A 144,179-nucleotide genomic window follows, 5' to 3' on the forward strand; every position below is an offset into this window, starting at 1 on the left:
GGTATGGTTTATCCTCAATTAACTGTCATATTTCTTTCCTATGTATAAATCCATAATAACTTAATGTTGCTTTTCCCAGGGCATGTATTTTTAAATTAGGATCTCTTGAGGAACAGCCTCCAAATTCAAATGAATGTGGGTATTGGACTAGATGATCTCTGATACTCAGGTCTAACATCCATGATTCGATGTTTCTATCACTAATGATGACATTTCAGGGGGCTTTCATGGATGTGAGGAAAAAATATTTTTGTCTAGAAATACTTGCCAAAAACTTCTCAAATCACTTGGCATTGAACTTGCTTTCTTGTCTTACCTCCAAGACTGACTGTGCACAAATGGAAGGAAAGAAACATTAATTTAAAAAAAATTCTGAGTTTGTCACTGCTCTCTACCTCTGGGGCAGCGTAGTCTAAAGGAGAGCTATGAGGCTGAAAGTCTGAAGAACTGAGCTCTAAAGAAGATCTGGTATGAATTCTGCAACTATGGACAAGTCACTTCAGGAAGGCTGAGTGATGTAATAGAGCAAAAAGTGCTTTGGCCAGGGTTCACTGTTTATTCATTTCATTCATTAAAAAAGAAAAGAAAAAAAATACTACATTCTAGGTAGGATGCAGGTTCCAGAGAGACAGTGGTGAATAAGATGGTATTCTCTACTCTCCCTCTAGGAGTACTTACTATTTATTGATTTTTGATCATCTTTTCGCCTCTTGAGTTCACTTTCCCTTGTGTAAAAGGTATGGAGAATAATACTTCATATTCCACAAGAATTACTGTTGTAGTGATCCATTGTTCTAATGTGCAGGTTTTATTACTTGGGTGTGCTGGCTGGATAAAGAGATTGAAAATTGCTTACCTAATTCAAGCTTTCGTTTGTAGGCGACAGAGAAGGTCTCAGAACAATTATTTGACCATCCCAGTGCTTTTAAAAATTTTTATTGAAGTATAGTTGATTTACAATGTTACTTTCAGGTGTATAGCAAAGCGATTCAGTTACACATATAAATACATATATATATTTTTCAGATTATTTTCCATTATATAATACAAGAAATTGAATACAGTTTGCTGAGCTATACAGCATCCCAGTGCTTTTTAAACTTACTACACACGGTGTAGTTTCTTCACAACCCACAAGAAGTTTTTGCAACTTCTGGGGTCCTTTCCTTCCCCTTTAATCTGGCCTATGTACTCCAGCCCAACTAGAGTACTGTACTTACTGTTAAAATGAGAGCAAACTGTGAATGCATTCACTTTACTTAGGCTGGGTTCTTAGCAATCCTTACATGCCATTTCCTTTCCTGAAATCTAACCATTCAGTAACTCCCAAGAGTCACTTCCTTCTTAAAAGTCATGGCTCCTCAATTTGATGAAGGCTTTCACCGTTAATCTGGAGACACTTTGTATTTTAGCTTATTATTATGATCCTTAATCTGAATTATCCTTTTACCCTAAATTGTAAACCATATCCTGTTGCTTTTTTCATTCCCTTGTTGCTTTGGGCAATGCTTTATAACAATGCTGAGGAATAATCTTAGATCAAATTGAATTCTTGAATCAGTTGAATGGCAGTATGATAGCAATAATACCTGATGATCTCACCATAGAATGCTCTTATGGTAATAAAATGAGGCAATAAATCTGAGGCAAATTTTGACAATTTTAAAAGGTAATACATGAAGGAGGATCACTAAATGGAAAGCAGTTTGGGAGCTGCATCGCATTTGAAACTGTTGGAAAACTATTATAACTTTTTTTTTTAAGCCTGGAGACTTCTAGTGTTGGAGGACATAATCATTGTGTTTAATTTTTTGAAAGGCTATCAAGTCGAAAACATTCTAATTGCTCCAGCCAGTATAACTGCCAGCAGTGGAAGGAAGTAAAAGGGAAGTAGATTTTGGTTCAGCAAGAGGCAGACCTTTCTAACATTTAAAACTGTCCAACAATGGAGCAGGCTGCATTAAGAAAGTAAGAGTCCTGAAATTTGAAGTGTTGAAATAGAAGTTGGATGATCATCTAGCAGGAATATACACGTGTACTAGAGGGAATTCCTGCCCGAGCAGGAGTTGGACTAATGACATTTAAGGTATCTTTCAAATCTAAGGTTTCTATGACTGTTCAGCTCGGTTAACTTGATATTTGAAATTTTTGAATTATTCTAAAAAAAACTTTTGTATTAAACTGTCAATTGACCTAAGAAATTGTATGGTCAAGTTTACAGTAAGTAAAATGTGTTCAAAGGAATGGGAAATCGGTGTAAAATTGAAAATCTGTATATCATTAAAGGCAATTAACAACGCTTTTAACAGAAAGGGACAAGGGGTGTGTGTGTGTGTGTGTGTGTGTGTGTGTGTGTGTGTGTGTGTGTGTGTGTGTTTCAAACGATGTGTTCTGGGCACGTGACAGTTATCTAAAGCGTAAATGCTCTTAATTGTTTTACTTTACACATGCTTGCTCAGATGGCTTTTCACAACCAGCAGTACCTTATGCGGAAGCAAATTTCGGTGTCTGGTGAAGGACAGTTTTCCGGAAGACGTTTCGCTGTACCCAAGCCGCCCAAGACCGCTTCAGCCCACAGCGGACTCGGCTGGTGAAAGAGGAAGAGGCACCGCTCGTCGCCGGGTCCGAACTACCAGTCCCAGGGGGCCCCGCGGCGCTGCGCACGCGCCATGGCGTGGCGGCAGCGCCGCAGCAGAACGCAAGGAAGCCAACTAGCGAGTGGCGGCGGCGGCGGCGGCGGTAGTGGCGGTGGCAGTTCGCGGCGAGGGCGACGGCTCTGAGGCCGAGTGGCGGTCCGGCGGAGACCTCGGGGCCCTCTTCCACATGATCTTCTTGGTGAGTGCATGTTCCACATCTGCCCGCGCGGAGTGCGCGGCTCCTTGCCTGGCGGCCGTGCTGCTCCGGCCTAGGGCCGCAGCCTGCGCCTGACGGAGGGCCGCCCGGTCCAACTGACCCCTGGGCCCTGGGCCCTTCTCTCCAGCGTCGGGAGAAGTGGGGGTGGGGGCACACGGTTAGGCCGTGGGGAGAGACGTGGCGGTGCCCAGGGGCCGGAGCAGCCTGGGGCGGACGAGACGGAGGGACGCGTGGGGGATGGGATGGGAAGGGAAGGGACAGGAGGATCGCTGGGCGGCTTCGGGTGAGAGCCAGAGGCGAGCGACCTGGCAGCTAGGGAATTGAGTAGGGGAGGTGAGGAGGAGGGAGACTGTCTTCTGATTGCTGCTGGTGAAGATGTCTTGCTCCGGAGATTCTTGACAAGCTGGGCGCACGGGTCTTGGGGGCAGCCCACCCACCCTAAACATACACACCGTACTTGGCATCTTTCCACTTCCTGCTGGAGGTCTGTCAGTGAAGGGCTGTTGGTTGCGTTCATCTCCTTTTCTTCAATATCGCCTTTTATTGACTGGCAGAATTTAAATGCATGCTGGCTAGGCAAACCATAGAAACAAACAGGGTCCTGTGTATAAATCTGCGTAAAAACAGGAAGGCATGATGATATTGTTCAGATGAGAGCTAGGGCAAAGGAGAAATCAGTGTTTTTATTTTAACATTTCTGACAAAAATAATTTGAGTGAGGCTTTGAACTCGAAAGGGTTTTAACCTGGAATGCGCCAGTTGGTGGGTAGAATTTAGGGGGTCCTTGAACTGGAATGGGGTTGAAATCACATCTTTATTTTTATTATCTGGTAACTGTATTATCATTTCCTTCAATTATGAAGGTAGGCACAAACTACGGTAGAATTAGCAATGCCTGTGACTTTATCATGAATAAATATTAGATTTTTTGTATTGTGTTTTACAGTTGTTACAGATATCGCAAAAATGTCATTTATGCTTATAATTTATTTGAATTATGATATTATTAGACTCACTATTAGATCTTGTTATTTAACATGATAATAAAGCTGCACATATAGTACAATATCAGGGTTTTTAAAAATTGTTATGCTCATAGTTTAGTATAATTAGTTTCTTTTGTAATTGCGTACATTTAATTATGCATTTAAAAGCAATCTGAGAAGAGGTCCACAGACTTTGCAAGACAACCAAAGAGATCCATGGCACAAAAAGATTAAGAACTCCTGAAGTAGAAAGAAGGTTTTGGAATCTATAAGTCTGCCTGGAAGAATATTTCAATCATTAGAAGAGATAAAAGATTAGATAGATAGGATGACAGTGTAGATGAAAGGGGGAATTTTGTAATCAGGAAAGTAAAAGAAAAGATTTGACTGGAATCAGAGTAATAGGTTTGAAAGCTAGAACAGAAGACAGGTATTTCATTCAGGGTACTGGGCAATCGACAGAGTAATCTGAGGAAGAAAGGGAAGTGAGTACTTTGGCCTGTAGATTTTTGTGTTAAGGCACCTTCTAGTTCCAAGGGATTGAAGCCCTCCAAGCTCTTGTGTAAGCCTGTGAAAGAAAATTTTAGTGTGTGTTGGTTTTAAGTCATGTAGATAGTGTGGCTTTTAAAGATAGGAGGGTATTCAGATTTTTCTATCCTCAAGTGAAAAACTGTTGGATCTCCAAGTACATTTTCCTATTGCTATTATTCTTCTTTTCATATCTAATAGAAAGTAAATGTGCAGATTATGGAGTTGGAGAGTTGCTAAGTTATTTTTTTGAAATTCCATTTTAAATTCTTGTAATTCAGCTTCATTTTGGCATCAGACTGCTCACTGACAAATCACTCATGACTTTTTTTTCAGAGTATGTGTTACTTGAAATTTGCACCTGTTTGTAAAGGACCTGTCAACATCTTGTGAGATTTTTTTCCTCTAAAATATTAGCAATAATGAAAAACCACTGCAGCAGACTTTTTCTGGAAAAGATTAAAGGGAGGGTGCAGAAAGGTGAAGAAGAGTGTTTTGTGAAATACCTGTTGGTGCTGAAATAGTTTATGTTGAATTAAACACACCATATTACAATCACTGCCCTGAAGAAGTATTGCCTGATACTTTGTGTCCTTACACTGCCCCCTTGGTCATTCTTTCTCTCCTGCCCCTTTATTTTATTTATTGTATATATCTATCTGGCGTCATTTTATTTGTATGTATATTTATATGTAAAGGGTCAAGAAAATTTTGATTGGAGATTCTACTACTAAATGAGAATAGGAGATTAGGGAATGCTATGTGGAGGAGATGGCATTTGAACTGGACCTTCAATCATAGATGTGATTAGCTTTGGGGATATTGAGAAAGGCCTTCAGGTGAAGGGAACAACTTGAACAAATACTGGGACAGAGGAATTTGGAAATCAAATCGAACATCTATGTCAGCCTCCCTCCCTCCCTTTCTCCTTCCCTTCTTCCCTCCCCTCCTTCCTTCCTTCCTATGTGTTAGGTCAGGAAAAATGGGGGGAAAAGATTACATATAAAGGTAGTTTGTGATGAACAAAGGCCAAAAAAACTCTAGGCTGCCCAGGTGATAGTATGTGATCGATTGCCTGCAGGTGGCTCACTCCCTTCTAGAGCCCACTACAGTGAAATTGCTCACAGGGAACCTGAAGTCTGTATACCCAAGAGGGACCAGAGGGGCATTCTGGGGAGATGAAAGGAGTATGGGCTGTGGAGTCAGACAGAGCTAGTTCTGAATTCCTTCTCTGCTGCATAATAGCTGAATGATTAGGCAGTAAGTTATTTGACTTTTCTAAACCTGTTTCCTCATTTGTAAAATGGAGTTGATAAATACCTACCACATAGGATTAATTCCAATAATAATCACATATGTAAAACCTCAGGAACATGGCTTTCGCTCAGTAATTGCTAGTTATCTTTTGGCGTTCCAGCTTTCAACCTGCTTTTGTCCTTTTCCACCTTCATACCACATCCATGACTTTAAAATAAGCACTCCTCTTCTGGTGCCCTCTTGGCCACTGTCACAATGCTGTCACTTCCCACTTCACCTAGTTGGCTCCATTGTGAGTCTGTGAGAGGCTTTCCAGTGATGGCACTTAGCATTTCCCACCTCACAAGGTGATGCTGCCTGATACTGGCATTCTGGAAATTGCCACAATATGTATTAACTTTTCTTTGGTGCAGCTAACAATACTGCTCTTTAAATGCAATGTGCTTCAGTTTAAATTAGTTTATTTGGAAGAATTACCCCTAATACTGCAGAAAATAGAAGTGGAAAAGTGGTTATATTCCCAATTGTAAGACATTTCACTCTTATTTATTATTATTATTTTTTTTAGGAGTGAGTATATTGGGGAGTTGGTTATAAATTACGATTCTCCAAGGTAAAAAGTATGACCTTTTAGGGGTAAAAGTCTGATATAAGTGGAATGCTTCCTACTTGCTTTGGAAAGACCAAAAAATTGAAAAAAAACCTCAAATAGTTATTTAAATTTTCCCCTTCAGCTTTCTTTTGTTTTCACCACACACATCTTCTTTGGAGTTAATTTTTTCTCAGGCAAGAAGGATTTCAGTTATATATATTTTTTTACATTTGAGCTGCCTAAACTTGTGTTTGCATAGAATGATTTGTGGCGTTCACTCTTTAATCCTAATCAAGATATTTTCATTTGTAAAGGAACTAGGACCAATAATTTCTGTATTGTGTACACATTTCGGAAGAAGCTTTAGACACCAAGCTGTTTGATTTCTGTTTTTTAAAATTATGGGTAATTAAAATTTCCTTCTTTATGTTTACCTGTATTTTCTGATTTTTTGAATGTGTTTCAATGTGTATTATGATTATGTAAAAACATTTGCAAAAAGATAGTTCTTCATTGTTCCTAAGCTGAAACCTGGTTTTGAACTCTGCAATGCAAAGGTCAGAAGAAGTGGTGAATATTTGTTGATACTTGAGGTTCTCATATTTGATACATATAAATTAATGGTTGAACAAATGTTTTTAAAAAGTTACTTATAGACTTCCTAACTATCTGTATAATGACTTTTTTTTTAAGTTTGAAGCTAAACCAAGTATTTGATAAGTACCTGAAAGGAAAATGTAACTTATTGCAAGCACTGTAATTAAATTATATTTACTAAGCCAAAATTATCTTTATGTTCATCTTTTTTCTAAGCCATTTAAAAAAGATAAGGCTTTACATAAAAAAGGATGAAATATTGTCATTTGCAGCAACATGGGTGGACCTAGAGAATGTTATACTTAATGAAGTAAGTCAGACAGAGAAAGACAAATATTGTATGATAATCAATTATATGTAGAATCTAAAAAATAATATAAATGAATCTATATTCAAAACGGAAACAGACTCACAGACATAGAAAACAAACCTGTGGTTACCAAAGGGGAGACAGGGGTGGAGGGATAAACTAGGAGTATGGAATTAACAGATACAAACTACTGTGCATAAAATAGGTACGCAACAAGGATTTACTGTATAGCACAGGAAATTATATTCAATGTTTTATGATAAGCTCTACTAAAAAAATCATTTTGCTATACACCTGAAACTAACACAATATTGTAAATCTATTATATGTCAATAAAAAAAGAAAGAAAATAAGGCTTTAAACATAATGTAACTGGAAAAACAAGCAAGATGTCTGCTCATTAAGATGTCTGTCCAAAAAAGTGCCTGCTTGGTCTTGCTCCCGTATAATGCCTGTACACGCACGCTGGAGACTAGTGGAAAACATTTCATCAAGCACATTCAGTTCTTTATTTTTTTCCTTCCTAATTTATATTTCCAATTTATTCTCTGTGAATCTTTGAAAGTATTAAAATTGGAAATTTTAAAAGACAAAAAAATTAGTCAAGGGATATTAGCTTATTTCCCTTTTCTTAGGACCAGAATCAAATTATCTTCCCAAGCAATCTAAATTTTATCCAAATACATCTTTTTAAAAGTTTTTAGGACTCAGGCTAAAGTCGTCTATTTTCATACCCAGTCTGAACTGTCTCCTTTCACTTTCTAATGCAGAGCTCTGTCCTATCTCTTGGTTTTACTTTCATTGTTAATGATTCCTGTCTACCTGACAAAAATACATTAGGTCTGAAAGTCATAGTACTTAAGATAGAATTGCAAAATGTTTACAAATACGGCTTTCTGTACCAGAAAAGCTTAGGAAAGAATAGATGAATTCTTTTTGCAGAATTTATTTCATCTTTACCTCCTTCAGAACCCAAGGACTCTAACTTTGATTTCTCTAAAACAAGGTGCCTTTTAATATTGAACTATTCAAAGGTGTGATGGGCCAACTTTGATTCTGATGGAAAGTGACTTATTAAGTAAGCCTCCCTTTGAGTAAGTTTCTATTCCATCATTACAAATCATCATAATAACAGTAATGACAGTAACAGCTAACATTTATTGAGTTCTTTTTTTCTAGGCATTATGTGAACTATCTAAAGTTACAAATTCCATGCATCTTTATGGTTGATTTCTTTTTGAAAAGCTGTTTGACTAACGAGATTTTGTTTGTTTCTTTAGAGTTTTGTGGTCCAGGAGTTTCCTTTTGGGTAGAACGTAGTCAATGATAATAATATTGTTTGAAGCTTGATAATAAATATTTGTAATTTTATGAAGTGCCATTCTGGTAAATATGGTGAAACAGACATGACAGCCTGTTATGTGCTTTCCTTAAATTTGAGAGTGTACTCTTGGATCTTGAAACAGGCTTTACCAGTATTACAGCTCAGCAAAAATACAGCTGAAGCTCAAAGTTCTCCTTCTGCTCTTGTGTTTGATTATACACCCACTGTATTTATGGAAGAAACTAAGTTTATCCTGGGGACCAGAGCTTCCTCAAAGCATGTGTGTGGTGAAATCTTTCTCTCCAAAGTTTGTAGATGGCTGTAAAGATTTTAGGGTTTTTTAGTTATTTGGTTTGCCTTAGTGAGTTGTCATTAGAGATTGTGGAATAGGAAGGAATTAGATTTGGTAGTATATAACTTCAGACTAATAAATTAAAGAAGGTTTATATAATTGTGAAAGTTCCTGATACCCATTTCTAGATTAGGTGGATATTTTTGTGTCATGTGTTACCTCTGAGGAAAACAGGATATAATTTTAATAGCATAGTAATTCTGCTTATTGGTGTGCAGGTTATTATTGTTGAACAATATCTAGAAATTAAGTACTGTGTCCTTTTTTTGGACTTGAAAATTTCACATTTCCTAAAATCACAGAATTTGTCTGGTCCTGAGTGTTTAAGTAATTGCACTAGCAGATCTCTCAGCAGGGGAGATCTTAGTGCCAAGTTTTTTTATGTTTACCTTAAAATTAAAAAAAAAATTACTAAGGAAATAAATGTTCTTTTTTTTAAAAAAACAAAACATAACCTGAGGGGGTGGTAATAGCTTAGTGGTAGAGTGCATGCTTAGAATGAAGAAGGTCCTGGGTTTAATCCCCAGTACTTCTATTACCTAATTAAGTAATTAATTAAAAATTTAAAACCCTGAAAACAGTGCAAAAAACAAATGCTTTTCTTCACAAATATATACACATATTATATAATCTGGAGTTTTTCCTTCTTTCCCTCCCAAATTATAGTTAACACTTGTGCGTGCTAAGTGCTTTATACATATTAACCCACTAAACCCTCACAACCTTACGACATACCCTATGAAGTAAGGTTCTATTTTATATGCACTTGCTGATGAAGAAGCTGAGGCAAGAAGTAATTGGCCAAAAGTTGCATAGCTAGTTAGTGGCAAAACTGTGATTTGAGCTCGAGTAGTCTTGCTCTAGGGCTTGTGTTTTAACCCCTGTACTGCCTCTGGGATCTTACCATGCATGTCGTTCTGGAGTTTGCTTTCACTTAGTGGTACATGGTAGACATCCTTCTTAACAGTTAATTAATATTCCATGGTAAAGGTGTACCATAACTTACTTAACCTTTTTCAGCTTAATCTTGTTTAACAATTCCAGCAATAATGATTTCAAGTAATATTTTAAAAAGTCAAAGTTTTTGAACTGCAATGGTGAGGGTACATTAGTATTTAGTAAGTAATGCATTTAGGCTGTTCAGGTGTTTTGATGTTCTCTGTCAATTGAGTGGTACAGTAAAATCTGAACTTAATCCAAAAGCCGCTTGTTAGGCATGAATTTCATTATTTTTGTGGTTTGCCATCTTTAGCTCTGGAAAATTAGTGTGTTGGGGGTAAAATCTGTTTGGATTTTTTAAGTTGACTTTTGGTAGGGTCTGGAATTTTGGTGTCATAACAAGAAGTCTTGTACTGTTAATTTGAATTTTGGATACTATCTGGCTTTATGTTATGTACTTGCATCTTGAAAGTAGTGTGCCCTTCAGTTCTCTGTACTTGTGCCAGGAATAGTTGGTACTAAGTCCATTCTTTTTTCTACAATGTTTTACATTTGTTTCAAAAATACCAACTAAAGATACTAAAGTATCACTTGTTGCCATTTTTTTCTCTCATGGTATGCATTTCTTAATTGTGAGGAAATATCTTTTTCAGTACATTAATAATTATTTCAAACATGCTCATTGGAAAGTTAGTAGATGTTTTCACCTTAAATATAGATACTGTTCTTTCATTATTTTGGAACTGAGTTAGCAGCAGCTTGGCTGATTTTTAACCAGAGCATTGCTGTTCATCATTTAGTTATTTATTTATTAATTTTTTATAGATTCAGACATTGATTCAGCACCTGCTAAATGCCAGCTTCTCTTCCAAGTAATGGGGATACCAAGATGATTATGTCCCTACTTCAGGGAACTTGGAGTTTTGTTGAGAAAACATTTTGTTGAAAACAGTACAATATGCTGTGATGGAGATAAACCCAAATGAGAAAGTATCTGAGACAGAAAACTGGCTGGTAAAGGCTCCTCAGTTGAGCTGGGCCCTGATACCTAAGTGGGCTTTAACTGGCCACTGAAAGGAGTAGGCAAAGGACTCTAAATAGAGGGTATGCAGAAATCCAGTCTGTGTCAGCCACTCAAAATTGTCATTAGAATGTCGCATATTCCTGTGAGAGTGCGGGTCCCTCAAGAGCAGACCTTAACCATCCTGTTCATCAATGCCTCGCACATCGTAGGTATTTAATAAACATTTGTTGAATGAGTGGGTGAAGGAAGTGTGTTAAATAAAGCTCACTGTACTTGTCTAGCCATTTTTTGGAAAGAGATGAGCTCATTATTTTTAATACCTGATGATTTTTAGAGCATGTTATGTAACAAAACGTAAAATGAGAAACTGTTCCTGCACTAAAGGAGGTAAGTCTTTTAAGAGGGAAACATGTGTAGGCAAATCATCATAATTCAACATGATTATAGAAGATATTTGCAAGAGACACCCGTCTCTAGTGTGGATTGGTTAGGTCCCTGAAAAGTGGTGGGTAATTAAGATAAATCCTCAGATTAAAATTATTTGATTGATAAAATACAGCTAGCATTGTGGTAGTTCATTTTAAAAATGACAGTCATGTCCTTTTTTGCCGTATAACATTAATACGGATATTACATAAGTACTGTGGGGAAGAGTACCTATATAGTGAACAAAAAAAGTGACAGTTCTGTCAAGGTGTAGACGTGTTTACCATGTTTACCATGCTTAATCCTTGAGTAATATCATGACTTTTCCCAAGTCTGCATACTACTTATACTATTATTTATTTAATGTCTTTTTTTTTTTTGGACACCTTTAAAAATATTTTTAAAGGAGCTTTATGTTCCTACTGCAGTGAAAGGCTAACATTTCTTGCCCTAAACAGAAATCAACTTAAAAAACAAAACAAACAAACAAAAAAACCCCAGAAAAAACCAGTGTTATAAAACCTAGCTAACTACTATTTGCAGAAGGTGCTGAGGTGAGTTTGAGGCCTGCTGTCCTTTAATTAAAAGGAGAGATTAGCAGGTGTTAGGGAAGTGTTGAAGACAAATTGGCACCTTGCTTAGATTTTTCTGCATTATGTAAATAGAAGAACTGAAAGAAACTTAAAAATGGAGTAACTTTCCCACTTAGTGTCATAAGGGAGGAAGGATGCACCCTGTTTGTTGGCAGGAGCAGTTTCCCCAGAGCTTCACAGAGGGAAGAGATTTGGGGGCTGGGCCTTAAAGGGGAAATCTGAATTCACTTGAAGATGAGGAGGATATGGGCCTCTTAAGCCTTGGTAATAGCACTGCAAGATGTTGGAGACTTTTGGATATAGTTTGGCAGCAACATCGGCTTTGGAGGAAGTGGAGAAATGGTGGGAGATGAGGTAGGAGATGGAAAAAGAGGGATTTATGGTTGCGAGCTTGATGCCGTGTAGCAGGTTGTGGACATTATCTTTAGGCGGTGGAGAGTAGCAGGACAAGATTTGTGCTTTAGGAAGACTGCCTCAGCAGGAGCAGGGAGAGACTGGGAAGGAGCCTGCTGAGATGATGAGACCCTAAATAGTGTAAAGGATTGACTGAGAGGAAGGTGATAACCTTTCATTGGAAAAGGCTAGGAAAATTCAAGATTATGTTGATCTTATGCTCCCATGTTGGAAGAAGACAGATGATATGCTAAGAGTATAGATCACGTTGACAGTATTGGCTACTGTCTGGGGTCACCTGCCCACAGAAAATCCCAGTTAGCTCATACAGAAAGAGAGCAAGGTGACCAAGATATTCTGGAACCAGTTAGGGAACTTGGATCTATTTGGGTATTTATAGAGCGTTAATTACAGTAAAGGGATGGTACCCATAATTCCTTGTATTTCAGTTAAAAAACTGAATTCCAGAAAGATTATATTAACCATTAGGGATTATACAGCTAGTTTTGAGCTCATTGCATTTTACTTTAGAGTGCTATACCCAGACCTCTGTTAGTACATTTTAAGTCTTAAGATACTTTAGATAGGACCTAGTGTGTGTGTGTGTGTGTGTGTGTGTGTGTGTTTAATTATCAGGGTAATAATCTAAATTAGTCTCTAGTGACTTTCTAAACTTTTATGTATCATTTCTTTAATAGAATTTAGGTTATTTAGTCCTGAAGTTCAACTAAACCTGACTTTGTCGGACAGTTTGAAACTTTCCAAGAAAGGGAGTTGTCCAGATACTAACTTAGATATTAATAGTTGTTGAAAGAGTGGGGTGATTAGAAGTGACCTTGGTAGTGGTAAATTAAAGCACTCACTCTTGGGAGGCAAGTGTCATGGTGAGTAAAAGCTAAGTGAGCCAGACACACCTGGATTCTAGTCTCAGCTTTGCTGGTATTAATTTGATTTTGGGCAAATTATTTAATTTCCTCAGTTTCCTCATCTATATAAAGTGGATAAGAATACCTACCTTTCAGGAGTGTTACACAGATTAAATGAGAATTTCCATGTAAAGCACCTAGTTGGTGCCTAATACATGACAATCCTGAAATGCATAGTGGTTATTATTATTTTTATTTCCTAAGTACCTCTATATACTTTACTACACCATACAATTAAAACTTCTCTTCAAGCCAACTATTTACTACTTATAATGGGACTTTTTAAGTTTGCCATTAAGTGGAAATTAATATAAAAACTGGCTTTTCTTAAGCAACTCTGGCTAGGAAATATATTTGCCTTGCTTCAGTTGATCAGGAATTAGTGCAAAATGTAACATAGCTATGGAAATTTTGTGTTAGGAAGTTTCTGTAATTCATTTCTGATCACAGTGAACTGAAAGAAAAAATATTTTTAGTGTGATAGTTTAAACACTACAACATGTTAACCAGATATTAATGTATTTTGGGATGTCATGTGATAGCTGATAATCCTTGTAGGTGGTGATGGTTGGAGACTGATAAATTACAGCACTCAAAAGCATTTCTTAAGTTTGTGTATTTTTTTCTTGCTGAAAAAAGTCACTAAATTGGATGTTTGAATTTAGAATTATATTATTGTGTAGATAAAAAATTTAAATAGACTTTAATTTTTAGAATAGTTTAATTTATAGAAAAATTGAGATGATAGTACAGGGAATTTTGATATACCCAGTGTCAAGTTCCTTTTGTTACTAACATCTTGTATAAGTATGGCATACTTGCTGGAGTTAATAAACCAATATTAATATGTTTTTATTAACCAAAATTCATACTTTATTCAGATGTGCTTAGTTTGTACTTTTCAAAATTGAAAAATTTTTTTATTTTGGGTTTTTTTTGGGCGGTTAAGTAGATTTTTTTAAAAACTTGCTTATTTATTTAGTTAGATGGAGTTCCTGGGGATAGAACCCAGGACTTCGTGCGTGCTAAGCATGCGCTCTACCACTGAGCTGTACTCTCCTCCCCCTGCGTAGTTTTTACTTGATGTCCTCTTTCTGTTCCAGGATCCCAATTACCACTTTACATTTAGTCATCATTATCTGTGTAATTTTTAATCAGATAGTCTTAATTAGATACATTAATTTATTTACGAAGAAAGCTTTATTCTCAAATTTCAAAGCTATGCCTGTGTGTGGCATATTATGTTACCAAAAATGGTTTCAATTGAAGATAGTTGGCGTTTAGTTTCACTTTTAATAAGCCTTTTACAAGTGTAGGTTCCATCATGTTAGCAAGTAGTTGATCTTACCTCTTTAATTACCACTTTGATATTTCCCACTTATTTTCATGGAAAGGTTCATTTTGGTTCATTCTGTCATGTGATGAACATGGAGTATGTCTCATCGTGTCCTAGTGAAGTGAGAAAAATTATTGTACCTTTTTTTTCCCCATCCTATTCAGTTATGTGGAGATCCTTCTTGTAGCTTTGAATATATGAGGTCTTCTGTCAGAGTTCAGTAGGTATTCTGTGAGAACTGTTCCACATGTAGATGTATTTTTGATGTATTTGTGGGAGAGGGTGAGCTCTGTCCTTCTGTTCTGCCATCTTGAAGCCGTTCCCTTACCACTTAATTGACAGGAATAGTGGTGTCCTGCATCGTGCAGCCATTTACACTTTGCATTCATCTCATGTAAACTGTACAGTTTATCATGTGAGGGAGATAAGAGCATTATCCCAGCTTCGAAGATGGGGAAACAGAAACGTAGGTGAAGTGACCAGCCACAGATCACATTGCCAGTGGGTATCAGAGCCCAGTCTTAGATGCCTCAGATCTTCTGACTGTAGTTTTTGTTTTGTTTTCTTTTGTTTTGTATGAAGTCTCTATAGAAAATAAGAAAGTATCAAGTGATCTCTCTTATTGACTCTTGCAGCATTAATCTTGAATTTATTAAATTAATAAAGTGATGATTAGTTTGTTTACTTGAACTCTACCTGTTATTAGCATTTAGAACTACTGGATGCATATCATTAAATTGGGATGAATTTAATTAGAAATTTTCATCAGAGAAAACATGAAATGTGATTCTCATTCCATGAAATATTTGAAATAATTTTTCCCTGCTTTACAGTCCTTTTGAGTCACAGGAATTTGTTGAGGCATAGTTGCTAACATTTGTAATAAGTGTATCCTCCTTGGAACTTTTAATGTATTCTCTGATTCACACCTTATTTCTTATTTCACCTTATCAGAGTGTGCTTCCTCTCCATGCTCTGTCTTAGAGCAGGTATGCTTGCTCATCAGGAGCTGACAGACTTTTTCTGTAAAAGGCCAGAGAGTATTTTAGGCTTTGTGGGCCATGTGGATTCTGGAGGACTCTGGCAACTATTTAGCTCTGCTGTTGTAGCATGAGAAAAGCCATAGATAATACGTAAACAAATGGACATGGCTGTGTTCCAGTAAAACTTTATACAAATAGGCAGCTGGCTGAATTTGGCCCACAGGCCGTAGTTTGCCAGCCTCTACTCTATACTATTGTTGGAAGGATACAAAAACCCAGTGTGCTTCACTCCTTCAACTGAAATCTCCCTACTGGGCTCTCGGTCTTCATAACGTGAGTTAAGAAGCTTAAAATCTGATTTAACACGCATGGGTTTCATCGATTTTATTTTTGTAGAAAATGTGGTAAGTGGAACTGAGCTTAATATTACAGATTTTCAAAGTCCAATTTTTGGCCACTCCAAAAAGAAATGATCTAACTTTGAAAATGCTTGCAAATTGCAGGAAAAAATTGTTTGTTATTGTGAAATGTGCCTAATGTTAATTTTAAAATCCTTTGATTTTACTTATGTTCTTTTTCTCAGCATCTTGTGACATGCAATTAGCAAAGATACTGTGTGTGGCCGTGGTATTGGAGGTTGGGGATACATAGGTCTAAGAGATGTTCTCATCCTTTGAGGGCACCCTTCATTCTTATTGGAAAGATAAGATACAGATTTTAAAGATGAAAATAAAAATTCCAATTTAATGATATGGATGAGGACTGCTTTAAGAGTTCAGAGTTGGGATTTATCACTGGGGACAAACTGTGGCTGGGAAAGAAGATTTATTGAGTCAGGCCTTGGAAATTAGAAAAAGCAAAAAGATGATGTAAATATAAACATGAAGGTGAATTGAAAATAAAAATGAAAAGGCAGATTTGATGGAATAGGAGGGTTTATGTAGGGAAATAATGAGATAGGGCTGAAAGTGAGGGTTAAGGCAAGATTGGCCCTTGAACATTAGGCTGAGTTTGGAAATTATCAGCTAAAAAGTAAGGAATAAATGTAAATTTTAAGCACTTATCGTTTTTCCTTTAAGTCCTTCATGAAACTTCGAAGGATTTTAGCATGATATACTTATTGTAGTTAACATTTAGTAATAATTTCATTGTGTTTACTTCTTTTCCTGTGTATCAGAGACTACATACCTGTTCTTTCTATGTTATTTCTACCTCTGCTTATATAACATGAGTATGTTATATACCTCTTTTTCATTCATATATTGATTCAGCAAATGTGTACTGAATGCTTGTAATGTGATGGGTTCTATTCTAGTTGGAGTAAATAGATCAGGGAACACATTAGGCAAAAATCCCTCCTCTTAGAGAGCTTACATTTTCTTAGGGAGATGGTTAATACATAATAAATAAGTAACATGTATAGTATGACCAGTTGTAACAAGAAAAATTAAGCAGGGAGAGGTAATATGAATGTGTGGCAGAGTAGAGGCTGAAATTTTAGGTGTGGTGGCCAAGAAAGACCTTGTTGAAGAAGATGACCCTCCATAAAGACCTAAAGGAAGTAAGAGATTTGGATGATGAGCAAGTAAGTGCAAAGGTACTGAGGTGGAAGTGTGCCTGGCATGTTTGAGAATATGGCTGGAGCAGAATGAATGAGGGATCTGGTAATAGAGTGAGATCATCTGTCCTTATTTGTGTCTCTTGTCTTGATGAAATTAATAGTGCCCACTTTCACTCCCAGTAGTGTCCTGGTTTGGATGGTAAGTTGCATGGTCTTCTGGCAATAGGAGGTGAGGTCAGAAAGGTGAGGGGGTTGGAGGCAGACCACGGAGAGCCAAGAAAAAAAGCTTTTGGAGGATTTTTGAGTACAGAGGTGATATGATTTGACTTAGGCTTCCCCAGGACCACTCTGGCTACTGTGTTGAGAATAGACTGGGAGCAAGGACTGAAGCAAGGAGCCTGTGGAAAATCTCTTCTGATTGCCTCAGTTTTCTCAGTGAAGTAATAAGCAAGGGGCTGAGAATAAGGAGCAGGGAAGAGGTTGGAGGTTTGAGGAGAGAGGACAGTATGAATTCGTTGCCTGGGAGAGTGGGGGAGTGGTGAATAGACTGGAGAAATAATAGTATGCAGGCCATGCACCATTAAGGGCCCATATAGGGTTTGTGACTATGAGTTTAAAGTGATATTAGTATGGTTCTGTGTGTTGGTTTTCTCATCCACAGGTATAAATTAGAAGTAGGCAAATCATTGGATTTAACTGGGGTTGTTGGGTGAGAGGGGTAAGTTGAGAGTGCATTTAGCAAGCGATCATGATTGACCATGGAGTTTATGCTGGCTGGTAAGGAGGGAAGCCAAGACAGGAAGAGAGTGAAGGTTAGTTAAAAAAAAAAAAGAAAAAGAAAAAGATGGTAGGATTAATGGCTGAAAAGTCTTGGTGGGGTCAAATGATCATGGGAGTTTTGGGATGTCGGAGGAAGAGAGAGACTGTAGTATATGACTGCAACAACCAGGGGTAGTGTAGTCTGATGAACTTCATTAAAGATAAAAAATGCTTATTAGCAAGTTTATCTAGTGTTCTGGGTTTATTTAAAATATTTTTACAATAATGTCTTTGAAGAAATTTTGGACTATTGAAGGGTTTAGAAGGTGAGTTCTTGTTCAGATCAGATGGAGCAGTACTTTCATATGTTAATTTTTAAAGTGAAGCTTTATTTGAAGGTTTTAATTTCTAAACTGCATAAATTGGTTTGTATTTTGCAGTGTCATTGGAATCATTTCATGCATCCTATCCTGAGCAGTATTTCGGTTGTGATTAGATTGTGAGCTCCTTGAGGTTAGGGGACTTGGCTAGGTTCCAACAAAAGCCAGTAATATATTTGTTTAAATAGAAGTGTATTGAGGCAGCAAGAAGGGTACGATCTGAGAATTTCTAAAATGTTTTCTTCTGTCCTTTTATTATGAAAAATTTCTAACATACAGAAAATGTTGGTTAGTACAATGATCATCATATATATACCCACCAACCAGATTCAACAGTTGTTTACATTTTGCTGCATTTTAAAAATCTCTTAATTATTTTGAACCACATACAAGTGAGTTCCAGACATCCTAAAACTTCACTTCTGAGCGTGCATCTCTTAAAAATAAGATATTCTCCTGTGTAACCACAAGATTTCTCAGTCATTCTTGTAGAGTTGGAGTAATTAATAGTGCAGTGGCTCTATCACGTCTCACCTTTTGGCCTTGTGCAAGTTACTTAATATCCCTGAGCTTCAGTTTCCTTAGTTGCAGAGTACCTATCTCAGAGGGATATTATGAAGATGGAGTGTGTAAAGTTCTTAGAACCAAACCAGACACAATTTTCAGTTTATAAAGTGTTTTCTCATATGATACTTCATTGTGGTGCATACCACCACCACCAGCCCTTGTCACCAGAGTTGGAAACTTCTACCTTGCCTTCTCCATGTGTAGGTGTCAGCAAATCTTATATTTTCTACCTCCTGATACCTCTCAGATTTTTCCTATTCTTTGCATTAGCACTGCAGTATTTCTTGTCTGTCAACAATTCTTAGTCTCTCTTCATCTAGTTCCATCCCCACCTCCTCATCCTTTTCCTTACTGCCAAAGTTTATGTTCTCAAATGTAAATTTAATCATGTTAATCTTTTGTTTAAACTCTTTCCCCATTGCCTACAGTGCAAATCCCAATTTCTTAACACTGGCTTCCGTGTACCTTCTGTCTCTGTAGCCTTATCTCACTGGACATTTCCTCCCCTGCCTCCAGCCTCACTCTTAACACACAGAAACGCACGTGCCCCCAGACTGCAGCAAACCATGTGTACTTCTCTGAATATACTCTGTGTTACACACCTCTGGTCCTTTGCTTAGTTGCCTTCCTGTATTTGGAATTCTACCCCTACCCCCTGTCCTCTCTCTGTCTGGCAAATGCCTTTTATTCCCTGACCAAATACTTGTCTTTTAAGACTAAAAAATGCAGGTACCTAACTTTTCTCATCCCTGGTTGTAGTCTTCCAGCATGATGCCCATAACATTTAGGGGCAGCCATATGCCTGCATGTCTGCCTCATTCTACTAGATTAGAAAGTCCTTGAGGGCACATACTAGATTTCATCCTTTTTAATATCCCTAGTACCTAAAATGTTGCTCGTGCCAGGCACAAAATAAATGTAGATGTTGTGCCCACGTTTTATGGATTGAAAACCCCTCAAGGTTCAGAGAATAGGCATTATGTACCCAAGGTAGCAGAAGTAGTTAATGAGGCATATAGATCTTTAAGAGCCTATTTCACTACTGTTTTCATCAAGTGTAATACTTCTCATAATTATAACCACTTGTTCAGTGATTCTGTTCATAGTCTATGGATTTAGAGCCCCCTAGAGGATGTTAGAATTTCCACATGGATTTCTATGAAGTCCTATGTGTTTTCTGTACACTGAATTAATAAGATTATATATGGATATGTATGTATGCCACCAATTTTAAAAAAATGTACACAGATACTTTTGTGACTAACTTAATAGTGAATTATCTTGGTGAAGTAGACATACTTATGCTTTTGAGAGGAAAGCAATGTGAAGGTCTTCATACAGGAGATTTGGAATAATAGCTTTGCATAGTTTGCTAGGGAGTTGGTACAAGAAAAGGTACAAGAAAGTGTATTTTGAAAGCAGTTAAATTCAGGTAAGATGGTAATATCTGAAACTTTCCTAGTCATCAGTAGTAGTTCATTAAAATAGAAGAAAGTTTAAGAAAATTTTAAATCAAACTGAATTAAAAATTATTGAATCCATTTCTTTAGATAAGGTGTCTTTAAATATATTTCCTTCTGCTACCATAATGTTTAATTCTTTTTTTGTCTTAGCACCAAAAATGTCTGTTTCATATACATGAACATGTTTTCATTGGCTCTCTAAACATGTTGAGAGTTCTGCAGTCTAGGTTGTCACCCCTTCCAGAATCTGAATTTACTACAAATTGTGTTTAATCAATTCCAAATAAATCCATTAAGGTCACTTATGTATCTGATTGGCCAGGACAACTTTTTTCCCCTAGCTTTATTGAGGTATAATTGACATATAACATTGTGAAAGTTTAAGGCATATTATGATTTGATACACATATATTACAAAATGTTTACCACAGTAAGGTTAGTTAACATATCCTTTACCTCATGTAATTATCATTTTCTTATTATTATTGTGAGAACATTTAAAGCTTTATTCTCATAGCAACTTTCAAGTGTATAGTCATAATGTTTAATTCTTAATGAGAAATATTTTTCTAACTTAATGACTGCTGTTTGGACACATCTATTCTGCTGTCTGGGCCACAAGCACTTCTATTGCTGATATCAAACATCTGTAGCCTGGCAGGCATTCTAGCTTCAAGGGTATAGCTTAAATAATGATGCTTTAAAATGTGTGTGCTATTTATATCAGTTTCTTTAGCTACTAGATAAACAAGAATATCTAGTGATTTCATTCATTCCTTTGGCAAATGTGTATTCAGCTCCTGCTGTGAACCAGGCCCTCTCCTCAGCCTTGAAATTACAGCTGTGAGTGAACAAAACAGACAAGACTTGGCCATGGGGGCCCTTGCCTTTTAGAGGGGGAGCCATACTCTAAGCATGAGGAACACGCATGTAATATAATGCTGGGTAGGGATGAGTGCTCCTAAAAAAAGGCCAGAAGAGGGAATAGGAAGTGATATTTTCTGTTTTAGAATGAGTTGTCTTAGAAGGCCTTTCTAAGTAGACATTTGAACAGAGAGACTTGAATGAAGTAAAGGCAGTAGCCTTGCAAAGGTATCTGGAGGAATAGCCAGCCTCCCTGAGAGAGGGATCAGCAAATGCAGAGGCTCTGAGGAGGGGCATGCTTGATCTGTTCAAGCAAGGAGGTCAGTGTGTCTGGAGCTGTGTGAGCAAGAGTTAGGATGGTACCAGGTGAGGTTGGAGAAGTAGCCAGGGGTTGATGATGTACAACCTTAAGATTTCATCCTGAGTGTAAAATAAGCCTTTGGACAGTTTCTAGTAGGGGAACAAAATGAATAAAGTGACTTAAGTTTAAAGGATACTCTATGCTATGTGGAGAACAGACTCTAGTAAAACAAGAAAGGAAGCAGGGAGATCAGTTAGAAGTGGTGGTTAGAGACCTTTGAGTGAAAGATGGTGATGACGGTGGTGAGAAAGTCAAATTTGAGATACTCTGAAGAAAGGATCAACTGGCTGTGTTGATTGATTGCAGTGCAGAAGACAGTAGTCAAGGAGAGCCCAGTGTTAATAAATAGGCATGGACTTGAGGAATATATGCATGGTGTTCACAGTGGCTGCCTCTGAGTCCTGGCCTAAGAGCTTTTCTTTTTTTTGTTTTGCTTATGTGTATTTACCAGTTTTTCTATACTGAACCTGTAATGCTTCTATTATAAAAAAATATATATGTGTGTGTGTATGTATATATATAGGAATATGTATATATGCATGTGTGTGTATATATATATATTTTTTTAATTAGAGTTAACCATGATACTAAATGTAGCCTAATTCTTAATGTGTTCTCCTACCTCTTTTGATTTTTGGAAAACAATTTAAGTGACGTAAAATTTAATCTTTTTTATTTTTACTCTTAGTGATCAGCCTTTGTACCTTTTCCACATTTGAAGATGGTGAAACTAGATATTCATACTCTGGCCCATCACCTCAAGCAGGAACGCTTATATGTAAACTCGGAGAAACAGCTCATTCAGAGGCTCAATGCAGATGTACTTAAGACAGCTGAAAAGCTGTATCGTACAGCATGGATCGCTAAGCAACAGAGAATTAATTTGGATCGGCTTATCATAACCAGGTAAAGAAAAGGTTTTGAGGTCTTAAATTTTATGGACCTCCATAATTCTGCTTATAGCAGTTATATAATTGCTAACTGCAAATAAACAAATCTATTTCCAACAAAGTACATGGTTTAAGAAAGTTTAAATCAGCATCTCAATGGTGAATCTTTGCTTATTTTGTCTATTAACCTAAGCACTGTAGAGAATTATAACTTAAACATTAATATTTCATACCACATCAGTTAATTTTATATTTTGGTATTATATAACATTTTATTATTGTAGAGAGTATATTATCTTGTGTTCTACTTTTCTCCAAATATTAACATATACATTTTCGTGTCTTGCTGTTGTGTATCTACTTTACAGTTTTAGAAGCTTTGTTTTTCACTGTTAATACCTCATTGTTCTGTTGTTCCAAGAAGCAGTTTTTAACTCTAGAAATAGTGGTGCTGTGGTGTACTGTTGAGAAAAGAAGCCAGACATAGAAGAGTACATCTTGTATGATTCCTTATGTATAAAGTTCAAGAAGAGGCAGAACTAATCTTTGATGATAGAAATCAGAATAATGGTTACTTCTTGCTACTTTTCATTAAACCTGATTTAATGTAAGGAATTTGTCCTTTGTACTTTTTGGTTTTGACTTTCTTTACACATTCAGGTGCTGGTGATCTAAAAGATTTTAGCAGTTCCATGTGATCTCAGTGCTGGGGCTATAATCAACTCACATTTCCATGTTTCAGTATAGTATATGTGTTACATTATTACTGTTGTTAATTTTATTATTTTGCTTGTTTGCCCATTTTTAGTGCTGAAGCTTCCCCTGCTGAATGTTGCCAACATGCCAAGATTTTGGAGGATACACAGTTTGTTGATGGATATAAGCAATTGGGATTTCAGGAGACTGCTTATGGAGAGTTCTTGAGTCGATTAAGGGAAAATCCTCGTCTTATTGCCTCCTCTTTGGTTGCTGGAGAGAAACTTAATCAGGAGAACACACAAAGTGTTATTTACACAGTTTTTACCTCTCTCTATGGCAACTGCATTATGCAAGAAGATGAAAGCTACCTCCTTCAGGTTTTGAGATACTTGATTGAATTTGAACTTAAAGAAAGTGACAACCCCAGGCGACTTTTGAGGAGAGGAACTTGTGCCTTCAGCATCTTATTTAAACTTTTTTCTGAAGGACTGTTTTCTGCCAAACTTTTCCTCACAGCCACTTTACATGAGCCAATCATGCAGCTGCTTGTTGAAGATGAAGATCACCTGGAAACAGATCCAAACAAGCTAATTGAGAGGTTCTCCCCATCTCAACAGGAAAAACTCTTTGGAGAGAAAGGCTCAGATAGATTCAGGCAAAAGGTTCAAGAGATGGTGGATTCCAATGAAGCCAAGCTAGTGGCTTTGGTGAACAAATTTATTGGTTATCTCAAGCAGAACACATATTGTTTTCCACATAGTTTGAGGTGGATTGTGTCACAGATGTACAAAACTCTCTCCTGTGTAGATAGACTGGAAATTGGGGAGGTCAGGGCAATGTGTACTGACCTCCTGTTGGCCTGCTTCATTTGTCCTGCAGTTGTCAATCCAGAACAGTATGGAATAATTTCTGATGCTCCTATTAATGAGGTGGCAAGATTTAATCTGATGCAGGTATGCTCTTGCTGTTATTAATGTGGCATTCCGTTTAAAATCAGTTGATTGGGCACTAGGGGTAGAACAGAAAATATGACGACATTATTCATATATTCTTACCATTCCTTTTCCCCAAACCGTCCTAAATATTTGTTTCTTACATTTTGTGTTAGTTTTTAAACGAAGTCCTCACACACTTGATGAATGAATAGTTGATTATATTTTCTAGAACAGGCCCACCGTCCCTTTCCCATGATTTCAAAATCCAGAATGATTGGGAAAAAAACCAGAATCCAGAATGATTGAAAACTGAGAGTGTCTTTTATACTTCATTTGGTAGCAAAACCTAATCTGAACCAACATGAGGCTGTTTATAATTGTTAGTTATTCCATTTCATGTTAGTAAATACTCATGTTTTGCTGCAGGAATGCTAATGTCTCATTGTAGGACACCAACCTGAATACTAGACATATTACATGTATACAGTAACCAACCTTTTTGAAGTCTCCAAATTTTGAGATCTGAAACTCTTTTGGATCTAAGAGTTTCAGAAAGAGGATTTTTGAATCTATATTAGCACTTTTTCCCCTAATCATCTGAACTACTGAAATCATGTTATTATTTCTTAAGGGAATCCTTTTATCATATCAAATACTGTGAAGAAGAGACAGAGTTTATTTGGAATGGAATATATCTTATCTTTGGGTGACTTTGTTAATGATAAACTTTTTTCATGATCAGTTCTATCATGTTGGGGTGTTTAGAAACTAACTATATAGAAATCTCTGAAATAAAGTATTAAATTTTTTATCATCTGTGAAATACCACATTTATTCTTATGATAGTGTAGTTACAGTTTTATTTTTGTCATTCCAGTAGAGATTGAATCACATCTTTTCAAAATAAATAAAAAGAGGGATTGTCCTGGACATGAAGAAGATGATGCTGTATAATACTTTGAAGTGTCTTTAGAGAGAGTGGGTTAACAGTTCACTTTCAGCAGTAAGGAACAGGCTCTGTGAATTCATGTTTACTTTCAAAACAGCTTGTGTTCTGTAGGAATTGTTTGCTTTTAAATGTAGAAAGATAAGTTCTACCTTGAGTACTCTGAACTTCAGGGAAAAGTAATTTCTAAACACATGAAAAAATACAGTATCAGAAGCAAAGGTTGCCTGCCTCGTTTCCTAGTGTTAATAGGTGTTAAAGCCAAAGCAAAATTCTCTATGTAGTCTTAATAACTCAACTTAAATATAATAAAATATAGTAAAAGCTGATGTAGACAAGAAACACATTTTATTTGGGTTTTTTTTTTTTTAAGTTTTGCTCCCCTCTACCCCTTAACAGAGGCACTGGGGATTGAACTCAAGACCTCGTGCACACCAAGCACATGCTCTACCACTGAGCTATACCTCCCACCCCTGGAATCCTATTTTGTATGCCTGGTCAGATGGTGTGAATATTCTCATGAAACAGATTTTTTAATGGAATGGAAATGCTTTCTCAGGGAGGAATCTATATAAGTATCTACAGTGTGTCTTCTACCTCTGCTCTGGGTTGCAGGTTGGCCGCCTTTTGCAGCAGTTAGCAATGACTGGCTCTGAAGAGGGAGATCCCCGGACAAAGAGCAGCCTTGGAAAATTCGACAAAGTAAGAATGAATACTATGTCACGTGAAGTACTGTTTATAGAAAGTTCTGCTAAAGTATTAGTGAACCTAACTGTTTTCTTTATTAAATCTTGTCCCCAGTGATGTGTAAATTAAATATTCTTTTCAGTAACTCTTGGTCTGGCTGTAGAGGATACAATGTTGGATCAGCAGCATTTAGAGGATGATGTCATCAAAGATTACTGATTCTCATTATAGAGATGTTGAGGAGATGCCATTGTAATGAGAACTGAAGAGCTATTAAGATTATTTTATTTTTAAATATTGCTTTTTAAAAATTGTCAGTAAATCAAATCTGTGAGTGTATGAATCAGCAATAATTGTACACCTTTCATAAATTAACATGACATTGTTTAGTTGGTTTAACTAAAAATTTAGTTGATCATATTTTGAATAGGCTGTACATTCAACCTAGATTAAAATTTAAAGGATATATAGTGAAATTTTCTTTCAACGTGTGATCACTAACCCTCATTTCCTCCCCTAAAGTTTCTTGTTGTTGTCAGTATTTTGTGTCTTCATCAAGAAGGTTAAATGTATACAAGCACATTCCTAATACATTTTCCTAATTACAGGTGGTAGGATTGTGTGCACTGTTCTGCACCATGTTTGTTTCACATACCAGAATATCTTGCAGATTATTTTATATCAATTCATAGTTTAATTTTTTTTCATAGTTTAATTTTTTTAATGTTGAGTTTAAAATAATTTTCAAGAGGAAAAACTTTCTGCATGCTTGTCTACCATAATCAGAAATTTTGTTCCCTTATTTTAAAGAGGAAATGTTTCACTGTGATTTTTTCCCCCTATTTGAACAGAGTTGTGTTGCTGCTTTCCTTGATGTTGTGATTGGAGGCCGAGCAGTGGAGACCCCGCCAATGTCCTCCGTTAATCTTCTGGAAGGATTGAGTAGAACTGTGGTTTATATAACCTACAGTCAGCTTATTACTCTGGTAATGGCTTTATTCTTTAATAGGATTTCCTCAAAAGTCATTTATCTGAACATGGGCAGAGTCCTAGATGAGGACATTGTGTGAGAAATGTGTATTGTGTTTGAAAAATTGATTTCACAAGCTAATGGCCTTTTACTTTTGCCAGGTGAATTTTATGAAGAGTGTGATGTCTGGAGATCAACTGAGAGAAGATAGAATGGCTCTTGACAATTTATTGGCAAACCTACCCCAGGCGAAGCCAGGAAAAAGCAGCAGTTTGGAAATGACTCCCTACAATACTCCTCAGCTGTCTCCAGCAACCACGCCAGCAAATAAAAAGAATCGATTGCCTATCGGTAAAGAGAATTTCTTATATTGAGGCTTCCCTTAAATTTAATATTTATTAGTGTTTGTTATTGCTTTGTGTTTTGGAATATAGGTTTAAATAATTTGGTAAAGTCTCTTCGTTTTTCCTGATGGTAATTCAATTGTTGAAAATTGCACCAGATTAGTTGTTTTATCAGTAGGCTTTAGCTTTATCTAGACATAACTTTTCATAATTAATGGGAATCATGCCACTTGTATACTTTGTGTTTTTAGTGTCTCGGAAAATTTTGAAAATGTGATTTGTTATAAGTAGTCATCATTTGAATTACGTAGCCCTTGTTCTTTCCACAAAGTTCTAAATCATATAATAAAATAATTTTATTTTAGAAGTTTCTGTCAGTAAAGTTGAAAATATGTAGTTACTATTTTTCCATTATTATCACTAATAGTTTTCTAATGACTGAGTTAAGGTCTTGTTATTTTATAAAATTAAGCAAAAGTTTCATTTTATTTGGTCAAGTTCATTAAGAATTAGGAATTAAGCTTTCTTTCCTTAGTAAACATTTATTATCTACATATATTCACAAATTAATTGAGCATATACTATGTACCAGACACTTTCTAAATGTTGTTTCACATTTAATTCATGCAAAAAATCCACGTAAAGAGTAGGTATAATCACTGTCTGGCAGGCGAGGCACTGTGTTCAACACTGGTGATACAAAGACCTAAGGGGTCATGCCCTTACATTCAAGTTAGTTGCGGATAGTCTAGTAGGAGAGACCTTGGAAAAGACCAGCACCCTTCAGTGTACTGAGTGTCTAATGGAGATAGGCAAAGGGTGAGGGGAACACCTAACTTAACCATGTCGTGATGCTGTCAGGAGAAGATCCTGGGGCAAGTGAACCCTGTGCTTTCTCTTGAAGGATGAATGGAAGTTAGACAAAGTAAACAAGGCACGGAAGGAGCGTTTAGGCCAAGGGAGCAGAGGATTTTAGTGCCAAATTTTAAATGATAATGAGGAGCTCAGCGACAGTTAGCATGAATAGTAATTGTATTTTATGCATTTGGAAGAATGGGATTTCATTTTTAAACGCTTAAGAACTGATTTGTTAAGAACTGTCAACTTGTTAAAATTAATGTACCTTACATTTAACATAAAATGGAATAATATAATTAACAGAAATGTGGCATCATATTCTTTAAGACTTTAGCTTTCATCATCCCAAAATGTCAATTTTCAGAATTAAAAATAGAAAAAAAAAAGAAACTTGACACTCAGTGATCTTTAATATTACAGGCTATTTGCACCTTTTTTAACATGAAGAAATAAATGATTTTTGGTAAACCAGAGATTTTCTTCTTTTCCATGATTCACTCATGTACATTAGTTCTTTCATTTCTTGTCATCCAGAAGTGCCATTAAATATGGGTCTAATGGGAAGTAAATTTCAAATGTTTGCCCGGCATTATTCTGTATAATCATGTGACCAGGTCATTGAACTTCATTTTTTTAAAAAATGTGTCCATTATTCAGAGGGTTGATTTTCTTTTTGTTTAATGCTTTCGCAACCCAGGACAACAGTTAGCAGCCATCACTGCCTGGGATTCCTCAGCCACCAATCTTACTGCTCATATCACTCTAGTAACCCCATTTGGTGGGTAATAGGCTGTTCTTCCTTATATATCTTATATTTTAGAGATGGTTTATGAAATTGTGTTCCACGTGAATGTTGCTTTTGTTTTATGTAAATTGCTACATGAATTTTGATTACTTGCATTTTTATAAATTGTAAAGTTTGTCACCTAAGATTCATGTAGTTCATAAAATTGTATTTAAGTTTACAATTAAAGAGAAGACAGTGAGGGTCAGCAAAAATGTTAAGTGAACCTGTTTTAGACTTTTGGAAGTTGATGTACTTTGATTTTGAAAGTAAGAGTGGTTGATAAACACATCTACAGCATCCTGGAGAGAAAATGATTGTTTCTATTTCTGTCTTCAGATAGGTCTGCTTTCACTCAAACTGAAGTTGAAAGACTTGTTACTCTGGAGTGTTTTGCTTTATGTCTGTGCCTTTGATTATTTTGCACTGAAAGAGAATTTCTGTTTAATATTCTGGTTGTGTTGAATTTTATTGTCCTCGCAGAAGACTAATAGTCACAGAGAAGTTGTCACAAACTATCTAAATCTTTTAGTTTCCAAAAGTTCTTGTGAAATCCATAGGATGGAGTACTTTAGAAAAAGCTATTACTTATGTACTTATAGGTAGGGAAAAACACCCCCAAATAATTAGATCCTTATTGGTTTAGATTGTTCCCGTAAAGCAGAAAGGAAACTTATGTTCAAACACAGGGCATCTTCTCTTCTGCATCTTTGAAAGAGGTTAATACATTTCAGGAAAAGCAGTGTGTTTTCAAGAACTGATTCTGGTTTTGTCAACAGTTGCCTAATTAATGTATATAACTATGTGGCTGTCAGATCTCTATATGAAACTTTGTAATGCCTGTAGGTTTAGTTATTAGTATGAGAGACCTATGGCAATTAAATCATTGTGCAGGAGAAATAATTGAAGCTATCTTGAAAAGATAAGGAATAAGGTAGTGTTTTTCTTTTCACCCCCAAGTCTTAAATTGATTGGGATGTGTTTGCTGGCCTGCAGGTGTAGTCATCTGTGTGTCATTCCTTGTCAGATGAACATGGATCATTGTTTCTATTGATCAGTTTTGAAGAAGAATCTGTATTAGTCATTGATAGCACAGCGGGGAAGTTAAAGGGCTTTTTTTTCTTTCTCATATTCTCACCACTCTTTTTTTGTGTGTGTGCATGTGCAAATGTTCCACATTAATAGAAAATATATTTTTGTATTTAGTGTGCTATTTTCTTCATTTTGTCTTTTTTCTCTGAATTATCTCATTTGAAATTTTTTATTAGCAACTCGGAGCAGAAGCCGCACCAATATACTAATGGACTTACATATGGATCATGAAGGATCAGCTCAAGAAACCATCCAGGAGGTACAACCAGAAGAGGTGTTGGTCATTTCCTTAGGAACAGGTCCCCAGCTTACTCCAGGGATGATGTCAGAAAATGAGGTATGACTGTATTGTTACATTTTACTTATAGCTATTGATGTTAAGAAGTTTAGATTCGTTTCTTCTAAATAATGGTCACTTCTCTAAATCAGTATGCATTTAATAAATATATTTTATTATCTTCAATGGGTCTACTATGACACTCCATCAAATGCTGAATAAACTCCCTGTGAACAGTAATAGAAGTCCTTCACATTAATACACCCATGGTGCTGTAGTTGGTGACCAGATCCACACCAGAAGGAATTTTCCTAATAGTAGTAGAAGAGACAGGAAGCCAGGAAATTGTGGTATGGAAATTGGAGAGACTTTTCCAATGAACTATAGGAAATGTTTTATGTTTCTTTTCTTTTTAATCGTATACTCGTGGTATTCGTGCTTTAAAGAGCCAAACATTCTTTAGAAATAATTGCTGTTCTTTGGCTGGTTAAGAAGAAATGGAAGAGATAACTGAAAAGAAAACTAAGAAAGTAAAGTATTTTGAAGAAATAGTTGTGGGGATATGGGAATCAGTTTTAAGATAGTTCTAAACAGAAGAACTTAAGACAGAGGCCAAAGGAAAGAAATCTTGACTCTTTAAAGGTAGGAGCCTGGGGTTTGGGGGTGGGAGTTGAATATAGCTCAGTGGTAGAGCACATGCTGTAGCATGCATGAGGTTCTGGGTTTAATCCCTAGTACCTCCATTAAAAAAATTTTTTTTTAAAGACTTAAAAAAATAATGTAGGTAGGAGCCTCTTCTTATAGACTGTGACCTCTTGAGAAAGAAACAGCATCTTATCTTCAACAGTGACTGCTTATCATTGAAGAAAACCTATTCCTGGCCTGGGAAGAAGGAACCAGTTGTAATAGTAAAGTGATGATGGTGGTTGGTAAAGCAGCATGACTCATAGGAAAGAGGGCCATCAGACTCCAAAACTCTGTCCCTCCACACACACGCTCAAAACAAGTAAGCTGGCAAAAGCTGTCAGAATAATTAATGAAAACTTATAATAACCAGGGGAATGGTTAATAAGGGAAAAAACTGCCAAATTTCAGTTAGAGAGCTCTGGGGCATTTTACCTTACCCTGTTACTTCCCCCACCCCCAGCTCAGTGGCAGCCTTGGGGACAGCGGCCTGCATTCCTGTGCAGGGAGGTATCTTTTCTGTGGTATGATCCTTTCATTTTCCATTAATTCATACCACTCTCCAGGCCTTTAGATGGATTTTTCCTGAAGATCCACTGACATCACTCACTATGATAAGTTTATGGGTTCAAATTATCTTAAAAATGCAAAATGTGAAATTTTTATATCTTCATTTAATTTCAAGCGAATAGGGAAAATAATCTTTTTGAATGACTTTTTAAAGGCATCACATGAGTAAATATATAGAGCTGTTAGAAAACCTTTAATTTAGTTACTTAAATGCAGGGTCGGTTAAAACAGTCCCTAGAGGGTTTTTTGTTTGTTTATTTTGGTACTTTTTCTTTTTTTCTTTTTTAAACTTTTTTTTTTTTACAGTGGGAGGTATTTGGTTTTATTTATTTTTTAGAGGAGGTACTGGGAATTGAACCCAGGACCTCAGGCATGCTGAGCATGCACTGTACCACTTGAGCTATGTGCTCCTCTGTTACTTTTTCTTTTTAAGTGAGGTTACTGTTCTTCATATTCTAGCAGTCTAGGAACCCAGTGGCTGTGAGTTCAAGTTCCAGGTGTGCTTAAAACAAGCTGTGTGACTCAGCAAAGCACTCAGTTCTTCATTAGATTGGTGATAGACACACAGAGCTGAGTAATTAGGCTTGTGGGGAGTGAGAAGTAATTATGTTATTTGGAAGTCATCTCACAGATAGGAAACACTATAAAAAGGCAATCAACTCCAAGGTCAGTATGGCTTGAAAGTCATATTTCAGCTTCTGGTATGGACTTTTGTAGCTGTGTATATGGTAACCGAGTAGAGGTTCCAGCTAGACTGACTGATTCTGTCTAGAATTATTATTCTGTAAAAAATAGTTGCCTGTTTTCTTCCTGTTGAATTAGTTTATTATCTTTTGAAAAAAATGTTTGCAAGGTTACTGTCATCTTACTATGCTAGATGCTTTATATGCATCTTTTTATTTAATCCTCTACAACTCCATGGCATATATACTGTTCCTATCACCATTTTATAGACGTAGAAGGTGAGGCTTAGGGAGCTTAAACTTATCCAGGTTTACATAGTTGGCGTATGGCAGACCTAGGAGGGCTGGACTGCTGACTCCAAAGCCTCTGGTTCCCGCAGTCCTAATCACTGTGCGTCAGTGTCCCGTTGCCTTTTGCCGTTGTCTCTGACACCAGTAAGGTTCAGTTCTTCTAATTGATATACTTTTATTCTAGGGGTGCTTAAAAACTTGATCAGGACCTTGTAAATGGGTTTTTGGTTAAAAATGATAATCTAATATTAGGAAGAATTTAATATGTATTTGCCATGGTGTTTTCCTTACCAGTAATCTTTCAGTTTTGATAAACAAATGTCGTTTTATTTTTTAGGTCCTAAACATGCAGCTTTCGGATGGAGGACAAGGAGATGTCCCTGTCGATGAAAACAAACTCCACGGTAAACCTGATAAAACCTTGCGCTTTTCCCTCTGCAGTGATAATCTGGAAGGAATATCTGAAGGTGAAGGGTTACTTCATTCAAGGAGTTGTGTGATTCAAGTAATACTTTGTTTTGTGTTCTTTAAAGGAGCCTTATAAATTATAATTATACCATCTGTGCCTCTCACTGAGGAGAGTAATGAGGTTTTCCTCTAATGATCTTGAACAGTTGGCTGTAAAGATTGTTTCTTGAATAAAATTAAGATTGCAAGAGACCTTTGGTCATAAAAAATGCAGAGGATCTAAGTCTTCATTGGGATTGAATAATACCAAGTTTTGTTTCTCTAGTATTTATACCAAAGCTTATAGAGCTCCTTTAGAGGGATATAATGCATGTCTAAATGGAAAAAAAAATGCACTCACTAGTATTTCACTATGTTGTGTATGCTTTTAATGAAGCAAAAAAAATATAATGGAAGTAGGATGGGAATACAAAAGAAAATTAAAAAGCAAGATTGTGAAGTGAGAATATGTCGCTCTATGTGCTAGGACAAACGTTTGTAATGAAAAATTTCTAGTTTACTAACATTTTGAAATAAACATAAACTTAACAACTTTCCCTTTTCCCCTAAACTTTGGAAAACATAAGTAATGTACCTTCATCCTAGAAAGTGAGGAAAAAAATGGAATGATCTTATACTCTTACCATTCTGTTAACAGTTAACATTTTGGTTTATTTGTATCAAAATTAGGTTTACACTGTTTGTAACCTTTTTTTTTAAACAGTATAACAGTAATGTTTCCCTTTGTAATTCAGCATTCTTAAATAACAGTTTTAATGGTGGTTTTCTTTAACTTCAACTGGGCATATCATAATTTATTTAAACATTCTTCTATGATTAAACATGTAGATTGCATTCACTTTTCAGACATTATAAGAAGCCCTGCAACAAGCAACCTTAGATGAATTTTTGATTGGTTCCTTAGGATAAATTTCTAAAAGCAAAATTGCTGACTTAAAGGGTGTGTGTATTTTTATGGTATAAATGTAGTATTAAAGACACTTTAATCAGTCTTTTTAGTCTCTTATCAAGGCATTAAGAATTACATGGTGGCTCATGACTTTTAAAAAGCTCACTCACAGTATAAACATTTCTCTAGGTCCCTCAAACCGTTCTAATTCAGTGTCCTCACTAGACCTGGAGGGAGAGTCTGTATCAGAACTTGGAGCAGGACCTTCTGGGAGTAACGGAGTTGAAGCTCTGCAGCTATTAGAGCATGAACAAGGTAAAGTGAGGTTGAGTACAGCTGCTCAAGTAGCAGGGAGTTTACCTGGTTGCAGGATACACAGTCTGTTTCCATATAAGTTGGCTGTGTTTGGTTGATTATATAATGACCATTAAACTTGCGTTTATTTACAGTTCCTTCAGTTCTTAAAAATATATTTAGTTGCTAAGTGAATTATTTAGATTTAAATTACATAGAATAATTAACATGAATTGCTTGAATTCTGTAATATTTGGTGTTTCAATTCTGTAGTATTAAAATTTTAAGGGATACTAACCTAAAAACTCAGGGCTCAGGGAATTTAAAATAGAGAATAGTACGCAAATGACTAAAAGTTGTCATACAAGTGCTTTGGCAGTTCTGAGTGAGAGATGCATGTGGTTGAAAGTGTAGGAAATAGCTTCTTGGGAGCAAACAGTAGCCTTAAAGGAGCACTGCATTGACCCAAACTGGAGATATCCTAGGAATAGTGTAAGCAAGTCAGAGAAGAGGCAACCATAGGACCTACTCAGGAACTGTCAGACAGGGGACTAGCGCGAAGTAAGGACAGAAAAGTAGATGGATTCCTCTTGTGCTTTAGGAAGAGTAATTTGAAAAAGTTCTTTGGATTTGTTCATTTAAAGGTCACTGATGGCTTTCAAGGGAGTGTTGAGGGCAGATGCCCTCCACTGGATTTGAGGCAATGACTTTAGTTTGCATAAGAATCACTCAGGGAGTTAGGGAGGAAGAAAGGCTTTTCCCACGTCTCACTTCCAGAAATCCTGGTTCAGTCTGTTTTTAGAAAGGGAAGAGTATTTCTAGTTGGGTAATGTGTGGATTGAATAAAAATAATGCTGTGTTTTACTGGACCAGTTTGTCACTGTATCATTTAGGATTAAAATTTCTGCAAATAACAGAAACCTAAAATAATACTAGCTTAAGATAGAATTTGAAAGACTGTCACCTCTTTAACAAACCCTCTAGGTGATTCTGATTTGGGTGGTGGGCAGTCTACACTTTGTGAAATACTAGGTTAAGAAATTAATTGAGATAAATTGTAGACTGCTTCTCATTGGTCAAGGGAAGAGAGAAAACTCTAGAACTGGAGGGCTGTATCCAAGTCAAGCAGAAAAAAACCCTTTTTTTTAGTATGGGTTTATCTGTTAAATTTTGCCCCAGTAATGCTGCATAACACACTACCCCAAAACTTAGTGACTTGAAACAATGAACATTTATTTTTGCTTTCAAGTCTGTGGGTCAGCCGGGTGGTTCTTCTGATTTGAACTGGGCTCACTCATGGATCTATAGTCACCAGTGGTCCAGTAGCGAGCTCTGCTGATCTTAGCTGGGGTCCGTTGGTCACTGGGGAGCTGGCTGGCCTAGGATGACCTTTGCTTTGTTCCATGTAGTTCCTCATCCTCTAGCAGGCTAGTCTCAGTTGTTCTCATGGGAGAAAGTTGAGAGAGAGCACATGTTTATGAGGTCTCCTGAGGCCTAATCTCGCAACTGACACATTTCCTCCCTACCCTTTTGGACAAAGCAAGTAACCAGGCCTGTGCAAATTCAAAGAAAGGAGACTATATCCCAATTTTTGACCAAAGTAACACTATAGAGGACAGGGAGACAATTGACTGCATTGATGGCTCCAGTTAATCTACCAGAATGGGGAGGACATTGGCTGAGCTTGGTTCAGAGAAGGAAAGAGTACATCAGTGAGGGAATAATCCTGTGTTTTAGTACTGTGTGCTGAGTGTTAATGTTAAAATATGCAACTTGTAGTTCAAAGACATAAAGTTCTTTAAATTTGTTTTAAAAAAATGATAGCTGTGCTACTATTTTTTAAGTGCTTAACTTTATTTTTAATAGCTACAACACAGGATAATCTTGATGATAAGCTAAGGAAGTTTGAAATTCGAGACATGATGGGGCTGACAGACGACAGGGATATATCAGAAACAGTGAGTGAGACCTGGAGTACCGATGTCTTGGGAAGTGATTTCGACCCTAACATTGATGAAGATCGCTTGCAGGAAATTGCAGGTAACTGCTGTTTAATGTCTCTGAAAGATTGCTATTTAATTATTCATATCCACCCACCCTTCGTGGGAGGGCACTCCAGTGCTCTGACAGACGTGCTGGGTATGTTAGCAATAACTGGGAAACTGAGAGAACTGTATGTGACAAGGCATTTGTGTATTTCTTTTTTCTTTATTAGACATAGGTAGTGTTGTCTAGATTTGTGCCTCTCCTCCTGCAAAAAAAGAGAAACCAGTCTTTTGAATTAACTCCTTGTCAAGTCCTGTTTGTAGGGCAGAGTACGTGTTCTTAGTCTATGATTAGCATATTCTTCTTTTGAGACTAAAACACCTTGCCTTGAGATGAAAATTCTTACAGGTTATACCTGTAAAATCTTTCAGATTGATATGCTACTGAGATTCTCTAAAATACGAATTTGCTTCTGGAAGGATTAATTCAGTTCCAAATAATGACCAGTTTTTTTCTCTTTTTTTCTTACATCAAGTTTATCAAGGTACAATTTACATGTGTTAAAATTTACACTTTTTAGGATACTGTTTTATCCATTCTGAAAGATTCATAGCATCTTGTAATCATAGTCTTTATTTTCTTTTTAAATTATGGAACATTTCAAATACAGGAGAAAATAGTATAATGAAGACTGTGCACCCATCACTCAGCTTCAACAATTACACACATACACAGAGCCAGTTTTGTTTCATCTCTTCTCCCACCTTATTATACCCTCCCCCCCTCCATTTAGGCAGGTTCCAGACATCATTTTATTTGTAATTATTGCATTTATTAAATTTAAAAGGTAGCTTTTATCAGTAACCTTTTTCCAAAAGGTTTTCATGCACTGACGTAGAATTGTTCTTTCATTAGGTTTAATCTGAAGAAGCGGAGCATTCTAGAGTATTTTTAACACAGGTGTACAATGTTTAATTCTCTCTGTATATTTAAGTAGTGTAAACAGATTTCTCAATTGGTTTTACATTATTTTGTTCAGATGCCAAAGTAGTATTTTTCTTGGCAGTAAGCTCTATTTGGGCAGTAAGCTGTATTTACAGTTGAATGAGTGCTACAGAGGAGATACGTATTTTCCTGCAAATATATTTTACTGCTCCGAATGTGTGGCTGATGTGCTAGGAGAAAACATTTGATTAATGTAACTTTCTGTGGTTAAATGTCTTTGAGTGCTTTTAATCCATGTAGGACTATAAATGTTAGGGACATGTAAAATTTGCTGAAAACCAAGTGAAAGCTAGTTGAAATGACCTAATGATTTGTATTTTCTCTATGGAGACCAAGGTGAATAGTAGGGAACTGATGGAAAGGAGCTTGTGTTACTGTGACCAAAGTGGGAGATTTGTGCTTCTAGTGGTGTTACTGATTGAAATTACTCTTACCTTGGCTTCTTTCTTGTGAGTAGCATAGAGATTTTGTTAGCTTAGTGTTTAGCCTTTTTCCATTATCACTGTTCTTTCCCTCAGGATCTTTGTTAACCCTTTGCTCTCCACTGGTTATACAGGTGCAGCAGCCGAGAACATGTTAGGCAGTTTACTGTGCCTGCCAGGCTCAGGGTCAGTGCTTCTTGACCCCTGCACTGGTTCTACCATATCAGAGACAACAAGCGAAGCTTGGAGTGTAGAGGTATTGCCAAGTGACTCAGGTTAGTAATGCTGTCATCGTTTGCTTTTTGATTTGCAAAGAAGCTTTAAATGTGAGGTATCCTAATTTCTATATTATGTACATTTTGTGAGATATACATTTGACAAGTACGAGGCAATCACATCGCTAAGAGTTCCAAATGGAAAATTCAGGTATTTTCTGTCCATCAAGAAAAATATGCAGTATTGGATGGCATAGGCTAAGATGGCAGGTGCTTTCTGACTCCGTGTTCTGTTATTTTGAAAGCAACCCATCAGAATTCTGTGTGGGACACTGAGTTCAGTATCTCCCACTAACTTATCACAAAATAGGAATAGCAGCACAACTTGAACCCTGAGTGGCTGGATGCCTGGTAAGCATTTTGGAGAATGTGACCCAGAGATACTTAATGTATTTTTGAAGTACACTGAAGCTGAGACTCTGGAGTCCTGAGAATTATTTTGTGCAGGATTATCATAAATGTATACAAAGTGTTTTGTACTTTCTCTTATATATTGCTTGTATTTCTGCTTTTTTTCCCCCGATTATGAGTATAAATTCTTGCCTTCAACTAAATGTCAACCACCAGAATGCAAATATAACTAACTATATGTCTGAATTACGTTCTGTTTGATCAGGTTGGCTCAATAATAATGAAATGATTCTTAAATGTGTTTTGTAACGTTAACACACTTAGACATGCTAACCTTTACATAAGGAGACGGTAGGATTATCTCACTATCTAGTGAGCACCCATAAGGAGTTATTTTTTAGAAAGTGATGGACTTAATGCTAATCTATTCTGTATTCTCTTGTTCAGTTTACTTGTTAACCAATAGAATACTCTATGAGATTAGTGATCTGGAAGCAGAGTTTTCATCTGTGCACAGTGAGCTGGCCTATATTGGGATGAAAAATCACAACCTTGACTTCTCTAACACTTGATCTAACTAACTTTGCTAACTGGCTTAGACTTAGAAATCTATTTACACTCACTCCCCTTCATGCCTAGTAGCTCTCATTTTCATCTGGGTCACAAAAGCTGAAACTGTGACATGCTAACGGAATTACTCATGTGATACCTCACGTCTTCTGTCTAGAGGCCCCAGATCTTAAGCAGGAGGAGCGTCTACAAGAACTGGAGAGCTGTTCTGGCCTGGGTAGCACATCTGATGATACGGATGTCAGGGAGGTCAGTTCCCGCCCCAGCACACCAGGCCTCAGTGTTGTGTCGGGTATGTCTGTCTTGTTTTAAGGAATAAGGATTTGAAGGTGTGTTCTCACCTCCCCATTTATAAATTTGATAATAAAAAGATATGTTTTATTTAAGATCTGAGTAATTTCCAGGAAACAGTTATTTCCATGGGACCTTACATCTATGAGAAGTTAATGTGTGGCTTTATGGATCCTGTCAGAGTAGCTGACGGAAGTCTGTGTGTGTTACCTCTCTGAGTCTATCTGTTCTTGGTAGCATCTGCTACTATATTTAGCTGTCACATGCTAATCCTGATTATGTTATACAAACCAAGGTAAATGTATTTAACCAATAGTACAATGAGGGATATGATGCCAAACAACTCACATGTGTAAAACTGGGACACAAAAATTTTGAGAATATATACATTTCTCCAAACTTCATATACTTTTTGTGCAGTTACTTTGTTCTTTTTGCTGTTTATTTTTTATTATTTTTTTCTTAAAGGCATAAGTGCAACCTCTGAGGATATTCCCAATAAGATTGAAGACTTGAGGTCTGAGTGCAGCTCTGACTTTGGGGGTAAAGATTCTGTCACTAGTCCAGACATGGATGAAGTAACTCACGGTAAGAAGGGGAATTGAGAGGGACTTTTAGAAACGATCAAGTCCATGGCTGAAACTGGCAGGCCTGACACATTGCTGGTGATAATGTCAGTTGCTATAGCACTTTCGGGCATAATTTGACAATACATATATAAGGCCTTAAAATAAGTTTCGCATACTAAATTTGGTTCATTTAGTCCACTTTAGGAATCAGTCATGAGGAACAGTTCATGTATGGAGAAAGTCTTATGCGCAGAGGTGTTCTTCATAATATTTATAGTGACAGAAAAACAGAAACAGCCTAAGAATTGAAAAATAGAATGGCTAAGTGAATTTTGATATAACTGCTTGCTAGAATTTATACAGCTGTTTTTTTAAATGCTTTAAAGAATATGAAGTAACTTAGAGAAATATCTAGAACATATACTTGGAACATTTATTTTAAAGAATTTTATATATAATAGAGCATTAAAAAGCCTATCATAGAGAAAGCACTGAAAAGAAATACCAGTAAGTAGTGATTTTGTATATTGGGTACTGGGTTTGAAGTACTTTTTTTTCCTTTACATTTTTTTTTCTTTACATTTTTTAAAATTCAAAAATCAGAATTTCTTATCCTCAACACTATGGACATTTGGGGCCAGGTAATTCTTTGTTGTGGGGGCCTGTCATGTGCATTGTAGGATGTTTAGCAGCATCTCTGGCCTCTACCAGAAGCACACTATCCCCTTCCCTCTCCTGCAGTTATGACAACCAAAGGTGTCTCCAGACACTGCCAAATGATCCCTTGGAGGGGCAAAATAGGCCCAGTTGAGAACCACTGTTTTCAATCAGCACTTTTCAAAATTGTAGTCTCCATGGACCACTGAGAGCCCTTAAGATCTGTTTGTGGGATGGGGAGGTGTGAGGTCAAAACTGTTTTCATAATGATTAAAGGTTATTGTCCTTTTTACTGTGTTGACGTTGCATGGTGGCGCATAAGCAAAGGTGGGTACAAGTGCTGGGGCATTAGCACGAAGCAGGGCAGTGGCACCAGACCACAGTAGCAGTCACTGTACTCATCTCACAGTTTAAAAAAGAAGTTTTACTTATGAATGTCTTTAATGAAGTAAAAATTATTTAATTCTGTATCTCAACCCTTGAGTACACATCTATTTAATATTCTGAAGAAACAGGAAGTATCCCTAACACATTGCTGCTGCATTCTGAAATATGGTGAAGTGTCTCAAGGAAAAGCAGTTATATGATTGAGTTGTCAGCTTAACTACACACTTTTTTTTTCTCATTTGTTTTTCATGAAACACCATTTTTACTTGAAAGAACAACAAACTGTAGTTATTCATAGTTGGGTATTTGGCAGACGTTTCTTGAAAGATAACAAAGTGAGCCTGTCATTTCAAGGAAACAACTGACAGGATAGAGTTTGTTGCCAATGGTAAAATTCAAAATTAATTTTTTAAATTTTAATTCAAAATTAAAATTTTGGGAAAACTTGTGTCCACCTCCACAAGCTTGACAGCTTCCTGCTATTTGAAAACTTTTCCAGTGAGATTGGTGGTGATATAAAAATGTCATTTTTGATAATATATGATGAAATATCTCAACATTTGGAAGATCTGTTATCTAATTGAACTAATATTTTCCAGATGATCAGTGCATATTGTTAGAAAATCATGCTTGGTTATAAAAGATCCATTCAAAATAGACCAGTAAATTTCAATGTAACAGAGTCCAAAAGTTCATTGATTTGGTTTCAGATTCCAAATTGTAGCTATCCTTTAAAAAAAATGGCATACTTCTTGTCAAGATTTGGTGTTGTATCAAAGAATAACATCTACAGTTTTCTGAAAAGTCTATTAAAATATTGTCCCTTTCCCACCTACATATCAGAGGCCAGCTTTTCTTTACATACTTCCACCAAAACAACATATTGCAGTAGATTGAAAGCAGAAGCAGATATGAGAATCCACCTGTGTTCTATTAAGGTCATACGTTAAAGGAATTTGTGAATTTGTAAAAGTGACATTTTTCTTGTTATTTTTTATTTTGGAAAGTATGGTTTTTTTCATTAAAAGAGGTTATTTGTGTTAACATTTAATGAGTATGTTTAAATTAATATTTAAATATTTAATATAAATGTATTAAGAATAAAATTTTAATTTGTATGTTCTTTTAGTTTTGATTTCTAATATGGTAAATGTTACTAGCTATAACCAACATAAATAAGCTTTTAGAGTCACATTTTTTTTCAGAATGTTAAAGTGTCCTAAGTCCAAAATTTTGAGAACAGGTATTTTAAGCTGTCTTTCATAATGGCATACTATTTCTATAGTTTTAAAAAAGGAAGGTAATTATAAGACAGAACAAAAGGAACAATCAAAAGGGAAAGTAGTATTATCATTATCAACAAAGAGCTCAGACTCGAAGTTTAGAATAACAGTTTCTTTTATGTATTTGTAAGTTTTAGTCTCTGCGTACTTATCTATTTTAATATTTCTGATTTTGGTTGTTTAGACATATGCTTAGAGGAGTCATCTTTTACTCTGTAGCTTAAAAATAGCGTGCTTTGACACACTATTTTAGAAGTTCAAGTTTGTTTTGTAGTATCATGTCGTATTACTCATTTTTGTTCTGAGTTCTCTCATAAGTTGTCTTTTGTTGAGAGCGATATTAAAATTTCACAGTTTGTAACTTGTAATTTATACTCCTTCTGTAGGTAGCATTGCCCCTATTTTTATAGGTGGAGGGAAGGTGAGACTCAGGGAACTTGTGGCATCCTGAAAATGATGACTCACATCTTCTGGCTCTGCTCTTTGCATTAACCGTAATACAGTTTGGCCATTAGACGGAGGAGGCATGTGGATGCTAGACCACTTAAATGTAATTAAAATCCATGTATGTAGATAAAAACATAAAATGAATTTGAAGTAATCAAAGTATGCTGTTTATTAGATTCTGTTTTTTCTGATCTGCCCCTCAAGTTCTACTTGATCATAAAAGGAAGACTGTAGAAGACAGAACCTTTTTCACTGTGTTGAGCCTCTCACTGAGTCAGGAGTTCTGACTTGGTCTCACAGTTGACTCTTGTTTTAGGTGCCCACCAGCTGACCTCTCCTCCTTCGCAGTCAGACTCTCTGCTTGCCATGTTTGATCCACTGTCTTCACATGAAGGTAAAGTAGTCAAGTGAATTTTTTGACTTTTGTTTTATCAAGGACAGAGGAATGAAACCAAAACCCTTTGTTCATGTCTTTGTTGGATCAGTTGTGTGTCAGCTGCAAACTTTTTTTCCTGTGTTCCAGGGGCTTCTGCTGTGGTAAGGCCAAAGGTTCACTATGCCAGGCCCTCACATCCACCACCAGATCCCCCAATCCTGGAAGGAGCTGTGGGAGGAAATGAGGCCAGGTTGCCAAACTTCGGTTCCCATGTTTTAACTCCAGCTGAGATGGAGGCATTCAAGCAAAGGCATTCTTACCCTGAGAGATTAGTTCGCAGCAGGAGCTCTGATATAGTGTCTTCTTCTGTCCGGCGGCCTATGAGTGACCCCAGCTGGAACCGACGTCCAGGGAATGAAGAGCGAGAACTCCCTCCTTCCGCAGCCATTGGTGCTACTTCTTTGGTGGCTGCACCTCATTCATCATCTTCATCCCCGAGTAAGGACTCCTCAAGAGGAGAGGTATGGGATGCAGACTGTGTAGAATTTTCTAACTCTGGTCAGCTTTAGTGTTCCATCTGCCTAGTTCTCTTGATGCCTGAAATTAACATGGAATATGTAAATCTAGGATGAAGGATGGACAGTAGTCATGATTAAAGGTGACTTGTCAGTCTGGTATGTCTATAATCCATAAAAAACTTCTACTTTGTTTTTGTAGTAAGGTATCGTGAATTTTTAGGACACTTTTAACTTTTCTCCAAGCAATTTTGTACCTTATTTCATTGAAACTTCACAGTTCCCTTCAGAGGTGGTTAGAAGAGGTTTTTGTCTTTTTTTTCCAACGAGATACTATTTTTTATTTTGAAACAATCACAGACTTATAAAAAAGTTGAAAGTAGATACAAAGAACTCCCCCAGCCATGTAAGAGTAAGTTACCAACCTGATGCTCCAATGCTCCATCACCTATGAATACTTCAGCGTAAGTTTCCTACAGACGGCACCTTCTCCTGTACATCGTAGTACAGCTGTCAACATCGGGAAATTAGAATCAGTACATTGCTACCCTCTGTTCTCATACTCCATCTTCATTCATGTGTCCCCAGTTGTCCCAGTAGCATTATGCATGTAAATGTGCATGTTAACACAAATTAAAATTGTGTATGTAGTAGAGTAAAAGGATCTCGTATAGAATTACGTTTTGTGTTTAGTTACATGTCTTTTTAGGCTCTTTCAGTCTAGAGCATTTCCTCAGTTTCTCCTTGACTTTCTTGACCTTTACTCACTTGGAAGTTACTATTTTCTATTATTTTCTAGAATTTCCCTCAATTTGGATCTGCTTGATATTTTCTCAGGATTATATTCAGGTTATTCATCTTTGGCAGGAATGTCACTCAAGTGACACTGTTCGTTTGACTGCATCCCCACCACGCAGCTCACAATTTTAATTTGTCCCACTCTCTGGTGTTCTTTTGGATCATTTGATGAAGATATTGTCTGCCAGGCTTCACTACTGTTAAGTTACTCTTTTCCCCTTTGTAATTAGTAAGTATTTTGGGGAGGAGAGGGAACTTTGAAGATACGTAAATACCTTGTTCTTTATCAAATTTTTGATTTATCCACTTATTTTTGTATCTGTGGTCTTATGGTTTTCTATCTTTAGTCAGTGGGTTTGTTACTGCCATTTATTTTGAAGCCCAGTTTTCCCTGATTTGGCCAGTGGTCACCCCTGCAAGCTGGCTCCTGTGTTCTTTTGACACGCTGCTGTCATTCTTCGAGTATTTCTTTGCTTTCTGGCATGAAATGTTACAAGCTTATCTTGGACTCTGTCTGCCTCAGTCCTGGAATCAGCCATTTCTCCAAGGATCCCTTGTTCCTTTCTGTAGAAAATGGCTTTTAGAAATCAGGATCTGGATATTAGGTGTGCTGTTTCCTGTAGGGGTGTTGCTGCTCCCAGGGTCTCTCAGGAGACAGAGCCAGGGAGTGTGTGTACGTGCACATGTCCATGTGTATTTATATCTGTGTCTTTCTTTTTATTTGTGAAGGACCATATGTCCTATATGTAAAGTCAAAAAATAAGATGATTCATTTGATCTTTCTCCTTTTCCATATTTGTAGTTCCCTTCACCAGCAGTGAGAAACTTGCTTTCATTATTCCTCATGTTTGTACTTACTTGATCTGTCCTCCTGTATGCAATCCATATCCCATCCCCACTGCTAAGCCCTTCCTGATGCCCTCATTTCTCTGCTGAGGTTCTGGTATCCCATTCACATGGATGCCCGTAGGGAAGGTGTGTTTAGTTCTAGTTTTGTAGATGCAAAATCAGAAATTAAATGATTTTGTCTAAGATCACGTGATAGGTTAGTAAAAGCGTTGCAGTCCTTCCCGTCTGACATGTGGTCTTAATAACTCATTATAATTGGTGATCAAAACATGAACTTTGAAATTGGTCAGATCTAGGTTTGAGTCCTGGCTGTGCCACATACAGTCTGTATAGACTTGGGGAGGATGGGAAGATAACCTCTCTTAGCCTCATATTTCTCATCTGTAAAAAGGGCTTAATAATAGTATCTATCTCCTAAAGCTACTGTGAAGTTTAAATGAGATAATATATGTCCTCATACTCAGTGTTTGGCACATAGTACATATTTAGTTTTATTACTAATACTACTGCTACCATTTCTACTATGCTCTAGATTTTTATTTGCATTGCATTTACTTACTCTTATATGAGTATTACTGAGTGCCTACTCTATGCTAGACTCTGTATTAAGCTTTTGGTTTCTTGACAATAATGAGATACTGCTTACCCTTAAGCAGATCAGAGTCTGGTGCTTAAAAGGAATACTTCCATGTTCCAGAAGTTGCTCATAACAAGAGTAAGAACAGTTTTGCTTTGGAGACGAACAAGAGTGGTTTTTGTATTTCACAGACTTACTAAAATCCTTCTCATAAGTAATTTATCTCATAGTAATTATCTCATAGTAATTTATCCTACTGTCCAACTCCAAATAAAGCATCGAACTCTTTCTACAGACTGAAGAACGCAAAGATAGCGATGATGAGAAATCAGACAGGAACAGACCTTGGTGGAGAAAACGTTTTGTTTCTGCCATGCCTAAAGGTAATTTTATAAAATATCAGAATGCTATAATAGCAACAAAAAGCAAAGCCCCAAAACCTCTTCAGAGAGCCAAAATCTCAGTTCTGTGAGACTTGCGGGGCCTAAGTTTCTAGCTGTTTTGAGGGTGTAGAAAATGGTTTCACTCAAGTGAATACTAAGGTAGAGCTTTAGAATTGACAGTTCCTGTTCTTTGTAGGAAATGGTAGTGGTTTTATAAATGAAAGTCGTGCAGGTCACAGTTGTTTAAATATCATGTACCATTGAAGTTAAACATACAAGACTTTTGACATATGTATTGCTAATAATTATTGCAGGAAAAAGGGATGCTATTGGTAAACAAACATTGAAAATTCATCCTTTACATTCCTGGAATAAACTTAAGCCTCTTATGTTTATGTTCATTGAGGATGTTAATACCCTGAATATTAGTGTTTACTTTGGAAGGCAGTTGTGTAAAATTGTTTGCTTTTTTTGTGAATAGCCTGGCATCATACCAGTAGGTATTGATATATGAGTTGGCAAAAGCATCTCTTCCAGAAAGGAGAGATCATTCGGGATTAAAGCAAGAGGCTTCTTCTAAAGGCCTCTTCTCGGCACTGTGGCGCTCAGGAGTTGAAGAGTACTGCTTTCACGCCAGACTCAAGCCCACTTGAGGAGGAGAGGATGAAGCTCAGAGCTTTGAATGTGTTGTTTTTTGAGCAGAGGTTAAAAGGCATTGGTTTTGATTCAGTCCCAATAGATTCCTGTTAAATCATTCTTCTGTGATAGATGACCCCAAAGCAGATTCTGAAAGCTTCTTTAAGAACCTTCAGTGCTGTTTTAAGAATGATTATCAATTGACACCCTGGATTTCTTAGCTTTTAAACTTTTCACCTTCCTTTCACTTAGAAATGTTGGCACACCAGTTAACTCCAAAATGACTGCTGTCTTCCGAGTAGTGCAGTATGTTATATGTCACACTACTGACTTTATTTAATTTCCAGCTCCTATACCATTTAGAAAGAAAGAAAAACAAGAAAAAGACAAAGATGATCTGGGGCCTGACAGATTCTCAACACTCACAGGTTTGTAGACCCATGGACTTCCTGGCTCCTTCATTCCCAGAGCACATATTTCATGACACTTTTTCTTGGGTGCCATAAGCGTTGCCTTTTTAGAAGGGTGTGTCTGTGTGTGTACAGTGGGGAGTATGTTCTTCATAGCTCTGTGGTTTCAGTTGGCGGCCACAGTGAATCTCAGTGTGCTCTTCCTGCAGACCGCCACCACCATCATCATCCTCATTATCATAACTTCTGTTTATGATCCTGAGCCTCTAGGCACACCCTAGAACTCGCCATCTCAGTGGGATGATGACACACAGTGCCTCTGAGCAGAGTGTGGTGATGGTGTTAGTGCTATGCATGCCATATCTTTGGATCATTGATTGAATAGTCTTCTCTAACATTGATCGTAGAATTCGAAATTTACTTCCATCTATATATAGTTCTTGAATATTGAGGATCACTGTGAAATTCTGTTTTACCTAATCATTTCCTTTTTTTTAATCATAAATTTATAAACTTTACCAATTTTTTACAGCTCGAATCATTTTAACATTGCTATCTGACCCAGGGAAAATACAACTAGGGGTTGAGTTCTTACGTTATTCAGCATTTGTATTTTTGCAGCTTCTTTCTGGCACGTTATGAATGAACACCCTAGGAGGAAAGACTTTGAGAGGTAGTGTTAATGACCCAACCTTGAGTTTGATAGCTGTATACTGCCTTCAGTGACTATAGAACATCTGTAGGGAAATTAATTTCTCACCTCTTTTTTGTCCTTTATCTTAAAGTATGTTATCCTATTAAGTTGAAATGATGATTTTCACTTAAAAATGGGGTGGGTTTCAAAAGAACATCGTCCTCAAAGAGCTCAGTGTAGTACAGGTAGAATCCCATTTCAGTGCGTAGCATTGTCATGTCTGTTTCTGAAACACATGTAGACGTTTCTGTGTCCTCGCACACATCCCTGCTTATTTGATGAGGTGATTTTGCTGGAATAAAGGGTTTTGAACAGCAGGAGCTGTGCTTCCAGGTCATGATTTCCTGCTGAGAGCAATCAAGCCTCTCTTACTCAGTCAGCAAATGCTTGTTGAACATCTGACTCATGCCAGGCACTGTGCTAAGTGTTGGAGGTGTTAAGTCAAATCACACATGACTCTTGTTCTTTAGGAACTTGCAGACTGATTGAGAAGAGTTGGAAAGGCATCCTTTTGGCAAGATATTTATGCTTTCTTACCATGCTCCTAGTTTTAGAACACCACTCTGTGAAGTCTTCACAGAGTGGAATACTCTTAATGAAATCTCATGTTTTCAAAATGTTGAATTAATAGCTTTGGAGATGTTATAAATTATTTTTTACTTGTATTTTTAGGCAATACGTTTTTCTTAGCTCTTGGTACCTACACTAGAAGCTAAGTAGAATAACTTTTTCATAAAACATTTTATTTTGTTTGTGTTTTGAGTCTAGCAATTTTAGCTTCCCTACTGGTGCAGAAATCTCTGCCCAGTGCTAATTACTGGCCCATTGCAAAGTATCATTAAATCAATTTTACAGTGTTATGAAAGGAAAGTCTTAACAGTATGTCCATAATCTTGCTACCTTAACTATTCTTTTTCTCATGTTCTCTCCTGATCATTCCGTATTTCTACATGGCTTTTCATGATTGAATCAGAATATGTATGTAACTTTGTAGTCTTTTACCACATGTTACTTCATAAACCCTCTCCCAGTTTCTACTAGACATAGTTGGTTTTTAAATAGTTTTTATTGGCTCTAAGATAATCTGTCATATGATTTTACTGCATTATGATCCTTCTCTTGCTTTTGGATATTTAAATTTGTTTAATTTATCCAATTTTTTACTATAAAAATACTACTTACAGCTTTGTATATATAGCAGTTTTTGTTTTCATTATTGTCCTCGGATAAAATTTTTAAGAATGTCATTGTAGAAATAAAGGTTATAGGCAACATTGCTGCTTTCACTATGTTTAGCCAAATTTTATTGTCCTCCTTTCAAAGCTCTCAGCAGTACTCAAAACTAATAGCAAATAAAAAGATTTCCTAACAATAAAGATTTTATCAGTTTACATTTTGAGGAAAATCAGACTTCATTAGGACTCTCTTATCATGCATTCAAATATCATTATAGCGGAAAGATTAAATTTGGAAATCATTTCTCCCTATAGTTTACCACAGTTTTACAAAGACACAAATACTAAAATTTTTTTTCATGGAAACAAAAGAAGAGCCTATGAGCATACCACTTTGCCTCTTTCTACCTTGATTTCCTCTTCTGGAAAGTGATAATAATGTCCTCTTTTGTGGATGATGATAGTTCCTCCCTGTGGAGTGGTTGTGATGATGAATTTAGATCATTCATATAAGGTATTTAGCACAGTTCCTGGCACGTGGTAAGTGCTCAATAAAGGTTAACTGCTACTAATATTAGTTGCTGTTAACACACACACACACACACATAAAATCTAGTGATTTTTGTGTGTTTTTAGGCTATTTAAAAATGGGATTCTACTGGAGTGTGGACATTTATGGTTACCTGCTTGGCCTAGATCTATCTCAGGAGTTTGCATTTCACTGTGGAACTCTGTTTTGTCCCATACATCTGTAGCAATTCTTTGCTTTGATAACTGGTAACTAGTGAGTGCCATCTGACTCCAGGAGAACTTTTTGATGTGCTGATTTTGCTGACAGGATAGTGGGCCTATCAGTAACCCATGCTGCACCTGTGATTGTTACGTAAGCTTTTTCTCCGTGCACCCCGGATACGATTCCAGCACTCCCCAGCAATGTCTAGATTCTCCAGGAGTGCCTCTGACACTGTTGCATGCACATAAATGCTCTATTCCTGCAGCTGCAGTCATGGTGAGATTTAGTGAGATAAAATACGAATGTCTGAAGTTTTCAAATGTGGTGTAGAGAGAAAAATTCATGAAGAAAGAATGGAGGAAGGCATTTATTGTTACTTAAAAGTGTTTAATTTTAAGTTTGAATACTTTTTATCCTCCTTCAGCATAGAGATGTCTGAATAAACGAAGTCTGTGTATAAAAATGCATTGTTGGAATTTCTGTTAGCATGAATTGCTAATAACAGTGATTTGAGTGTAAACACTTTAGAAACCCATCATCCATTCAGACTGCACTGAACTTTTTGACACTGTCATGCAGAATTCTGGCGATGATGAGAAAGTGGCGCTAACCTTCCAATTTCATGCTTTGGCAAGGCCCTCAGACCTAGAAAATGAGTAGGCAGCTGCATGGTGCCTTTTATAACATTGAGATATGTGCTCTTTTTAAGTCTTACCTCCTAATCTGCCTTTGGGATTTTGCTACTGGTGTCGTACTAACATCAGAGTGGGTACAAACCCAGGGGAGCTAATTCTCTCCCTCTCCTTTCCCCTGCAGATGATCCCAGCCCTAGACTCAGTGCACAAGCTCAGGTCGCTGAGGATATTCTGGACAAATACAGGAATGCCATCAAACGAACCAGCCCCAGTGAAGGAGCACTGGCAAACTATGAAAGTGCAGGTGATAATCATGATAAAGAATAGGATAGTAACTCGTATCACAGTGATAAAGGTGATCTGAATTAAAAGTAGCCTCTTAATAGCTACTTTTGAATAGTTGTCCGAACATACGGTACAATCTCCAAAATAAAAAAGAAATGAAAGTACCTCAAAGCATAAATGTATACTGCAAGTGTTTATGCTCGTATGCGCACAGTATGTGCATGGAGCGTTTCTGGAAGAATCTCTGACAAACCGGTAACAAGAGTTGCCTCAGGGGAAGGGGGCTCTTAGGGAGCCCACACTTTTTATTTTGAAAAGTTTTAGAATAACAGAAAAGTTGGAGAGGTAGTACAGTGAAGGTTTGTGTTTGTCTGCCTGGATTTATCAATTGTTAACATTTTGCCACATTTTCTATATTTTTTTCCTTGAAGTATTTGAAATTATCTCCTACGAATAATGATGTTTTTCCTACATAGATAGGCACAGTATCTTTTTTACACTAAGGAACTTTTTGTTTCCTTTGATTTTATACACGCATGGATTATCTAAATTGGCTAATTAAAAACATAAAAACAACTGAGGGAACCATAGGTCTGTCCTGGTTGCGTTTGTGAGTTTGTCAGGCAGTGGGAGGAGCCCTGGCAGGTGCGGGAGACCTCAGCGCTGCCTGCCAGGGGGTCACTGCCAGCTGTTTTCTGGCTGGGCAGGACTCAAGTCTGTGAAGTGAGAGTGTTATGGGAAGCCCCTTTTGGTTCTGTGGTTCAGTGATTGTGATTACAGAGTAGTCTCTCTTTTTAATATTTAAATTTAAATTTTTTAATTAAATTTTTTAAGATATATTTTTCATTTTTCAGTTTTATTAGGTAGAATTATTCCAATTGGACTGCACATATACAAACTTTATATATATGTGCTGTTCATTGTGTCTAAGAACGTTTAGAGCTTTAGCTTTTTAAACTTACATAGTTATCAAAGGAATAAAGCCAACCACAAAATAAGAATTAATTCAAAAAGATACATAAACCCCACTATTAACAGCAACATTATTTATAATTGCCAAGGTATGGAAGCATCCTAAGTGCACATCAATAGTTGAATAGGTCATGAAGATGCAGCATACATGTATGTAATGGAATACAACTCACCTGCAAGAAGGGAGGATATTTTGCCATTTGCAGCCTTTCGTTCACTATTTTTTTCCACTTCAAAAACCAGAATTTTATAACTGGCATGAATATTTCCATTGCATCAAAAACAACAAAATACTGAGAAATAAACTTGACCAAGGAGGTTACCTGCACTACAGAGTATTATCTTTATTCAGTTAATAAAGACTTGAATTGTTTTGGATTAGGGTTGGTGTAAGAAGTAAAACTATTCTCAACAACTGCTCTCTTAATATATTATCATTGCTGTCAATAACTTACTTAAGTGTTTGAAGTTTCTCTTTTTCCTCTCTTTTCCAAATAACCCTTATTGGAAAGCACAAGTTAATTTATGTTGAGTCGCTCTGAATACCTTCCAGTGGCGGAATATTCTGGATTAACCTGCTTATCCTGTTTTGGGGGGTGGGTTTTGTTTAGAAGTTATGGGTGATGGCGAAAGTGCACACGAGTCCCCTCGTGATGAAACCCTGCAGAACATCTCAGCTGATGACCTCCCCGACTCCGCGAGCCAAGCCGCCCACCCTCAGGATTCAGCTTTCTCTTACAGGTACTTCTTTTACAGGATTTAGGACCTTTGGGTTTGACCTTTTCACCACCATCCGCAGTCACATCATGTCAAGTGATTCACTGAGTCACTTAATAAATGTGTAAATCAGCGAGAGAAGAATGAAATGCTATTTACTGAGAAGACGTTGTTCCCCTTGTGGATGTCATATATCAAGGGCTTTAATTCAGGGATTTAAAAAAAACAAAACACATATGCCCACAAGGGCTACATAAGTAATTTAAATGAGGCAGTGGCGGTGCCTCTGCCCATGCAGAGCTCCCAGCTCTGGCTGTGAGAGATGTTGAGGGAGGACTGCAGTAGGAGGTAGGATCTGCTGTGGAGTAGTCGAATGACCCACTATCCCCAGTAAGCCAGCTGGAGTCCTCCCAGTTTGTCACCCTCCTCATTTCCTGGGCAGATCTCTGTATTTCTAATAGGAGTTTACAAAGAAAATGACTTGAGAAGCCTGAAAAATTTGCTTTTGTTCCTCTGTTTATCCAAAGATTATCAGTTTTAAAGCACTGATCACCATCCATCTCTTTATTTCTGTCTCTGACTCTGTCTTTCTCTCTTTTTAAACTTTTTATTATAGAAATTTACAAACAAGTACAAAAATGGAAGCGTACAATGATGTGCCCATTACCCAGATTGAACAGTTACTAATACATGGCCAATACTGTTTCATATTTACCTCCCCCCCAGCCAATTAATTTAAAGCAAAGTCTAACCAGCGTATCATTTAATTTTATTTATTTTTATTGAGGTATAGTTGATTTATAATATTATATACATTTCAGGTGTACAACATAGTGATTCACAATTTTTAAAGACAGTACTCCATTTATAGTTATTATTAAAATATTGGCTACATTCCCTGTGCTGTACATATCATTTTTTTTTTATTCTGAGGCTTTATAATTTTTTCTATGGTGAACTTGGGGGAAGTGACAGACAACTTCTATTTTCCAGATATAACTTTACCTTTATATAGTTTAGGAGTCTTTGCAAAGTGGGCAAATATTACATTTGATTGGCTTGATTTTGTGATTGACTCATTTTAGAGGAAGCGAACCAACAAGGAAAGACTCGGAGCTCGTCAGATGGGGTAGACAAGTGATAACCCAGCAGGAGGAGCAGACTTTGGCTTGTTCTTTGAAGTGTCCAACTGCTTTTTCTGGATGGCAGTTTCGGACATTCTGAGGAAGCTCTGGTCTGTGTCCTACAGGAAGAGGAAGGGCCCCAGGCACTAGCAGATAAAAGAATCTCAGTGGCCCCTCCCAGTATGAAGAGCTGCTTTCTTGTGGAGGGTGACGCCTTACTGAAAGGTGCTGCCCTGGGTGGAAGCAGGTAGTTCAGTAGTTGGAAGTCGAAAGGAAGCAGGTTTTGACTCAACACAAGGTTTCAAGCAGCAGGGCAACAGAAAGGGCTCCTTGTCAGGTGCTCAGCTTGTCCTGTGGCAGGATCAGCATTTCTCAAGAGGTGTGACAGAATCTTCCTTAGTTTGGGTGGTGAGACTGTTGAGATGATTTCTGTTGACGTCCTTCCAACTCTGGCAGGATTTGCGTTTCTGACTCTCATAGCGCTTAGCATAGAACTCAGCGTATGTTAGAAAGTCAGAAGAGCTGTGTTGTTTGATTCTGGTGACTTTACTAATTGGTCCTTGCCCAGAGCACTTTTTTAGCCTTGCTTCTCAGGTAAGTGGGAAGCCTGCTTCTTAAGTGAGAGGTCAGTAAGTTAAAAATTATGTTTATGACTAGTTGAAACAGTTGAGCCTTGAGGTAGCATATTAATTTGTAGAGTAAATATAATAATAGTTCACAAAATGTGACCATATCTGGACAAAGAAATTAATGTATTTTCAACTCATTCTTTAGAGATGCAAAAAAGAAACTGAGACTTGCTCTTTGCTCTGCGGATTCTGTTGCTTTCCCAGTGCTAACCCATTCAACAAGGAATGGTTTACCAGACCATACAGACCCAGAAGGTAAATTGCTGCCTGATGGTTTATTTTTCCCTATATTCATAGAACGAACCATATGAAATTGCCAGTATTCGACTGTATTTAAACTGTATAGCAATTCCATACAGTTCAACCTAATACATTTATATTAGCATCAAGTTAAGGGCACTTTGATTACCGATGGTTCACTAAAGTGTGGCAATACAGTTCTGCTGATAAATGGTAGAGCAGAATTGATATCCTAGAGGCTGAGGGATGACACACAGCTTGTGTAAGCCCCTGGAATTTCTCAACAATGACAGAATTTTTTTTTTTTTTGCTTAGACAATGAAATTGTCTGCTTTTTAAAAGTTCAGATAGCCGAAGCAATTAATTTGCAAGATAAGAATTTAATGGCTCAACTTCAAGAAACAATGCGTTGTGTATGCCGCTTTGATAACAGGACTTGTAGGAAACTGCTGGCTTCTATTGCCGAGGACTACAGGTAACACACCCAGCCTGTTCCACTTGTACACCTGTTTGAAGCTGCAAGTAATTTCTTTTCAGTTCTTATTTCAGAAATGAATTTAGGCTTACTACAAAGTGCTTGGCTGTGTTTACCTGGATGTAGATTTCCAAGGAACCCATTTGGATATTTAGTCTGGAAATGTGGTTATAAATGAGCAGCTCTTACTAACAGAGAGTGCATTTCACTTCAGATTTGCACAAAAGCACCTTTAGTAGAGATGGGGCCGGGATAGTTCTGATATCATTTCCCTTTTTTAGGGGTGATAGAAAAGACTGCTTCCCTGACTCAGGGAAGCAGAGGCAGGAGTAGGCCTCAGAACCGCTGCCCTTTGTCTGTCTGTTCCCTGCTAGCAGTTAAGAGAAAAATGTAATTGAGTTGCTTAGGAAGTAAAGAAGCTCAGGATGGGGTGCTCTAGTGATTGTTACGTTTAGGTAATTGGTAGTATGTTTAATGATCTCGTAGTATGTGAACCTGTATTTTGTTGTTGTTCTAGTTTTGTAGCAGTCAATGTCCTGTTAGGTCTGAGGTTCTGCCAGCTTGGAGACTGCTCCAATATGAAACAGACCGACGATGAGAAGGGACTTAGTAATGTTTAGTGAGTTAGGGAGCCAAGTGTTCAGCCCAGGGATGATATTCTTCACAAACATGTAGAATGGTTTCTTTCTTCCTTTTTAAAATTGAAGTATAGTTGATTTACTAATGTTATATTAGTTCCAGGTGCACAACATAGTGATTTGGTATTTTTATAGATTATGCTCCATTTGAAATTGTTATAAAATATTGGTTATATTCCCTGTGCTGTGCATTGCATCCTTGCACCTGGTTTTGTTTTTTGTGCCGGCAGCATTAGTCCTCAGGACAGTTGTCTGTGGCCTGACCTACTAATTCATAAAACCAAAGTCTCTGAAGTAATTTTTTTGTTTAAAGAAAAATTAGGACTCTTAGTCGCCGAAGAAAGTGTGCACTGTTTCTGTTAGATGTCCTTCAAAGCGTATTTCCTTTTAGGAAAAGGGCCCCCTATATTGCTTACCTCACTCGCTGCCGACAAGGACTGCAGACCACACAGGCTCACCTGGAAAGGCTGCTGCAGAGGGTTCTGCGGGACAAAGAGGTGGCCAATAGATACTTCACCACTGTCTGTGTGAGGTTGCTGCTTGAGAGCAAAGAAAAGAAGATCAGGGAATTCATTCAAGGTAACCGAAGGCCTTTGGGCTGAGCAGCTATTCAGTCGTAAGTTATTGGGAAGATCTGGAAATTTCTGTTTTGCTACTTCTTTGAGTGTCTTTGTGTCAAAGAGCAGTTTCTTAAATTCCCAGTTGCTTCTTAATAATTAAACCTTTGAGGTCAAACCAATAAATTTCATTTTTATCCTGGATTGAGTATCTATAGTTTATTTAAAAATTGGGAAAACTAGTAAAGTTTTGGATCCACATATTTTTTTCTCATTTTTTTTAAAGAACAAAGCATATCTTTTTATAACAAATCTCTTTTTCTGAAACATTGACATATCTCTTACATTTCTCCTGTTTTTAATGATTTGGCTGCATTTTCTCCTGAAATAAACCATGCCCAGATACTTCTGGCTTTAAGAGTACAGTAATGTCTGCATAGCTAGTGAGTAAAATGACTTCCTATTTAAAATTATTCAAATACTGTATGTTAAAAATTACTATTTTGCATTGGAGACTTTCAGAAACTCACAGCAGCTGATGATAAAACTGCTCAGGTGGGAGATTTTCTGCAGTTCCTTTATGGTGCGATGGCCCAGGACGTCATATGGCAGAACGCAAGTGAAGAGCAGCTCCAGGACGCTCAGCTGGCCATTGAGCGGAGTGTGATGAATCGGATCTTCAAGCTTGCTTTCTACCCTAATCAGGACGGGGACATACTCCGTGACCAGTAAGTGCTTCTGTGTTTAAACATGCCTGTGTTGGACTACCTAGGGATCTGTGAGCCAGCCCCATATTTTAGACAATAAAACATGAGACATAGTATCTGATAGTAAAAGAAAAAATACATTACCTCCTTTCCCCCATCAGAGTTACAAGATCAGGCAGAATGAGAGCGCTGTTTCCAGAGATGTAGGGAATCAGGATAGAGGGTGTGTAAATTGGCATGGCCTTTTTGGAAGGCACTGCCATTTACTCTGCCTCAGCTGTTCCTCCCTTCTTTTCTTCTACCTACGCTTCATCCTTCACATCCTAACTCAGACATCACTTCCTCAGGGAAACCTTTCCTGGCCTCTCTGACTAGGTTAAATGCCCTGTCAGGGCTCCCTCAGGCCTGTGTACCTTCCTTTAGCACTTGCCACAGGTGCAGTTACACATTTGTTAGAGCCATGATTTCTCAGCCTGGCACTGCTGACACTTTGGGCCACATAATTCTTTGAAATGAAAGGCCGTCGTGTGCGTTGCAGGATGTTCAGCAATGTTCCTGGCCTCTGCATGCTGGAGGCCAGTAGTACGGTACCAGGTGCGAGAACCAGAAGTGTCTCCAGATGTTGCCAAGTGTCCCTTGGAGGGCAAAAATCACCCCCTGATCTTGATCACTGGTTTGTGTGGTCATCTGATGAATGCTTCTGTCTCCCACTGGAACGTTCCCTCCGTGGCAGCAAGAGCATAATGCTTTTATTCATCACTGTGTCACAGCATCAGGCACAGTGGTGACTTCTGATATTTATTCAGGAATGAAAAGTTCTATATTTGAGAATCAAAAAATCTGGAATTGAATGTATATAAATTGTATCTTAGTAAAGCTATTTTTCAAAGTAATCCTAAAAAGTTAATCCTGAAAAAAAAATATCTGGAATAGTAACAGTGCTTATTTTTGGGTAGTGAAACTATGGCTAAGTTAGCGTTTTTACTTTTCCTCTTCTGCATTTTCCTGACCACTGCTTTACGACCCTGTTTATGCCCCAAGCATGTTGAGGTGGCTCTGTGCTCCCAGCAATAACAGTGGCTTACTCTGCCAGCCACCTTCGAGGGTCCATGTAATAGGACCTCCGAGTGGTCATTGGTGGTTTATGAAAGATTTTTTTCACAGAAATGTTAAGGTGTTGCATGTACACTTGAGAGTTCACGTTCCTGTGAGTAGTTAGGGTCCCTCCAGCCTGCCTCTCACTTGATCCTAGTCTCAAGAGGCTTTTTGCCCCACTCCAAGTGTCTGTGCTGAATTTGCCACATGGGCCCTGTTTTCTCTCCAAGCACCAGTTTTTGGCCTCCAGAATGGGGTAAGGAATGGGGACATTCAAACTGTACTTACTACAAAGAGCATCTTTGAAGCAGGCTATTCCTACCCTCTCCCCTGTGGCATTTCTGCAGGTTTATAGAGGGGAGAGTTAACACTGTGTTCTGGAAAGAACATTAGAAGCCAGGAAAGCCAGGTTTAGCCTCTGCTGCTAACCACGGTGTGGCCTTGGGCAAATTCTTCACCTTTTTAAGTCTAGTTATTTTCATCTATGAAATGAGAAGTTGAATGTTTCTCGGGGCCCCTTCTCCATCTAAGCATTTGTGACCTTTGGTTCCTGGCTTCTGATCCCTCACTTCCTCTCTGCCTGTCTGCCAATTAGTTTATCCAAGTAGCTTCTAGGCTACGGGCACCTCTGCTTTCTCCCTCGGAGTGCTGTCCGAGTCTGGGCAAGGAGGGCTTCTCTGCTCTTCTCCCTGCGTCCCCTTGGCTCATGACTCAGCATTTCTAAGCAGATCCTAAAAATGAGATTTTTCTGACAAGACGGAATACTCATAGCCAAGAGAGTCTCAACGGTAATTGTAATGTATATCTAGAAATAAGTCTAAAACGTTTTTTAATGTGTTTTGGAACAAAATCATTTATGACTCTATCTTATTTTCTGAAATATATTTACATATTGTTTTTGGGGGTTTTCAGGGTTCTTCATGAACATATTCAGAGATTGTCTAAAGTAGTGACAGCAAATCACAGAGCTCTTCAGATACCAGAGGTAATACAGGGTTGTATGGTGTGGGTGGTATTATTTAATTAAAAATTGCTTGGTATACTATGTGCATGATACCAGTTTTTCAAGGAAGCAGAATGTCATCAGTTATAAAATACCATTTGCACCAGATGTAATTCAGTCTCACTATAAAGTTTAAAAGTTAAGCTTCAGTCTTAAGTGAGAGAGCAGGAGGAATCGCAGTTTGGTTTTACTGAAGAAAGGAGAAGGCAGCAGCCTTACCCTCTGCCACTTGACATGGAGGTTGCTGTGGTCGCTGCCTGTAGTTGCCGTCAGATCCCAGACCTGACTCTGTCTGTGGTCTCCCTTAGGTTTATCTTCGGGAGGCACCGTGGCCATCTGCGCAGTCAGAAATTAGGACAATAAGTGCTTACAAGACCCCCCGGGACAAAGTGCAGTGCATCCTGAGAATGTGCTCCACCATCATGAACCTCCTGAGCCTGGCCAACGAGGACTCCGTCCCAGGAGCGGATGACTTTGTCCCCGTTTTGGTATTCGTGTTGATAAAGGTGGGTCCCTCGCTATTAGAATTGTTTATTTGTCATTCTGAGTAGAGTGGTGCAGCGTTTCACAGAGACTTCGGCCCTTTCACAAGTTTCAAGCTCTGTGTTACCCAGAAAGAAAGTATCTAATGTCAAGTTCTGTTCTGTCCAGAAGTAGGGTTTTCTAGAGAAAGGGTAGGAAGACTAGATTCCTAGAAGAACATTTTCAGCTTTTAAAGCAGTGCATAACGTTCTCGGTTGGAGCTCAGGATATAATCACTGCGTGTATGAATGAGGGCAAGTTCTCTTCATTGTGTTTTTACCATCTTCTTCCACATTGAATTCTACACAGTACTTGTCACATAAACTACATTTACCAATCATCTTTCTCTTCTTTTAGCCTCTTATTTTGTAGTTGTAACATTATTTTTAAAAGTACTGACATCTCTTGTCCTTTTTTGACTTTAAAGTTTCATCATTTAAATGGTTTATTTTGAACATTTTGGTTAAGGGAACCATGAAGTTTGGGTACACACAGCCACCAAGTAACTGCATCACTCGTGTGTTCCAGTCAGCTCAGCTTGTCGATATCTAGAGTATATTTGACATACATCTTACTGATTCTTAGTGTTTGCAGTGTTTTTGCAACCTGAGCTCTTAGCTCAGAGTCAGAACCCGTAGGAAGGCATGTGATCAGCCTTCATCACTCCTCCTGTTGCCCATTGCCCTGCCCTCTTCCCCAGGTGACGTATTTAGTCCCTGTGCAGAGCCAGTTTAAGCTCGTTACAAGGAACGGGCCTTAGCGCGTCCTCCTAACCTCTTAACACACCTGTGTCCTTTCTCTCCATGTGAAGGTAACAAAGCAGGAGATACTCTGTTACCTCTTGCAGCAGAGGACATACTTTCTTTTTTTTTTTCCCCTTAGCCAATTCTACCTGGACTTACAAACCAAATATAACTCAATTTACCTACAGCGTATTTTTCCTTGTCTAACATCCTGGAATCCTAGGATGCTGAGTAAATCCACTGGGATTAGCTTAGCCTCTTTAAAGACCAGCAAGGTTAAGAGCTTTGTTAGGATAGAACCCGACTTGCCTTTCCAGTGTACTGTTGCTAATGGTAGTAGCAAGGGTTTACAAATTAGTTCCAAAAAGGATTTGAGGGATTACTTTAAAAGGACCGGTGTCTCTTTTCACAGGAAAACGTGTGAAGATGTTACTGTAAGTGACTTTGCAGAGCTGTGCCTCTGAGTAGTTGACTCTCTTTTACTTTTCACTTCTCCAGGCAAATCCTCCCTGCTTGCTGTCCACTGTTCAGTATATCAGTAGCTTCTACGCCAGCTGCCTGTCTGGAGAGGAGTCCTATTGGTGGATGCAGTTCACAGCAGCCGTGGAATTCATTAAAACTATCGATGACCGAAAGTGACCAAGACCAAGGCCCACCAAGGCAGCAGACTGTTAGGGGGGCAAACAGATCTCTTAGAAAATGTACCAGCTGCTTTGAAGGCTGAAGATTGTTTTTGTATAATATTGTACAGCATTCAGACATTTTAAAACAGATCTTTACTAAACAGATTAATGAGCTAACAAGCAGGTTCTCTTTTCTTTGGGCTCTTTTCCTTTCTGAGTTGCATATTTTGTTTTCTTGTCCCCATGTAGAGAATAGTATTGCAAAAAGGGACCACATTTTTCAGGTATTTTGAAATACTAAAAAACAAAACAAAATCTCTAGAAAATCCCTAGATCTCCGTTTATGGATACCCATTGTTTCCTTTCATTAAAAAGAAAGAAGACCAGTACACCTCTTTTAAGATGCCGTCTAATCTTATATGCATCTAATGGAAGGGAAATGCCAGTTGCACTGAGGATGATAATAGTGGTGACATTAGTGGCATTATCTATAAATACACTCACCTAAATTGAAAAGCTAAGAAGGAAATGTAAATATAATATATATTTATATTTGATGTAATATGGACATCTTCAGATTCTAATAAACAAGGAATATTGCTGATAGTAGGTTGTGATGTACCCTCTTGTGAAATGGTTTCCTTGACAAAATTTAAGCTGAGCTTAAAAGCAAAAGGCAAACAAATACTCAGAAGTATTTATTAAAGTGTAATACAGTTTATTGAACTTTCTAGGTGTGGCGTTTATGCACAGGGCTGCCTTTGATGAGGGGTATAAAAATCACTGAGTGAGTCACTGAGCCATTTTTCACCGTGGACGTCTTTGAGCCTGCAGTAGGAGATAGACACCGTCCATCACACACAAAGGAACAGCAGCTGTCTAATACGTTCTTGTGGTACTTCTCATCTGAAATACTAAATATAGTGTAGAAACCCCGAACAGAACTCCCTACAAACCTTTAATTGTAATATATTTTTGATGATGATTCACATTGAATGAACAGACCAGAAATTCAGTGAATGTCATTTTTTAAAAAACTAATTTGTATTGTCTGCTCTAGTGATACAAGTTTTACTAGTGATAAACTATTTTAATCAATCATACTATTCTTATGAGAAAAAAATCTATTTTGGCAGGTTTCTGTGCCTTTATTTCCCTCTTCTGAACAAAAGTATGTGTTTCTGTATTTTGGTTTGGTTGTATGTTGATAATTAATCAGGAATGGGTTTTGGTGTCTGAGAAACTGGCCAAGGAGGCACACCAAAGCTTCAAGCACAAGTCTTGGACGTAGGTCATCGCTGTCTGGTTTCACTTTGTATGTTTCCTAAACATGTTTAGCTTCTTTTATAAAACTTGGTCCCATACTTTGAGTTTCTCGTTGCCGGCAGCATCTCCAGGCATTTTTAAGGGAACTGTGACCAGCAGTTGAGCAGATGAGTACAGAGGCTGTCTTCTCCCTCTCCAGGAACGCTGTGTTTCTCTGTGCCTCAAGAAGCTGGATTTTCTTTATGCCTCGACCTCTTCTCATTCATGTATTTTGAAATACCGAAATAATGAGCTGCTTAGGAGTGTGGGATGTGGTTTCTGCCTTTTAGGGGGAGGTCAAAATTAAACTAGTACAACAAAATGTCCTTTTGAATGTTAGGTCAGGAAATCTGTATACAGAGTCATGTGCTTCGTGGGCTGTAACTGCCAAGCTTATCTAGGTCTTAGAAGTCAAATTCCATCATAAATACTTTACAAGACAAACTGTCTAACTTGATTTCTAAGGCCTAGAGGGAGTTCACATTTTAGTCAATAAATGTTAAATCAATAGCTGACATGGAATTGTTGAAATTCATTGTTTTGGGATTTAACTTGTAAGTGAACAAGAGATTTTTGCCCCCATGATGGTTCCTGAATCTATTCCATGTTATCACTGTGGAAATAAATGTGAAGATGTGGACGTTGCACAGAGCTCTTTTCTGTGGAGGAGGAGGTGGTGAATTTGGGGAGTAGGGCTACAGTGGAGGCAGGGGAGAGGGCTGTGCAGTGCTCGAGACGTTGGTGAGAGTAGAACCCAGAGATTTGGCATCAGGGTTAAACGTCTCTGAGGCAGAGGTGAGTGCTTGCTTGACCCAGGTGCTATCAGAGCAGCACAGCCCAGCGGTTTAAGGTTTAACTGTTTTCCTCTGGAAACCTGTCAGGGGTAAGGACTACTTCAGCATTAACCATCACTGGTTTAATTTCATGACAGATTTTATTACAGTGTTGATTTCTGAGTTTAGGAATTGGTAACTGTCTGCGTGGCAGTGGTGGGGTGTGAGATAGGGAGTAATTGGATCTTGAGGAATAGTTGTTCTTCAAGAGTTTCTTACTACATTTCCTCCCAGTACTTACTTTTCATGAAGGATTAGTGGAAAAGCATGAAGTCACACATAGGAAACATTCGGTAGCCACCAATTATTACATGGAATTTACAAGGATAATGAATGGTAAACGGGAAGACAGTGGTTCAGTTCGCTGAAATCTTGTAGAATTAACTTATCTAATGAAAAATCAGTTTATACTTTGTATTAATACCCTGCTTCTGGAGACAGTTATGTAATAGAAACACAGATTGAAGATTGTCTTTCCTTGCAAAATAATTATTTTTTAAACCATCTTGTTTTCTTTCTCCACTTTAGGTCAAATCTCAGCCACAGTTACTGGTTTCATCTGCTTTTTCTTTTTAAAAACCTGCTTCTGAAAGCCTTTTTTATACAGATACTAAATCTCTGTAAAAGGACTAGGCTTTGTGAAGGATCGAAAATAGATGTGGATGTGATGCATGCATGGCTTTTCTTTTCCTGTTGTGTCCTGGAAGCCTTTGTTTCATGTAGACTCTCGACACACATGTTCCTGAGGTGCATGAGTAAGAGAACAAAAACCCACCCCAGACAGTCACAAGGCCACGTTCTGGCCACGGGAAGCTGTGGCCGACTGTGCAGGCCGATGCACCGTTTTCCTGTTGCCTGCCGTGGGGATTCCAGTTTGGGCCAAGTGAAGGTCAACATTGTGAAGTTTGCACCGTTCCTTTCTCTGATGTGAGTGGGTGTGAAAAAGGAAAATCGGATCACACTTGCTCAGAATCATTTGTGGATCACATGGAAGTGATAGAAACATTAGTGGAGTTCGCGTCCTCCATTTGTGTGTCCTAGACTTTCTCTTCTCCATTCTGGCTTTATTTCTTAAGGAATAGTCTGTCCTCTTTTTAGTTCTTTTAACTCTAGTGAGTTTATCCTATACGTAATTGCCATACTTGGGGAGGGGGGGCGGTGAGAATCAGAAACAATCTTCTTGAAACTCAAAGAATTTTTAGCAAGTAGATTAACAGTAATGAGACATTTGAGATATTTTGAATGCCAGAATGCTTGAGAACGTTGCCAAATTAATAATCATTTAATATACTTTAGAATGTAGGTTACCCAAGGAGTAAGTTGACCTGGAATAGCTTTATTACTCTTAAGAATACTTGGAGAAAGGAAAACACAGTTTGCTTCAGTGTCAAGGTTGGTGTGGTTGAGCTGTGGAGTCACCACGGAGCTGCGTGTCCCACAGGCCTGCGCTCAGCAAAGGGTAAATTCACAAGAGAGGAAGTCCTCTACACTTGGTTAACAGCAGACGGTGTGGGTGGAGCCACACGCCTTAAGAATTCACCTCTGCTGAGTTGATACTCTGTCTCGTCTACCGTATTCTTGTGCTTCACCTGTATTAAAAAGCTTTGTACTGCCTCTCCTCTTGAAACTGATAAAACCTTATATAAGCCTCAGTTAATGAGCTTGCACAATCTTGTATATGTACAGGGAACCCCTTCTGTCTCCTAATGTGATTACTAATGTATGATATCATTCTGTAAAATTGATTAAAAGGGAGAGCAGTTGAATTCATTGGGTTTTATGTTTCCATCATCTATTTTGTATTCGGAAGCATTTCTGAAAATTTATTTGACTTCTCAGATATTACTACTGTCCATGAATTCACACATAATCTTTTTCATCTGAGCATCCAAGGGTATTTGTGAAGTGCAGTACAGAAAGGAATTAGAGTCATCCAGCAATTACTAACGAGACGGTGAACATTTATCGTTTCAACACGGTTCCTGTCTGACCCCTTTATTTGGTAGCTATTCGTCAGCCTTAGTTTTGAGAGCAGAAGTCCTAATCACGGTTTTCACTGAAGCTTTTATTAATCTTTTCAGCTGAGGGGAGTTTCTGTTTGACAAGGAGCCCTTGTTGCAGAGGCAAGCTCACTCCACTCGCTGGTGGAAAAGTGCTTTCCCCGCATTGACCGCACTTCATTTAGAAGGAGACATTTAAAAATTGGAATAGGGCTCAGTTTTCATTCAGTCTGTTCAGTATGAAAATTAATGCTGTGACTTGCCTAGAACTGAAAATTGAATTCAACTTTTCTTGCCAATTTGGAATTAACCTGTTACCTGAACTCCTGTAAAATTTGTGCCCACTCAGCCCTCTCTCAGAGTAACGTGGCTCTGCAGCTTTTTCCAGAGGATGTGGAGCTAGTGACGGTGTTTAGCTAGGCCTGCCCGCAGTGCTGCCCGTAACATGTGTCACGACCCTGGGAAGGGGGATCAGATCAGAAGCTCCTCTTGGCTGTGAATGTGTCCTCTACCTAGAGATTTAAGTATTCATAGAAGAGATTTTGCTTCAGCCATTGCATTCCAGAAGAATCTTCCTCTGTTTTCTTAGGGTACCAGAATGCAGTGCATAGATTTTTAAAGAAATTTATCAAAGAGGCTGGAAAATCTCCCTGGGGATCCAAAAAGCATCTTCCACATTTTGTGCCAAAATGAAAAAGCTCTCAGTTCTAAATCGCTGAACCTGTTGTAGACAGTGCACATGAAAGCCATGGTAATCATATTTCTGTTAAGTAGGAATTTGGCATATTGCTGATGAAAAAACATTAACTTGTACACTCCCGTGAAAAGAGTATCCGATGTGGTTTTTAAAAATGGAGCATTTCCCTTCAGCTTCCCTTAGCACTCCTAATTTGTAATTCTGACAAAACTTTTGTAACCAGGGCTGTTGATTAATATACGTATCTGCTGATGTTTCATGTCAGTAATTCCTGGTGAATTCAGTCAAGGGGTCTATCTGATCTGACTCACTCTGACTAAATCAGTTACAGTCTAGGAGTTGTACCCAAAACAGGTCCACTTTTAAGTGCCCTAGGGAGTGCTATGAACCAGTGCTTTCCAGGCGTCCCTGTTGAGAATCACCTGGTACTTTTGTTGGAAAATCAGAACCCATAGGAGATGGAATAGGAGTCTGTAAACAAGTATTCCAGGTGACTTGTTCTCACGGGAGTTTGAGAGGCATTATGGGTTAGCATTTCACGAAGGATGAGCCTGTGAACCACCTGCACGGCCCACCCAGGCATGATGAACTGCAGACTCGTGATCCCACCCTGTAACCGTTGAATCAATTTCTGGAGAAAGCCTGGGGATCTGCATTCCTAGCAAGCTCCCTGTCTGCCTCTGATACTAAGATTTGTGATCTCTGGCTGGTGTTCTGTTCCTGAAGGCTTGGCTCCACATCCCCAGAGGATATGGGTGAGGAAGGTCATTTTAAAGGACAAATCTTTCCTGGCAGCCAGTCCAATTTTTCCTTTAATGGTAGTTTTTCTTAAGTCCAAGTGTTTTCTATTCTCATAATCTGTCTAGTTATGTTAAAACTGTTGCTTTCCTAACCCCAAATTGCTAAACATAATCATGGTTTTCAAATTTCTGTATGAAAAATTATTTTTCTACTCTTCCTCAGTGAAAATGGCTGTTTCACTTCTGTTGTGTTTGGTTTCCATTCATAGTCGGGGTCCCGTGTAAAATAACAGCATTGGTTCTGGCAGCCCCTGACCTTCAACTTGACTCTTGCACCCAAAGAGCAGCCCGGCTGGTAGTGAGAGAACCTTGAAGCAGCGTGCTTCCTCTTATTTCTGGTCCCCTCAGTGGATTTGTGGATTCAAATTCCTCTGTCTCACCTACTCACTTTTTGATCACTAACAACCTTGTTTTCCTTCTCTTGTGGCTGTGATGGTGACAAGTGAGGCTGTGTCTGCTGCAGCCCAGGGATAGCAAGCTGGGAGTGAGCCAGCCAGGTGGTGGTGGGGGAGGGGACAGAAGGAGGTGGGTGCACAAGAAGGTAACAGGCTAGGAAGGGAAGGTGCTAAGGCCATTCGCCAGCACAGTGTCACCATGATGCCCCACAACACCTCCTCCACAGCAAAGCTGGGCCACACGGATGAGCCTGAGGAAGTGTTTTTCTTCCTGGATCACTCTTGCCACTTACTGGAAAGCCACAGGTTCCAAGTGGTGTTTGGTTGTAACGCCAAGTCCAAGAGCCTGAAGACAGTCTAATCTTAGATCTGCCACTAACCAGGTCTAAGGCAAGTGAAAACCTCTTTGATGGACTTTTCCTGATTTGGGCTGTATTACCTCAGTGATCCTGGACATCCAGTCTTGGTGAATACATGTATATACATACATATATATGTGCACATGTGTGTATGTGTGTGTGTGTATGGTCTTGAAATATTTCTCCAATGCTAGCATTCAACTGAGGCATGTAGCTAAAGTGCAGTGACACTGTGGAGGTGACACTGTGCCAGAAGACCATGTGTGTTTGGAAGCCCAGATGGAAGAGGCTGCCCACTGAGCTGAGTCAGGGAGGGACTTGAGACTCTGGTCAGTGAACACAGATTTAGGCACCAAGCTTCTTTTTAAATTGGTTTAATGAACTTGAACCATGACTGATGTATTATGGGTGACAAGACAGGTCCGGTAATCCTGGAGAAGCACTCCTCTCCGACATCAGCTGCAGAGCTGTCACCGAAAGGGGCAGCGCTGGCTCTGCCTCTAAACATCCCAGGAACACATGAACTGCCTGTGAGCACAGAAACCACTCCAGCTGTTTTTTAACTAAAAGGCTCCCTGGTGCGCTTGTCTCTTCTGCTGTGGTTATGAATAATAACTACAGTGACACAATTTCTGAAACTTTCTTTTTTACTATTGATTAAAAATGCACAACGTGAGAGCTGTGAGTTCAGTTTTATTTGGGCACTTACTGAGGAGAAATCTCAGCTCTGAGGAACTGCTCCAAAGGGTAAGTGGGGAGGTCAGTATATACAAATACATCTCAGTAGGAGGCTGCTGCTAGCCACAGGGAGCAAATGTCTCTGTCACTGATTTTGGTGCTTTTCTAGGTATGAGAAGATGCAGGACACTGGGTTCATAAAATTTTCTCCTGAAAATACCTAACTATCAGAAGGCCTGTTCTGTCAGTTTCCCCAGAGCACAGAGAGCCCCATTTCTGATCTCCACCCAGCACTCCTTTCAGGGTGTGTTCAGGATCAGCAATTGCAGTGGCCAGTGACTCAATTCTTGCAGAACCAGGTGGCAAGTGACTTTTTAGTTGTCTATGCCCACTGGATTTGGAGAGTTCAATCCGTAAGCGCCTACCCCATCCCAGCTCCCCTGTTCTTACTGCCCCCAAGCCCCTCACACTTCCTATAGTCTCCTGAAGAAACATCTCCAATGTGTCTCATCACCACAGCTCATTTTTCACCTCCATTATCACAACTGCCCCCTAACTGGTCCCTCTTTTTTGTTTTGATTCCAACCTGCATTTTCATCCTTATGCCTCTGTCCCCTCTCCTTCTCCTCCAGTTCCACTCCCACCCCTCAAACCTCTCACCTTTACCCCAGAGTAAATCATGCTTTGTCTGCCTCTAAGCCTCTGCCTTTGCCCACCCCCCTGGTTTCAGTGCCCTCCCTAACCACTCTCCCCTGGGGAAGACTGCCCAGTTGCTCCCGTTCTTCCCTCCCTCTCCAAGGAGGAGGCTCATCCTGGCTACACTCTCTCTACAAAATAATGATCTCCCTGGGGCCTGTGCTCTCCCTGGGGACTCTCCAACCCCAAATGGCAGGTGTCCCCGGATGTCTGCAGAAAAGAGGCCAGACAGCCCCTGTGTGCGAGGATTCCACTATCTTCTCCTCCCAAATTCAGCCCCTGCTGGGAGAGGGGGCTCCCCCACCAACCTTCACGTGGTCCGGGAACAGTATCTCTTCACATCCTCCGCGAAGACACCGCGCCCTAAGCCCTTGATCTCCACGGCGGGGGAGGTGGTGACGGAGGTGGACGAAGGCTCCCGGCAGCCCGGCCCCGCAGCTCGCAGCACGTGTCTGGGTCCGGGCTCCCTCCCGCGCCCTGTGCCCAGGCGCCGCCGCAGCCGGGCCACCGCCCTGCCGGGACCGCGCACCCCCGACGGAGGCGGCCAGGTCACCGAGGTGGTCCCTCCATCCCAGGCCCGAGCTGGTGGAGAGACGGACAAGGAGCCCAGCACCCGGCACTTAGCGAAGTGCCGGCACAGGCGGCAAGTCCCGGTGCGCGAGGAGCTTGGGAGGGTCATGCTGGCCGCACAGGACGCCCGGGTTCTCCGACTCCAGCCGGCCCGCAGGTCTGAAGCCAGCAGGACTCTTGGCCGGGCCTCGACGGCCCGTCTGGTGCCCGGTGCTGCGCTCGGGCCCTCAGGCTGCCGCGGAGGAGCGGGGTCACGCCCCTCCTCCTCCTCTTCGTGGTCCAGGTCCCAGGGCCAGGTGGCCGCCACGCAGTTGATGTGGGCCCTGCTGGGCCATCTGGGGCCGCCCCAGGGGCCGAGGATATGCCACACTGTCGCCTCTCCGGTGTCTGCTCCCTACCCCTTATGAGGCACGCGGCGGGGATGGAGGACCTCAGGTGCCCTACCTGGCGCCGCCCCGTTGCAGCCAGCGATTCATCACGATGATTCATCACGCAAAGTGTGGTTGTTTTCACCGCGTCCCCATCCACCTGGTTCCGCAGGCGCGGTTTAATCCTACTCTGCGAAGTAGGCATTATTATCCCTGTTTATTTATTACTCTAGGTGGGTTCTACAAACCCCTCGTGTCCTCTGGGGGCAGCAGTGTCATATTCTGGAGGAAATCCTGGGATTTGAACTGAGATTCTTTCCCTGAGGCATCCCAGGGGCAGAGGTGGTGGGGTGTAAGAGGGCTGTGGCTGGAATTTGCTGTTCCCCGAGTTGATGTCTGGGCTGGCCAGTTTCCACCCCGGCCTCTGCTTTGCTGTTGCTTGGGTGACATCTTGTGGCCAAGGACAGGTACAAACCATTGTCTGAAAAGGCTTCAGAGAGAAGGTCCCTCTCAGGCCTCTTTGGAGGAGGCACCAGTCTCCTGGACGTAGAAGCCCCAACCAGCCCCCTTTAACCAGGCCTTTCACTGAACTCTTTAATAGTATATCTCCACATGGACCCCTCAAATCACACGAATACCCTATGTTCCTCTTGGCCCACGCCTTCTTGTGGCAATATAGAGAGCTTTTCTATAGCAACCTGATGACAAGGCTACTGTTCCCATTTTACAGATGACGCAGCAGCCCCGAGTCAAGTAGCCGTGAGTAACCAGGATAGGACCCAGGTACGTCAGGGTCCCCGGACACAGGGCTGAGAACTGCTGGAGCCCTTGCAACCCACTCTCGAGGGAGGTGCTGCCAAGGGTGAAAGTGTTACTGGTCACAGGAATGCCTTGAGTTCAGGGACCACTTTCCTGTGCCAGGTACAGAGCTATGTGCTTTACACACGTGCCCTCACAGAACCCTCACCTGTGAGTCAGGGAGTGTTAGCCCCATTTTACAGATGAGGAATCTGAGGCTCAGAGAGGTGAGCTTGCTTGTCCAAAGCCACACAGAAAGTAAATGGCAGAGCCAGGATCTGATCAAGGTTTAGAGGGTTCCTGAGTCCATATTTTTAGCTACTATGGGTAGATCTCGTCTGCTTCTCGGCAGAATATCAGCCCTGCAGGATTATGGAGGAATCATGTGAAGTGGGAGCAGACAGAGCTTTGCAAACTATAGAGGATGGTGCCCCTGATGATGTATTATTATCCTGGTCCTAGTGTGTACTTCCCCTTGTGCATGAGAACCCCTTGGGGGCAGGGCTGGACACCTGTGGCCTCTCTAGTGCCCAGCTCGGAACCTGGCACCCAGTGGACACAAGCAAACTAGACAGTTGAGTATCTGGAGCAAGGAAGGCCCACCTCCCTACTTACCCTCTGTGGCCCAGGTCTACTTCCTAGTGTTCAAGGGCAAAGCAAGGGTAGTCAGTCTCCATCTCCAAATTCACCTCGTTCAGAAGAAGGGGTGACCTTCTCTTCCTCCTTTGTTGTAATAGGCTGGCACCTGGACTCCCATGCAGGGCCCAGAGGGAGAGGGCCTGGTTGCCGAGATCTCTCGCAGACCCTGGAGAAAGCCAGCAGGGCAGGCGGAATATAAATGCGCCTGTGAACGCGGAGGAACAGATGAGAGAGAGCCTCCAGGTGACTGGGTGGAGAGCACCCACCGGGGCAGCAGCCTCCTCTCTGCGCACAGATTGAGCCCATGATGAAGATGAATGGAAACCCCTTTGCTGGAAAATGTGGAGGCAATCAAGACAGCTACCTGTGCTGAGGGGCCCTCCCACCAGCTCCGCGCAGGGAAATGTTAGGATTTGGAATTTCAGCGCCAGCCACATGGTTAGCACAGAAAGCAGGCAAAACTCATGATAAGCAGCCCCAATTACAGGATAAATGATACAGGACGCCGGTGAGCTTGGCAGGAATTAGTGGACTCACACAGCGGCTGCGGGCGGGTGTCAGGCAGCCCCTGCAAACAGGCGACAGCTTGCACAAAGAAAGGCAGCCCGCGTTGGTGAGGACCTCAGCTCCAGACGTGGACCCCTCAACGAGGTGACCGTATTGCCCCGAAGCCTTTCCTATGAGCAGCTGTGGGATTTTTAAAGGCTGGTTGAAGGCGAAGAGGGGGGATTTTTTTGTGGGTTGCTTAGCGTTTGCTGATGAAAATAAACTGAACTTGTAGCTTCCAAATTCCATACTGGAAGGCAGGGCCGATGAGGACACTGTCTTCATCTTTCCACGCTGAAAAATCCCAGTTTTTTCCAAAGCAGTATGTGATCACTGGGTCCCATGCACCGCGGACCAGGAAGAAGGATTTGCCGAGCGTATTAATACTGTCGACCAGATTGCAGGGGGCATGTTTAACTCGCTTCAGGTGCTCTAGAAGCTTCCGCACAATGGATAAGCTAATTACAAATCATGCCTATTTATTCATTAAACAGGGCCTGGGGGAAATTCAAAGAGGCAGAACTGTCTTCACTTCATTCAATTTGCAGTCTGTGATTAAACGGAACACAGCTGCAAGACTCCAGAAGTGTTGCCTAATATCCGCCTTTTTCCTGGTTCAGATGGACCTCCTCCCTGGGGGCCATCTCTACCCTCAGATGGGGTCTTGTCATCAAGTGGGTAAGTGTCAGCCCTTTAGACACTCACCAGCTGCTTGTGACTCTGGGCAGGTCCCATCACCAGGCCATGTCTCGGTTTCCTCATCTGGAAAGTGGGTTCATGATCCGCTGGTTGTCAGGATGGGTGTTCATTGCCTGTTCCAGAACCCAGCCGGTAGCTGGGTGGTAAAGTTTCCCTTCCTGCCTTCCTCCTCTGCCTGAGCTCTCATTAAGAAGGAGGCACCAGGGTTGCCCAGACAGCCTTTAACAAGGAAAAGCTGTGTCTGCTGCTGCCCCGGGGACCCAGCACGGAGCCTGGCACACAGGGACTGCTTGCCCAGCGCTGGATGGAACTGGCCTGATGTCTCCTGTCCATGACCCTGGGCATCCGAGTGTCCTCTGGGAGAGTGCGACCAGCCGTCTCAGTTTGCCCAGGCCTGTGGGTTTTCCCAGGATGCAGGGTTTTCAGGACTTAAACAGGGACAGTCACTCTGTTCTCAGGGCCCCATGAAACTCTTCTTTTCCAAGTTCCCTAACATAAACAAAACACTGAGCTTCAATCCTTGCAAATGTCTGGGAGGCCCAAGAGTTATTTATTATCATCAATAAATGATAAGAACCAAATAGCCAACATTTGCTTAGCGTTTTCCGATTCACAAACTGCTTTCAATTTACAGGGTGTTTCAGGACTTCCTTTCCATTTACTCAGCATCCACGGACTGAGCCCCAGGGCTGATGAAGGAAATAGCACCTCAGGGGCTGTGGCAGAAGCACAGTTGATCCCCCGTGAGGCTGAGGAGCTGGCAGCTCCTTGGATCCTGTGACCCTCAGCTCAGGGCACCCTTCTGTCCCTCCGTCCTGCCTGTGTTAGAAGCTTTCACATCTACAAAGTGTCCCTAGCCAGGGAGTAAAATATTAGCCTGAACCGTATGAAGGTACCCTTTCTGTGGAGCCCAAACAAACACCAGTGTTTCCATACGGTTCAGCCTAATAGTAGTGGTGAAGTTCAGGCCATGATGCAACTTGAGACAACGTCCTTAATTTCTCTGAGCTTCAGTTTCCCATCTGAAAAATGAGGTTCTTTCTAGTTTCTACGTCCCAGTGTTGCTGTTGGAATTACGAGATCATCCACATATGGCGTTTCAGTAATGCCTGGCACATAGTAGGTGCTCTCTGAATTAGAGCTTTTATTTTCCGCCCATATCTGTCGTACCCTCCATCTCTCTGAGTCGCCTGTGGTCAGCCACGCCACATGTGGCTCGACAAATGTTGATTGAATGAAGGAGAGGAAGTTAACGCGGCGCCCTCCGCTGGTGTTTCCCAAATGACCTTGAACTCTGATAGGTTGCATCCCCTCTGCCAACCAAGGGGTTCTTCGTCTGCCCCCCTTCTCTTGAGGCCTCTTGGTAAAGCACCCCATTTCCCTGTGGCTCCCTGCGGGGGAACTGATGGGTTGCAAGACATGTTTCCAACCCCCCTACGGTTTCTAAAACATACAAATCATTCTGGCTGCACTTCTGTGTTTCATTACAAGGAATGCACATTTGAAAACAACAGAGGGTGAGGTTTAAAAGCAACATGCAATTTTTATTACATATATCTCCAAATCTGCCATTAGGCCTGTCCCCGTGGTGTTATTGACCTTGATTCTTTCTCATTTGCATCCTGCATTTTTCATCCTTTGGAATATAGTGTTTTGGGACTTCTCCATCATTAAGTGGATTTACAGCAATTTCCCTGTGTGTTTTCTCCAAGGGATTCTGTTATGAGATGCACATTAAATCTCCATTAATACCTCATTATCCGACTGATAAGATTACCATGATAATGAGGCAGAAATTCTAATTGTTTCACTTCTTATTGTGCCTTCCATTTAATCCTTTACTCTACCTGGAAGTTGGTCAGGAGCTGGTGAGCACCAGGCGGAAAAAGACTTTCCAAACGGAGGACCGGAGGCTGGGATCATCGTGATCGATAGTGACTAGGGGAAAGCAAGGAGGTAGAACAGTGCTTAAATGAATTTCCTGGGGACAAGTTTGGAGGTGGAAAGCTATCTGGCAGGGGCTATTGGGTTTACAGAGCTCCTCTGCTCCAGTCCAGTACACACTCACACACGCATGTGGATGCACAGAGACACACAGACACGCGCCTGGGGACACATGCAAACACTCACACACATAACCACTCACACATGTGCACATAGGGCACGCCCACTCCAAGTTCAAGAGAGCCCAGCCTCTTGACCTCATGCTCCATTTTCCTGCAGGTCTGGACACCCTTCCAGACTATCCCTTGCTCTAGAGCTTTCCATGAACCTGCTTTCCAGATAGATGGGCTCATTTGACAGAGTCAGGGGCACAGAGCCAGAAGACATTGGAGAGTGAGGGAGGGAGGGCTAGAGATGGGGGAGAAGAGGCCCCTTCAAGGGAGAGCCTTGTGTATGTGAGGGATGCTCCCCCCAGGGTGTCTCTGGGCCCCCAGATGTGCTCGTCTGCTTCACGTCAGCTCCCTCCATCTGTTGGGGAGGAAGGCCCCCTGAGAAGGGTCCTGGACCCACAGCCTCCACGGCTGTCACGTGCAGAGTGCATTGAGCTTTGTGCAGTCACCAGGAAGTCTCCTGAGTGGGGTTGCTTGGGCCCAGAAGAGGCTCCCTCTTGGCCTTTACACTGCCTCCTGCTTGGAGAGCAGGCTTCAGCCCTGCGGGAGCCTTCCCTTAAAGCAAAAGAGCACATCCAAGCCTCCATGGGGATTTGGAAGAGGCCAGGAGGATGGTGGCTGGAGAAACCGCACTTTAGGGAGCCCAGTTTCTCAGGGGTCATGAGGCTAGGCCCAGTCTGAAGGCAGGAAGCTGTCTGAGTGCTGCCAACAGGATCAGCGGACAAGTGCTGGATGGGGACGAGCTCAGTGGTGCTGGATATTATAAGCGTCATGATACCAATGCAGTGCTGGTATACCAGTTGCCTCCTGTGCTAGTTTCTGAGGGCTGCTGTGGCTAAATACAACAAACTAGGGGACTTAAAACAACAGAAATTTATTCTCTCACGGTTCTGGAAGACAGACGTCCAAAATCAAAGTGCCAGCAGGGCTGTGCTCCCTCTGAGACCCTGGGTCACACCCTTCCTAGTCTCCCAGATTCTAGTGATGGCCATCAGTCCTTGGCTTGTAGCTGCATCATGCCAGCCTCTGCCTCTGTCATCACATGGCCTTCTTCTCTCCTTCTTCTTATAAGGACACCGGTCAAATTGGATGAAGGCCCACACTCATGACCTCACCTTAACTTGATTACACCTGCAAAGACTATTTCCAAATAAGATCACATGCACAGGTACTGAGGGTTAGGACTTCAACATGTCTTTTTAGAGGACACAGTTCAACCCATAACACCTTCTGAAATGTACCCATGTAATGAAAAGATTAACAAGGATATTAGGCAAACACTAGTACAATTGGCAGAATTTGTGAATGGGTTCTCGGATGTTGAGGTTTGGGCCACACTATTATGCGATGTTGAGGGCTGGCCCAGATCGATGGCCCCCACTGCCCCATTTTCCATGACAGTTGCAGAACCACAGAGTGGGAGAACTGGAGAGGCTTTCTGAGACCAGCCAGTTCAGTTGCATCATCTTCTTCATTGTATTTTAATTATTTCAATTTCCCTTCCCCCAAATTATCTAAGAACATAGTTTTAAAAAGTCAAAACGTACTAACAGCTCCTAACAAAGCCAGCTGTCCCTTGACCCATTCCTATACTTTTCCTGAGTCCCTTTTCCCAAAGGCGATTAACTTTAAACAATTTACAGACACTTAATTCATATTCATCAGTAATATGTTTATACTACTATTTCCTGACTCATCAACTTTAGACATTATCCTCTAACTTCCTATAATGGAACATGGAAATTTAGTTCCCTTACTATCCTGCCCTCAATTTTCTTTCTCCCATGCTCACAAGGTAGGTATAGAACAATACTTGTTAAACCAGTACTCAGAATCTTACGTAAGGATTGTTCTTATCTGAGCCATGTAGAGAATTTTGATCACATTTCCTTTCTTGTATAACTTTTTGGAACCTCATGTTTTCATTTGACTAGTTTCTTATGTCCGGATCATTCATTCTTCCCCAACTCTCCAATGGAATTGTAGAACCCTTCCGAAGTCCGTTTTCCATGTGGTCTAATAGAGATCTTGCAAATGTGAAAATGGCTTTATTTCACACACAGATGGGACTGACAGTTTGGCTGGGTATGACATTCTAGGTGGGAGTCACATCCCCAGATAATTTTGAGGCTTTACTCCATTGTAAGCCCTCCTACCTTCCAGTATTGCTGTTGAGCTGGTAAATGGTATTTAAACATGGAAATGGACCTACTTCTTTTGCCAGCCCTTTCCTCTGGAGAGCTGAGTCAGTCTAGCCAGGAGCTGAGCCGAGTTTTGGTGGTGTTGCTATGGTTACCCTCAATGCTTCCGGTTCCTCCAGTATTACCTTGCCCCACCAGTAGTATTGAGCATCACTTCGTGAGCTTATTTGTCATACATGTATCTTCTTTGATGAAGTGTCTATTTAAATCTTTTCCCTCCCTTTTCTTTTCTTTCTTTAATTGGGTTGTTTTACATTCTTCCAGCATTTCTGTGTTTTTAGGGTTGGGCCCGACTCGCCAGAGGATTTTTCTCAGGGTCTGTGCCAGCCTCAGCTTTCCGTCTTCCTTCTGCACTTGTCTCCGCAGCCTCCACGTTCTTGCCCCTCCCCCCAGAGCAGCTCCTCCGCCTGGCTGGCTGGAGGAAGGGCACTCATTCCCTGCTGTTTGGTTCAGTGTTGGGCAGCCGCTGGGTCTCAGTGACCCTCCCCCTCCCCCAGTGGCAGGTGAGATCTAAGGGTTTGGGCCCAGGATGTATTTTTACCCCTTGCCCAGGATTTGAGGGCTTTTGTTTGATTTCTCCAGCTGCAGTGGGTCTTCACCTGTGCCCGACAGCTATTCCTACCCTGCTCTCAGCTTTTCAACGCTCTGTTCCCTGGGCGAGCGATCGGGGTAGGGGTGGGTGGAGTTTCATGTCTTTCCCACAGTGACTGCCTTTTAGGACTTTCTAGGGCCTCTTGCCCTGCCCCTAATCTTTCTTATGAGCACTTGGTGAGGTCCATGGAGAAGAGCCTGTGAGTGGGTGGGAATTCCCATGTCTGCAGCTCCTGGGGACTCTATTCCTCTCTCCAGCTCATACTTCGCCCTTAGCAGGTTGCCCACATTTTTAGCAAAATTCTTCCTATCAACTTGCACGGTGTCTGTGCCATCAGATCCCATCTCTCCTTGAGGCTGGTTGGTTGCCCTCTGACCTCAGCTCAGGTAAGTTATGATGTTGCTAATTACCCACCTTTGTGGAGGTCACAAGTCTGGAACTGCGCTTGTTCTCAGTACCTTCAGTGTGCCAGGCTCCGCTGGGCCCAGAAAAGGACAACACAGAGCAGGCCCTGCCCTTGTTGGACTGTCCTGGTGGATCTCACTGGCGCCTCCCAGTGGCCTGAAGCATTGGGAATTGCTGTCTCCACTGTCCGGTGGCAAACCTGAGGCTTGGAGGGGAGGGCCCGCCCGGCGGAGCTGGGGAGGCAGTTCAGGCCCTGGTCCAAGTCCTCACCAGGTGCAGCTGGCAGCTGAGCCCTGCCTGGGCTGGTGTCCCGGGCTGCAGTCACCGGGCCTGGCCCTTCTCTTCCCTCCGCCTTGCTCACCACTCCATGCCTTCAGCCCCACAGGAGGTAGACTGGGCCTCATAGTCCATTTGGGCAGCTGAATATAAGGGTTGAGACTTCAGACTCAGGGGCCACGTTTGAATCCTGGCCCTGACACTTAGCAGCTGGGATGCTGTAGGCAGGTGAATGCCCTCTTTGAGTCTCAGTTTTTTCATCTGTGAAATGGGAATAGTTTATCCCTACTTTGCAGGTGGTTGTGAGGATCAAATGAGGGGATATGTGAGGTGCCCACAGGGCCAGGGCCCTAGCAAGGGCGGAGCTGGGTGGAGAGGAGTCCGCTTTGCCCAGCAGCTGCTGTGCTGGTCTGTCAGGCCCCCTGGGGGTGCCCACGGCTGCCCACCACACTCCACCCAGACATGGCTGCAAAGGGGCAACCTGGGCTGCTGCCTCCTGAGTGAACTGAGCCCATCCTGCTGTAAATTTAACAAGGGAAACATCCAGGGAAGATTTGGAGCAAAGCAGGGCTGGGTTAGCAATTCAGGGTCTCAGTCACTGTTATGGATTGAATTCCATCCCCTTACCAAATTCAAATGTTGCAGCCCTGGGGATGGAATAGCTCAGTGGTAGAGCCCATGTTTAACATGCATGAGGTCCTGGGTTCAATTCTCAGGTAAAAGAAAGAAAAGGAAAAGGAAAAGGAAAAGGAAAAAGAAAAGAACCAAAAAACCGAAGTCCTAACCTCCAGGACCTCAGAATGCGACCTTATTTGGAGATAAGGTCTTTACAGTGGTAATCAAGTTAAAACAGTTTCGTGTGTGTGGGTGGGTGTGGGGAGTAACTACGGGTCCTGATGGAGGGGCAGAGAGACCAAGGCCTGGGATGGGCTGAGCACCGGGGATGCCTCAGAGAAGGGTAGAATCAGGCCTGAGCCCTGCAGCTGTGACTACTCTTCCCAGAGGAAGCCTGATTTTATGGGATCTTGGATGATCCAAGGGGCCAGAGTAGGGAGTAGGGGAGGCCCTGGATGAGAAACACCTGGGTGCCCTGGTGCCGGAGACCTCTCATCTCTGACCCATCAGTAAGGATCCCGGCTCACACCACCCATCATGCAAACCCCAGTCCTCATTGACACCTCCCCCAAGAGTCACAGTGTGTGGGACCTCATCTCAAGCTAAAATACTTAATTGCCTCTGTAAAGTTAAAAAACCTGATTACCTGTGCAAAGAATTTCTTCAGATAAGGACGTCATTAGAATGGGCCCTAATCCAGTCTGACTGGTGGGGACTGGTGTCCTATAAAAAGGAGAAATTTAGACACAGCATGTAAGGCCAGCATGTGAAGATGAAGACGGAGACTGGGGTGATGCTTCTACGAACGAAGGGACACAAAGATTGCCCCCAAACCACCAGACACTAGGAACAGACTCTCCCTCACAGCCCTCAAAGGGAACCAACCCTGCTGACACCTTAATCTCAGGTTTTTGGCCTCCAGGACCATGAGACAGTAAATTTCAGTTGTTTAAGCCACCCAGTGTGTGGTACTTGGTTATGGCTGCCCTAGTAAACTAACACAGCCACTCAGCCACACCGACTTCACTGGGAAAGGCAGGGAAGCTGGCAGACCCTGGTGCTTCCACACTCACTTCTGGTGGCACCTTGGACAGGTTACTGACCTCTCTGAGCCTGGCTTTCCTCACCTGTGTGGGGGGATGACCATCCCTGCCCAGCCACCCACCAGGGCTATTTCCAATGTCACTGGGCCACCATCCCTGAAGTTTGGAGGGGAAGCATCCCCTCTTCTGCCGGCCACCTCCCAGGCCTCAGACGTGGCCCGAGGCCTAGGGGCCCGCTGTGGGGCAGACCAGGGCTGGGTCCCTGACCCCCCAAGGCTTGGGTCAGGTGTGGTTGGGCAGGAACACCTGTTTTGTTGTTTGTTTTTGTCTTTTTGTAGGGGGCTCTGTTTTCCCAAACCAGATGCTTCCTGTAAGAGACGCAGCAAGTTTGGAAGCTGGAAAAGCTTTCGTAGGTGAATCTTCCTCCCTTATGTACAATTGGGGAAACAGAACAGAGGTGGGTAGGGCTTGGCCCAAGGGCACACAGAGAGGGAGCAGCAGGCCTGGGCCAGCAGGGTCGGGCGGGCTCTGCACCCACCATGGGTGCCAGCGGGACCTTGCTGGTGTGGGGCCAGGCCTTACTTGTTCCCTCATATCACAAGTGCTGGCTGGCGTGGGCTTCGAGGCCCAGAGGGACCGAGACCCTCCTCTCCACAGCCTCTCCCAGAGTCTTGCTCCTCTCCAGGACCCAGACAGAACTCAGTCCCACACACTCGCCTCCCAGCCTTTGCACAGGTGTCCCTTGTGCCAATTACAGTCCATCTGGAGCCACCAGGTGCTGTGGGATAAGGGATTGGTATAGGGTTAGGCCTGACATGGTTGTGGAAGGACTTGGGACAGTGATGACCCAGAGGAGAAACTGGGGCATCAGAGAAAGAATCACCAACCAGCCAACCTGGGGAGCAAGGCCCATTCAGTGTCCAGCCACTGACTGCAAAGTGTCTCGCTGGGGACTGGTGCCATATCGGGGGCTCAGGGCACCTGTGTGATGGCCTGTGGAAGAGAAGGGCAGTCAAGGTGCCTGTGGTCTGGATTATGAAAGAGGGCTGGAGAGCTGATGTAACCCTGCAGTAGACTGGCGAGGGTACATTACTGGCCCTGTGACGAAACAACGTGGAAACAGTAGCCGAAAGTGGAATCACCACCTGATGAAGTTCATGTGAATCTACTGATGTTCTCCAAGCCCCACTGGCTCTGTTTTCTGTACCAGCTCAGTAGCTGCGTTGAAGGGGGATGTGGTGGAATCACCACCCCTGCATCCTTCCAGTCCTCGACAGAGGCACCAGTCTCTGCAACCTGTCAGGAATGTGGTTTTCTTGTGGTTTACCAGTTTGGTAGGGGGCTCCCATCTGGCCTTTCCTCCCATAACAGCCCCCATCGCACAGCTCAGGGAACTTCCAGTTGCTGAGTAAGTCACTTCCAACCATGCACTCGAAACTGGGAAAGAAACCCTGAGCTGTGTTCGGGGGCCCACTGGATCCAAGGGAGCTGGATGTGAGCAAAGCTCTCCTAATTACCGAATTTGATTCCCAACAGTACTTTCAAATGGCCAAACATTCTTGATATTTTTCCCATCAAGAGATGGAGATTGACTATACTTCAATTAAAAAATTCAAATAAAGAAGAGTACAATAAAAAAAGAAAAAAAAAAGGATAAATTCAATCCTCCGCAATGTACTTTCTTCTCTGGCCAGGGCCCAGTTCAGGCTCCCAAGTCGGTTCCCTTGCAGCCACTGATAACATCACGGGCACCTCCTGAGCCTTTCCTGGCATTGTTTGGGGTCATTGATGTTAAGCAAACGGGGAAGGAAACACAATTCAGAGCTCACAAAGCCAAGGGGAACTGATTTTCAAGTTCATGACTTTCAAATCCACGGCACAAAAGCATATGCATTTTAGCTAACTAGGTACGTGAGGATGGAGTAAAAAAAAAAAAAGAAAAAAAAAGAGATGGAGATGATTGTTTAAAATAAAAAGACACAAACGAATTTATTTACAAAACAGAAACAAACTCACATTCATAGAAAACACACTTATGGTCACCAGGGGGAAAAGTGTGGGGAAGAGAGATAAATTAGGAGTTTGGGATTTGCAGATGCTAAGGACTACATATGAAATAGGTAAACAACAAGGTCCTACTACATGGCATAGGGAACTATATCCAGTGCTTTGTAACAGCCTATAACAGAAAAGAATATGAAAAGAAATATATATATATATATATATGTAACTGAATCACTATGCTGTACGCCAGAAATTAACACAACATTGTAAACTGACTATACTTCAATAAAAAAAAAAAGAGATGGAGAGTGTATCCCTTTCTTATGAATCTGGGTGGATCTGTGACTGCTTTGACCAAAAGATTGTAAAAGAAGTGATGCTATGTGACCCTGGGGCAAGGCCTCACAAGGTGATGGCCTCCCACCTTGTCTGCCGGGACAGTTGCTGGGGGAACCTGAGTCACTGGGTAAGAAGCACAACTGCTCTGAGACCATCATGCTGTCTCAGGCCCAGCTGAGCCCTGCCCACTGGCCATTGCTGCCAGGGCACCAGGTATGTTGAGAAGGAAGATGTCTCAGGCCCTCCAGAGCAGTCCACTGCCAGCTGAGAGCTATTGACTGATCTCAGTTGACACCAAAGGAAGAGAAGACTGTCCCAGTGAGCCCTGCCTGAACTCCTCACCCATGAGATGAGGCATAAGAAAACGGTTGTGATTTGTTACACAGGAGAGATGCCTAGGGTACTGCCAGAAGCCCTTATTCTGACTGGACCACAGCGTCACTTTGGGTCTCTTGGAATTAGTGTCAGCTCAGAGCCAGCCTCCAGTAATCCCTAAAATATCCGCTTTTCCCCTTTCTCCAACACACATTCAGTCACTCAGGCCTCAGGTCCCTTGGAGGGAAAACCAGGAGGAAAATATATCATACGCCCTCTTGGTGACGTAGCGGGTCCTTCCTCAAATGGATCCAGCCTCCTCCTTCGCTGAAGGGGCTCTGCGTCCATGAACTGCTCAGACCAGAGACTGGTGGAGGGCCCCCAATTCTGTATTATGTTGCTTCAGTTCAGACGTCTGTGTTCCACACCTAGAGCTTTTCTGCTTCTACAAATCAAGATTTTATTGGGTTGCCCATCTGCTTTGATCTTGAGGGCACAATGATTGATTCATCAATCAATCGATTACTAATCATTCCTTCTGCCTGCCTCCTCCCACCGGAGAACGCACTGAGGGGGTGGGTGAGCAGGTATTAAATAATGAGTCCACTCAGCATTCGAGCACTGTCCCGAATCTTTTGGATACTTTCACAGTCTGTGGGGGAAGTCCTGTTATCATTGCCACTTTTTAGAGAAAAGAACAAAGGCTCAGAGGAGGGCACGTGGTTACTGGTTACATTCAGCTTGGTCTGAGTCCAGAGATCAATGAACAGAGGAAGCCAGGAGTCTAAGAATCAAGGAAACCAGGGAGAAGATTCCTGAGAGTTTCTCATTTTTAATTGTCTTTGATTGAGGACCTGCAGCCCTTACCCCGGGGCAGGCTCTGTGCTCACAGTGACAGTGACCCTGCTGCTCCTTGTTCAGTTTTCCTGAGCCAGAAGAGAACAGGGCTTTCAGGTCCAGCCCGGCTGCCACCTTTTAGTCCAAGGAGCCCTCTCTGGGGCAGGCCTCGCTCTCTCACGCAGCAGGACCTGGTGCTTATGAAGAGGAACTCTGGAGCCCGTATGTCTGGGCTCAAATCCCAGCTCCACCACGCACAGTGGCAAGTTAGCCCTCTTGGCCTCAATTTCCCATCTGTAAAATGGGGATAATAATAGTACATACTCACGAGGTTGTTGTGAGGAATAAATACATCAGTATTAGTAAAGAACATAGGTCAGTGCCTGGCACATTATAAGTCCTCTCTCAGCATTTGTTGAAACACACATAATTGTTAGAAAATGTTTGAGAGTAATTTGAGCCGCACATATCAAATGTTTTAAATGTGCAGCACCAATTCCACAATCCCACTTTGTGGACTCTATCTGATGGAGACCCTTATACAAATTCATAATGAGAAATATTTAAGGATGATTCTTGCAGCATTATTCGGAAGGACAAAAAATTGGAAACAACACAGATGTTCATCAAAAGGGGAGTGGTTTAATAATTTATGTATATCCACAGATGGAACACAACCCAGGGGTGAAAAGAGCGAGTTGTGTGTATGAGGTTGGATCACCTGAAATTGCTAACATACGACCATTTTTGACTTACCATACAACCATTTTTGACTTACCAGGTGGTCAAATGGGAATTTCAGATGATTTGTTCTAATACTATGAGTTTGTATTAAACTAGATTGAGCGGTGGTGACTGACAGACCCAGACATGTAATGGATAAATACCACGGAGGTTTGTCTGTTGCTAAAGTAACAGCCCAGGCTAGGGGGATGAGATACGCAAGAGAGGACAGGGCCCTCTTCCACGTGGTGATGCAGGGACCCGAACAGAGGAAGAGTCAGGCATCTGTCCCAGCCGGCCAGAGTGAGAAGGAGCATGCAAGGTACATGAGGGAGGTTTTATGGCCCAGGCCTGGAAGGGACACCCCCTTACTTTGGCCCATGTTCCATTGCAGAGAACTTCGTCATATGGCCACACCTGATCACAAGGAGGCTGGGAGATGTGACCTAGCTGTGTGTATGGGAAACAGGAAAGACGAGTTTTGGTGGATGGTTGGGCTGTCTCAGCCCCAGTGCTCTCTAAGCCTCAGCTTCCTTATCTGTATTATGGGGGCAATAATGTGGCTCCTTCACAGTGAATGGCATACATGTGTGCATTCAGCACAGTACCTGACCCGCAGCGAGTGCTCAATAAAGATTAGTGTAGCAGGCTACCTCCCAGAGTCCCTGCTGGAACTGAGTTCCAGTTGTCCACAGGGGTAACTTGCCTGGTTGTGGCGGGTTATGTTTCTCCACATACTCTTGTTACAATGGGTTACTGACATTCCTCCATCCTTGAACCTGGGCGGACCTTCATAATTGGCAGTGGGAGCGGTGCTGCATGACTTCTCAGGCTGATCATAACAGGCCACATGGTTTCCACCTGGAGTTCTCTATCTCTCGTGCACACAGGTCCCCAGTGGGCAGCCAGCATCAACTGTCAGATGTAGGGGTGGGCAACCTTCAGATGACTCCAGCCCCAGCCTCTGAGTTTTCCAGCTGAGAAAAGACTTTGTGGAGCAGAGACAATTCCTCTCTGGTGTCTGCATTCCCGACCTGCAGGCATCGTGAGAGGTGACAAATAATTACTGTTGTTTCAAGTGACTAGATTTTGGAGTAGCTTGTTATGCAGCAGTAAATAACCAACATGGTCACGCAACTTTCATTCTTCCCTCTCCTTGTCTTATTTCCCATTCCCCTTGTGTGTGAGCCATTCCTGGGCTCACCTCCCAGCTCAACCACCCACACTCCAGTTCTTGTCTCAGGGGCTGCTTCTGGGGGACCCCAGCAAGGCCACACATCATTCGGGAAATATACATGTGGAAAAATGACAAACAGAAGATTATTGGGTACGTCTTTGGGAATAGGTTTGAGAGCCAGAAACTTCACTTTTTATTCAATACATGTCTGAATTACTTACATGTTAAAAAATTCTTCATTATGATTTTTTTAAATGTAAAAAATTTCCATAAGATCTTGAGTCAGGTCTCATCAGATCCAATGCTGGACCAAGCGAGCTGATCTCTGAGAAGGTGAACTTCAGACTTTTTGTTCCCACTGGCAGTAGAGCTGCAGTGTGGTGACGTTTTCCCTTTTTTATGCTTTAAATTAACTTTAAAAATTGTGGTAAGATATACATAAAATGTACTATTTAATCATTTTAAAGCACACCGTTAAGTGGCATTAAGTATATGCACATTGTAGTTCAACCATCACCATTGTCCACCTCCAAATCTCGTCTATAATTTCAGGCAGAATCTCTATATCCATTAAACACTAGTCCCTGGCCTCTGGCGGCCTCCGTTCTTCTTTCTGGCTTTAAGAATGTGCCTGCTTTAAGTCCCTCATATAAGTGGAATCATACAATATTTGTCTTTTTGTGTCTGGCTTATTTCACTGAGTGTCATGGTTCCTTAAGTGGTCCCAGGATAACTTTCATGGTCACTACCATCCATGGCTACAGTCTCTGGCATAGGACCCGCACCCGCCCTGCACAGGTGTGGCTCGTGAACACGGCTGGCGACGTGGTGGGCAGACATGACTGGTCCAGACACTTTGTTACGGAAGAGCTCACAGTGCCTCCCCTTCCCCAGTTCCGAGCAGAATTGCTGGGCGAGGGTTAATCAACATTCAGTCATGTTTCCAAGTTTAAATGGAGCATTTGTTTAATTATGTGTAAGTAGCAATACATTGTGGCCATTATCTAAATCACTATTTTATTTCCTGGATGTGGTTTCATAATGCAGGGTTTCTGCTCCAGCCTAGCATCATTAACAGAGAAGAGTTAATGAATATAAAAGCGTAAAGGCTAATTACACTTTAATTTACAATCATGGTCTCATTTTGGGACCACATGAAATCTGTTTTGAAAACAATTAAAAAAAAAAAAGCCCTGCTCTTGCCCTGGTAAGTGGAGGGACCCCGGCCAGGAGCCCTGCTCTGTCTGCCGCGTTGTGGCTGAGCGGCATTGGCTGGCACCGATCCCCTCCCTGGTGCCATTACTGGGAGGCTGGTGAGGCCAAGTTCAGTGCCCTGTGACTCTTGTCTTTTGTCTCTAGCAATTTTCCTTTTGCCTTCAGTTTCTGTTGTCATGGCTGCAGGGAAGAGTTAGGGGAGCCCCATCTGGAGCACCGATGGTCTGACCATGCTGCTCTGACGTGGCATCACATGGAGCCAAGCCAGTTGCAATTACTTAGTGGTTTTAAAAGTGGTGGTGATGGAAGTTGTTGGAGGGGCAGGCTGACATTTACCAAGTTCCTACTGTGTGCCAGGCACTACCCTGGGTACTTTTACATGTATATTTATTATTTGAAATTGCTTATCAATGGCAATTAGTCTCCCTGAAATTTGAATGAGGCCCTTGGATATGTTTAATGGAACTATGGAATCATTGTCAGTTTTCTTGGATATAATCATGGCATTGTAGTTATGTAGAAGAATGTCCTTATTTTTAGGTAATGAAAAAAGTTTGTGGGTAAAGGGTCATAGTATCTGCCACTCACTTCTGAATGGCTCAGGAATAACATACTATATATATATGTATGCATATATTATATATAAAATATATATTTAATATATTAATATGTACTATGTATAAAATATTCATATATGCACATATTTTGTATGTGTGTATATATATATAGAGAGAGAGATAAAGAGATAAATGGATAAAGTATGAATCTTTGTTGAATCTAGGTGGAGGGTATAAAAGTGTTCATTGTGTTTTCAACTTTCCTGTTTTGACAAATCTTATAATAAAAATTCAGAAGAAAAGACTTTGTCCCTATTGGCTGCTTTGAAGTGCTTTACCATCTTTTCTTGTTAAATAAACTCTTTTCCCAGTTGAGGTCAAAGGTCCATTTAATTAAGCCCAGCATTTGCCTGTATGATTTTACATTATGGATTACTGCAGTCTGGAATAATAATTAATCAGATAATCAAATGATAATTAGTTAAACAAATATGTAAAAAGCAAAATAAAGCCACAGAGGGACCCAGTTGCTTTCTGCTTCTGAAACCCTCAATTCAGGTTTCTCTTACAAAGAACAATCATTTAAGAACATCCCACCAGCTGTTGAGAGTTTATGGCAAAGGGGCAGTACGGGGCCCTATCAGTGTAAGCTGAGCCCCGCCATGAATTCATCCTCAGGAAACGTCGTGGGAGGGTTAGAGTATCATTTATGTTAAACGTAACGAACAGTCGGACAACCGAAATAGAAAATTCTGAAAAGAAATGTCAGACATTTCTTTCTAGTTCAAAAAATAAAGTGCATTTTACGACTTTCTGTAATTTCTACACAGGTTTGTTCGTTTGTTTTTGGAGGGAAGTGTCTTCTCCCCACCCACAGGAGGCGGGGCGGCTGGCAGCCTGTGACTCCACCCCCTTGGCCATAGATGATTGGATCAGGAAGGCACTGGTCCTCAAGCTGGGCCAATCAGAATGTCTTCCTCAGGAAGTTGGAAAAGGGACTAAGGAATCCCGAGTCACTGTGAACCTGGTTGCTGTCGGGGGCCGAGTGGGCTGAGGAACCTGTGTGCCATGGAGAGAAGGAATCAGCCCTCAGACAGAGGTGCAGGAGACAGTGAGAGATCCGACCACCTCTGCAGGCCTTACCGTGATCCTGCCCTTGGACTCCAGAAGGCTCCCCTGTAGTGTTCTATCAAATTCCTTCTTTTTTCCGTGTTGACTCTGGCTTGAGTGGGTTTCTGTTATAACCAAAATCGTCCAAAATATAGCAAGCATGTATTATTTTAATTATGGAAGGAAAAGAATAGGAATCACAGCCATTTGCTGACTAGGCTGGGCACCTCGTGCTGTCCCGCCCCCGGGCATGTGCAAACACCCTCAGATCCATCCATGGCTGATTCTTCCCGCTGTGCCTGGTGCTGCAGGGCCCGCCCTGCAACCGAGTCTCCCAGGCCCCTCGAATGGCCAATAGGAGGCACCTGGGGAGACAGGAAGGCCGGAGAGGGAGAAGCCAGGGTATTGCTCCCCCGTCGCTGTGCCACTGGCAGACTCGGGCAGGGGCTGTGCTTCCTCTGCAGCTCCAGATCCCCCCTAAATGGGCTCTCCCTGGTTCCAGCTTCCACCAGGTGGCCCCTGGGTACCCATCTCTTCCTTTTGTGCTCCCGACACAGGGGGGAAGTGGCTCCTACTTCAATAATCTCTGGGTCTCTGCCCCATCCCGTTTGGCTTCTGGGCCCTCTGTCACCTGTGTAGTTAATTCCTTGGGTCAAATTCGGCTCCTACTTCAATAATCTCTGGGTCTCTGCCCCATCCCGTTTGGCTTCTGGGCCCTCTGTCACCTGTGTAGTTAATTCCTTGGGTCAAATTCCCCCTGCGGGGATGCTGCTTTCCTGATTGAACGCTGACTGATACACATACATTATCTCACTTTACTCTTGAAATGCCCCTCTGAGGGAGATATCAGGATCCTCACTTTGCAGATGAGGCCAAGGCTCAGAGAAGCTAAGTAATGCGCCCCGAAGTCCCACAGCTTGTCTCAAAGCTCAGAAGCTCTTTTATCGTACTGGACTACTTTGTATAACCACCTATACAGCTAGAAAGAAAAGTTATTAAAAACAAACAACAAGGAACACATCCTAGGCAAGGGCAGGACTGATTAGAAGATTCTAGGGCAGCCCGGAGGCCTGGAAAACTCCCTCAGGCAAGTCCAGCCTCTCTCAGCAGCTCCCTCCCCCAACCCAACCCCCATGGCGCGTTGCAGGGAGGGTGGGGGTGGTCCTGGAATCCACTGCCTCCTCTTAGTAGTCGGGAGCCTGGGGGCATGTGACCTCACCTCTCTGAGCCCAGTTATTTTCTCCGTCAAGAGACAGAAGTCAAGTCTGGAAGGTGAGCTCACCGCAGAGCCAGCATGAACACACTCAGGCATGAATGGTTAAGTGACCGCATGATGGTCAAAGTGCATGCCCACAGCCCGGCTGGGAGGCACACCTGATCAGCTGGCTCAGGGCTCATGCCTGCGTCCCTTGCTCTGGGGCCCTGCAGCCACCAGTGCTGATGGAGCAGAGGGACGTGGACGCTACGTCCCAGCACTGACCCACCTCCGTCCCTCCGGGTCCAGGACCAGTTGCCCTTGCTCATTCTTTTTTTTTTTTTTATGCTTTCGTACATAGTCTTTAATTATAAACAAAATAATGCCTGACTTCCTGTGTAGAACACTCACAGGCAAAAAGAAAGACTGGACTCTTTTCTTCTTGTAATAAGACAACAAAAGCCCAGTAATTGCAATATGACTTCTGGAACTTAATTTGTTCTATTTAATGAGGAAACAAAAATAACATTTCTCAAAGGAGACAGTGTCTCCTAAGATAAGGCTTTTTGAGTTTTCTTTAAATGGGTACTCTCAAAGCCATTTCTAACTTCCAAATAAATTTCACCATGGGTTTTTATGAACGTGCTGCTAAACAGGGTCAGTGGCCTTCCTTCTGTATTCTCAAATGTTAATCTGATCCAACTTCAGCTCTACCTCAAAAAAATCTGCCCATTACTTCCCAGTTTATGGAGGGATTACACAGTAGTTTGACATAATTTCTGTCAAGCATTTCAAAGCAACAGGAAAAATACCCACTTCCACATTGAGAACATGCTATTCAGGCCAATGGCTCACAGGAGAACGCACCCAAGTCTCCCATTTTTGTTTTCCACCTGCTCTCGTTGACTTAGAATTTTTCTTGCTTCCAAAAATACATTCAATTTTAATACCCATGAACTATTTGGGCTTGAAGGGGCTGGTTCTATTTTTTTCCTGATTCATATGAGGTGAAATGTGTAACTATTAAGGAAAAACGATCCTGGGAGACCATGGGAAACAGCCCCTTCCACCCAGGCATTGACAGTACAAGCCCGGGCAAACCGTGCCTCCTCTGTTAGTGGAGTGACCCCAGACAAGTGACTTCTCCTCTTTGGCCTCAGTTTTCTTACCTATAAAATGGGGTAATCTTAGTCCCTACTTCAGAGGTTATTGCCAGGGTTCCTTCCGCTAACTCAGAGGCCCAGAGGATGGGCACTGTCTATGGTTATTATTTTGTTACTGTTTTGTTATCATCACCAGCCATCTGTGGCCTGAGTAGGTCCCTTGTGGCCCAGGGAAGTATAGTCCCAGAATCCAGGGCTTCCCAGATGCCTGGGTGCTGGGGTGAGGGGCGCTCCCTGCTGCTGCTGGAGTGCTGCCTGGGTGCCCACATGTGCTCTCTGCAGCCCTTACTGAGTGGCCTCCTATCTGAGGCAGTTGGGAGACTCCTGACTCCCTGATGAACTTTGAGCTCTGGCTCCTGACAGCTCCTCCGCTCAGGCCTGACTCTTTTTGTGCATCCAATGCAGGTTCCCCCTTCAGGCACTGAGGGAATTAGCTTGACCCTGCATTTTGGCATCAGAGGGAACTGGGTCAAATCCTGTTCCACCAGGGAGAAGCTGTGTGACTCTCAGCATGTTGCTTAACTTCTCTGAGGCTCTGTCTCCTCTGGTATAAGATGGTGATGATGATGATACCTATCTCATGGGCTCAGCCATGCAGGTCCTTACTGCTGGTCGGGCCAAGGTAGGTGGTGGTTTATTGAGCACTCACCACGGGCAAGGTGTACTGCTAGGTGCTGGATGTTCGCTGTCTGTTGCACTGTCACCAGCACCTGTGGCGATGGTGGACTGCCCCATGTCAAGGCTCACACGCTGTGAGTGGACAAACAGGGATCTGAACAAAGGCTGGGCTGACTCCAAGTGTGGGCACATGGTCCCTCTGTGACACTGTCTCCAGCTGCTTCAGTTTCTTCCACTGTACCCTGTTAGTTGTGGACACGTGGTGGTGTAAGTCATTCCTTGAGGGCCGTGGTCCAAATAGGGGAGCCTTCCTGATACCTTTGAAAGTTCTGAATCTACAGCGTTTGGGGATGGGGCACATCTGATGTCACCCCCAGGGGGCAGTCCCCTGGCACTCCTCTGCTGGCAGACGGCCCCCTTGTCCTGCCTCAGCCTCTCTCGAGGCTGATGGAATGGGCAGTTCCATGCCCTTTGGCTTGATTCTCCAAGAGCTGCAGTGCAGTTATCAGGGTTGTACACTGCACAATCCTAAGGACACTCACTGTAAATATAGATGTGGCAGATTCTTCTAAAGTTAGGACAATTCTCTGAAAGACGGGAGTAAAGTGGAAGGGTGCCTTTCCTAATTTTCACAGAGATGTCACATGAACAAGAATCATTTTTACTTTCGAAGAATGACACCTCAACCCAGTGAACTCCCATTTATCCTTCAAAGCCCAGCTTGAATGATCCCTCCCTGGGAAGCCTCTTCCCTCCGTGTAGGGGGTCACTGCCCGCTTCCCCACCTGGGGATCCCTCAGCCCCTTCCTCCTCTCAGCCAGGCTGTGAGCTGCTGGATGCAGTGATGGCTGCATTGGCTGGGACTTCTGCCCCCTGGCCTTTGTCTGCCCAAGGAGAGAGTCCATGAGCATCCAAGAAGGCCAGCCTGGGCCTGAACCAGAAGGCCATATGGAGTTTCATAGGCACCTAAGAATTGGGAGCTGGAAGGCTGACTGAATTTCCATCCATCCCCATTTTACAGATAGAAACACAGTGCAGAGCAGGGAAGGACTTGCTTGAGGTCCCACAGTTGAGTTGGGAGCCCAGACCTCCTGACTCCCCACTCAGGCTGTTTGCACCACATTCCGCTGCATGGTAGGGAAGCAACCAAGGGATACAGGCAATGGCAATGGGGACAAGGAGATGGAGATACCCATGCCCCTCCCCACCAATGGCTCTGGAAGTCGTTTCTAGGCCACTTCCCAGAGGAATTCCCCCCATGGACCTGGGTTGTCCGACTCTGTGGAGACAGACTCTCTGGCAGAACTGTAAAGGGAGCCAGTGCTGGGGTCTGGGGCAGGAGTTAGACTCACCTGCAGCTGCACCCAAAGTGACCCTCCACCGCCTGCCTGCTCAGGGACCCCATCTCCTCATTTGATTCACTTCATCCTTCTGAGATTTATTCCTGAGCCTCGGAGCCTAGAAATAATTTGCTGACAAAGCCCTGTCCCCGGCAGGTGCTTTAATTGGTTTTGTGGGAGCAGGTCTGGGAGCATCTATTTAGAAGGAAATAGAAATTATGGTGGTGCCGCCTGTCCTTTTCCTGTAATGGGGACTGTGGAGTGTGTCTGAATGTGTTGGGGGGAAGGGTGACTTCAAGGAAAGCAGAGGCCTGGCCACACGGGGTGTGGTGCTTGAGCGGGAGTGTCTGGGGCCACAGGACAGTGAGAGTAGGAGCTGCCGACCCGCCCCCTCCCCAGCCCTGGCCCAGCCTCGGAATCAGGGCAGGGGACCTCCTCAGACTCACAGAGCTGAGCGTCAGAGAAGGTATTGGGACTGAGAGGCCCAGGGGCAAGGATACAGCTGGGCTTAGAGACCAGGAGCCTCGTCCCCATCCTTCCTCAATAATACCCTAGTGCCTGCCTGGTGGGTATCTTCTAAAACACAAATCACATTTGTAACTCCTTGATTCAAAGCCGTTGCATGTCTCCCCACTGCCCTCAGAATGAAGCCAAGTTCCTCAGCTTGACATTCAAGTCCCTCCCAGTCTGTCTGCCCTCTGATGACCACCCCAGCCACGTCATTCTTTTCTCCTATCCCCATCAGCTTCCCTCCAAAAGTCACCAGTCACCCTACCGGGTGCCTGTGAATCCTATCCTGTGCATCCCACCCTGTGTTAATCCTGCAACTGCCCCATGACTGAGGAGATCATCATTACTCACACTTTATAGATGAGGAAATGGAGGCTCAGAAAGGTTAAGTCACCTGCCAGAGGTCACACAGCAGGGGTGGAGGACTCCCACCCAGGCTTACCTAGTGCCCAAGGGCATCCTCTTAACTACAAAGGTGCAGATGGAGCTAGCTAAGCCCCATGTCTTCCCCTGAAATACCCGTCTGCATTCTTCCACTGGCAAACTCCTATGCATTCTTAAAACTCACTTGATCACTTCCTTGGGAATCCTTCCCTGACTGACCCCTTCACGTCCAGTCTCTCCTTTGGGCTTCCCCAAGCCCCAGCTGAGCCTCGTCTCAGTTCTGATCTCTGGGTTTGTCACTGTCTGTGTCAGTGTCTGTCTCCGCCACTCCATCCCTCCCCCAAGATTGCGAGGTCCAGCTGAACTGCAGCCCTGAAAGCACAGAAGGGTCAGATCCTGGGGTCTGGACTCCTGTCTTGCCTGGGGTATTGAGAAGCCTAGACCACAGCTGCTCTGTGTGATCCTATGTCTCTGTGGACTCAGTTTGCTCATCTGTAACAGGGGTGGGGATCAGCCTGGAGGCATCTGACACTTGGGGACTCTGAGCGCCAGGCTTGGGCTATAACCTCATTATCATGTGACCAATGTGATTGTAACTCTTGTGATGTATGTGAGTGGGTGACCACACCTCATGCCAGTGTGGGTCATCCTGAAAGGCCAGTGCTGATGCCCAGCTCAGCCTGGGTTCCATGAGGTGGCCATAGACTGGGAGTCCCTGGCAGGGCTCTGAAGGGAGTCTCAAGTCAGGGCTGGAATCAGCTCTGCCACTCACCTGCTACTTGTGAGCTCGGGCAAGCCTCCCAACAGATTAGCCTTGGTTTCATCTGGAACGGAATAATAATAATCCACTCCCCCCCCCCACCCCAGGGTTGATTTGCCATAAGGTTTATAGGAGAGGTGCACAGGGCCTGGCCCAGAGCATGTACCCCAAAGATGTTCACTGTCATGAGTGTGAAATCTTTGGGTGTCATGTCCCGGTTGGCACAGTAGAGGGTGCCGGGGGTTGGGCTTGAAGGATCTCAGTCTAGACAGACAACCAGACTGACTCACAGAGAGCAGGCCAGAGCTAAGGGGCCCGCATGAGTCTTGGTTTTCCAGGGCCCAACATGGGCAGTGAGGCTGGGTCTCCAAGGGTCTTTCTTCCTGGTGTGATTTTTCTAAGACTCCAGGACAGTGTTAAATGGGTGAGGGCCGGTGGGCAGGGTGTGGGTGTGGGGCTCAGAGGACGGCTGGGGTCGGCAGAGCGTCCTGGATCAGGCAGGTGGTACTGCCAGGAGCCCAGCGTGGTCAGTGGCCCAGGAGGTGGCTGGTCGGGTTCAGGGGCGCCCATTCCACGTGCCCCAAGGTCAAGGTCCTGCCCTGGTTTCCCCACTTCCGGGCTGTGGGCCGAGCCGGTTTCGGAGGAAGCAGCCCCTTCCCGGCGTCCGTGGCTGGGGGCGCGGGCAGGGCGGGGAGGCCGCAGCCCGGGGCCTCTGGCCGCGCTCCTGGGACACGGCGCCGCGGTGGCTCCTGCCCCTTCCGCAGAGCGGGCGCGAGCCCGGGAGGGGCGGCCGGACCGGGACGGTGTCTGCCGGGACAGTGCGGACCCCGGGAGAGGAGGAGACACCCGCCACGGCCCCCTCGGCGCCCGGGCCGAAGCCCGCGCAGTACGGACCGCAGGTGGCGCCACGAGGCCGCGCTTGGGCCTCCCTGGCGGCTCCCGCGCCCCTGCGGAGGGGCGGCGCGGGGCGGGGGGCGCGGAAGTCCCGGCCGCTGTCGGGCCCGCGTGTCCGGCCCCGCCGCCGTCTGGCCGACGGGCCGCAGAGACCCCTGCGGGGGTCTGGGGCGCTGGGGTCGCCCCCAGCCCAACGAGGCGGAGGCCGAGGCCCAGACGGACGCGCGGGCATCAGATCGCCGACCCTCAAGCGGCCGGACCCGCCCCTTCTCCGTACACCGTGCCCCCGGCTGGGCCTCGGTGACCAGCGCTCCAGAAACGCGGGCCCCTGCACCCCGGGCCTTCCCGCCTCATGCGTCTGGCTCCGCGTGGCAGCGGGTGTGCGCGGGGGGCTGGGAGCTGGGTGTCAGCCGATGTGGGGCCACCCGCGTGTGCCAGTGGCTCTGGGCGGGAACAGAGATGTGTCCTGCTTATGTGTCCGTGGGGAGACCTGCGGCCCGGGTGCGAGTGCACGGGGTCCTGCTGTGCTGGGGACGCTTCCTTTGTTCCCCCTCTCTTCCCCGCAGGCTGGGTCGGGGTGAGCAGGGGGGTCCCAGGCCAGGAGCTGCAAGCCTGGGGACCGGTCCTACCCCTCGGAAGGTCCTACCTTCCGAAAGGAAATGGAGGGGTGTGTGTGTGTGTGTGTGTGTGTGTGTGTGTGTGTCTGTCTGTCTGTCTGTCTGTCTGTCTGTTTCTCTGGTCTTTGTTCTGGGCACCTTCTTGAATCTTGGGCCTAGAGAAACCTTTTGCTCTCTGGGTTTCCCTGACTTCAGGCCGGGGGAAAAACACTAACCACATGCCCTGGGGCAGACTTGAGGGGTGGAGTGGGTTCGAATTGCAACAAACCAGCAACAGAAGGGAAGGCCTTGGGATGTTGAGCTGTGTCTGGAAGTTTTGGAGGCCCAGGACTTTTAGGTCCTTTCCAGCTATCCCCACAAAATCCTTTCAGAAGTGGTTGCCCTGAGCCAGGCTCTGCTCAGGGAGGGGTGGGGAATGGGAGAGGGGAATGGGAGAGGGGGTTTAGAGAGGAGTGGGGCCTAACATGTGCCAGGAATGTCCAGTCCTGAGCAGGCAGGCCATGGCTGCACATGTGGGAGGGATGTGGTCAGAGGAGGAAGTGGGAAGTGGGATGGCCTTGTAGGATCCAGGGCTTGGAGGACCTCAGTGCCAGAAAAAAGGAAATTTGGACTTTTTCCCATAGGGGCCAGGAGAATCCCACCCCCCCCCCCATCCAATGCACCCTGCCCCTGCCTCAGCGCGCGCGCACACACACACACATACAGCTTCAGAGCAAGGGAAGGAGAATGCTGTGTGATCTTGGAGGGTTGCTTAACCTCTCAGAGCTGTTTGTAAAACAGGCTTTGTGGAAACTTGATTTTGAGGTCCCACAGTATTTCCCCCTTCCCTTCTGGTAGCACACCCAGCACCCACTATCCAGGACAGGGAAGAAGGCACCATCCAGGCCTGTCTCATCAGAGTTCCCCATCCTGGTGCTGTGACTGACTCAGAGATGGGCATATGTCCCCTCCTGGCCAGAGGCTTTCGTGCTGGGTGGGCTGTGAGGAACATTCTATTCTACTCATTCTTTTCTTGGCTTTTGAACCATACACCCCTTACTGACTTTAGGTGGTTTGCATTTTCGTTGTTTTGCAGTTGGGAAGTCCTGAGCAGCTCGGATATACTAACGGTGCTTCCTCGTGTGCAGTTCAGTGACGCCCTCTGTGGAGCTGCAGCGGGCAGGGGCAAGAGCTGAGGTCAGGAGTCAGACCGATCTCGGGGGCCCCATCTCTGCAGCTTTTCCCTGAGTGACTCTGGACCTGTCACTGCCCCTCTTTGAGCCTTAGTTTCCTGTGTGTAGAAAGCCATGTAGTTCTCTCAAAGCAACTACAAGGGCTGAGTCAACAGCAACCCAGCTAAGGGGGCAGGAATGCGGTCCTGGGAGCATCTAGTGAGAGAGGGGGTGATAGGTGAACTGGGTTCAGAAGAGGGGGTCCACGGTAACAGCTTTCTACTGTATAGCACAAGGAACTATATTCAGTATCTTGTAGTAACTTACGGAGAAAAGAATATGAAAACAAATATAAGTATATTCATGTATGACTGAAGCATTGTGCTGTAGATCAGAAATTGACACAACATTGTAAACTGACTATACTTCAATAAAATTATATATTAAAAAGGGGGGGGGCCTGGGGGGACAAGGCTCCCTGACTGGGGAGGGCTGGGGCCTGGGTGAGGGGCTGCAGGCATGAGGTGGGGCAGTGGTGGAAGCTGGGAATCTACATTCCTGCCTTTCCCAGATCCAGGGTCAGGGCAGCAGTTTCCCTGGGGATAAGAGGACGAGGAACCGGGGTGGATCCAGCCGGAGAGAGGGAGGGGGCAGAATAACTGCTGGGCTGGACCAGGTGAGGGGAGATGCTGCGGCCACTGCAGGAGGGCTCTGAGCCCTGGACACCTGGAGCCCCTGGCAGCTCAGATCAGCCGTGACTGTGCTGGTCATGTCCATGAGGTCTCCTGCTCATTTCTCCCCCGTCCCCCCCTTCTCTTTCTCTGACTCTTTCTGGCCACACACTGCCTCCTCCAGCCCTCACAGCCTCAGTCTCTTCCTCTCTTAGTCCCTCGACACAGGACAGCCAGTCCTGTGTCCTCAACATGACTGTGAGTCCCCAGCTTAAAAGCCAAAATGAATCCCTATTGCTCTTGGGGACCAAGTCCCGAGTCCCTTGTCCACCTTCAGGGCCCTGCCACAGCTTCCCTCTGGGTTCTCCCGGCCTCGCTACCCCTGAACACCAGGTCCGGAGCACAATGTGAGGGGCCTGGGCTTTGTCTTTGTCTACTTATTTATATGTATTCACTTTTAATTTAATATAGGTACTGGGGATTGAACCCAGGACCTCGTGCATCCCAAGCACACACTCTCCTGCTATGCTCTACCCTTCCCCAGCTTTGGAATCAAGACTCCCCGAGCTGTGTGCCCAGAGCAGGTCCCACCCTCTCTGTGTGTCAGCTTCCTAATGTACAGGGTGTTAACACAAGTACCCACCTCACTGGGGAGGTGTGGACATGGAAAGTGCCAGCACAGGCCGTGGCACCCAGAAAGGGCCAGACCCATGTGAGCCATGATTCTATTGTTATCATCAGGGCCTGTCCAAGGAAGTCCCTTCCAGCCTCTTAACCCAGCTCTTCAGCACCCTCTCGCTGGCAACCATCTCCACACAAGACTAGCTGTCCCTCTTCCTCATTCCTCAAGGCTTTGTCCCCACGTGTGTGGAAGGTCCAGAGTCTTTGGGGCAGGGCCGTCAGCACCCACTGGGGCTGCTTGTGTGTCCAGCTACTCTCCTGGGAGCTCTGACTTGGTGGGCTGTGGTTATGTAGCTACGTGGGCTTCAAGGTGTTTCTGATCATTAAAGAATGTGAGTTCTGGGCAGATGGATCCGTGGACATGGCTGTGATAGGCTGCTCTGCTCTGCCAAAAGAACCTACCTGCCTGGGGACTCAGTCCCGCCCAACGCCTGTCACCCTGGGACACAGTCCCTGGCGTTAGAAGAACAGGAAGGGACTAAGGAATGAGGGAGGGCCCGGCCAGCTGGGTTTGCCCAGGCTCCGGGCTCCCTGGTGAGGATGTGGATTCAAAGCCCATTGGTCCCCCACAGCATAGGCAGTGGCAGAAGCCTGCATCGGGTCCAGGGCAGGCAGAGTGTGGTGGGGCACTGTCTCTGGAGTCAGAGAGACCTAGGTTTAAATTCTGACTCTCCCACATACTGGCTTTATGTTGGGCAGCTGGCCTCTCTAAGCCTCAGTCTCCTCATCTGTAAAATGGGACTAGTGGTCATTCCTACTTCCTTGTAGGGTTGTTGGAAAGATTAAAACTAGGGAACACATGTGAAGTACGTGGCACAACAGGGAGTGAAGTGCTCAATACGTGTTAACTGTCACTATGGTTATTGTACTGGATCCTGGATGCAGCAGCTGACGTTCCACCTCCAGACCTTTGCAGATTCTGTTTCCTCCACTCAGAATGCCCTGACCCAGTGGTGCACCCCTCCTCATCCTTCAGTGCCCAGGTCAGGAGTCTTGTCTCTGGAAGCCCCTGAGCTCACCAAGCACCCGAGTCATCCCTTTGTGTGCCGCTCTGTGCCTGGTGTGCCCTCTCCACAGCTCACTCACCCATGGCTGTCTCCTTTCTCCCAGACCAGCCACCATCAATGCTGGGTCTGACTTTTTTCTCTGTCTCCAGGGCCCACCCAGAAGCCCCAGGACCCTCCAGATCATGCTTTCTGGTCACATACTTGAATTCCAGGTATCTTTCCTCTCAGATGAGCAGAGCCTGGGCAGGACCCAGGAGTGGGGTGTGGGATGCCAGACAGCTTAGGAGGGCAGCCGGACCCACGCTGGCCTGGGCCGGGCTGGGGATGAGGAAGGAGGCCCAGGAGGCCCAAGGTGGTAGAGGCAAAGGAGGTAGAGCCCACATAAGCCAGGCAGTGGCCATCTTTGCCTGGGGCATCCTTGATCACAAATACAGGTAAGGAGGGAACAAGAAACAGGCTGGTCCCTCTTGGGTACCAAGGCCCAGGCAGGCAGAGGCCCGAGAGCAAGGGCAGCCTTACCAGGCTGGATGCTCCGCTGGCCCTGGGCTCAGGTCAATTCCAAGCCTTTCTCCTGAGCCCCAGAGGGAAGCCCTGTCGGGCTGGTGTCGGGTTTCGAGTGGAGGGGAGGGACTTTATGGCCTGGGTGAGGGGAAGTGGCAGACAGGCAGGGGGTAGATGGCTTTCCCGGAATCCCAGATCGCACTTTAATAATTTGTTTCAGAATTAATGTCCATTCACGCCGTCTTCACTGTTCCAGCTCGTTGGAAGATTAAATAAAAACCCATGCCCCCCACCCTTCAAATGGAGGGAGACCAGCCCTGTTCTTTCCGGCTGGGCTGGCTGCCTGAAGCCAGTGCAGGAAATAAATCTCTCAGAGAAAACCACTTTGCTCACACGATTTCAATCCAACAGGGCATAGTGGCCCCAGTCACTTCTTGTTTTATTTAGCTGATAATCTTTTATTGTATCAGGAGACTCTTGCAGAAGTACCGGATCTTTACAAGCCTGAGGCCTTCCCAAATATCTGGGCCAGGCCTCCCGAGGAAGCATGTGCTCTCCCCTCCTGGGCACCCTGGTGGCAGGTGGCAGAGCCGGGTACCCGGAGAGGTGGGTGCTCAGGTGCCAGGGCACGGGGGTGGGGGCGGGGATTGGCTGCCCCTGGCTGTAGTGCACAGGCAGGGCCTTGGTAAGGGTGGAGCAGCGGCACTTTGCCTCTGGGTACCAGGTCTCAGGGGCCCAACCAGGCAGGCTCATTAGCCAGGGAGGCTGTGGGCAGAAGTCCAACCGAGGCCTCATTCAGTCAGTCGGTCAGTCAGTCACTCAGCCAATATTTATCATGTGCCTGCTTCGTGCCAGACTCTGGGAATACAGGATGAGGAGACAAACACACAGACAGACAGACAGGTCCTGCCCGCCTGGAGTGACAGCCTCTCCTACTGGAGGAAGCCTTGGTCTTACTGCATCACTTAATTAAATTTTCTTGCTCTTGTACCGTTTTCTCTGACTCAGGCATAGTTCCATCCTTTTATTTTTTTCATTTCTTTTTTATATTACGGGGATTATCAAGTACAGAAGCCAAGATATTAATTTCATAATATTTAGAAATATTAGAAGCTGGTGTAGTAGTCTAAAAATAAATAAAAACAAGTCTTCACATCAAAGAGGGGCATGATTGGATAATGATAATGAAAATCTGTCAATCTTGGGGTCAGGACATAAAGAAAATCAGCCAGCATTAAGATATCAGGTAGTTAGTCTATCCAATTATTTATTTATTAAATTATTTATTTACTTACCATGTATCCATTAATTATCCGATATTTATTATTTTTTCCTATTCTTTTCAGCGTGCCTCTTTGCACTAGTATCAGTTAAGCTTGTTATGTATTAATAAGTTTCCCACACAAAGTTCTTTGCATTTATAAATTTTATATGTTATATCTTTCATTGTTCAACCTGGGTCCCTGGAGTATTCTGATTCCCACTGGGGTTTAATAAACATATAAATAACGATTTGGTTCTGATGTCTTCAATGCATTTCTCTTTTTAAAATTTTCTAAAATTTTTAAAATTTTGAAGTCAATTATGGACTTACAGGAAGTTGCAAAAATAGTATGGAAAGTCTGGGGTACACTTCCCCTAAAGGTTCCCCCAAAGGGAATATCTTGTGTGGATTAGCTACGATATCAAAACCAGGGAACTGCATTGCTACAAATCTGTTAAAGAAACAGAGTCGAACTCAGCTTTCACCAGGTTTTACATGCTTCCATTTTGGCGTGTGTTTCTATGCAGTGCAGTCCTTGCGTAGAATCATGTGACTCCGATGCATTTGACAGTGATTTTTATTTTCCCCCACCTTTGAACCGAGGTGTCACTTTCACAGTGTGAGGTGCACAGGGCTTGAGTGTCCGTGTGCGGCCACTCCTCAGACAGCGCGGCCACTCTCAAGTCTGCGGTGTGGACTGGTTTTCCTGTTCTTGAACTTCACAGCTCGTGCTCTTCTGAGCCTGAGCTTCTTTGGGGCGTGAAGTCTGGGAGGTTGTCATGGGCACCTTTTGTCTGGGGTATAATGTGGTTATTTCACTGCTGACACTAACCATGGTAAGGGAATCTGTGCTGATTCCATCCACTCAACAAACGTCGATGGGCTCTGTTCTGGGCAGAGCCCAGCGAGCCTGCCTTGTGGGCAGGAATGCGAAAGGCAGGGTAGGCAGGTTTGAGCAAGTTGAGGATAGTTTGTTTAATTTCAGATTGTCTTTACTTGCTCTGTGCCTCATTCCTGCTCTGGGGTCCCTGCCTTAGAGGGTCGTCAGGGACCCCTCAGCATTGCTGCGGTGGTGAGGTACGGAGATAGTGTGGGGGATCTGACGGGACCCTGACTGCATTCACTGTGGGCCTGCTCTGAGCCAGGCTCTGGGCAGGTGCTGGGAACCGATGGTGGCCAGACAAGCAATGTTCTTGTCTTCAACGGGCTGCCCTGGAGTAAGCTCCAGACCCTGGGACTTTCTGATGGGAGGTGATTAAACACCCTTTGTTATGGGTTGAAATGTGTCTCCATCAAATTCATATGTTGAAGTCCCCACCCCTGTACCTTAGAATATAACTGTATTTGGAGGTGGGTCTTCAAAAAGGTAACTGGATTAAAATGAGGTCGTCAGGGTGGGCCCTGAGCCAACATGACTTGTGTCCTTGTAAGAAGAGGAGATTAGGACATGCACAGAGGGACGACCAGGTGAGAACGCAGGGAGAAGGGGGCCGTCAGAAGGAGAGGGACTTCAGAAGAAACCAGCCCTGCTGATGCCTTGATCTTGCAATTCTAGCCTCCAGAAATGTAAGAAAATAAATTTCTTTTGTTTAAGCCACCCAGTCTGTGCTACTTTGTTATGGTAACTCCAATATATTAATCTGCATTTGGAGGAGCGAGTGGGACAGCCCCTAGAAGCTGTCCTATAAAATACGACACACAAATTTCAGATAAACAGGGGATAATTTTTTAAACAGGTATTGAATGGGACATACTTATACTAAAAAAATTCATTGTTTATCTGAAATTCACATTTAACTGGATGTCTTGTATTTTCTTTTGCTACATCTGGCCACCCAGCCTCAGAGCTAAGGCAGGGGCTCCCACAGGGACAGGGGCTCAAGGGCACACGGACCAGCCCTGGCTGCCCAGAAAGGACTAAAAGCTGGAGGCCGCTTCCCAGGCCTGAGCCACTCTCCCCAAACGGTTCCCATCTCCCGCACAAACATATTTATTGGGCTTGATGGCAAACAGATTATGCTTGTCCCAGGAAGGGCAGCTCGAAAGAGAAAACCTTGAAGTCCGGGAAATAATGATGAGAGGAGTTAAATTAAAGTGCATAAAACCCTCCCGAGAGATAACGTCAGGGTGAGTTACAGGCCCGATAAGGGACTGGGGGCTCACAGAGGGGGCTCAGAAAGGTCGCCCAGCGGTGCGCAGAGGACCAGGAATCATAAATATGGGGCAAGATGCCCAGCCAGGGTCGCCGGGGTGAAAATATTGGGGTCATTCCAAAAACAATTATCCTGCTTGGTTTGCTCTTCAGGTCTTGTAAATCTTTCACCTTTTATAAAAGATTTCTGGGGGAAGAAGCACTTTGGGAGCTTTAACTGATTTTTGTTGCTGCTTCTTGGTGGCTCTGCTAAAAGAAAACAGAAAGACAAAGGGGAAAAAGTAATTACCCAGCATTCTCAGGGGCACAGGGATGGGCTGACTGGTTTCTTCTTATTCCTTGGAGAGTTTAGGCTGCCCTGGGTTTTGACTCACTCCATTTGGAATCTGGTAACAGTTTAACAATTAAGGTTTTCTGTTTTGAATCCAGTCTCAGTGGGGCTCTTGTTACCCAGTGAATGCTGCTTTTTGGGGCAGTCGTGCAGCAGCCATCTTGTATGGTGGGGCGGCCATCTTGACTGATGTGGTGGCCATCTTGACTGGTGTGGCAGTCATCTCCGCCAACAACGTGTACCAAGGCTAGTGTGCCACACAGAGCTCTGAAGCTGTCCTGGCTGCAAGCCCCCTGCTCCATGTATCCCCTGTTTTCTCATTGTCCAAGGGAACCCTGGCTCAAGTTCTGTGCCTCTGTGTCTCTGTCCATGCTCTGGGACAGCTGGCAGCACCAGCAGAAGGTTGTTTTTTTGTTTTTGGTTTTGGTTTTTGCACAGTGCAATTCCTTTATTTTCTGCATATTAGTGTTTTACCAACACTGCAACCATAAAGAACACAATTTCAAGCACTGTACTTTTTAGTTTGGGGAGCTCTCAGTCAACAGACTCATTTATTACATTAGGCAAGATTAACCTCATTCAAAACTTACTGCAGTTTAGAAATTCACATAAAATACAGAAATTGATGCAATTAAACAAAAACTTCAGGACCTTATTTCTTAAATTCTTAGGTTGTAACTTTTTCTGCAGGCTTTAATTACCTGCCCCATGATCACCAATGGTTATGGTTCAATATAACTACATCAATTATCAACCACAAAACTTTATGGAGCACCTGTTGTATGACAGTCACTGTGCTGGGCCCTGATGCTGCAGGCTCCACCAAGGGCTTCATCCTTGAGGCAACCATTTCCTAGGTTTCTCTGTCCCTCTGAAAATACACAGCCACAGAATTGGCCCTACCTCAGAAATCCCTCTCCCATCTACTAGTCATTTAATTCTCAAGACCCTGTAGAGGGGGGATCTTAGCCCCATTTTACAGATGAGGAAATTGAGGCTCCGAGAGGTGAAGGGACTGGCCTAATGTCACACAAAAATAAAGGTGACGCAGAGGTAGGATTTCCACCCAGATTCCAGAACTGTGTTTTCCCCAGGGTCCCATGCCTCTCAGTCAGGAACAGTAAAAGGTTAAGGTTGCTGGGTCTGGAGTCAGGTGAAATCTGGTTGAAAATTCTGCCCTGCTTTCTCCTTGCTGTGTGAATTTGGGTTAGTCACTGAACACTGGGCTTCAATTTCCTCATCTGTGTAATGGGCACAGTGGTGTGGTGTGGAGTCAAGGAGCTCATGCACCGGAGTGGGAGATAGGGAGTTGGGAGGTATGTGGTGGCGTAGGGGATGGGGCAGAGCCCAGGCCTGGAGCCTCTGCTGCCCTCTAGATGGGAAGGCTATTGTTTATATGTGTGTATGAGAAGAGAAAGTTTCTCCCAGTCATCTCTCGCCATCTGCCAACTCCTAACAGGATATAATTATTCAAATTGAATAAACATTTGCTGAGTGGGACTTGGACTTCCTTTAAGTTCAAACTAGACTCAAGTGTAGGAGGGAGGTAGGGAGGGGATCAGGGTTGGGAGGTGGCCATGGGCTGCTTGGCCAGGCCATGCCTGCCCCAGACTAAACTCAGAGTGTTCACATAGAAACACTCATCCATCCATCCATCCATTTATTAAACAAACAGTATTTTGTGCCAGGCCTGTTTTGGGTGCTGGGGATACAGAGAGTTGGGTACGAGACAAACTCGAGTCCTCCAGGCCCAGAGCCCATATCCAGGGGTGAGAGGCAGACAGGAGCCAGAGAGGCCTGGAAAGAGGATTTTGCTGTATGGAGGAGGATGATGGCAGCCTGGATGAAGATGGAGTGGCCCTGATGAAAATGTATGGGGTAACTGAGGCTCAGAGAGGTGAAGTGACTTGCCTAACGTCACATAGTAATAGGTGGCAGAGCTGGTTTGCCTGACTACAGAGACCATGCTCTCAGCCCGGACCTGACATGATCCCCCTTGGATTGCCTGAAACAGCGTTGTCACCCTGAGTTCTGAGCTACCCCCGTTTTAGAAGTGTGAACACATGTTTTGGCAAAAAAGGTGCTTGGGAAATGCTGCATATATATGTCACCCCCTTCCCGGAGCACAGTGCACGGTACCCATTAAAGGCTCTGAGGTGTCCTACAGGAAAGGAACCTGCTTAGCCATGTTCAACACAGTGTTTCCCAAACCTCTGTATCCTCAGAACTCTTTTGGGGACCAGGACACCTTCTAACATTCATTCCGTTCAATCACGATTACTTGTTGAGCACATACTATGTGCCAGGCACTGATGGAGCAAAGCAGGTGTGGTTCCTGCCCCCAGGTGACCTCAGAAGGAGCATGTGGCTTGGTCCTCAAGCGCCTGGCTGTGTCCAGAGCTGTGGCTTGTTTTGGGAATCTCTTTGTCCAAATCCTTGTGGGCTTACATTCCATGCAGTCAAAGTAGCTTGGCCAATTTCAGGGAGTCAAAGCCACCCAGCTCTGGTGGGCCCCTCCCTGGATGCTCTGGACACCAGAAAGCTAGTCAGCAGTGAGAAAGAGGCAAGGGGCCAAGGAGGGCTGGGACAGCTTGGGAAGGCTTCCTGGAGGAGGAGGTCCTGGAGTTAGACAGCTCAGCTCAGGCATCTGCAGGGAAGCTGTGGACATGATGGTGACGAAGGAGGGCTTGAGGGGCCAGAGAGGCCGTGTTCAAATCCTAGCTCTGCTCTTAGCCACCGTGTGACCTTGGGGAAATGACACGGCTCCTATGAGCCTCAATTTCCTCATCTGTGAAATGGGATAATGACAGAGCCTCAAGGTGATCCTTAAGGCCATAGCCCAGGGTGGCTGGAGGAAGACTGCACCGCTGAAAACGTCAGCCTTGCCCTGGAGCCAGGAGGGCTGTTCACATTCTTTTTCTCTGAAGAACGAGAGACTGGAAAGTACGCCTTGACCTGTAAAAGCCCCAACTGGACGCTCCTGTGGGTCTGTTACAGACACGACTTTGCAAATCAGATGTGACAGGGAAATGTGTGCCAAGATGGTGGCCAGCTGTTCGGCGGCAGGGAAGGGGCTGCTTAGAGACCCGCGCGGCCTCCTTGGGGAGTGACGTCGTCACCTCGCTGTGCCCGGAGCACAGGTGTGGGGGGCGCGCGGGGGCCAGGCGTGGCTCGTGGTGCCAGCTCTCTCACACACACACGCACACACACACCACATACTCACCACACACCACAGGAACACACCACACACATTCACACTCATACACATCATACACACACACCCCCCACACACACCACACGCACCACACACACCACACGCACCACACACATACCACACCCCCTACATGAATACCCATTCACACACAACACACACACAGCACACTCACACACACCAGACACACACCAGACACATCACACACACAGCTCAGGCCACCATTCCCGAGGGACGCTGCTGTTGGAGCAGAGCCTTGGCCTCCTTCGCACCCGTGTGGAGGCGGCGGCCCAAGAGGGAGCCTTCGGGGTTGGAAACAGCATCAGGTCCGCCTCCCACGAGTGCCCCTTCCTCGTTGGGCAAAGCTGCTTCAGTCTTTAGGCCTTGTTACTGTGCAATGACGCTATCAGCCTGTGTTCTGGGTGATTTTGAGAAAAGTTTTAGAAAAGGCATTTAGCCCAGGGATTGGCACACAGTAGCTGCTGAAGAGGTCCATGGACTCTTCCTTGGCAGGGGTCCATGTCCCCCCTTTCTCTGCTCTGGTGACTGAGGCCCTTCCCCTGAGCCCTGTGGTCCTGGGAGGAGGGGCGCGTTGCCAGTCACAGCAGCCCACCCTCCAGCCTCAGGGACTGGCCCAGGGATGAACACGTTACCACTGCCAGGCCAGCTAGAGACCTGGCCCAGCACGTGTATGTTGTATGTGGACAAGAAGTCCCTTCTCCCAAGGTTCCGAAGCCTGGAACAATCAGGAACTTTGTCCACGTAGAGGATGCCCTTCTCAGGAGCAGAGAATGAGGCCCAGAATTGGGACAGCAGAGCTGAGGGTGATCAAGGTGACACCAGGTGACTGTTGAAGTCCCTGTCCACTGGTGACAAACACTGACAAAAGGCTGGTCTCCGTGTTGGGAGGCATGAGTGTCAGCTGGGAGCTGCTCTGTCCACACCTGAGGGCCCCTCACAGCATCCTGGGCGGGGACACAGATGAGTTTCCCTCCCCCAAAGCCAAAGGCCTTTCTTCCGCCCGTGCGAATGGAAGACACCAGTGATGGGGAGAAGCCCCAGGAAGCCCTCTATCCATAGTGAGTGGAGGATTTAGTGGGTGAGGATGAAGACAGCCATTTGGCAGGGGTCCTTGTGCACGCTGAGCTCTCGGGCCTCAGGGAGCTGCAGCCGTGGGCCCCGCAGCAAGGCTGCCTGAGCCCAGAGCAGGGCCCGGGAGCCATCTCTTGCTGACACCTCCCTGCTGTGGATGGGGCTGGAGTTGCTGGCCAGTTTCCCTCCTGCTCAGCAAGTTCCTCTTGGGGTTTCTTGCCTTGGAATCTGTCCTCCCCAGGTGACTACTAGCTTATCATCCTCCAGTCGGATGCACCAGAGCCAGGAGTGTTCTCAGCCCCCAGCTGCAAGGGGATAAATCAAGAGAAGAATCCGTCTGTTTTCATTCTCTGGGCCCAGCAGCTCCTGTTCCAGACACCTGGTCACCTGAGCACTAGCGGATGGGTCTTGGCCTTGTGGGTCATGAGTTCCCAAAGAGAGGCTCTGAGTCAGGTCATTTTAGTACCTTCAGGGCCTGTGCCCATCATGGCACAGGGGAGGCATTAGTAGACACTTGTCGACTGAACGCTGAGTTCTTACATTCCTCCAGAGTTGGGGAACTCACTCCCCATCAGGAGACTGCTCTCATCTTATTAGTGGCCGTCTTGGACAGGGATTCCTTAGGATTCTTCTGGGGCAGGATCAAGAGGGGTCCCAACGTGGTTCCTGGGTCCCCCCAGTATCCCACCCCAGTGGCAGATCCCTCCCACCCATGCCGTCCTCTCGCCAGGAGGGAGATTTGTAAATCTAAGTTAACAAGCCTGCTGCTTTAGTCGCAGACACTGGTCAGAGCCCAAACTGTGGCTCGTCTCTGTCGATCAATGCATTATATCATCCCCTGAAAGTGATTAGAAAGCAGAGCCATCATCTCACTGGATTTCAGTCTCCACATTGTAAATTTCTCATCCTGGCTAATGATCACTTGGATGGATGGCCGAACAAGCCCTTCACCACACAGCACGTTGTTGGTGATGACTCCTACTGCGCCGGGTACCCCCGGGAGGGAGGCTTTGTTATTCCTGCCCCCATTTCATAGATGGGCTGTCAGAAACATGGAGCCTGGCATGGTGACTCATGGCAGGGGTGTGGGCCCAGGTCAGAGCAGCTGCAGACCTCGGCCTGGTGAGCCCAGGGGTGGCATGAAGCCCCCACCCTGCTTTCCCAGAGGCTGCCGTGAACGCCCTTCCCTGCAATTTCCAGAGCCTCCCCCGGCTGTCCTTGGCCTTGCCCTGGGAGGGACCTAATGGAAGGCTGCAGCCCATGGGCCAATCATGGGGCTTTGCAGACACCCCTGGGGGTCCTGCACTGTGGGTGATGAGGTGTCACTCTAAGAGCAGGAGCCGGGGTACAGATACAGTGACCTGCTTCAGCTCCCGTTCGTCATCACCCCGGAGCCCTGAGCAAGGCCAGCCAACTCACCCTGGAGGCCACCTCCTCTGCAGAGTCGACGACCTCCTCCTTTCACAAGTGTTCACTCAGAGCCTGTGCACGAACTCTGACCTTGGCCCCATTTTGGGGCAAGGAAACAGGCACAGAAAGCATGTCAAGGTCACCTGCCGGCAAGTGGCAGCAGTAGGATCTGTGCTGGGCAACCAGAGCGCAGCGCCCAGGCTGCTGGCCCCAGGCCATCTGGCTCCCCAAGCCGGGCCGCTAGAGGATCCTCCCGGGGCCTCAGTAAAGCCACCACTAGATCTGTTTTATCCAGTCACAGCCACTCCAGCCAGGAAACCGAGACTTCTGACACCTCCCTGGGATTCCATGGTTTGGCTCAGGCGTTTCTCAGCCCAGAAGAATAACTCCCAGGATGAGGTGGGCACAGAGGTTTGGGGGTAACCTAGTTCTAGAACTTTCTCTCCTACTTTACACCTTCCCCAGCCCTGTACTGCAACGCACATCAGCTAAGCCCTTACAAGAGTCGAGGGCTTGAAGAATGCTAAAAATTTAATGTATGTTAAAAGGGTATTAAATTCTAAACTAAAATTTACATGGAGATATGACATTAAAATATTTTTAGCTTTCAGGAAGCTGGGGGCTGGAATGCTATAATATAGACAAATTTTATCATTTTAAAAAGAATTAGCCTCACAGTATTTCTTACATATTCATGGAGTTAATGCATAAAGATGTGAACCCTGCCTGGGGCGACTCAGGCAGGCGGTGCCCGTGAGAGGAGAGGGCTGGTGTAGGGCCCTTGGAGGGAGGGCATAGGCCCCCAGCTGGATCTGGGGGGCTTCTCTGGGGGTGCTGGGGTGCCCCCTGAGGCCTGCTGGCAGAGGGAGGCTTTGGCCTGTGTGTTCCCAGTGTCTGACGACATCCTGTCTCTGTCGCTACCTGTTACTGATCCCCTACTGTGTGCCAGGCCGGTTACACTGAAGATGGGATCTTGTTCCAATAGTGCAGATGAGAAGCTGGCTCAGAGAGGTTGAGTCATGGATCCAAGGTCACACAGCAAGGAGGCAGATTTTCATTCCTTCTGCAGAGTCTCACGTCAGTCTTGAGGCTGTTTGAACATTCACCCACCTGGCCACCTCGTCCCTCGCTGGCTCCCAGTGGCTGAAGCGGGTCTTTCGTGGGTCCCAGTCCTGGCCTGCCTCCCAACCCCAGTACAGCTCCTGGCTCTCATCTCTCCCAGGCCTCTGAGGCAAAGTGTGACTTCCCTGACAAGTGAGGGGGTCCAGAGGGCATTAACATTTGTGTTCCTGCTGCAGCCTGAGGGCCAAGGCCTTGCTCAGAGGCTGTGCTCAAGTGTTTGTGGGCTGAAAGGGTGAGCTGACGTAGCAAGTGCTCGGTGCTACCACCCCCATGCCAGGCCCTGGGCGGGACCCCAAGATAACTCTCACTGACCCCTGCCCCCAGTTCTGGGGTTTGCCTTCAGGAAGACTGTGGCTGGGTTTTTTCCAGAAAAAGCCATAGGAGGGGTGTGCAGAGGGAGCTGGGAGGTGTGACTGGCTGTGAATCTACAATGCGTCGTGGGCTCCAGGGTTGAAGGCCAGCTCTCAGGGGAGCATCGTTGATCCGCGCTGGTGCCCTCCCAACCTGTCTCCGGGCTCAGGGCATCTGGCTACAGGAGCAGTGGGAGGGTGGGGAGGCGGGCACCATGTGACCAGACCGAGGTAACTTGGGGGTCATTGAGGCTGAGCTCATGGGGCTCTATGAGAGGGTAGGGCTCTGATGACAGAGGAGAGGAAAGACTGCCCTCTTCCGCTCACTGCCACAGGGCCCCTCTAGTGGGTGGTGGCCTGGCCCAGCTCTGGGGCCACAAGTCTTCAGGAGCAGAGTCCTGCTTCTGAATGAGGAGGGGGGACCCTTGGACAGGGGAGGGGGCGGGCAGAGCTGGAGTACCTGACACAGCTGCCCCTTCGCCAGCCCACCTTTGCTCCAGGCATCGTCACGGAGCAGAGAGCAAGGGAGATCCAGCAAGTGACAGCCCATCTGCAAAACCCCATCACGCCAGCGGTCACAGGGAAGGAGAGCCTGGCGCCTGGTAAGCTGTCCCCACCTCGGCACAGCCCATGGAGCTGGTTGGATGGCCATCTAGGGGAGCCTGGGGTGGGAGCCGGGCCACGGAGCCCTTACCTCCGAGATGAGCACTCTTACTGTCTCCATTTTACAGACGGCGACACTGAGGCTTGGGGAGATGAAAGATGTCCTCAGTTACTGGACCAGACAAGGCGGGGCCGGGGCTCCCACTGGGGCTGTGACTTCAGGCCATGCCTGCGTCTTGGTCGCCCTGAGGAGGCCCCAGGACCCCTCTGGGTGGTGACAGCTGAAAGGCCCAGCAGGCAGCCCCCATCCTTTGGGTGACAGCCTCAGCTGGGACGGAGCGAGGAGAGTGCCTCAGCCTGGCTCAGCTCTGGTCCCAGGAGACACCGCTGGCCAGGTTAGGAAATGACCACTCGCTGCCTGGCGGCCACCTCCCAGCCGCTGCATCTCCGGGAGGTCACTCATTGGCAGTTAAAAATCTATTGTGACTTGTCAGAAAAATGAATAAATGGGCACATTATTTTTTCATTCCAGACCTCAGCATCTGTTTGTCTAATCAGGAAGGAGAGTGGAGAAGTCGGCAAGGACTGCGTGCACGTTTTATGTAAGTTTTCCTCTGTCAGAGGAGTTTAAATGGGTAATGAACAGGCCGTGGTGATTTGAAATATAATCCCATTACGCTGACGAGATTACGGGCCTTCGAGACTTCACAAATCACTCTTAGAGCTTTTACAGCAAACACCACCCTGTTGGGATTTTGCATTTAAGCAGAGGTGTTTGGTGGGAACACAACATGACAGGCTTAACCCTTTCCCTCTACTGGCTGCCCTTCCAAAGAGCAGGGTCCTCCCGGCAGGGCCTTCAGGATCCTGGGCGTTTGGGTCACGTCAGCTGAGACGTAGGCCAGCGAGGCTGGGGACAGCTTGAGGAGAGGGAGGGAGGTGAGAGAGCCTCTCTATCCCTTCCCAATTGCATGGCCTCAGCTGAGGCCTCTCTTTGCCTCAGTTTCCTCATCTGTGAAATGGGGATTAGGTGGGCATGAGGATGGACTGAGAAAATGGTTAATAAAACAGTAAGTAACCTTGGTTGAGAGCTTAATAAGAAGCAGGTGCAGACACTGATAAAAGAACAGAGTGTGAGCTTAGCTGACATTTCCCAGCGTGGGAGGCGTAACTGTGGTCTTCCACGATGTGACTTCAGGGCTACGTGGGTGTATGTTTCCAATATGAACAGTTATGTATTTATTTCATGTTGCACAGAGAGCTTACGTGCTTGGCACCAGGTCCATGACTTCATGGCTGTTCTTGTTTAGGATGAAGTTTAAGGTAGAGAACAGGGTTAGGCTGGTTCAGTTGAAAGGGAAAATATTTAATCACAGACGAGATCTTGCCTCAGGCAGCCTGTGAATGGTGATGTTTGGGAAGCACAGAGTCATCTCATGGTGGCAGATGTTATGGCTCTTTCCCAAATATCTGTAGTCACAGATCCTTGGCTGGCATCCCTCTGTCCCCTTGAAGCAGACGTCACCGGGTGACTGATTCTGGCCAGTGAAATGTGAGTGGAGGTGGGAAGTTACAGTTGCCACTTTTGAACCATGGTGTCTCATTGTTGCTGCCCATTCTCTAGCCCTTCTGTCCCCTCCCCGGGCCTCTGTGGAAGCCCGAGGATGGCTGGACCCACAGCTGACTGCGAAAAGTGAGCATTTGTTGTGTGAAAGCTTCTGAGGCCCTGGGGCTGTTGGTGTTATTGTAGCCCCGCCCAGCCCAGCCCAGCCCATCCTGACTGGTAAACCCATCCAATCCTCACAAAGCCCCTTGAAAGTGGGTACTGTTGTCCCCATTTTACAGAAGAAGAAACTGAGGCTCAAAGAAGTAAAGTAGCTCATCCGAGGACACATCAACCAGGAGACAGAGCTGGACTTTGAGCACAATCTGCCCAACTCCAGAGTCTGCTTTTTTAAGAGAGTACTCAGTGAGCATTCATTTTGCAAAATCAGTTACTGGGGAAGCACAGGTTGGGTAGAGTCCCAGAGGCCGGCTCTGGGACTCGGACAGTGTGCAAGCCCATGGCACAGGGCCCCCGAATCAAGCCGTTTGTCCCTGGGGCAGAGGGCCGAGGCCTGGCTCCCATGTGCCCTCCTTCCTGGGCACTGAGGAAGATGCCATGGCAGATTCTTTGACTCTGGAACTCAAGGTGGGGACAGCTCAGGCACAGCTGGGCCCCTTCTTGGGGAGGGCACCACTGGGGAGGACATGGCATCCAGGCAACTGGATTAAGTGGGATGACGGACATCAACCGTGAAGCCATTTATCAGGAGCTTACGCAGCAGGCACTGCGCGTGTATATTGTCTCATTAAATCTTGATACCAGCCCTGCAAGTGGGCGTTTTCATCCCATTGTACAGACAAGGGCACCGTGGCACAGACGAGTTAACCACTTACCTGGAGGGAGTGAGGCCAGTAAGTAGAGGAGGGCCCCCATCAGTCCTAGGACCAACTGATCCCCGCAGGGAGCGCTGGGCTGGCTCCTGCTGCTTCTGCCCAATGAAGAGGCTCACATTCCCAGACCAGGGTGTGGGGAGCTGGGATTTGTCCCCAGGGCTGCCCCCTAAGGCTTCTGACCTGGAGCTGGGGAACCCTTGCTTCTTCCTTCTCTTCTTCCCATTCCTCTCTTGGAGGAGAGCATCCCATGGCAGCATTGGCAGGAGTCGGGTGGCAGGAGCCTGTGCCAGGAGCCAGGGGGCTGGTCCTGCCAGGGCTGCCCCCGTGGAGGGCACTGGTTGCCCCCTGGCCAGCTGATGTGGGCACATGGCTGGGCAGGCTGGAGGCAGCTGGGCAGAGGCACAGACCCCTTCTCCCCACCTTTGGCTCCCTTTCCCAGTCTCAGGCCCCTTCTTCAGCCCCTGGCAGCCGCCATCCTCGCCTGGATGGGAAACTCACAAGCTCTTGATGTGCTGGTAGGTGGAGAAGCCAGGTGTCTCTGTTCTGGGGCAGCTGGGGTGGGGCTTCATCCTCCCCAGGGAGGCTGTAGCGCATCAAGAAGCCACAACTGTCCGGCTCCAGTAGGGCTGGTCAGGGCCTGACGTGGTGGCCCCCAGCCTGGCGCTTGCTGCTGCCCCCAACACCTCGAGCCTCCAGGCCTCCACCCTACCTGTTGCTCCCACCTCCAGCCTCTCTGCCTGGCACTGTTGGTCCCCACAGTGCTTGCGTGGCCCTCACTGCCATGTGGCCTTGGCCTTACCTGCCACCCCTTGACCTCACCAGACTGTGAGTGTTGTGATGGCCAAGTCAGGACCTCACTCCCCTCTGTCCTGATGTTTCATAGTCCTGGCCTGGGGAACCTGGAACCCGAAGGGGCAGCTGGTGGGTTTTAGGGACACAATAGGGGTGGGGAGCCCCTTCCAGCTTTCTAACCCATGGAGAGAAGACTCAGAGGGATGTCAATGTGGTGGGCCTCCCGAGGCAGCGGGGACATAGGTCCCAGGGCCCAGGTAGGGGAGGGCTTGGGAAGAGGGACCCACCACGCGGGGCTGGCAGCACAGGGCCGAGTGAGTCCTGGCCAGGGGGACCAAGCGGGCCACCGGGAGAAGCACCGACCTGAATCGCAGCACGTGCCCTGTCGCTGGTCTGCAGGCAGAGGCTCAAAGACCCCGGGAGGAGACATACTTGCTGCTCCGAGCGAGGAGGCTGGACGGGATGAGCTCAGTGTTTCTCACCTCCTAGAATTCTTGTTCAGAAGCAGAGGAGCGCCGGCAGGTTTTGGAAAACAGAAACCACTGGAAGGAAGTTTGGGCTCACTGTGATTCTGAGACATTTAAGACATTCTCTAGAAGGGTCTGCAGGGGTCATCTAATCCCACATTTTCATTTCCAGATGAGAAGACTGAGGCCCCGTGGAGGATGGAGCCCAGAGGTTAAGAGGGCGGCTCCTGTGTTAGTCGCTGTGCTTCCCAGACGAAAGGTTTGGCCTTTCCAAGCCCAGAGTCCTCCCCTCCAGGATGCAGGTGTTGACGGGACCTGCCGAGGCTGGCTGCGGGGTTACCTGGCCTGTCCGTGTTTATGACGGGCCGGCACTCAGCCCGCCTGGTGGGGGCAACACAGTGGCGGGCAGAGGCCAGGGTTCCAGGGACCGCTGCTCCCAGGCCTGTCAGGCTACCCCGACTCGGCAGTCGTGAGTGACCATATTGTCGGCGGGGGCCACACTGGAACCAGGCCAGGAGATGCTACTGGAAAAGTGGAAGCAGGCTTGTCCGGTGACTTCAGTGTAACGTGGGCGTCTGAGCTCCCGCTTTGTAAAACCTGGCCCTGGGAGACAAGGGAGAGATGCTCATGGTCTTACCTTAAAATCCAGATGTGGGGTGTGAGAGGGGCTGAGGGAAAACTGAACTTAAGCAGTCTTGATATTTGGTTGACCTGGGCAGTGGTTAGTGTTCCCCTTAAATTATTCCTTCAAGTGTGTGTTTCATGTAAACTGCACGTGTGCTGTATTTCACAACATGAGAATGGTGTTGGTTTTGCAATTGAAGGAGGTGATGATTTCAGTGTCACCCTTGAGTGATGAGGGTCACCCTGTCTTGCTCAGTATTAAGGAGGCCCACGATGCATTTCAGAGCCTCTCAGTACCATGTCAACTGCCAGCAAATGTTACTACCCAGAGCGATTCAGGGTTGTTGCTGTCTTCAACATTATGTAACCAAGACTTCAAGAATCCCAAGCAATACGCTAAAGAAGGTATTTATGACTTTTATTTTAATATTTTGAGCATGTCACAAGATTTAATGACCAAATTAGTCATTTACATTTTCCAAAGATATCTAAATATAAAATTGCTAAAAATTCAAATACAGATAGCAAGCTACAAATAATATTTCTTTTGTTTCTGGGGTGGGTAGGAATGGAAGACATTAGAAAAGGATGCTTCTGTCGGCTGAACAAAAATCAGAACAAGAGGAATTCATTAGGATGACGCCTGTGCAAAGAGACACTCGACCATTTCAGTCACATCTCTTTCTGGACAACGATGTAGAAAACTGAAATGTGGGTCCTCAGTGAAGTCTCCAGTCCTCGAACCTGGCCAGGGACAGTGTGAAAGGACGTCACCCTGGTAGGAATCCTGGAGAGGCTGGCGAGGACTGTGGAGGCATTTGGTGTGGCCAGAGGGGTGGCGCTGGCGGACACCTGATCCCTGGCCCCCCACCCCCAGGAGACAGGGCCTGTGGCTTCAGGTGTCCCAGCCCCGCAGGCCCTGCTCCCATCTCCCTGATGGCACGAAAGCAGCAGCTTCCTGCCTGCTCAGACCAGGGGGCAGGCACTGTGAGCAGAGGCAGGAAGGGAGTCGAGGCCCTTCCAAGACAGCAGAACAGAGACTCTTCCGAGACCAGGAAAATCCACATGAGGGTCCAGTTGCCAGCTGAAACTTTGATTTGCTATGTGAGAAATGGAAGAGACCACTTCTGGAGCCCAGCGTGACCCCCGTTCCCTGCGCCCCAGCTTTGCATGCAGTCCTGCGTCTCTGAAATCAGAGGTGCTGGGACGAGCTGTGGAGAGGCTTCTGAAGGGGAAAATGGCGCAGCCTTGGACACACGTCACCAGGTCCCTTCCTACCTTTAGTAAGAGACTATCCTCAGAGCAATGCACTCATTTAAACAAATGGCATAGTTAAAACTATTGACTAAACCCTAAACATTTCTTCTGAAAAATCGAGCCATAGCTTTTCCAATCTGCTTGTTCAATATGGGAGCAGATTTTAAAGAGAATAACATAATCAATCCTCTGCCCCAAAGAATGGTCCATCATACCAACCACGATAAAGAGTTTATTAAAAGGAAGGAAAAAAAAAAGAAATGTACATTTTTGTTCTCCGTTTGTTTTAAGAAATTTGATCAAGTTGCAAGGAGATGTCTGGGCATGGCTATGTACATCCTCGGGCAGGGCCATCAGGCAGTGAAGGTGGCTGGGCAGCACGTGGCTCCTCTCGGCGTCATCTGGCCCCGGGCACTGCTGATCACAGCCATTACCACTCAGGCTTCGGTCCTGTGGAAATGTCCCAGCTCCGTCCTAGGGGTGCCCCCCTTACCCAAGAGCCCACCAGCCCTGTCCCCGTGAGCCAGGGGCTGGCCTCCCCCGAGGACTGCAGGACACAGGCAGGCTCTAGGGCCACCCGGCCCCGGCAGGCAGGCTCTGAGCTACGGCAACAGACTGAAGCTGGAGGCCGGTCTCATTGTTGCCCTGATTTCTTTTCCTTCTGGAAGCTGAAGCTTGTACGTCTGTTCAGTTTTCTTTGTTTTTGAGCAAGATAGTCAGCCCGGGCAGTGCTTGCTCGTGATTCCAGGATGTAGTTAACCTAGAAAGCGAGAGGACACAGCCCAGTCACTTGCCAGCCACTCTCCGCTCGCCCTGGACCAGCAAGGGACGGCCATGACCGGGCGGGTGCCGTCCTGCACGTGGAGTCCAGCCATCACGGCGACCTGACGGGCTGGGACCGGAACCCGCCACACGACGGGAAAAGGCCTAGAGACACAGGCCTTTCAGTCAGTGGGGGAGCTTTTCTGATGCCAGAGCCTGTGTTCCCTCCTCGTCATGGGCCCTGGGCTTCCTGGTGCTACGCCTGGACTGTCGTGCAGCCCTGGGCTCACACGCAACTTCCCTGAGCCCCACTTCCCTCGTCTGGAAGGACGTGACAGGGATGAAAACCAAACCAAAACAAAGCTCTCCATTCAGCCTCCCACAAGCAGGTAGAGCTTCCAACTGGGGCATTCTGATGCTCACAAGCAGCCCACCAGCTATGGCTCATTTGACAAAAAGGAAAGTGAGGCTCACAGAAGAGGACTGAGCTACCCAGGATCACTGAGAGGTCAGGGGCCAGAGCCAGGAGGGGGGCCATGGAAACCCTGTGCAGGGGGGCACAGCCAGGCACCTCCTAGGGCTCCCACCAGGGCCTCCTGGGGTCTTCTCAGATCCCCACACACTGGGCAGCAGCAGCACACACGTCATTGTCACCATCACCTTTGGCACGGAGCACCTGCCTTGTCTAAGCCTCACCCCATGCTTGGTTCAAGGGGCAGAGGGAAAATTAAGACTTGGTCCCTGCTCCAAGGATCTCATGGCCTAGTGAGTGTCCAAAAGCATGACAAGTGTGACCACAGACACAGAAGGAGCAGAAAGGAATGGGTAGAGTAGCTATTGGGGAGGCATGGGACAGGGAAGTCTGCAGAGGGAATGAATGAGCTGGGTTTTGAGAGATAAATAGGAATTTGGGGTGCACAAGGGGCAGGGGAGAGCCAGCGTGCATCAAGGCATAGCAGTGGAGCACAGCAAGGGATGTCCATGGGACTGCAGAAGCTGACAGGCCAGTCAAGGTGAGGTGGGAGGAGCCAGCGAAGGGCAGCAGTGCTGTGATCAGACCCACACCTGGTGTGAGGGCGAGCCCCTGGCGGGGCAGTGGTGATGGTGGTGGCAGCAGCAGTGTCCAGAGTGCCTTCCAAGGATGAATTCATTTAACCCTCACAACAGCCTTATGGGAGGGCTGCCATTGTTATCCCCATTGTACAGAAGAGAAAACTGAGGCACAGAATGGTAATAGTGTTTACTTGAGGTCATGAAGCTAATAAAAGTCTGGACCAGGGTCTGGGCCAATTCTCCAGGCCCCCAGCCTCCTTGGGGCCCTCACCCCTGACCTCCTCAGATACTTCTCCTCCCCCTGCCCTGAGCTGGGGCTTTCTGTGAACACTGTTTCTCTTCAACCTCAAGCATCTAAAAGTTATGACTAGAAATCTGAATGTCTGTGGCTAGAGAAACCAGCCACCACCGCCGTTGTTTCTACTCTGAGGGCCACGTGTCCCATACCCAGAGAGGGAGGGGGCTCTGCTGACTGAGAAAGAGCCAAGGGTGCAGAGGGGAGGTGGTGCGGATGGCTCGCCTCACGTGGGGCTCCGCCATGGTGTCCCCTCCAAACTTTCTGCTCTGATAGTCGCCAGCAGCAGGCCTTAAAGGCTGGTGTGTGAGTACAGAAGGCCTGACATGCTCGGCCCACTGCCTCGCCAAGTTACCAGCTGAGAGCAATAAATCATGCGGACTGCAGGGCCGGGTGACGATTTGGGACACTGCAGACAATGCATGGAAAATGAGAGGTTTTATCATTCTTAATGAGAGCAATCTTTGGATTAGATTGTTTGCACACTCAGCCAACCTACTGTTTTCAGTGTATTTTTGGCACATGTAACTTGACAAAAGCATTTTAAAATGATCCTTAACAGGCCAACTATTTCCTAAATTTATTATCTTCAGTGCTTTGTGATAATCACATAGATAATTTTAATGGAAGATTAATGTAATAATCAAAAGATAAAAACGCCCTTTGGTCTGCCATTAGCTGGTTAATATGCTGTGGCTTAAAACTTGCACAATTTTATGCACTATAGAGTGTTTCACTTTCAATGCATTTTACAGCTTAAGGCATAAAAATATAGGGAGTTTTCATGGTCAATAAAGTCACAGCCTCCATCACTCGATCACGAGAAGAACCCAATTTGAAGAGACCAATGAGTCCTCTGAGATTCAGCTCAAAGCCTGCAGAATGAGGGACCACACATGGTTGAGCTCAATTCCATGTGGGGGGCGGGGAGGGAGTAGGTCTGGGACTCCTCAGCTGGGATCAAGCTGAGGCTCCACCTCTATGCGGTCTGTGGCCTTGGGCCTCTATCTCCTCATCTATAAAGTGGGGATAATAATGTTTACACTGTGAAGATGAAATGAGATGATATACATAAAATGTCTTGTATACAGTCGGTGCTCAATAGATGGTCCCATGGAGAAAAACACAATGAGATTAAAGTAACTTGATGGAGAGCTGCCTGTTTGTAACAGTTTATGTGACATCAGCCTCTGGTCCTTATTTCCGCCCTTCAGTTTCAGTCTAAAGCTCTTATTTTATGTGAAACTCCTGAATTCTAGAACTACCACATGCATTACTTGTATCTAAGACTGAGCTGTGAAGAACCTCTGATGGAAACATTTCTACCAGGTGGGCCTCAATCACTTGGTGTTGGTGCAAAGCCCATGAAGACACTGGGAACAGCAGATGAGGCTAAGTATTTAAACTCCTATAAAAATCAGAGATAGGAGAAGTGAAATTTAATCTTCCATCAGGACTGTGATCGTAAGCTCTCTAAGTAAATCAGGCTGTGACTCTCCTGGAGTCTCGTGCATGATGCAGTATTTCTACAAGCATTTTCATATGAAAACAGACATTTTAGGGAAGGCGACAGGCCTCAGGGATTTTGCAGAAGAGCATCTGCTTCGAGGGAGCGTTTGGTCCTGGAAAATGATTTCTCTGCACTTGCTCTTCCACAGTCTCGTTCTGAAGTCATAAACCTGTGTTTCTGTCATCAATCTGCTGTTGTGAAAATTATTTTGATGTCAAACACAGGATTATAATTTTACTAGAATCCTTCTCAAGTCTTGAATATTTTAATACTGGCTATAAAAAAAAAAGGCCAGCCCCTGACGGGGTAATGGAATATTTCTTTACCTGGCCCCCGAATGCCACACAAGCTCCCTGTGCTGTCTGGGGACACTCTGGCAAGTAACTCTTAGCTCGCTGGCTTCGAGCACTCCAGGAAGAGACTGTCCCTTGCCTGTTCTGAGGGGCTCTGACCCGGGGTGGTCCGTGAACCCTCTGCCTTCCATCCAGCTGACCCTGCTACTCTGTCTCAGCTCTATCCTTTTAATTCTCATCCACCACTTTTGCAAATCTTTTGTAGCCACGAGGACTTTGCCTCAAAATGTTTCTGTAAAACAATTTCATTTCATTGAAGACTTCCATTCAACTTCCCAAGGCTAAGCACACTGGGGGGTCAGGAGCACAAGTTCTGGAATCTGCCAAACCTGGGTCAAGTTCTGGCTAAGCTCCTTTTATTCTGATACTCAGTTTTCATCTAGGAAATGGGAGCGATTTTGTATCACCAGCTCATAGAGTTGTAAAGGTTCCGTGAGACAGGATAGTAAAGTACCTGCCCAGCTCCTGCACTTTGCAACCACTCCGTGTATCTCAGTACTTCTATTACTGTTAGGTGATGACGTCCACTCTTAAGAGAACGAACAGTCCCTTAGGGAGAGGCTCACCGTATCTCATTTCATACGTGCACTAGCAGCCCTTTGGTGGGTGGGGCAGGGTAGCTACCATGACCCCCATTTTATAGGAAGAGAAACTGAGGCCCAGGGAGGTGATATGAATGGGCAGAGTCACACAGAGCCAGGGGTGGGGGAGCCCCTCTCTGGCTCCAAGCCCTGTTCTGCCAGAGCAGTGCTGTTTTCTCCATCTGGTCATTCTACATAAGATTTGGTTTGGAGAATGGACTCTCAACTTGGAAGAGCCTGAAAACCAGTAGCCCAGGGCTACGTCAAGTGTGGTACACAGACCGGCATCTTGGGTAGCACCTGGGAGCCTTAAAGACACATCACCTTGGGCCCTGCCCCAGATTTCCTGAACCCGAGACCCCAGCGGAGCTATTCTCAGCCTGACTCTGCTCTGCAAGGTTCCGTGTGGCTCGGCCCCTCCAACCTCCCTGCCCCAGCCACACGGCCTTGGGTGCTGTCTCCCAGCCCCACTGCACTCACCCTGCCTCTGCTCCCTGTCTGACATGCTGTTTCTCTCCCCTGCCCTGGGAAAGCTTGGACTTTTCCACCCATCCTTCAAGTCTCAGCTCATCCTGCCTCCCCACACCTTGCGCCGAGTCTGTTTACCCTTCAGACACCCACTTGGCACCCTGTGACTCTAACCATCTCTCTGTATTTTCTTAACGTCTGTCTCCTCTGACAGAGGAAAAGCTGTCTGAGGCCAGGGCCTGGGTCTGTCTCTGCAGGATCCTAAGTCCGAGCCTGGCATCCAGAAGGTGCTCATTGGGCCGTGTTGAGACAGGATTATCGGGGAACTGGGAAAAGATGAGGGGGGTCCTGCTCTGGCTGAAGCAGGCGCAGAGCAGCTGACCTGCCGTGTGGCTCAGGCCTGGGTGCTCACCAGCTGGGCAACTGGTAGGCAGTGCAGTTAACTCTGCAAAACCGGCCTGGGTGCCTTGTCCACTGTTGGGGGGGAAGGGGAAGGTGCTGAGAACTGGGCCCTGGCAGAGCTGGCCCGCACACCCTGTTCCTGGGACAAGGAGGAACACTCACCTTGAGCACGATTTCATTGACGGTAGCAGCGTCAGATTCAAAGTAGAGGTGTTTATAGTCGTGATTGCTTAGATACGTGAGTTTAAATATTGCGTGACCTGGAGGGAGACAGAGAGAAGGCAGGGTTGAGGGGGTTCTGGTGGGTGACCTATGGGGAGGCCCCCAGACAGCCTGCCCTTATCATCCCAGCTCCAGGGACAACCAGGGCAGGCGGCATGGAAACCACACTTCTCAGGAGTCACTCACTTTCCCATCACAGGTCAGGGAGGAAGCAGTAAAAAAAAAAATAATCAAACGGCTGGTTAGGCCCCGTTCCACGCTGGAGTACGTTCAGGGAAACGGCAGTCTAGGAAGGCTTTATGAACTACCTCTACATAATAATTACAAAGAAAAGGTGGTATTTTTTTTTAAGGCAGAAGGCCAATTAACTCCAAATTATTACTCTAAAAGTAAAATAACTGTGCTTAAAGTCAAATGAGCAACAGGGAGGAGAAAGGCCGACGGTACTGCTATGACAAGGTTCTCCGCAGCCTGGGCCCGGCTGGGAGGGACGTCCTGGTCCTGTGATCCCATGTAGAGGCTGCTCCTGAGGCCTCTGGTCACCTACCCGGGAAGGCTGGGTGGACTGGGGCAGGGAGGCTGCTACAAAGCTGCTACTTCATACTTCACAAAGCAGACTGACTTAAGGGGTCAGATCCTCGGAACATACAAATCCCACTTAGACCCAAATTCTTTCACAGCCCTTTCCTGCCACCTTGTATACAGCTGGTGCTCAACACCCAGAAGTGACAAGGGTCACCTTGTCATTTCTGGGACTGCTTCCTGGTCCAGCCTCACCTCACTTTACCACCCTCAGATGCCACAGGCCAGCCCAGGGCACTGCACATGCCCACCTGTCCCCACCTGGGATGTCCTCTCTCGTTAACAGGTCTCAGAAAGGCCTGCCGACCCTGGTGCTCCCGTGCTCACTGGCACCTCTGTGGGACACATTTCTAGGCACCTTCTCATGTGGCCTCCCATACAGTACTCAGCCTGTCAAACCTGCTCACCGGACCATGCCATCTGCAGCCCTGTCTGCACCCCCGTGTCTGTCCTTTGGGCCAGACATGCCAATCAGATTCCCCTTCAAAGCAGAGATAGGTGCCTGCCTGTCTCGGTCCCACGTGACGACCTCCCTGGCCCATCAGCACATGCTCTCCTGGGTTCTGAGAGATCCTTGTGGCCCTCCAAGAAAGTCCTGTTCCTCCTTAAGTTATTTTGCACTTGGTTTTCGTTAATGGCAACCAAAGGAGCGTTGCGCTGGAGAGACACATAGTCAGACCAAGGGGCGGCTGGTGAGATCTCTAGCCCAGAGGCCTCCTACTAACAGCCTCAGAAACAGCTCTCCCTAGTCTGCTCTGCAAACCTCAGTGCCTGGGAGATTAAAACTCAGCATGTCTTGCCTATTAGGCCTTCTCATCCATTGTCCTTTTAATTGAGGCAGTGGCTGGTCACAGTTATTAATTAATAATATATCACCCATATTACTGTAAGTTCACCTCTTTCCCGGAGAAATCTTCTTGGAAATTTTATTTACAGTAGCTAATTCTTCAGATCTTCAAAAATAAACTGATATATGCTGTACAGTTGTGGCCAGGAAAGTTGAGCTGCTGGTATTTTACCCTGGAAACATCATTATGATATACTAATTGTGACTATAAATTCCATACTGAAAAAATTAGCTAATAATTTCTGGAAAACCTCAATTTCGGTCACTTGACAAATCTAACCTGATTCTAAATCGTGGTACTAAAATGTTAGAATTCTCAGCTGAAAGCTAATCATTCTGTGAATGTATAAATTACTTGTTTCTGAGAAGTGAATCTCATATAAAGAGATGTATTTGTGTGTGTGAGTGTGTTGAGTATGTGTGTGCACGCATGTGTGCGTGTGTTCCTTTACCTTCACAGGATCCATCCTGGAATATCGGAGTCCTTGCTGGCGGTATCATTATGTGGGAGAACAATGCAGATGTCTGTTGGCCATGCTGTGACCAAGCAGAGCCATCTATGACGGTCACAGGGCTGTGAAGGACAAACAGAGACACCCCCTCCAGGAGGCCTTACTGCTGACACCTGGCCACGACAGACAGAGACACCAGTGCCTGCAGCTACAAAGGACCAGAAGGTCTCAGGGAGGCCCAGAGACCTGAAGCTTCGGGGTTCACTGACCACTCTGATAAGTGATCTCATGGACTGTCTACACCACCTGCTCCCGCTCGTCACTGACAAAACCAAACCAAACCCTCAAGATACTAGAGCATGTTTCGCCTGAGCAACTGAGACGCCATTAAAAACCTGGCCGGCACCCTTCAGTAAGAGCCAACTCTACACATGGCATATGTGCCAGGCAGCCTGCAAGGGCCTGGGAGCCTCTGGAAGGAGCCTCCACACCGTGCCCTGGGCGCACACTTCCTGTGGGGAGTATCACTTGCGGGCTCACAGAGGGAACCCTGCAGCTCTTCTGCACAACAGTCATATGAAACAAACAAACCAAGCACCCCACGTCAGTCTCCTGAATGGCTGCATATCTGGGTCAAACATAGCATCTGTGTATTCTCCTGAGCTAGGAGGCCGTGCATCCCTTGTCTGTCCTCAGTGCTCATTCCAGAGCCCCCAGGGAGAGAGAAGCAAGCAGGAATGATGAAGAGTTCCACCCCTTACCACCTCTCAGAGGCCTCTGACTTATCTGTCCTTTCCAGTGAAAGCATTCTCATCACTGTGTGAGAAGACACAGAGGACATCATCCGGAGCACCTGTACTAGAATTTCAACAAAGTGGCCCTTCTGCAACTATTACAGAGCCTCTGATATCAATAACTGGGTTAAGGTGGTGGGACAGCCAGAGCAGACAGCCCCTCGGTGGGGGAATTCTGAGGGAGAGCTCCAGTTAACCGAGGGCCCGGATCAGCATCAGCAGCCATGCTGTCACCAAGCTGGAGCCACGGGGTCAATGTATTCCCAGAAAGTGTTTTGCCGTGAGGATTTCCCCCTCGCTCCAGGGATCCCTGCTTTGCGGGGTGTGGCCAGGAGCACAGGCTAGTGCAAGAGCCAGAGGCATGAACACCATGAACATGGAGAGACAAGAATGATGAGCGTGAAGAGGAAGAGGAAGGTCATTGTAGGGAGATGCTGTGGAGACCCCAGGGGAGGTGGCTGGCCTGGCGGCGGAAGGGCCATCAGAGTCAGTTTCTTGGAGAAGCTGATGTCTGCCTGAGTAGTCTTTAAGGAGGAAGTGGAGTCAGCTGGGTAAAGGTGGGGAGGAGGAGGATGCAACAGGGTCAGGACAGAGCGAGGACAAACATTCAGGGGCAAGGGGCACAGGCCTCCCAGCTGAGGCTCAGAGCAGGCAGGTTCACAGCAGACAGGCAGGAGGTGACGTGACCCAGGGCAGGCTAAGGTTTAGGGGATGCTGGATTCACCAGCTGAGGGGGCCACTAGTGGGCTGTAAGCTGGGCAGTGAAGTAAATGGTCAAACTGTGATTTTGGGGATTCACCCTGGCTCCCCAGGGCCTGGAGGCAGGGTGGCAGCTGCCAGTCATCTGGGTAGGAGTATATTTGGTTTTGAGCTAGACAAGGGCAGAAAGGATGCCGAAAAGGGACTGACTTGAGATCTATAAAGATCACAGTGGCAGGACTCCTTTACAACAGAATAGTTAACAAGCAGAATTCACACTTGCAGACTTTCACCCAATCCAAAACTCATAAATTATCAAAGTGTAACAAGTTAATTGATCTCTTGCTGGAAGCAAATCTGTCAATAAATATGAGCAGTTTATGCTACCTGGTAAATTTCCACCAGAGGTGTCTGGGAAGAAGGAATCACTGGCATTTCAACACTGCTGAACAGAATATGAACACAAAATTGAGGAAAGCCTGTTATCAAACACTTTATCAGCCTCGGGCACCTCAAGGCTCATCTCAGGTAAAGGAGGGAAGAGGGGTCAGATGCCCTCCTCAGCTGCAGACTATCAGGGCATCCGTCCTGGGGTGTCAGAAGGAATCAAAGGTGGGCAGGTCACCCTTGGAAACTCAAAGAACATCAGCAAGCTTTCACAGGCAAGGGGTAAGCCACAGGGGTGAACTCTGTGAAGATGCCAGCTGAGAAAAAATGATACAGGCATACCTTGTTTTACTGCGCTTTCCTTTAGCAGTTTGCAGATACTGCGTTTTTTTTTTCTTCTTCTACAAATTGAAGTTTTGTGGCAGCCTTGCATGGTCAGATGACAGACAGCATTTTTTAGCAACAAAGTATTTTAAAATTAAGCTATGTAAAAAATTTTAAGACATTGTTATTGCACATTTAAGACACTACAGTATACTGTGAATATAACTTTCATATGCATTGGGAAACAAAAAATTTGTGTGACTTGCTTTATCGTGGTGGAACCTGCAATATCTGAGGGATGCCGGTGTATCAGTTTGATTTAAAAGAAAATGGCAAGTCTAGTATTTCAAACAGTTCAAATTATTTTTCTCAGGTTGTTAAATTCTGTTTGGAAATTAAGGCATAGCAAAAGCCTGGGATGCACAGGGACAAAGAGTGAGTTCTGGAGTCAGAGATTTGGGATGAAACCTAGTTCCCCGTGTTCCAGAGATGGGACCGTGGGAGGCACATCCCTTCAGGAGCCCAGGTTTGCCCAGGAGGAGACAGCACCCTGGCGCTTGGATACGGTGGGGGCTCAATGGGCGGTGCCACACATTCTTACAACTGCGATGGAACTGATACTTGAGGATAAAACCCTCATTATTTTGAAGATTTTGTTTTTAATTGGGCCTTCTTTGAGCAGACTTGTTTTTAAAGAGCTGTAGGAATAAAATGCAATATAATGGGGTATAAAATGAGGCATCTAAGCACTGGTCACATATCCAGATTTGCTCAGGGCACTGAAACTATACATCTGCTTCTGAATATTGAAATGGAAATCTGGATATATAAAAATGTATTTACATTTATGTTCTTTTTTCAAAGTAAAACAGAGAAGATGGAATGTAACACTGAGCAGAAACTAATTAGCAGTACAAATGTCAGAAGTGGAATGTCTTGAGCTATTGTGCTGTAATTTATCGTCTGCATTATGAGTTTTAACTTAAACAAGAGGCTGTGCTGAAAAAACAGGTTCCTCTGGTCAATTGAGGGGAGTGGCCTTTCTGGAAAAGCTGCTATTATCACAAGATGGGACAGCTTAAGCAGAGGGGGCCAGCAGCTTACATACCCCTGCTGAAAGAAGAGCTCCCAGATTTCCACCACACACGGAGCAGACTGTGGTTTGAAAGGAGACTCCCTTCTAAACAACCTGCTGGCACGGACTGTGGCTGGCAATGACTGGTCAGAGCCTGGACTTCCAAACTGAGCCTGCAGCCCACCTTCGTCTTAACTAGACACTTGCCAGGAAATTGAATTTTTGTCTTCCTTTTCAATTAAAAAATTATAAAACATATTTTTAAATTTCTAGAAATGTAGAAGACAGGAAAACCCTCCATACTCCACTCTGGCGCAATGACCTCTGTAATCTCTTTTCTAGTCATTCTCACATGTCTGTTCCCACACCGTTGTAATCAGGTTGTATACCAAAATTGGGGCCACATTTTTTTTAGTTAACATCTTATCCTAGCCTTACCTTGTTGCTTCATAGTCGCCACAACCATCTTTTTAATGGCTGCATTTCATTCCAACAAGTCAGTGTGCGCCAGGGCCCACACATTTACTATCTCTCTTTTGGCACTTAAGTTACTTATAAAATTGCCACTATTCCAGATAAAGCTATGAAGCACATCTTTGAGTATCTGGATTCTTAGAATTCCTTTACATCAGGCATGGATACGGCTTAAAAAAAAAAAGGCTTCCAAGGTCTGATCTTTTCTGGTCCCTCTGGCCTGGAATTAGGCAGAAAGTTTTCATTGGATTTCTTGAAGGAAATGGATGGGCTGGGACTCTGGTCTCTGGGCTGCAAACCCACCCCGGACCTGGTCTCCACCGGAAGGAGCACTCCTGACTGCCTGCAGGAGCTTCAGTTCAATTGGCAAAGCTGGTGCTCCTTTCCGAGCGCCTGTGCAGGGGCAGAAGACTCAGGAACTGCAATGATCTATTTGATCTCTGGAGCAGGGATGGAGTCTGACCCACTTACACTTCTGCCTGCATCTTTCACCCCTCCCCTACTCCCAGTTTTGGCTCCTTCCTATAAACATAATTAAAGCTGATTATAAAAACTCCCATGGCAATGTGATTTCCCTCCTTCCTCTAATTTACTGAAAACATTCTTGCTAAGGTCACCACGACCTCTATGTTGAGAGATCCAGTGGATACTTCTCAGCTTTTATTTTGCTTGGCTTCTCAGCTGTATTTGGTACTTCTCCTGAAGTCCTGCCTTCCCTGAGTTCCCACGAAGCCACAGTCAATCGATTCTTCAGTCGACTTCTCTGGTCAATCCATTCCTTTTATTTCCTTTATGATCGTCTTGTCCTTTATCTCTCCCCAGTGTCCTATCCTTGACCCTCATCTCTTCTAATTCTAATTTCTCCTCTGACAGGTTTGCCCCTTAGGTTTTACTTACTACCTGAAGCAGGTATCTGGCTTAGACCTTTCCCCAGTGTTTCAGAGCCAACTGATGAGTACAGCCACCATCTTCCCATGGCCTGCAGTGCTGGTGGTCCAGAATCCAAGTCAACATTTCCCCTTAAATCAAAGCTCTGTTAGCTCAACTGGAGGCCTCACTATTCACCAAGTTCCAAGCATTTGGTCCCCAAAATAGTTTTCACACATTCTTTTCTATCCTTCCCCATCCTGTGACCACAGTCCTCACCCAGGTCCTGACCATCTGTTGCCTCTTCTTGGTTTTCCTACTTCTGCTCATGTCTTCTTCAGATCCACACCTCTACCAGCAGGAGTCATCCTTTCATACGACACGTCTGGACATATCACTCCCCTACTTAAAACTTGACAGTGTTTATTTTCCTATGTCCTCAGAATAAAGTCCAAGCTTCTCAGATGATTTTCAAGACCTCAGATTTGCAAATTCTCAAACTTTCTAGTCTCAGAATCCCTTACACTCTTAACCATTACTAAGGAACCTTCCAAATTTTTGTTTACATGCAGTATATCTATCAATATTTATTATATTAGAAATTAGAGCAGTAATTTAGCTATTAATTCATTAAAAGTAATTAACTCATTGAAGTTAACATAAACAATGTATTTTTTTAATGGCAAAACCCTTATATTTCCTCAAACAATAATGGTTTAATGAAAAGCCTGGTATTATTTTATATTTTTGAAAATTGTAAAATACTTGGTTTAACAGAACACAGCTAGATTATCCTCTCCGCGTCTCCATTTGATCTGCTGTGGTTGTTTTGGTTGAAGCATATGAAAAAAATCCAGCTTTTGGAAACGAAAGGCATATTTTAATATTTTTCTCTGCAAATATTCTTTGATATTATAGCAAACTTGATAAATGGTATCTTCTTAAAGATTAGTTGCAATGTGGAATCTAAAACCACATGAATAAACTTTTTGTATTGTTACACTAAAATCCATTGGTCTGTCTAGCACTTTGAGTCTTTTACTCTTGTATGACTTTGTAACATCATGCGGTAGTCTAGAAAATATTGGTTCACCGAGTTAGGCAGGTCTTTCAAATGCTGACATATTTCATTATACAATATCAAAAAATATCTCATTCCTTAATTTCACCACTGATCTCTTCCAAAGAGTCTTTAAGCGATGAGAAGGTAAGCTCACAGTGATGAATACAAGTTTTCTATAATTTTAATTTTCATCTAAGAGCTTGAATTTCATCATTGGCATCAATTACTAACATTTTCCTTGACGTGACAGGCTCACTTCCTTCATTTTCAGGAAAATGTCTGCTAAATTGTTAGGTCTGAATAACTGTAGTGTGTCAGTTGTTCTTTCAAGTACAAATGCTGTTCCATGAAATAAATGGCTAGTTCAGCTTGTAACTCACAGTGACACAGGTGCTTTTCCTTAGGAGACAAGTATTCTACTCCCATACGCAGCAGATGTGACCGTGTGTACTTCAGGAAATGAGTTAAGAGCAATGTTTATGAGATCTTTTGATGCTTCAATTCATGTGTAATTTGTTCTAACACAGTATCAGATGGCATTTTGGTAACCAAGTATTGGTTGAGTTTTATTCTTTAGCTTTTTAGAGAGGTAGACAAGCAAGAAACAAATTTTGTATTTGGAAATTTTGTCCTCAGTTTGTAATGACATTGAGTTTGCAAGTACTTTCGGGAGGCTAAATTAGATGAAACCTCACCTTATCTAGTCACAGAGAGCTAGGGTGGCCTTTGTGCAAAAAACAAGCAACTATCTCCATTTTAAGCATAACAAGTCCATATTACAAATTTTCCTCCCGTATTAAAGAGTACAAGGAAAATACTGTGTTATCATGTTCATCTTCATAAGTACTGAAGATCATGACTTCCTCAGGGTTGCAAAGGGCTCTATCTCACCACAAGATAGTTCCATACTGCCAAACCACTGTGCTTACTGAGTTCATGGACTGCTTTTTAACAGTTTTTGTTTTGTTTCATTTTTGGTCAGCCCTTATCCGTTTGCACTTCCCACTGTCTTAATTATTCAGTTCTGTATTTCCTTCTCCCCCTTCTATTTTTCTGCATTTAATATCCTTTAGGAAGAGAAACCAGGTAACCAAGCATGGTTGAAATCTGTTAAGAAATAAGACTTCACAGACTGAGTCGGGGCTAGGGACGCTCTTTCATCCAAAAGCACAGAAGTTTAAGTGCCTTGGCTTCATGTCAGCGGCAGAGGGAAGAATATACGCCTCTGTTACCATTTATATGTAACTTTAGACAAGTTACATAGCTTCTTTGAGCCCTAGTTTCCTCATTTATAAAATAGGAACACTATGTGTCTCACAGAGTTGTTGCTAAGATTAAGGTATCTGAGGATAAGTCAACAATCTGAGATTCTATAATAAACGTATATAAGCCTCAAAGGGTTGTTGCAAGCACCTGGACACTGCCTGGCATGTGGCAGATTCTGTCTTTTGACCTCCACGCTCCAAGACAAGCAAACTTTTCCTGTAAAGGGCCAGACAGTAAACGTTTTAGGCTTTGTGGGCCAAGAGGCAGAATTAAGGATATTATGTCAGTATTTACATAATGAGAGAAAAAGAATTTCCCTATTTTTTGACAAAATTCAAAATATAATAATCAAAGTTTTTTTTTTTTTTTAGTAGTACAGGCTATTTATGAGGATAGAATTTTTTGGGGGGGATAACATGTTGCTTAAATGGAGTTTAAAATTAATGTTCCATATCATCAAATCAACTGTGAATATTTACCTGTTAAAAATTATTCTTAGCACGTAGGCCATACAAAAATAGGTGGTGAGCTAGATTTAGCCTGTGGTTCATAGGTTATCAATCCCTGCTCAAAGAGGTCTTATTTCCTTTTTCTTGGTTCATTCCATATAGTTGCTAATGTTGACATTTTGAGTACTCAGGTTTTTGTGTGTAGACCTGTGTTTCTATCTGGTATGTTTTTTCCCTCCGGCCTTCAATATTTCTTGTAGTGAAGGTTTAATGGCAACAGATTCTTTCAGCTTTCAAATGTCTGGAATGTCTTCATTTCACCTTCATCTCTGAAGGATATTTTCACTGAATATAGAATTCTAGGTTGACAAGATTTTCTTTTAGCAAGAGATGTCACTCCACTGTCTTCTGGATTGCATTATTTTTGATGAGAAGTCAGCAATAATTCTTATCTCTGGCTGCTTATAAGATTTTTCTCTTTATCACTGGTTTTTTAGCAATTTGATTATTATGTGCCCTGATGTGGTTTTCTCTGTATTTATACTGTTTGGCCTTCTTTGGACTTCCAAAATTGGTGGATTAATATTTTTAATCAAATCTAGAATAGTTTTCTCCACCATTCCTGAGCCTCCCATTATATATATGGTAGAACACTTGCTATTATTCCACAGGCTTTGTTCTTTTCATCCATTTTTTCTCTCTGTGCTTCAGTTTGAATAGTTCCTAGTGTCCTGTTTTAAAGTTCACTGATTGTAGTAGGCAGATTCTGAAATGGCTTTCAGTGATCCCACCTCTTGCATTTCACAGCCTCATGTAATCGCCTTGTCTTGTTTGTGGACTAGACATAGTGACTTACTTCTGATGAATAAATTACAGCAAAATGTTGGGATGTATTTCTGAGATTAGGTTGTAGAAGATGGTGACTTCTTCCTTCCTAGTACCTTCTTGCTCCTGATTATTTTGATGAAGCCAGCTGCCATTTTGTGATCCTCCCTTCGGAGAGGCCCATGTGGCAAGGAAGTGAGGGTGTTCACAAAGAAATGAACTCTGCCAGTAACTACTCAGAGAGCTTTGAAGCAGATCCTGCCCATACTGAACCCTGAGAGACTGTGGCCCTGGCTGACAGCTTGACTGGAGCTTGGTGAGAGACCCCATGCTAGAAGACTCAGCTAAGCTATGCTGGATTCCTGACCCACAAAACTGTGAGATAATAAATGTTATTGTTGTTTTAAGCCTCCAAGTTTTGGAGCAATTTGTTATGCGCCAAAAGATAACTACCACTGACCTTCTTTCCTAATCTTCTCCCATTGGTGAATTTTTTGATTCAGGTATTGTATTTCTCAGCTCTAGAATTTTCATTTGGTTTTTAAAGTTTCCACTTCCCTTCTTTTTGAGTTCTTGTTTTCCTTTAAGTCTTTGAACACATTTATAATAAGTAGTTTTAAGCACTTATCTGCTAATTCTAGTATCCCTGCTATTTCTGACTTTCTATTGATTGATTTTTCTCCTGGTTATAGGATACATTTTCCTGCTTCTTCGCATGTCTCATAATTTTTTATTGAAAGCTGGACACTATAAATATTACATTGTGGGATGCCTGCATTTTGTCATCATCCTTTAGAGAATATTGGACTTTGTTCTGGCAGTCAGTTAATTCACATGTGGATCAACTTGATCCTTTCAAGACTCCTTTTAAAACTTTACTCAGTAAGGGTTAAAGCAGCATTTAATCTAGGGCTAGCTTAGCCTTACTCCTAAGATATAGCCTTTCCAGACTCACTACTAAATGCCCTTGATGCTTACTCTGGTTGGTGAGAAACCTAGCTCACTGCTCCCCAGGAGCTGTTCTTCGATTGGATTTGTGCAATAGGCATGCATAGTGTAGTCTACAACAGCATATTAAAGGGCCTCTTTCTAGAGCTCTTTCTCAGTACAGTTCCCTACTCTCCATACTTAATTTTGCAAATTTCAATTGTTTCAGCCTCCCTCAACTCTGATCTGTCTCCCAGCTCAGTGACACTGATACACTCTCCTTGGGAAACCCCAGAAGAAAGCTAAAGTGATAGCAGGTGTCACCTCATTTGTTTCCCTTCTCTCAGGGCTCACAGTCCTGTACTGCTTATGTTCCAATGTCTGCAAACAGTTTCTTACATTTTGTGCAGTTTTCCAAACATTTATGATAGAAGGGCTAATCTGGTAGCAGATACCCTGTCCTGGAAGTTGCCTCTGGGAGTCTTGTAAACAATACATTTTTTGATTTTAATGAAAGAATGGCTTACTTTTTCCATGTCTATAAGAATAACAAAATCTAAGCACGCCACTTATTTATTATGAAAACACAGTTTGGAGCATGGCAGGAGGCAAGGGAAACAGATTTTCCCCATCACTTTTTCCAGCTGAGAAGTTTTTCGCACAGATTTCTTCAGCAGGAAACAACCCCTGCCCTTACGCTCTTCTTAATTAGGATCCCTTCTAATGTTAAAATCAAGGAGGGGGAAAAGGGAATTTGTGGAAATGGTAATCAAAATCTAGGAAAATGTAAATGTATGCAAACTTTCCATTATACCTACAAGACTGTTTTGTTATTATGGGTCTATAAGGCCCAAGTCAACAATTAAGTGAAAACTTTAGAGCAAAAAGGTTTTTCCCAGGAGGAAAAAAAGTTGATACCCCCCCCCCCCAATGTTTTCTACTCTAACAGATATCAATATTCCAAATAATATGAGGAAATTCTTTCTTGTTTATTAGTAAGTCCTAGGGAAAAATGAAGAAAGTTTGCAAAGAATGTAAGAAAACCCACTGAGTGTCTCAATACTAGCCAATTTTCCGCACAAAGACAGACACGTTCTAAAGTTGGCAACCATGCCCCCAACAGCAACTGTAGTACCTGATAACGAACGTGGGCGGTGTGTTGTTCTTATCATATGTCTAGGGCTCAGAGTAGAATCGCCTGCCTCCTAAATTCAGAGGATTGATCCTTCCAGAGACCACACACTGTATTAAATATCTCTTTTCCAGGAACTGCAGAGACAAGCACCCTGTTCCCATCTATCATATGTTAAGGGTGAACAGAATAGTAGGTTAAGAACAAGATGTTGGATTTGCCTTTTCACTACAACTTTGAAAAGTTCTACAACGGACCTCTATATCTCTTTGTAGAAGAGCCACACTTCTCTTGGCCAACTCCAAATTCTAGAAGCAACTTTTAAATGCTCATTGTGGCCACTCAAGAGTGAGTTAGAGTCACTGAGCACTGACTGTAGCTCCTGGACAGAAGCTGTGCTATTTCTAGAGGATGCAGGTGGGAGCATAAGTAGGCATGTCCAGTGCAAATGTCAGGTGTCAGTAAATAATGACCAGGTCAGTCAGTGGGACACATGCTGGGCTGGCTCCCTCAGGCTGAGTTCTCAGGGGTCTGACCAATGTCACCCAGCCTCAGCAATGGTTCCCTGGAACACAGTGATGGCCTATTTAACAGCAGATCACAGCCTGAGGTTACTGGAAACCAAACTGGGTCAGAGAACCTAAGAATACAGTCTGGCATTAGATAATGCAAGCTGGCCCCACGCTTACCAGGTTCTCCGCCTTTATCTTATGGTGCACTCCGGGCCTTTCCCTCCCACACACTGGGAAAAACTGAGGTGGTCTCCCTGGTTGCCTAAAACCCACCTCCCCGGCAGCTCCCTTGTTTTGGAAGAAGATGATAAATAAATCAAAATGCACTAAGCAGCACTTCCACAGGCACTCGCCTCCTTCACTGAACGTGCACCTCATCAATCACACTATTGTCTGCTTGAAAGGCGAGCCTTGTAAATGTCATATCCACTCAGGCCCAAGGAGAGGCGCATCCAAATGCAGCAAGGAGTTTTAATTGGATAGTGTAATTAAACTAAAAAACCCCAGCAGACTCCCTTTGACAGGATAGATGAAGACCCCTTTTAATAGGGCTAGGAAACATATCTGTTAAAAGGATGAGGCACTGCCTGCTCCTGATTGTGCTCCAGAGTACTCTTATGAAAAGGCAATTCAATAACTGGGGCATTTAATGTGTTAGTCTGTTGTGTTCTGTAATCGAGCAGTACTTACCGTATTTGATCTGGAACTTATGAAATAAGTCCTTGTCAGAGGATTAAAAACACAACATAGCTTGCCCACTTCATGTTTGAAGTGCCTGGACTTCCGGGGATGGACAGAGCCTGAGGATGTGAGTATAAATGCAAATGCCTTCCTTCCTGGGGCACACAGTACGCTGGCATGGCCATGGACATACACCCACCCACCTTGGGTGGGGGCTCTTCCACCCAGCAGTAGCTAAACGGTCACCCTCATTTCCCTTTCACACATTCTCACAAGCATTTAAAGAACATGACAAAATTCCTGGGTACCTCCTCTTTTAGGAACTGTAATACCTGCCACATCAACGTGTGTGTGTTTTCTCTGCTAGAACTACCCCTGTCAACTAGGGAGAAAAGAAATCAGGTGGCCAGAGGATTCACTGTATGAGCTGGGATGTGCCCAAGTCAATTTTAGTAGCAAAACCTTAGTCCTTCTGCCAGTCTCCCTGCTCTCCTTTGTTGGGAGAAGGGGTGGGGGATGCACACACAGGCACATTCAGACACACACACACACACACACACGAAGCCTGTAGCTCCACAAACAAGGTAACAAAATTAGTGAGAACACACCAAGAGGTTTGGATCTGCACCGGACTGTCTTATAAGCAGACCATAACAATCCCTGTCAGATGGAATTCTAGTGTCCCTAGGTCAAGGTCAGGGAATTCAGTATTTGGATGGATCAAGACAGCCTCTAAGCTGGGGCTCAGGTGGGGTGTGGAGGCAAGGTTTCAGACTCCTCTATGGTTAGCTTTCCAAAAACAAACACTTTGCTTTATTGACAAAAACCTTAAGTCAGTTTGCCTGGGCCCTCGGACTGATTTTTCTTTTTTAAGGATGGAGAAGGGTTTGTTTGATGACTGCTTTTACTTCCCCAAAAGCCTCCTTGGAGCTCTGTTTGCAAACCTTTGAACATTCCTTAATACTGATCTTTCACGATGAGTTGATAATCCCATTAAGGATATATAAACGAATGCTTATAATCTATGAAACCTGGATAGTGAATTAAATCATCAGATACCTTTAGGTGTAAGTGAAAACTACATAAAAGCATTTCAGCCATCAATTTGGCTATCACTTCTAGCCAGTATGAATTCTGCTGGAAAAGCTATTTTCGTGCAGATGTGGAATTCAATGGGAAAGACTGACTCGTGTACCAACATCAATCAAAATGTCGACTTCCCTGGCAGCTCTCAACAGTAAGGCAGGTTCAAAGGTCACAGGATAAAGAAAAAGCCAAGCTCTGGTTCAGCTCTAATATCTCCTTGGTAGAAGTCTTGGAAAAGTACCCCCTTCTGTATTAGCCTTGCTTTCATTAATCTTCTTGCCATCTTCTTTAACTAGTCATGCAGAACCGCTCGATAGCAAGACGTATAATGGGGAAGGCCCTGTGCCTATTACCGCGTTAACATTCTCTTAAGCCCCAGTGCAACAATGGAACGGGAAGGCAAAGGAAATCTGCAACTGCAGGGTGCAGTGCAGGCAATTCAATTACAGCCTGGGCTCACCTATGTACTTCTGACCTACAAAACACAAGAGGCCTTTGTGTCTAACGGGCTTGGCCATTAAGGTTGCTGAAGATCACAACAATGCTGATCTTTTCTATTTAAGCTAAATCAATGAGGACAAATCATTATTCAGTAGCTTTAATTTAATTAGCAAATTAAATACACTACTTTACAGATCTTGTCAAGTACGTATGAAAAGAAAGATTCATTTAAGTGGGAGGTCACCAATGAGCCCAGCTAATTTAACTCACAGCCTTAACTGAATCTCGTCTCAAATATCCAGCAGGTTCTGTTCGGGAGGCTTAACAGTCTCCTGCAGTTGCAGTTAACTCACAGTCCCAGAGAGTTCCTGCCCTGTAGCCAAACCGTGTTTTGGACAAAAAAAACCAAACAACCTCCACCAACATAACCAGCATCAACAGAATCGGATTTCCTTTAAATTATTCTATTGCAAGAGAATGTAATCAGGTTACCTCTGTTATGTTGCTTCCTTATGATTTTATATTATCTATACTTAATTGAGATACAGAGTCCTTTTCAGCTATAAAGACGACAGCTACTTTATTAAGGTTTAAATCTGATTTCTTAATGATAGGCTGCTTCCTTTAAAGACTCTAAACCTGCACAACCTTCTTATGATAAAGCCAGACCTGGAATGGTTGAGTCTGGTACTTTATTTAAATACAGCTCTAGAGTCCCTGATGGGTGCTAATTTCACAGAAAGGTCCCTTGCTTTTGTTTCAGTGTTGGAATTTGAAAAAAGATCACCCACTGCATTTAAAGCCTACATCTAGACCTGTGTAAGGATGGAGAATTAATTCTGAGACAATTTAACCATGGTAGTTTCTGATATGGAAACATTCTCCTCTCCTGTGTGTGCCGTATACATCTTTGTTCAGTTAAAATGAATCAGAATTAATTCATCTTTTAGAGGTTTGTGACATCCTTCAAAACAGTAAAAGCTCTCCTAAGGAGTGGCAAAACCAGACTTAGAAATCACTGATTTGAATAATAATGGCAGCAGAAAGCTTTTTTTTTAATCTAGAAAGGCAGAATTGATTCTTAATTTCTCAGAGCTTTTGATACACTGATTTTTCTCAACTAACTTTTGTAAGAGTCCATATTTATATGTACATTTTTTAAAAAGGCATGTATCTATTTAGTCATTAAGTTCCAGGTCCTTAAACACTCACAGGGACAGAGCAATAAATCTTCCCTATGAGAACACAGCCTAAGAGGGAGAAGTTAGGGGAAGGAAAGAGAGCCACAGAATTGCTATTTATGGAGTACAGCTTCAGAGTCTGGGTCTTTCTGATTCCACAATATATGTAATTATGTGTTTCACCGCAGGCGCTCTAATGCTCAGTCCCTTTGCCAAGTCAGCTATTCACATGCTTTTTGGATATGGCATCAATTAAACTTGAGTTGTGTTCCTTATGACGACCAAATTAATGGTTTGACAGCGGTTTTCTCAATAAACACTGCAAACTGGCCATATTCGAAGGTTTTAAAAACCACTTCTTTTCTGTTCAAAATTCTGACAAACACATCTCAAGTAAGACTGGGGACAACTTCATTATCCTCCCAACACTTAAAGCCTTTTTGTAAAGAAGGCTGTTTAATAACACGTCTGCTCTGTTTTCACAACTAAATTATTCCAGTTGGTCACACGTTCCAGTCTCTGGCAAGACACTTGTGTTATGAGAGATAAAAACATGAAAAAGGAAATATATTGCAGAAATCAAAAACCTTATCTACTTCTAGACTCTCTCTCTTTGCCATAATTCATTCAAGAAGGCCCCAAGAATAATTTTTGATGTAAACACAGCTACAAACATACATCACTATGCTGATAAAAATCACAGGCTAAACTTATGAAATATAGTGACTTTCATTTCTTTAGTGCTGTTAAAATAACTTTTTTCTAAGGTTCAACAGACACAAAAGATAAAAGGGTTACCATTAATCCTTTAAAAAAGAAGAAGCCTCACAGATTAATTCTGTGGTCTGATGATGATCCTGAAGATGAACTTTTTAGATTAAGTCAATGAATTAATTTGATGAAGATACTAGAATTCATAAAAAAAAATAACAGCATCAAGCTGATTCATTTAATACATCTTTGTTTGGGCACTTTACAACATAAATTATGTTGAATAACTTCTGGTTTCTAAATTCTGGCCTCATTAAGTTCAGTCTCAAGACAACAAACATTCACTGAGGACAACTCTGCAGGCGCTGTGCTAGGGCATCAGGATACAGGAACCAGTCTCTAGTCAATTAGTCCAGCATGGAGAGGGGGCTGGGAGAGTGGGGCAGACCTCAAACAGATACAGCCCAGTGTGTGAGGTGCTTTACCAGAGGTACGTGCAAACTCCTGGCGGCAAAATCACAGGCAGAGTCTTACACTGGAGCTGGATCTTGAAAAGTGAGTGTGCTGGGTGTGAGGAAATGGAGGTGTCCATAGATGAGAGAGAGGGTCAGGGTGGAGGTGTATTCCAGGCAATGGGAACAGCAGAAGCACAAAATTCAAGGAGTTTATGTACCGGTAGTTCACAGTGACCACAGCCAAAGTTCAGGATGGCAAATTATGGGCTATGAGCCCAGAGCAGTTGATGTCTGTAAAAGCTATGCTGAGGAGTCTGAGTTTTATTCTGTGAGCCTGTAACTTTCATTTTTTTTTAAAACAGCGAAATCCTTTTTATCAATTGATTTTTTTAAATGCAGAAGCCCCCCAAACTGGCTGGGATTAAATGCAGAATCCTCTGGTTGAATCGGGGCCTTACAGTCAGCTCTGCCCTACCTACCCACACACACACGCGCGCATGCACGCAAACACACACACACACAGAGGCCCCTGAGGTCCCATGAGAGCCTAGAGCTTTGAGGAACATGGTTGAAAAGCACTGTGGTAGGGGCTTACTGGGCCAGTGCGCCTCTCTGTCCAGGAAAGTGTCAGAGTTCTAGATCTCTGGAGCCAGAGGGAGAGAGGTAGAAACCTCTGTAAGACCTACATGTGCAGTTTTTACACAGAACCACCGGTAGGCCTAAGAATAAGACAGAAGACTCTTGCGGGTCTGTCACTACTGAAACGGCAGGGCGCACAACAGCCCTGTATCCCTAGTGCTTGGAACTCGGCCTCTCTCTGAGAGATGTGTGGTCACTACCGCTGGACCAAATGACCTCAAGAGGCAGCCGGGAGGTGGTGGCTGTGCATCTCTTCATCCCCTATGAGGCTGCGTGTGTTACATCCTTTCCCTTTCAGTGCCTGAATCACAGCCTCCTTGGCACAGTCTGTATCTTTGTATGAAAGTAAGGGAAATCGGAATCCTGTTTCTAGTTCTTTCCGCAACCCTTCCACTCCAGCGTATCCCCAGATGCAATATGCAAGCGATCGCCTTTCATTTCTTAGAGACATGGAGAATTCATAAAATGTTACTTTCAAGGCATCCTGAGCTCTTGGGAAGAAAGATGCTGGAACGGTGACATCTTTACTGACTGACTGGCTGCAGGGAGAGGGATTAGGAAGACCTTCATCTAAAGGCAGAGGGAATCTGGCAGTCTTGGGGCAAGGGCCCCAGAGCAGCAGGCGACTTTCTCACCAACTCGTTCTGGCAAACACCTTGCAGAGTCAAGGCCTCACTAGGAATGACAGCAACGGGGGGGAGGGGGTGGGCATGGCCTTACTCCTTGCTCCCTGCACCATGAAGTTCTCCCTTCTTGCTAAGCTACAGGCTGAAGAGTTGAATGAAGGAGACTGTGTAGCCCAGCATTGCTGGATTGGACAAAACAATTAAGCATCCACCCATAAAGGAGGCCACGTGGCACAGGCCCAGTCTGCAGGCCCAGTCTGTGTTCTTTAGGCCTCTGTTCACTCAGCTTCATCTCAAAACCTTGAGTTACATTACACTTGCTGGCCTTCAGGTTTCTCACTGTTCTTTTTGAGTATGTCATTCCTTATAGTTGTTCCCTAATTTAGTGGACACTGGAATAAAGGGGATTAACAAAGACTGGGTGCTCAGGTTATACTCTAAGTTACTGAATCAGAATCTACTGGGGTGGGCCCTAGGTAGCTGCATTTTAACCAGGCACCCCAGTGCTGGTGATGTGTCAGATTTAGAGAAGCACTGTCTTAGAGCCTTCTCCGGGCAACTAGCAAGTCCTTTATATTTTAAACTTCCTTCTTCCATGGAGGAATAGCAGTGTGATCTGTGTCCTTTCTGCCTCTTGATGGGACTGAAGTCCTAAAAATGATTAATTTAAATGCTACACTCAATTACTTAACTGCAAAAATATAATGTGCTAAAAATATACACCCAGACCCTATCTACTTTGAGGAGTGCCAACCCAGCAGCCATCTCTTCTGCAGGAGTTTAATTATGAGCTGGTAGGTCACGAGGCTGCCAACAATTTGGAGGGCGTTGACACTTCCGGCATGATGGATATCTAAATCTGGTCCTCAGCTGCCACAGGAAATCCTCCAGCTTCCCTCAATCTGGCAAGGAAGGTAGGCAGGTCCAGGTCTGACTGGTCCAGACCCCCAAATGGGATGAGGAAGGGATCACAAAGTGAAATGAGGGCTCTGGTAAGTGTAGATTCCCATCAGAAATCTGCCCCTGCGCCCCCAGCCCTTGGCAAGGGGCTTCTGAGGTCAGGAGCTGCTGTGAGGTTCTCTACTGCCATCAAGACCGAACAGAATAGGGGCCCATGTCAGGCTCTGGGCACCATAATACAATTCCATTTGATTAAAAGAAATTTCTGGTAATGAATTAAACGGACCCAAGGAAAAAAGGACACGGTGGCAATATATCCTCTTGGCACCCAGCACACAGAGGGGAAGAGGGGGAAGAGAGAAAGGAGACATAAATAAAAGGGACTACTCACTGGGGCTTTTTTCTTCAGCAAGGTCACAGGCACAGAGCAGGTCAGAATCGATTGAGATGGGTTTCTGCTTAATCCAAAACTTAGTGCTGGCTTTCTGATTCGTAACAGGGTCTATCTCTACTTTGTCTCCAGAGATACCTGTAAGGCCAAGGGGAGGACAAAAAAGAAACCACAGGAAGTAGAAGGTGTAAGTGATTTCAGTGTAACCATTTGACCTGTTCTGTAAATCCTACATTGCATGAACATCTTAGGGCTCTGGGGAATGCCACGGGCTTCTTAAGACAGACATAAGGAGATTCCAAATGGCCCAGAGAAGTCACACAGTCTGCTTTCCTGGTAGGTGAGCCGAAGGGCGCATGGAGGGACAATCAAAAACCATACAAAAAGGTATTAAGAAACATGCTTTCTTAGATATAATACAGATACAATATAGCATTTACCTACGTATTGTTAATGAAATAAACTGTAAGATAAGGTTCATTTAAACAGTTTTGACCAGTGGTCTTTGTTTTGTTTTGCTTTAGAAGATCTGGGTTAGACAGATAAAGCTGTAACATCACCTATGCCTAAACAGCTAGCAACCAACAAACAGTTTCTGATCGGGAAAAATCTTACACACTAAAAATAGGAAAAATCTTTCTCTCACTAAATAATTCTCTGACACTAAATAATTATCCACACTGTATTTAAAGGAAGTCACAGGAGGATCAAAGGGTCCTTTACACAAAGCCTTTCAAGTTCAAGTCTTGGAGCCTGGCTTCAGGCTGTGGAGGTCACTGCTTCTCCGCTGAGGGGGAGACAGCACTGTGTGTGCGCTTTATGCAACAAAGACTTTCTAACAGGAACCCAGAATGTTAACTCCTGGTACTTCACGTTTCATTTTCAGAGCTGTGACAGACATAACACACTGTACGGTGACTGGGAGCAAAGGTGTTAGGAGAACAAAGGTAACACCAGGGGTGGCGGGCGTACTGGGGTAACTGGAAACGCACAGGTATCACCGAGCAGAGTGTGCCCAGCCTGACACACGGGATGCAGGCTACATGCTCTCCTTTTCCTTTCACTGAAAATTGAGGAATCTGTTCATGAAGTGAAACAAAACCCTTCAATATGCCTTCCAGTGTAGGCCCCAGATGGAATCTTAAAAGTAATTAATTTTCAGGCCACAGTTTAAAGGTCAGGGTCAAAGCGAAAAGAAGCAAAATGAAGTAAAGATACAAGAAATAATTAAAACAACCAAATGTACCAACTGCAACCGAAAAGACAACCAGAGTTAACATATGGATCCTATGGACTGCACTCAGAAATTTTTAAATATAATGTGAGAAAACTCAGCAGGCCAAAAGATCAGGCAGATAAAAGAAACAGCTAAATTAAAAAACCAAAAAGAAAAGAACACAACGACCACAGTCTGAGACGAAATTTAAAATTCAAAGAGAAAACAAATACAGAGAAAATCCTAGTGATTAGGTCTGTTTCTATTTTATTTTATGAATAAAAGAAATCCCAAGGAGCAGGCAGACAAAGGCAGGAGACCGAACAGACCACCGTGGAGTCTGACCTGCTGTCTCTGAAGGAGACACGGCAGTTCAGTTGCTTAACCCGGCTCATTACTGTGTGGTCTTTGGAAGAGACGAACAATTGGTATTTTTTATTAATCGAATGCTGGAATTTGTCATTAGACATATTTCAGGAACACCATATTTCAATTAGGCATAATGTCATAAGCCCAATTGACTCTGGACATTCAGGTCTAGATGATTTCAGGAGGGCGAGAATGTATCAGGAGACCAATTTTATTACATTTCACTTAAAATAGATTACGACTACCCAGTTACACTCTTCCCTCCAATCCGGTCATTAATTGTTAAAGATCTGGACATTTCTATAGTTCCCTGAAAAAAGAAAAGTACTTACACCATGGTTGTTGGTAGCAAGTGTTTTTTTTTTCTCCCGTCTTCTTCTTCTGCTTCTTATTTTGACATTTATAAAAGTCAAAACGAGCAGAACAAAATAGATGTGCGTATCTCTTATGTTGAATAAACCCTGCCCCATGTTCCTTTCTCAGAAAGGGAGAGGAAAGCTCATCATTAGAGAAACACGGTTTTAAAATTTTGTTCCATGGCCCTGCAACTCCTGAAGCCACAGTCAGTCAATATTGTTAATGTAGCTTGTTAATTTGATAGGATTTGTCAGGTAACTCCACTGGAAAATTATATAAAACTGTTCCAGATGAAAAGATGATAGTGACATGAATTAAAGTGATAGAACAATAGTGGAATATAAACCAGAAATGACACCCAAAGTGGCTGTTGATTTATTGCCGTACTGAGTTTGGTTCTGGGCTCCCATGTATATTAGTGCTACAAATCTGGGTCCATTTAGCAGAGGGATGCGCATACATACATCACCAGCTCCTGCTCCAAGCCAAGGTCACTCCCCATTGCATCAATCTTTTCAACAGAGCCTACTTCACAAAGCAGGACTTTTGTAACCATCTCAGATGTAACAGACTCTCGTCCTCTTTCATCTTTCTTTTATCATGTAAAGTACACTTTAACTTCTATTATTTTTATCTGCAAATTGTTACTGTATAGTTCATCCATTACTGCCTGTATCTCTGCATCAATTGCCGAAGCTCTGCTCGGCCACGAGAACACTTTCCCAATGACGCCCTTTCCTGGGGTTATTGTGCAGTCATTGCTCACAGAGGGGGACCCCAAGTCTGCAGTTTGGGGATGAAGATGTGGGAGGTAAATGCATTAGGTTCAAGATGGGCAGGCAGGTGGAACGCCATTTAAACAATTGGTGTGTTCCAAAAAAGTTGTGTGTAAATCAGATTTTTTCTGAATCAAATCACATTTTCCCACTGACTTCTAGTTCCAGAGATACTTTATCTTCATTTTGGATTGATCTGTAATTGGCAGGGGCTCCCAACACTTTAGTTTTAAGTTTCTCTGCCCTGCAGGCTTTCAGTCAAGTAGTTAATGATCTGTAAAACACTCGCCTGCCTAGAGGAGTCACTATTTAAAGAAACCTGTAGGGGAATCTCTCCTGATGGGAAAAATCCTTTTGTACATTAAATAATCACACCCTACTTGTGATGTGTGTGAGTCCCAGCTTCTTAAAGCAGGGCACAGAGCGTC

At 44.0% G+C, this 144,179-nt stretch overlaps 2 protein-coding genes and 2 non-coding genes across 7 annotated transcripts in view; 2 read left to right on the top strand and 2 right to left on the bottom strand.

Annotated features, from left to right (window-relative positions):
• Positions 1–2,639: 2,639 nt before the first annotated feature.
• Positions 2,640–63,997, top strand: GAPVD1 (GTPase activating protein and VPS9 domains 1). Of its 4 annotated transcripts, none has more exons than XM_072960121.1 (26): positions 2,640–2,835; positions 22,063–22,280; positions 23,073–23,916; positions 25,460–25,546; positions 26,383–26,517; positions 26,663–26,852; positions 29,756–29,916; positions 32,422–32,551; positions 33,631–33,756; positions 35,602–35,775; positions 37,283–37,423; positions 38,502–38,636; positions 39,104–39,223; positions 42,295–42,372; positions 42,502–42,875; positions 45,389–45,476; positions 46,460–46,540; positions 49,941–50,063; positions 51,628–51,757; positions 53,632–53,741; positions 54,042–54,201; positions 55,231–55,418; positions 55,911–56,124; positions 58,111–58,183; positions 58,510–58,707; positions 59,965–63,997. In XM_072960121.1, exons 2-26 carry the CDS (start codon positions 22,096–22,098, stop codon positions 60,103–60,105), a joined length of 4,386 nt encoding a protein of 1,461 aa, XP_072816222.1. In that variant the 5' UTR covers positions 2,640–2,835; positions 22,063–22,095; the 3' UTR covers positions 60,106–63,997. The 4 variants fall into 4 exon arrangements, with proteins under 4 accessions (XP_072816222.1, XP_072816223.1, XP_072816224.1 ...); XM_072960122.1 differs by having other exon boundaries at positions 32,422–32,488; XM_072960123.1 differs by lacking the exon at positions 46,460–46,540.
• Positions 25,241–25,312, bottom strand: TRNAT-GGU (transfer RNA threonine (anticodon GGU)). Its single transcript has one exon. It is a non-coding gene; the product is annotated as a tRNA-Thr (tRNA).
• Positions 63,998–102,036: 38,039 nt separating the features above from the next.
• Positions 102,037–102,149, top strand: LOC116280391 (U5 spliceosomal RNA). Its single transcript, XR_004189780.1, has one exon. It is a non-coding gene; the product is annotated as a U5 spliceosomal RNA (small nuclear RNA).
• Positions 102,150–115,813: 13,664 nt separating this feature from the next.
• Positions 115,814–144,179, bottom strand: part of MAPKAP1 (MAPK associated protein 1) — a 210,140-nt gene continuing 181,774 nt past the window's right edge. Inside the window, 3 exon segments of the mRNA XM_072960125.1 lie at positions 115,814–116,361; positions 121,188–121,285; positions 141,034–141,171. Coding sequence (XP_072816226.1) covers positions 116,236–116,361; positions 121,188–121,285; positions 141,034–141,171 — 362 coding nt within the window. The 3' untranslated portion in view covers positions 115,814–116,235.

This window comes from Vicugna pacos, chromosome 4 (assembly GCF_048564905.1).
Source record: "Vicugna pacos chromosome 4, VicPac4, whole genome shotgun sequence".
NCBI lineage: Eukaryota > Metazoa > Chordata > Mammalia > Artiodactyla > Camelidae > Vicugna > Vicugna pacos.

Bases quoted from the DNA above. Each gene is read 5' to 3' on its own strand.
- GAPVD1 (XM_072960121.1), top strand. From the start codon at position 22,096: ATGGTGAAACTAGATATTCATACTCTGGCCCATCACCTCAAGCAGGAA. The intron at 45,477-46,459 runs GTAATTTTATAA...TTTAATTTCCAG, and splicing joins TGTTTCTGCCATGCCTAAAG to CTCCTATACCATTTAGAAAG. The intron at 50,064-51,627 runs GTGATAATCATG...GGTTTTGTTTAG, and splicing joins GGCAAACTATGAAAGTGCAG to AAGTTATGGGTGATGGCGAA.